Here is a 125,632-nt window from a genome sequence, read left to right on the forward strand (position 1 = left end):
CAACAAAGGGTATATAACAAAGTATTGAGATGAACTTTTGTTATTGACCAAATACTTATTTTCCACCATAATTTGCAAATAAATTCTTTAAAAATCAGACAGTGTGATTTTCTGGATTTTTTTTCTCATTCTGTCTCTTATAGTTGAGGTGTACCTATGATGAAAATTACAGGCCTCTCTCATCTTTTTTAAGTGGGAGAACTTGCACAATTGGTGACTGACTAAATACTTTTTTGCTCCACTGTATAAACCCCACTAAAAATCTTCTATAGGAATCCTATAGAACAAGTTCTAAAGAAATCCTATTGAAAACAATGGAAATCCTGTAGAACTTTACCCAAGTATAGGAAAAAAGTTCTATAGGCACATTCTATAGAAAAAAATTCCTTTCGAGCAGATCCTTTAGACAAGTTCCATATACCCAGCAATTCTTGCAGTGACTATTGCTCCAGGTTCTTTTAGCATTCCTCCATGCAAGCTGCACTGTTGATCAGTCCCTAAAATTCGTCACCTCGATATACGCATACTAGTAAATACTTGCAGTATATTTTGGAATGAAAATTATTAAATATTTTGAGATAGGTCATTGTGCATCCTGCTAATGGATTTACTGTATACTCCTCAAGATAGATGCAGTGGTTTATTTCCACTAAAATGCAATTACTGCAGGTGGTGTGAAGTTTCAACGAGTACAAAATGTATAAATTTAATAAACAACCATATTTTCCCAAGCCCTGTGATGACTTGGCGACTTGTCCAGGGTGTACCCCGCCTTTCGCCCGTAGTCAGCTGGGATAGGCTCCAGCTTGCCTGCGACCCTGTAGAACAGGATAAAGCGGCTAGAGATAATGAGATGAGATATTTTCCCAAAGAAAAATAAACCTACAACTGTAACTAATTTTTAGTTGTGTTTTTGCTTGTTTTGCTTATTTTGATTTAGTAACATTTCATGATTTGTGCATCTCTTACATGTAAGCTCCTGTTTGTTAATAAATCTATATTGTATTTAAAAATAATTCCTACTTCCTCCAGGGCAGCACGGTGGTGTAGTGGTTAGTACTGTCGCCTCACAGCAAGAAGGTCCGGGTTCGAGCCCCGTGGCCGGCGAGGGCCTTTCTGTGTGGAGTTTGCATGTTCTCCCCGTGTCCGCGTGGGTTTCCTCCGGGTGCTCCGGTTTCCCCCACAGTCCAAAGACATGCAGGTTAGGTTAACTGGTGACTCTAAATTGACCGTAGGTGTGAATGTGAGTGTGAATGGTTGTCTGTGTCTCTGTATCAGCCCTGCGATAATCTGGCGACTTGTCCAGGGTGTACCCCGCCTCTCACCCATAGTCAGCTGGGGTAGGCTCCAGCTTGCCCGCGACCCTGTAGAACAGGATAAGCGGCTACAGGTAATGGATGGATGGATCCTACTTCCTCCTCCAAATAATTCTGATGATCAGGTGAGTTAAGAAGAAGAAGAACAGCACCAACATGCTTGTGAAATTCCTCTCTGCATTTAACCCATCTGAAGCAGTGAACACACACACACACACACACACATTAGCAATGAGCACACACACATACCCAAAGTAGTGGGCAGCCATGCTAACAGCACCCGGGGAGCAGTTGGGAGTTAGGTGCTTCGCTCAAGGCCATCCCATATTAACCTAATCGCATGTCTTTGGACTGTAGGGGAAACCGGAGCACCCAGAGGAAACCCACGCAGACGCAGGGAGAACATGCAAACTCCACACAGAAAGGCCCCCATCAGCCACTGGGCTCAAACATAGAACCTTCTTGCTGTGAGGCGACCGTGCTAACCACTTACACTACCATGCCACCCAAGTTGAAACCAATTGGCTGAGGCATTGAAATTTCATTACATGGTAATGACATCTTAGCTATGCTTACAACCTAAAGTTCAAAAAAACAAATGTTATTGCATGCCAGCAAGCTGGATATGATCTGGGGTCCTCCGGGCTCTCTCCAGTTCCTTCAGTATGGTTTACCCAACAGTGGTGCCACCACCGTCATATACAGGAAATATTCTTGAGTAGACACAAAAACACCAAGGCAGTAAATAATGTTCAAATATTGATTTCCTATAGAACTTGAGTTTTAATCAAAATTTTCTGTCCTAAAGAACACACTTGGTAAGTTCTATAAAACGTTGAGAAAAGCAGATCGAAACTTTTTGTTCTATAGGACACAATTCACAGTCTCCTATAGAACCATCCATCCATCCATTATCTGTAGCCGCTTATCCTGTCCTACAGGGTCGCAGGCAAGCTGGAGCCTATCCCAGTTGACTATGGGCGAAAGGCAGGGTACACCCTGGACAAGTCGCCAGGTTATCACAGGGCTGACACATAGACACAGCCAACCATTCACACTCACATTCACACCTACAGTCAATTTGGAGCCATCATGCCTTTGGACTGTGGGGGAAACTGGAGCACCCAGAGAAAACCCACACAGACACGGGAGAACATGCAAACTCCGCACAGAGAGGCTCCTGTCGGCTGCTGGGCTCAATCCCAGGACCTTCTTGCTGTGAGGCGATAGTGTTAACCACTACACCACCGTGTCGCCGCTCCTATAAACCATTATATATATATATATATATATATATATATATATAGTGATGCTTGAAAGTTTGTGAACCCTTTAGAATTTTCTATATTTCTGCATAATTATGACCTAAAACATCATCAGATTTTCACACAAGTCCTAAAAGTAGATAAAGAGAACCCAGTTAAACAAATGAGACAAAAATATTATACTTGGTCATTTATTTATTGAGGAAAATGATCCAATATTACATATCTGTGAGTGGCAAAAGTATGTGAACCTTTGCTTTCAGTATCTGGTGTGACCCTCTTGTGCAGCAATAACTGCAACTAAACATTTCCGGTAACTGCTGATCAGTCCTGCACACCGGCTTGGAGGAATTTTAGCCCATTCCTCCGTACAGAACAGCTTCAACTCTGGGATGTTGGTGGGTTTCCTCACATGAACTACTCGCTTCAGGTCCTTCCACAACATTTCCATTGGATTAAGGTCAGGACTTTGACTTGGCCATTCCAAAACATGAACTTTATTCTTCTTTAACCATTCTTTGGTAGAATGACTTGTGTGCTTAGGGTCATTGTCTTGCTGCATGACCCACCTTCTCTTGAGATTCAGTTCATGGACAGATGTCCTGACATTTTCCTTTAGAATTCGCTGGTATAATTCAGAATTCATTGTTCCATCAATGATGGCAAGCCATCCTGGCCCAGATGCAGCAAAACAGGCCTGAACCATGATACTACCACCACCATGTTTCACAGATGAGATAAGGTTCTTATGCTGGAATGCAGTGTCTTCCTTTCTCCAAACATAACGCTTCTCATTTAAACCAAAAAGTTCTACTTTGGTCTCGTCCGCACACAAAACATTTTTCCAATAGCCTTCTGGCTTGTCCACATGATCTTTAGAAAACTGCAGATGAGCAGCAATGTTCTTTTTGGAGAGCAGTGGCTTTCTCCTTGCAACCCTGCCATGCACACCGTTGTTGTTCAGTGTTCTCCTGATGGTGGACTCATGAACATGAACATTAGCCAATGTGAGAGAGGCCTTCAGTTGCTTAGAAGTTACCCTGGGGTCCTTTGTGACCTCGCCAACTATTACACGCCTTGCTCTTGGAGCAATCTTTGTTGGTCGACCACTCCTGGGGAGGGTAACACTGGTCTTGAATTTCCTCCATTTATATACAATCTGTCTGACTGTGGATTGGTGGAGTCCAAACTCTTTAGAGATGGTTTTGTAACCTTTTCCAGCCTGATGAGCATCAACAATGCTTTTTCTGAGGTCCTCAGAAATCTCCTTTGTTCGTGCCATGATACACTTCCACAAAGATGTGTTGTAAAGATCAGACTTTGGTAGATCTCTATTCTTTAAATAAAACAGGGTGCCCACTCACACCTGATTGTCGTCCCATTGATTGAAAACACCTGACTCTAATTTCACCTTCAAATTAACTGCTAATCCTAGAGGTTCACATACTTTTGCCACTCGCAGATATGTAGTATTGGATCATTTTCCTCAATAAATAAATGACCAAGTATAATATTTTTGTCTCATTTGTTTAATTGGGTTCTCTTTATCTACTTTTAGGACTTGTGTGAAAATCTGATGATGTTTTAGGTCATATTTATGCAGAAATATAGAAAATTCTAAAGGGTTCACAAACTTTCAAGCACCACTGTATATATATATATATATATATATATATATATATATATATATATTATATACTGTAGGGGAAACCGGAGCACCCAGAGGAAACCCACACAGACGCAGGGAGAACATGCAAACTCCACACAGAAAGGCCCCCATCAGCCACTGGGCTCGAACATAGAACCTTCTTGCTGTGAGGCGATCGTGCTAACCACTTACACTACCATGCCACCCAAGTTGAAACCAATTGGCTGAGGCATTGAAATTTCATTACATGGTAATGACATCTTAGCTATGCTTACAACCTATATATATATATATATATATATATATATATATATATATATATATATATATATATCTCACACACACACAGTGGTGTTTGAAGGTTTGTGAACCCTTTAGAATTTTCTATATTTCTGCATAAATATGACCTAAAACATCATCAGATTTTGACACAAGTCCTAAAAGTAGATAAAGAGAACCCAGTTAAACAAATGAGACAAAAGTATTATACTTGGTCATTTATTTATTGAGGAAAATGATCCAATATTACATATCTGTGAGTGGCAAAAGTATGTGAACCTCTAGGATTAGCGGTTAATTTGAAGGTGAAATTAGAGTCAGGTGTTTTGAATCAATGGGATGACAATCAGGTGTGAGTGGGCACCCTGTTTTATTTAAAGAACAGGAATCTATCAAAGTCTGATCTTCACAACACATGTTTGTGGAAGTGTATCATGGCACGAACAAAGGAGATTTCTGAGGACCTCAGAAAAAGCATTGTTAAAGCGCATTAGATTGGTAAAGGTTACAAAACCATCTCTAAAGAGTTTGGACTCCACCAATCCACAGTCAGACAGATTGTGTACAAATGGAGGAAATTCAAGACTATTGTTACCCTCCCCAGGAGTGGTCGACCAACAAAGATCACTCCAAGAGCAAGGCGTGTCATAGTCGGTGAGGTCACAAAGGTCCCCAGGGTAACTTCTAAGCAACCGAAGGCCTCTCTCACATTGGCTAATGTTAATGTTCATGAGTCCACCATCAGGAGAACACTGAACAACAGTGGTGTGCATGGCAGAGTTGCAAGGAGAAAGCCACTGCTCTCCAAAAAGAACATTTGCTAAAGATGACGTGGACAAGCCAGAAGGCTATTGGAAAAAATGTTTTATGGACAGATGAGACCAAAATAGAACTTTTTGGTTTAAATGAGAAGCGTTATGTTTGGAGAAAGGAAAACACTGCATTCCAGCATAAGAACCTTATCCCATCTGTGAAACATGGTGGTGGTAGTATCACGGTTTGGGCCTGTTTTGCTGCATCTGGGCCAGGACGGCTTGCCATCATTGACGGAACAATGAATTCTGAATTATACCAGTGAATTCTAAAGGAAAATGCCAGGACATCTGTCCATGAACTGAATCTCAAGAGAAGGTGGGTCATGCAGCAAGACAACGACCCTAAGCACACAAGTCATTCTACCAAAGAATGGTTAAAGAACAATAAAGTGAATGTTTTGGAATGGCCAAGTCAAAGTCCTGACCTTAATCCAATCGAAATGTTGTGGAAGGACCTGAAGCGAGCAGTTCATGTGCTGAAACCCACCAACATCCCAGAGTTGAAGCTGTTCTGTATGGAGGAATGGGCTAAAATTCCTCCAAGCCGGTGTGCAGGACTGATCAACAGTTACCGCAAACGTTTAGTTGCAGTTATTGCTGCACAAGGGGGTCACACCAGATACTGAAAGCAAAGGTTCACATACTTTTATATAATATTGGATCATTTTCCTCAATAAATAAATGACCAAGTATAATATTTTTGTCTCATTTGTTTAACTGGGTTCTCTTTATCTACTTTTAGGACTTGTGTGAAAATCTGATGATGTTTTAGGTCATATTTATGCAGAAATATAGAAAATTCTAAAGGGTTCACAAACTTTCAAGCACCACTGAGACAGAGAGAGAGAGTTTGATGTCAAACACTGTACCAGTCTCCCTTCAACTTTTTCTCTTCTTTTCCTTTCACTAACATTCCCTCCAGGCTGCCTGTCTCTCCTCGAGGTGTTCTCTCGTTACCAAGGCTACGACTAAAACAATGCTTGATTGGTGGAATCAGAATGACGTCACTCAGACGTAGGGAATTCCGCCGGGCACGTTGTGAAACGTCCCAGTACTAAAAGAGTGACTCGGAGTGACTTTACTGCTGCTGCTGCTGGGGAGTCTGTCTGCTCTCCTTTGCGTTTTATTTTTAATTAATCAATTAACTCATTTACGTATTCAGAAGTACAGAAGGCTCACTGTCGTACCGGAAGTGTACTCTATAGGTGTGTTGTTGTTGTTGTCTATAAGAAGATTTGACATGTGGAGTGAAGGAGCTGAAATCTGCAGCACAACTTCTCACCACCATCATAATAATACTCACAATAATATTAACAATAAAGCTGAAAGAGTGAGGAGTGAGAAGAAAAGTCAGAGCTCAGGGCTGGTATCATTTTTATGATTTTTATATTTTTTTTAATTGCTTTGGAAAGTCAAGAAGGTGAAAATCTCGAGGTTGGAGCAGTCTGGGATGTAAGTTATTTCCCTTCCTACATGACCTCTTTCAGCTCTCTGTGATTTATTTGTTGTTGGTATGAATAATTAATGCACCTTTATTATTATTATTATTATTATTATTATTATTATTATTATTATTATTATTATTATATCATGGGATGTTTTATTGTATGAGAAAAACTTGATTGGTTGTCAATGAAGTTTGGGATGGGGGCTAAAACTTTCGTAGCTCAGTCAACTTTTTTGAGTTTTAAAAACTGCACGTATATCAAGAGGGTGAAAATCTCGAGGTTGGAGCAGTATGAGATGTAAATTACTTCCCTTCCATCATGACCTCTTTCAGCTCTCTTATTTATTTGTTGCTGGTATGAATTATTAATATATTATTATTATTATTATTATTATTATTACATGGGATGTTTTATTGAATGGGGAAAACATGATTGGTTCCCACTGAAATTTGGGATGGGGGTTCAAACTTTTTGTAGCTCAAGGAACTTTTTTTAATTGCTTTGGAAAGTCAAGAGGGTGAAAATCTCAAGGTTGGAGCAATCTGAGGTGTCAGTTCCTACATGACCTCTTTCAGCTCTCTGTTATTATTTTTTATTATTTGTTGCTTATATGAATGATTAATACATTATTATTATTTTATTTATTATTATAATTTGATGGGCGGCACGGTGGTGTAGTGGTTAGTGCTGTCGCCTCACAGCAAGAAGGTTCGGGTTCGAGCCCCGTGGCCGGCGAGGGCCTTTCTGTGTGGAGTTTGCATGTTCTCCCCGTGTCCGCGTGGGTTTCCTCCAGGTGCTCCGGTTTCCCCCACAGTCCAAAGACATGCAGGTTAGGTTAACTGGTGACTCTAAATTGACCGTAGGTGTGAATGTGAGTGTGAATGGTTGTCTGTGTCTATGTGTCAGCCCTGTGATGACCTGGCGACTTGTCCAGGGTGTACCCCGCCTTTCGCCCGTAGTCAGCTGGGATAGGCTCCAGCTTGCCTGCGACCCTGTAGAACAGGATAAAGCGGCTAGAGATGATGAGATGAGATGAGATGAGATTATTATTTGATCATGGGATGTTTTATTGAATGAGAAAAATATGATTGGTTTTCAATGAAATTTGGGATGGGGAGGCCAAAACTTTTTGTAGCTCAGGAAACGTCTCATCTCATCTCATTATCTTTAGCTGCTTTATCCTGTTCTACAGGGTCGCAGGCAAGCTGGAGCCTATCCCAGCTGACTACGGGCGAAAGGCGGGGTACACCCTGGGCAAGTCGCCAGGTCATCACAGGGCTGACACATAGACACAGACAACCATTCACACTCACATTCACACCTACGGTCAATTTAGAGTCACCAGTTAACCTAACCTGCATGTCTTTGGACTGTGGGGGAAACCGGAGCACCCGGAGGAAACCCACGCGGACACGGGGAGAACATGCAAACTCCACACAGAAAGGCCCTCGCTGGCCACGGGGCTCGAACCCGGACCTTCTTGCTGTGAGGCGACAGCGCTAACCACTACACCACCGTGCCGCCCTAATTTGCATATCAAGAAGGTGAAAATCTTGAGGTTGGAGCAGTATGTCAGTTATTTCCCTTCCATTATGACCTCTTTCAGCTCTCTTTTATTTATTTGTTGCTGGTATGAATTATTAATACATTATTATTATTATTATTATTATTATTATTATTATTATTATTATTATTATTTGATCATGAGATGTTTGTTTTATTGAATGAGGAAAACATGATTGGTTCCCAATGAGATTTGAGATGGGGGCTAAAACTTTTTTTTAATTGCTTTGGAAAATCAAGAGGGTGAAAATCTCAAGATTGGCACAGTCTGAGATGTCAGTTATTTCCCTTCCAACATGACCTCTTTCAGCTCTCTGTTATTTTTTATTTGTTGCTCGTACGAATGATTAATACACTAAGAATAATAATAACAATAATAATTTTTGATCATGAGATGTTTTATTGAATGAGGAAAACATGATTGGCTCTCAGTGAAATTTGGGAAACTTTTTGAGTCTTAAAAAAGGCACCTGTTATAATTAATTTGTATGGCAAGATTTGTAAATAAAACTTCCTGTAAGAATCACATCTGTGTGAATTCTAATAATTAATCTTATTCATTAATTATTAACCATAACAATTTGATAAATATCTACAGTAGCTGATATTATTCTGGGATAAACCGTCATCCCATCATTAAGAAAGAAAGAAAGAAAGACCCCTGGACTACACTATGAGAGCCATGACTCTGTTATCGAGCTGGAGCCTTGTCTTTTTTAACATTTAGGTGTAATCTGCTTTTGTTTCGTCAAAAAAAGAGAGAACTGCACTGTCCACTTTACCCAATACTTCTTATCCTGGATCTTGATCTTATTTCCAGTCCACATACACAGATAAAGAAGAGAAGGAAGGACGTGACATACAGTACAATTCGTTTGCACGAACAGGTGTGTTCACATCAGTTTCCTTCCGTATTCAGAGCTACACCATGCTCTTTCAGTTCATTTCTGACAAGCGAATGTAGGTGAACCGATTTTGTATGAAATGTTTGGACTAATGACATTTTGGTCATAGCTAATGTTTCTTACAGTCAGAGGAAATGTATCGCTTGATACAGAATATATTAAAACTGCTGAAATACAGACTATTGTTCAACACTGAAACTCGACTCAACTAAAGCCGTGTTCTGCCCGACAGGTTTAAAAACACACCTTTTTCTCTTAGTTAATGAATCGTTCACAATAGTCACTGCTTGAAAACTGAATGAGCTTCAGCCAAATAAAATTTCCACCTCCAAGCCAAAATAAGTGACTGACAGTGTGAAATATCTTTTCATTTACAATCCAATCCTTTGTCGCCTACACCTCTAAAACCTCAATCATGTATTAAAAATGACCCACTATGAGCACATTGTTATCAGGTCTGAACTCCTCCTCCGAGTCCTTGTTTTTATTTTCCACGATGATCTGTATCTGTGTACTTTCCTGGAAATCCTGAGATCGAGATCCTGACCTCTTCTGCTCCTCGGACCTTCCTGATCCATCCTGATGCCCTACGTTTGATCAGAGTCTCATCACATCGCTCCTGTGGAGGACGGCCCCGTATGGACAGTTGAAAGTCGCACTTGGAAGACGCTCTGGACTCTTACAGTAATGCTTTTATGGCTGACGACTACAGTTGACTTGCTAACTTTAGGACTGCAGTTGTCATGAACAGTTTTGCACTCAAGTTTCCATCAATGAAGAGTTATAACATCAACGAAACTGACTTCATGTTAAAACTGTTAAAATGTTATAATCATGTTGTCTGTTGTTGCCCAAATGAGGATGGGTTCCCTTTTGAGTCTGGTTCCTCTCGAGGTTTCTTCCTCATGTCGTCTGAGGGAGTTTTTCCTTGCCACCTTCGCCACAGGTTTGCTCACTGGGGATAGATTCGGGATAAAATTAGCTCATGTTTAAAGTCATTCAAATTCTGTAAAGCTGCTTTGCGACAATGTTGTTAAAAGCGCTATACAAATAAACTTGACTTGACTTGACTACTTTTAGCTGGATTGACATCATCACAGATCAGTGACAGGCTCGTGTGTTGGGCTCACTGTCCATGAGTCCTCGAGGACGACAACTGCTGTCTTTAAATAGATAGGCACTTTAAATATATACCCCCTCCATCATGCAAGGTGCTGTCAGACGTCTGTAGTTAGTAAGGACATGCAGACAAACGGTTCCTCTCTCTCTCTTTCTCTCAGCAGCATGGAGCTTTGCACTAATCCATGACACAGGTTGCAGAAGTCACATTCTAAGGGTTAAGTGTCTCTGTGTGTTTGTTAGAAAGCAGAAATGCACCCAAATACCTCGCAGGATGCTGACCGGGTCGAGCGTTTGCCCCTGAACTGCTCCAAGACCCAGCCCAACCTGGAGGAGAATAATCAGGACCACAAGACAAAAGGACATCACGGTTTGCAGTTACTGAAGCCTTTCCAGATCTCACACAAGTAAGATGACACACCGCTACAGTTATCAGTGCATGTTAAGACATATTTTGGTTTCCTGTAGCTAGAAAACTAGAAGTGGTTTATAAGTGGTTAAATGAGGCCTTGATAAGGATTTTATTCTCCATGTTTGAACACGCACACACTGATAAAAGGACCTAGGAACTTTTTCACTGCACTGCAACACTTGTGAAATTACATTACTGGCATTTAGCGGAATGATGGACAACATACCCAGAGCAGCCTGGGGAACGGTTGGGGGTTAGGTGCCTTGCTAAAGGGCACTTCAGCCATTCCTACTGGTTCAGGGACTCAAACCGGCAACTTTTTGGTCCCAAAGCTGCTTCTCTAACCATTAAACCATGGCATCCCCCATAAAGCAAGGGTGGGCGGGGTATTAAAGAAAGGGTGGGAAGAATATTAAATTACATTACATTCATGGCATTTACAGTAGCAGACGCTCTTACCCAGAGCGATGTACAACATCTCCAGAACAGCCTGGGGAATGGTTGGGGGGTTAGATGCCTTGCTCAAGGGCACTTCAGCTATTCCTACTGGTTCAGGGAATCAAACCATCAACCTTTTGGTCCAAAAGCTGCTTCTCTAACCATTAGGCCATGGCTTCCCCCATAAAGAAAGGTTGGGCAGGGTATTAAAGAAAGGATGTGAAGGATATTAAATTACATTACATTCATGGCATTTAGCAGACGGTCTTATCCAGAGCAATGTACAACATCTCCAGAGCAGCCTGGGGAATGGTTGGGGGGTTAGATGCCTTGCTCAAGGGCACTTCAGCTATTCCTACTGGTTCAGGGAATCAAACTGGCAACCTTTTGGTCCCAAAGCTGCTTCTCTAACCATTAGTCCATGGCTTCCCCATGACAAAGCTGAAAAGTGAAAAGTGCTGTTCCAACATGAACACACAAAATAGGCTCAAACACTCTTACTGACTTATTTACTTGTGCTCGCTTTTCTCAGCAGCATGTGTCTGACCGTGTGCTGTTATTGTGTCACAGGCATCAGCACCCTGTGGATAATGCAGGCCATTTCTCCTTCATGGTCCTGCACTGGCTCTCTCCGCTGGCATGGAAAGCCTACAAAGTTTCTTCCCTGACGATACAGGACGTGTGGGGTCTGTCCTGCCACGATGCCTGCGAAATCAGCTGTCACAGGTGAGCAACCGTTAGCCATCAGAGGCTATAAAAAGTGTAACATTTTCATAAGGACAATATGTCTGTGTCATAAGCACATCAGTAACATGTACTATAACAATAAGTGTTATAGTAACTGCCATGTGTCCTGTCTGTCATCTGTCTTACAGTATAGGTTAACTACAGTATACTTAGCACAAGGTTCAGAAGTCACACTTCCTATGAATCCAGTATTCACCATGCATTATAATGTGCTTTATTCTATCCACATTCACTGGATATGAGCAATCGTGCGCTCTGATTGGCTCCTCTACTACTAGGCTATCAGCTCATATACAGCAAGTAGAGAAAAAAAAATGGTGGTGCTTGTTGCTGAACCAACCGAGGATGAAATAAAAACTCTACTCGAAAACAAAACCCCAAAAAATACAAAAAAAGCAACAAAATATGGAATAAATGTATTTGATGGGGCGGCAGGGTGGTGTAGTGGTTAGCACTGTCGCCTCACGTCAAGTCAAGTTTATTTCTATAGCGCTATTAACAATAGACATTGTTGCAAAGCAGCTTTACAGAATTTGAATGACTTTAAACATAAGCTAATTTTATCCCTAATCTATCCCCAATGAGCACGCCCGTGGCGACGGTGGCAAGGAAAAACTCCCTCATAGAACATGAGGAAGAAACCTCGAGAGGAACCAGACTCAAAAGGGAACCCATCCTCATTTGGGTGATAACAGAGAATGTGATTATAACATTTTAACAGTTTTAACATGAAGTCAGTTTCGTTGATGTTATAAACTCTTCATTGATGGAAACCTGAGTGCAAAACTGTTCAGGACAACTGCAGTCCTAAAGTTAGCAAGTCAACTGTAGTCGTCAGCCATAAAAGCATTACTGTAAAGCCGCTTTTCCACTACAAACGCGGCTGAGTTGGGCTGAGCCGTGCCGTGCTGAGTCGAGCTGAGTCGAGCTGAGCGGGGCTGTTGGAGTTGCATTTCGACTACAACCGCGCTGAACCGTGCTGGCTGGAAGTGGGTGGAGTTAGCGAAAGTGGGTGGACGTCAGGTGATGTCGTTAAGCGGCGCAAACAGTGACATCAGTGAGCTTTTAAGCGGTAGTCTCACGACCCGGATAGTAAACAATAAACATGGAGGACATGGAGTCGTTAGTGATGCTGGTCTTGGTGCTGTGGCTTGTTGTCACCGACAACGCGGACAGATACTGGCAAGAGCGTATAGATGAGGCGAGTCGCATAAGGCTTCAGAAATTCTCGTAATTCGTAATTCTTCTTCTTCCGGGTTTACGGTGTTTACAGATCCCAGCGTGCTCGCGGGGCGTGTGTGGGCATGTGAGGACACTCCTCCTCACCAATCAGTGCACAGGGGAGTGTCTGCTCACGCCCCTAGCCCCACTCGGCTCGCTTTGGCTCGCTTCAGCCCCACTCCAAAACGGTACGAGTTTTAGGGGCTAAGCAGGGCTGAAGCGAGCCGAGTCGTGCTGGTTTTTGGTAGTTGAAACGCGAGCCGTGTCGGGCTGAAGTGAGCTGAAGCGAGCTGAAGTGAGCTGAAAAAGGGTAGTGGAAAAGGGCCATAAGCGTCCAGAGCGTCTTCCAAGTGTAACTTTCAACTGTCCACATGGGGCCATCCTCTACAGGAGCGATGTGATGAGACTCTGACCAGACACAGGGCATCAGGATGGATCAGGAAGGTCCGAGGAGCAGGAGCAGAAGAGGTCAGGATCTTGATTTCAGGATTGACATGTAACTCAGAGAGACAGATGGGGGGGCAGGGGGAGAGAAAGAGAGAGAAAACACAGGTTGTACGGTATGCCCAATGTCACCTGAATAAGTAGAAAGAGTATACATTTTTCACTGAGTACAAGCAGGGACTCCGGCAAAACTAACTATGACAACATAACTAAAAGGAGAGAGCCAGAAGGCAACACAGGCATGAGGGAGCCCCGGGACATAAAGCAGCAGCCACTACACCGTCAACAAACTCGAGTGAGCAAGCGAGTGAGGGATTGACAGCATCCATACATCCCAGTTTCATCTCATGGCAAGAAGGTTCTGGGTTCGAGCCCCGTGGCCGGCGAGGGCCTTTCAGTGTGGAGTTTGCATGTTCTCCCCGTGTCTGCGTGGGTTTCCTCTGGGTTCTCCGGTTTCCCCCACAGTCCAAAGACATGCAGGTTAGGTTAACTGATGACTCTAAATTGACCGTAGGTGTGAATGTGAGTGTGAATGGTTGTTTGTCTCTGTGTGTCAGCCCTGTGATGATATGGCGACTTGTCCAGGGTGTACCTCACCTCTCGCCCATAGTCAACTAGGATAGGCTCCAGCTTGCTCGCAACCCTGCACAGGATAAGCAGCTACAGATAATGGATGGATGGAAGTATTTGATGATCAGAAAGTATATTTTTTATTATTTTTCAAGAAATATTATTGCATTTTTCACAAATTGCTCCTGTCATTTCGCCGGCTTGTTCACATTCTTCATCTTTAAGCATTAAAACTTGATGAATTTTCTTTAGACTGGTTCAAAAGCTCAAAGAAGTCTGAAAATTACATAACTGAAATGTCCAAGGAAGAATTAAATAAATGTCTAAAGCTGTCCTATACCTTGGCACGACAGCAAGACGCACTTTCTACAAAAATAAACCACTAAAGTCAATTCGTGCAGCCATCAATAGGTTTATAAGAAGTCCACCGAAGTGGAAATGATTTTGTTGGACGTTTTGTGTAAAGTTTTTATGTATCGAATTTGCAAAAAACAAAAATGCTCTGTTTCTCAAAATCCAATGAATGTGGATAGAATAAAACAATTATTCCACTCAATCTCGCTGTACATGGCTTATAGACAACTCGGAGCACCGCAAGTCGTCAGCTATCAGCTCATGTACGACTCATTCTCAAATCCTATTGTTAAGATGTCGACTGATTAATTAATTAAGACACACTGAGCGTTTACTTCACAAAGACTACCGGTAGGTGCAGTGTGTGAGTGCGCTTAAATAGTGTGCCGTGGTGATTGAGTCCATGTGTGCAGTCACTAATCAGGGGACTGTGAGCGGTGAAGTGCAGGATGGGTGTTGTAGTCCATGGCAGTCATGTGGCCGCTTGAAGGCCGCTGTGAATGCTGGGAAGTGGAGTTGAGAGTGCAAGCAGGTGCAGACGTGACACAGAGAACATTGTGCTTTCAGGTTTCTTTGTAACATGACCAGGTCTATTTTTTCTGTCTTGTTAATGTGAAGACGTGTTATAACGTAAGTGATAAGAGGAACTAACTAACTTGTCTTCCAGATGTGCCACAATGTCACAAAAGGCTGCGAATGCAGCTAGAGGTTTTATGAACTTGCAGACAAATCCAAAACGTGAGGCAGAATTGTAAACAATGAACAGGCAGGGATCACACAATCAGCCAAGAACACGAACAAGACAAAACATGAAACACAAATACAAGGAAGCAAGGCAAGATTAAAAAAAAAAAAAAAACACGGAATAGCAATCAGAAAATAGAAGTTCAGATAAGAGCACACTGAGCATTACTCTGCAAAGGCTCTCTGGATAGAGTCTGCTTATATAGGGTGTGTGCATGATTGGAAACAAGTGTGTGTAATCAGTAGTCTGATGACTGAGTGAGACGGATGGGTGTTGTAGTCCACGGAAGCCATGTTTGTCGGCTGTGGTGTGGCGTTATATTACATTTAGTAGATGCTCTTATCCAGAGTGATGTACAAGACCCTGACATACCCACAGCCGGGGAGCAGTTAGGGGTTAACTGCCTTGCTCAAGGGCACTTCAGCCATTCCTGCTGGTCCAGGGAATCGAATCAGCAACCTTTTGGTCCCAAAGCTGCTTCTCCAACTATTAGGCCATGGCTTCCCTTAACTCACTCTCGCCATGAGTTCAGAGTGGATTCCAGCATTATTAAAACCTGGAAGGATCTCGGGGCGAACCATCAACTTCATGGAAAAAATGTGGTTAGAAAAAAATCCTGACTGATTGTGATCACTTAAACACTTGATCATTAAAAACTGGCTTTAGAACTCACAGCTGTGTTTAATCGTGAAGATTACGAACATTTCCACACGCACAACGTTACGCTGACTCACAGGATCGGGACTAAACAGCTGTGTGGCCACTTGTTAGTGAATGACACACAACATTAAATGCAGAGGTGGACAGTAACGAAGTACATTTACTTGAGTACTGTACTTGAGTACACTTTTCGAGTATCTGTACTTTACTTGAGCATTTTTTTTTGGAAACTTCTGACTTTAACGTCACTACATTTGAAAGACAAATATCGTACTTTTCACTCCACTACATTTCTATCAAGGTCCTCGTTACTCGTTACCACGAAGCAGCTTTCAATGTGGATGTTTTTTCTTTTCTTTTCTAAAACGTGATTGGCTGTCTCAGTGTCACCTGCGAAAAAAACAATCAGTAATCACTAGGGTCACGTCACGTCCATAGACTGTATAAAATCAAGTTCAATGATTTCTCAGCAGCGTTATTTGAACATGATCAGTTGATGGCAGAACAGAAGGAGGCGGTTCTTCTGTAGAATACACGCACTCATAACCATACCTAGAACCCATGTTTCAGTTTCCTGAAAGGATTAAAGATTCTTTTAGTTTTTTTAGATTATGGCGTGCTCTTTTTCCAATAGTTTAGAGTCTTTTTTTAGATTTGGGTGCTCTTTAATCCAAGGTATTCTAGATCCACAGCCAAAAAAGAGAAAAAAATCTCTGACTAAGGCACTCCAGATTAAAATGTCTTTAATATTTTAGACAAGTCCTACATGGACAAATTAAAAACAAAGCCCACGCGTAGCGGCATGGGTGCCTTCTTCAGGGCAATATCACAAAGGAACAAGGTAGCTTTGTTCAAGATGTAGAAAAGGACAGGTGAAGACAATTGGATAATTAGTCCTGAAACTCTACACATTGCTGAGTCCGCCCCTCACACAGCTCCCAGCACTAAAAAATTTTCCATCAAAAACTGTCAATCAATGGCTTGGGCCCGCCTCTCACACGGCTCCCAAACCAAGACAGCCATCATTCAAAATATTACAAAAATGTTTGTATTGAATGAGGCTTGAATGAGGAAATAGACTACACACCTTTTTTGTGATGGTTTTTGGCTTTGCATGGTTCTATCTGAAAGAAAAGACTTTTATATTTTTTTCTCTCTCTCTGTACCCTTTGTGCATGTATGTGGGTTGTGTATACTTGCAGTGTCTGGAATATATGTGTATTTTTGATTTTTTTTAAATATTTTGAATGATGGCTGTCTTGGTTTGGGAGCCGTGTGAGAGGCGGGCCCAAGCCATTGATTGACAGTTTTTGATGGAAAATTTTTTAGTGCTGGGAGCTGTGTGAGGGGCGGACTCAGCAATGTGTAGAGTTTCAGGACTAATTATCCAATTGTCTTCACCTGTCCTTTTCTACATCTTGAACAAAGCTACCTTGTTCCTTTGTGATATTGCCCTGAAGAAGGCACCCATGCCGCTACGCGTGGGCTTTGTTTTTAATTTGTCCATGTAGGACTTGTCTAAAATATTAAAGACATTTTAATCTGGAGTGCCTTAGTCAGAGATTTTTTTCTCTTTTTTGGCTGAGGATTAAAGATTCGTTTCGTTTTAAATGTTTGCTTTGTTTGCCTAAAATGAACCATATCACGGCCTACAAAATCTCGCCGTCCAACCTGCGGAAGCATATTGAGGGATGTAAATGTTTTATTCCAAGAGAAAGCTTGCAATGAAGTTGTCTGTGCTTTTCGAGCTAGCGATAACGTTGCAATAGCTATGCAGTCTGGTTAGTCACATGACTTTCTGTGGATTTGCTCACCAAGTCGCTATCGGCTTGTCCACGGCTAATGTTTAGACATAGCTAGTTAACTTGGACACTGTTAGTTAGCATGTACCGTAAGTTACACTAACATGAATAACGTTAACTTATCTGAAGTCCTTTCAGAAATATGTTTCAGCGTAATCTTGCCAAATAAACAGAATGTAGAAATCTGTGTTTATCTGTGTTTAAAGGTGTTTATCCTACAAGTTCTACAAGTTCGTCAGTAAATCCAGTCGGTTGCTTCAGAGGCGTTAGGTTTTGTAAGCATTGTGGCAATAATAACAATGCGTTGACAGAAAATGTACTTTTAATACTTAAGTATTTTTAAAAGCGAGTACTTCAGTACTTTAAGTAAAAATTTGACTGGAGAACTTTCACTTGTATCGGAGTAACATTTGACCAGCCGGATCTGTACTTTGACTTCAGTAATGAAGTTGGGTACTTTGTCCACCTCTGATTAAATATATTCATAAACCAATAGAAATATGATGATCATTAATAAATAAAAACTGCAATAGTTGATTGAAGTGTAATGGTATAAGAGAAATAAAACATGCTATAGTACTCTGTTGCTTTCAGTTCAAAATGAAATATCTCACTGTGTTATACACTACCTGGCCAAAAAAAGTTGCGCACACTAATATTTTATAGATTTGGACCACCTTAAGCTTTGATTCAGACACACATTCACCATGGTATTGTCTCGACAACGTTGTGCAACATCACAACATCTATTTCCATCCAGAGTTGCATTAATCTTTCACACAGATCTTCTTGTCTTGACGACAGGAGAGTCGAACCACTCTGTAAAATCTTCTCCAGCACATCCCAAAGATTCTCAGTGGGGTTAAGGTCAGGATTCTGTGGTGGCCAATTCATGTGTGAAAATGGTTCCTCATGCTTCTTGAACCACTCTTTCACAATCTGAGCCCTGATTTTATGCCCGTGCCATCAGAGAAGAACAAATCCACTGATGTGATAATCTGATTATTCAGTACATTCAGGTCATCAGCTGACTTCATTTTATTGTTTCATAACGTTGCTGAGCCTTGGCCTGCCCAACTGAAGCAACCCCAGATCATAACATTGCCTCCAGAGGCTTGTACAGTGGCCACTATACATGATACATGAAGCGATGCACCCATCAGACTCATCAGACCACATGACATTTTTCCAGAGTCCAGCATTTAATAATGAGGATGGAAAGTGTGTGCAAAATAACCAAAAAATGACAAAAAAACCCCACCCAAAAACGCAGGCTGTGAACATAATTGTACACAACAATCACAAGAGTGAGACTTACCGTAAATAAGAATGATACTTGCACATGAAAAGGATATTGTACCAAATAGTAATATTATTGCACAGCATAAGTAGATGATGGCGATTAGATGCGAATAAAGTGACAAAAAGGTGATAGTAACATTGAAAACAGTGCTATATTACACCAGGCTGTCGTTGAAGAGTCTGGGAGCAGTTGGGATGAAGGACCCTTGGTAGCGTTCCTTCTTGCACCGTGGGTGCAGCAATCTGCTGCTGAAGGAGCTGCTCAGAGCGCCAGCCGTCTCATGTAGGGGGTGAGAGGTGTTGTCCATGATTGACATTAGTTTATCTAACATCCTCCTCTCACACACACACACCTCCTCAATGGATTCCAGAGGGCAGACCAGGACAGAGCTGGCCCTTTTCACCAGCTTGTTAAGCCTTTTCCTGTCCCTCTCAGAGTTTCCACATCTCCAACAGACCATAGCGAAGAAGATAGCAGATGCTACCACAGTGTCCTAGAATGTCCTTAACAGTGTCTTGCACACTCTGAAGGACCTCAGTCTCCTCAGCAGGTGGAGACGACTTTGGCCCTTCTTGTCCAAAGCATCTGTGATAGTAGTCCAGATAATGACATCATCATGACATGTTTATGACACATCAGTGTTATGATACAGGAGTCAAGTAAAGTGATACTGCATCTATTTTTGGACGTCCACTTTGAGTTGTTCAAATAGAAAGGTTGGAGGCAAAGTGTGATTGGGAATTCCTGTCATGTTTGTCAGAGTGCAGCTTCAATGTGAACAAACATAGATGGGGGGGGGGAACGGTACCTGGATAAAAGTTGAAAGCATTGGCTTGAGTGTGTTTTGTGTGTGTGTGGTACTGGGAATGGAAGTAGGGTTGATGTGGGAATCCCTGGAGGATCATGGATATATATTGTCTCACAGCTCTGTCTCACGGTGTAGGCAGTTCTGGCGTGTGGGTGTTATTAATAGCGAGCTTTAGAGATTAGACAGAGATGGCGTGTTCTCCCCTTGACACATCCCGCTAAGCTGTTATGTCATTGCCCGTTGCTTCTTCAGTCTCAGAGCTGATTGTTGATTCAGTCAGGACACATAAACAGATTAATTTGTAGTCTGGATTGGCTGCATTATGAAATCTGTCTTCATTCTGTCCTGAGTTTATTAGTTCAGCAAGTCGGCTGGCAGCCTGCATAGAACTGCGCTAACAAGAACTGTGGTCTGTGATCAAAGGGCAGATAACCTTTTGACATCAAGGTTTGAGAAACTCTCAACCGCCACCGGGGAGGAGACAGGTGTTATTTTTCACCGTGTCATGCCTCGAAGTCTCACTCTCTAGTTACTGGCTATGCGCCAAACTTAGACAGGCTATGTTAAGAACGCTTGTGTGTGTGTGTGTGTGTGTGTGTGTGTGTGTGTGTGTGTGTGTGTGTGTGTGTGTGTGAGAGAGAGAGAGACTGTGTTTGCATGAAAGTATGGAAGAACTTGACTAGAGCCTAATATAAACAGTCTCGAATCAAAATGTCTCATCAACTGAAAAGCAATACAAGGAAATGCAAGCTTCTTTGAAATAAAAGATGGGATCAAATTGACCAGAGGAAAAATCTTTGTTTGTGTTCAGGACCATGTGGGTAGAATGTCCTTGAAAGACTGCAGCATTACCAAACTGGAACCCAAACATCAATGTCTGAATAACTGGTGGTTGATCCATTCTGCAGTATAGATAAACTGAGTGCAATAAAACATATGATCAGACCCTGCTGTTTAGTCACTATTTCCAATGCTAGTTTACCTCAAATGAAAATGGTGTGTTTTTTAACCAATTATTAGGAAAGAGGACCCATGCCTTATCGGGCAACATGCTCAAAAACTATAGGAGTCAAGATTTATGACTGATTTTTCATTCATTCAGAGGGCATTTATACAACCCCAATTCCAAAAAGGTTGGGACACTGAAAACTGTAAATGAAAACAGAATGCGATAATTTGCAGATCATGAAATCCTATAGGGCGGCACGGTGGTGTAGTGGTTAGCGCTGTCGCTTCACAGCAAGAAGGTCCGGGTTCGAGCCCCGTGGGCGGCGAGGGCCTTTCTGTGCGGAGTTTGCATGTTCTCCCCGTGTCCGCGTGGGTTTCCTCCGGGTGCTCCGGTTTCCCCCACAGTCCAAAGACATGCAGGTTAGGTTAACTGGTGACTCTAAATTGACCGTAGGTGTGAGTGTGAGTGTGAATGGTTGTCTGTGTCTATGTGTCAGCCCTGTGATGACCTGGCGACTTGTCCAGGGTGTACCCCGCCTTTCGCCCGTAGTCAGCTGGGATAGGCTCCAGCTTGCCTGCGACCCTGTAGAACAGGATAAAGCGGCTAGAGATAATGAGATGAGATGAGATGGAACCCTATATTTCACTGAAAAATAGTACAAAGACAAAATATCAAATGTTGAAACTAATACATTTTCTCTTTTTTTTAAATATATGCTCATTTTGAGTTTAATGTCAGCAATATGTTTCAGAAAAGTTGGGACAGGGACAACAAAGGACTGAAAAAGGTGTGTAATGCTAAAACAAACTAATTAGGTTAATTGGAAACAGGTCAGTAACATGATTGGGTATAAAAAGAGCATCCCAGACAGGCAGAGTCTCTCAGAAGTAAAGATGGGGCGGGGTTCACCGCTCTGTGAAAGACTGCGTGGGCAAACAGTCCAACAATTTAAGAATAACATTCGTCAATGTAAAACTGCAAAGAATTTGGGGATCACATCATGCATGGTACATAATGTAACCCCCCTTTTTAACGGGTGCTAGTCACCCAGCACAGTACAGGCTACTTAAGAGTTACACTAAATCACAATACATAACATAGTGGTGCAACAGGATCCCTAAATTCTCAGTGGTGGAATGGTGAGCTGGCTGAGATTCCTGATACCATAAATATACAAGTGAAATAGAACTTGTATAACAGTAATGCTAGATAATGCGAATAATTATGACTGATTACAAATTTAGTAGCGCGGTGCCTCCAAAATGTGAAAATACTAGTAGTCAGCTAGGATAGGCTCCAGCTTGCCTGCGACCCTGTAGAACAGGATAAAGCGGCTAGAAATAATGAGAATGAGATGAGCTGATAGCTTATCTGCAAGGTGTAAATGTCAGCACATTCCAATATATACATATATATAAAAAAACACAAATGACCAGCCAATACACCCAAGATATAATTAGATAATAATAATGATTCTATTTATTAACAAGCAATCATAATAATAATAATAATAATAATAGGAAATATTATTCGTAAGAAATGCTTCCCTAAGAAGCACAAAATACAGTTACCAATATGAAAACAGTAGACACCGAAAACAATTACATCATAGAGAGGTAAGATAGAACCATCAAACACAGTGCGTGTATATACACTAATACAAATAGCACATTTGCAAGAAAACTATCAAAGTGTCAAAAGAAGAGAAAGGAAAAAAACAAAACAAGCGCGCAGATGGGGCCCGCTGGTGCACAGGTGGCAGCTCTTTGAACTGCAGGCAGAACAGCAACCGCTGCAATGCCCTTCTACCACGACGGCTTTCCAGGCGAGACGAGAGGAACGTGTGTGTGTGTCAGTGTAAGTGTGGGTTCATGTTACTCACGATCTACCGGTCAGACCAGGCGAATCAGTTTGCAGATGACGATGCTGTCACGCAGCAGATGCTCCTGAGCAGAGGGCTAGCTACTGCTGTGGGTTAGCTGAGATTCAGCTCGCCCCAAATCCTTCGGCAGCTGGCTGGATCCCGTACACAGTGAGTCCCCGGGAATGACAATGGCGCTCCGGTGGGTCCAGCACCGGAGGACAGATGTGTCCAGTCGAGACAGCAAAGTCCTTCCTCAAAGGTGGGACTAGGCTAGTAGCGACTAGCAAGCCTGTCTAGAGAACATCCCGTGAAAACCCGCCTAGCTAACCTCGCAGCTAGATTTCTCGCCAGTGAAGAAGAAAAAAAAATGAAAGAAACAGCAAGATCACTCACTGGAGTGATGCTGGAGTCCCAGGTACACGTTAGGGCCACGAGCAGGCCGAAATAACAAATGCTCTCCGCCAAAACAAGCGAGAAAATCAAACCAACAAACAACGCGGCCTCGCTGTCCTTTGGTGCATGCTGGACTGCCACGGGCTTCGCTCCAGCGAGATGATGGAACGTTGAGAGAGCTCGTGAATTCGCGGGCATTAAATATTTACAGTTTACCATTGGTTCATATCAAAATTCAAATAAAAACATATTAAAGTAACAAATCAGATTGGTCTGAATGTACAGTATAACACAACAGTGAAAAATATTTTAAACCACAAAGCATTATGGTAAATAGAGTTATTTAAAATACACAGTACACAGTATTATTTTATAGGACCTTACAATAATATGTCAGATTCAGAGAATCTGGGGAAATCTCTGTATGCAAGAGACAAGGCTGAAAACTGACATCGGATGCCTGTGATCTTCAGGCCCTCAGGTGACACTGCATTAAAAGCAGACATGGCTCCGTAGTAAAAGAGTCTGGGTGCTAAACTGGTCTGCCTGCAGTCCAGATCTGTCTCCCATTTAAAACATTTGGCGCATTACGAAGCACAAAATACGACAAAGGAAACCCGAACTTTTTAACAACTGAAATTGTAGATCAGGCAAGAATGGGACAACATTTCTCTTTCAAAACTACAGCAATTGGTCTCCTCAGTTCTGAAACTTTTACAGAGTGTTGTTAAAAGTAGAGGTGATGCAACACAGTGGTAAATATGCCCCGTGCCAACTTTTTCTGAAATGTGTTTCTGAGGATATATTTAAAAAAAAAAACAATAAAAATGTATCAGTTTTGACATTTGATATGTTGTCTTTCTACTATTTTCAGTAAAATATACGGTTTCCATGATTTGCAAATTATCGCATTCTGTTTTTACTTCCAGTTTACACAGCGTCCCAACTTTTTTGGAATTGGAGTTGTACAGCTGCGGTCAGAAGTTTACATACACTCATCATGGACATGAATATTGGGCTTTCAATTATTTCTTTGAATTTTTTTTTCCCTGTGGCAATGATTTTTAGCATTTAAAAATAATTTGGTGCATAAGTTTTAATTTATTTTGAGTTTTCTGAAATCAACATAAAGTCAAAATTATACATGTGCCCACTCAAATTATAAATTCAGTGGGGCTGAAAGGTCTAAACTGTCTTAACATGCCAAGGCCAAAGCTTGATAACTTCCTGTTCATAATCATGATTGATGACAGCTGGTAGTTTCCCTGTGCTAAAATAAAAAGGGTTTGTTTGACAAGTAAAAGTTATTGGGAGGTTGAGCCACTTTGCCAATGTCTGGATGAAGATCCAAACTGTCACCCTCAGCTAAGAGGAAATTACAGTAGTTTGAATGGTCAGAAGTAACTCAGGAACCATCAAGGCACAGGCCTGCCATGAACTAGAAGCTGCTAGAACACTGTCAAGTTTTACACTGCCATGGACTGAGAGTCTGCCTTCCAAGAAAGAAGGCCCTTTTCCAAAATGGGCAGCTCCAAAACCAACAAGCTTGGCTAAAATTTGCAGCTAACCACATGAACAAAGAAAAAGCCTTCTGGAGGAAAGTTTTTTGGTCAGATATGCCAGTTTGTACCTTTTTTGTCTCCAATGTTTGTTGCTTGGCCTTGTTCTTATGGATTGCCATCTTTGAAATTTTGAGGATTGAAGCAATCTGACATTCACTGTATCCCTTTGTTAGTAAAGACAGAATTGAGCCCTTCTTTTTCTCACTCAAAACTTCCCTTTTTAACTCTTTTGACATGATGAATAAATATTTTTGTATTCCAGTTTAATTTAAGGTACCATTTGTACTGTTTTTGCCATCCAAAACATTTTCCGTTTCCGGTTGAGAGTACGTCATACGCATTCTGGCTGCCGCTTCTCACCGGAACTTTTTATTTTATTTTCTCTCTATTTATTTATTTATTGTGTTTGTGTAGTTTGATGTTTGTTTTCGTTTGAGTGTTTTGTCCACCAGTGGTGTAGCTCCGGACCCAGTTTTGGGCATCAGTTCCCTCCAGGCCTTGGTTTGCTGTGGGTGATGCCTGTGCTCCTCACTATGGGTTGTAGTGAGCTCGTTGCTCATTTTAACATTGTGGTTGTCCAGCGCTCTGTGCTTTAGTGTTTGGCGTGATGTTCCGAGTGATATTGCCCAGCGGCGACGCAGCGGCTGTGCTGGTGGTGTGGGACTTGTTTTCGTGCGCCTTTTGGTGGGACTGTGGCTGCTACACCATTGGAATGACATCCTGGCCTCTATTTGGTGGACTTTTTTCTGTTTTTTGTTTCCTATAATTCTAAAGCGACCTTGGGTTTTGAGAAAGGCGCTATATAAATTGAACTTATTATTATTTATTATCCAAATTGGTCCTACTGCAAGAGGATAGTGATGACCACAGCAGTGATTTTTACGGCTTTCCTTGTTAAATAAAATTTGGTTCAGGTGATCACCTAATCAGTACCTCATTAAGTAAAATGAGGTGTGTTTGTGTTGGAATTCCAGCACAGACACTGTAATGAAATAGCTGCCATATATAGAGATGCTGATTTAAGAAAAAATAAATAAAAATGGACGTGGTCTCTCAATTTATTCCAGAGCTGTGTGTGTGTGCGTGTGCCCATTCTATAATCGTGGGTACATTTCAAGTGTTGACTCTGTTAGTCATCATCAACTCCGTTATCGTTAAACTGGGCAATCCATTAACAGAACTGGTGATAACAGAGTTGACATTTTCCACCATTTTGTGCCTTAACTCCACATGCTAACCTCAGACTAACTACCACATGGCATGTATAAAAACAGAATTTTATACATTTTAATCATTATTGTTTTTAAAAAAATGAGTGAGAGATTCACTCCAATATCACAATAACAGATTTGACAAATAATTAATGTACTGTTGGTGTAAAATCCTCAACATTTTATTCAAATTAATGAGAGAAGAAACATAACATACCTCAGTGCCTTTCTGAAGTTTCCCGCCAGAGGAAGCGACATCTCTCGGCGCAGATGTCATGCGTATTATTAAAAGTCTTTGTGGACTTTATGCGGTTTTATAACAGAGTTGACAAGAACATCGGGGTGGATAAAATAAAACATGTATTGTTTTTATGACTGAAATGTCACATTATACAGAAAATCGACTTTCTATGCAAATGATTTTATAACAGTTAATAGAATAAGCCCCCGAAAACAGATTGTTAGATTGAATCACTTTGTTTATTCGAGTTGAATGTATGAATCAAGAGTCGAAGACAGAGAAAAATGTGGGGGGAGGGGTGGGAGTCATTTAGTTTATGTTTTATGGATAAAAAGGTAAAGGTATTATATGATGGCTCTCTGTTTTTTATATGTCAACCTACTGAAAAAGACAGGTTTATTGTATAACTTCTTTAGGTTTATAGATGTTTTTATATGTCGATCAATTACTATAAATGTAAAAATAGAAGAGGTTTTTTGTATGAATTGTTCAGGTTTATCTATGTTTTTAAAATGTCAACCAATTACTGTCAATGTAATGTTGACATATAAAAAACATAGAGAGCCATCATAGAATACCTTTACGATACATCCACAATTCAAACAAAAACATATATGTTTGTGTGGATTTACATATAAAAGGCATATACATTTTAAACTGTAAAATATAATTTAAAACTACAAACATTACATGAAGCATACAAAGACGGTGTAATTCATCATACACATTATCTGTAAAAACCATGCACAATGTTCACTTCATACATACTAGATTTTCATAAAAAATTTGTATGAGGAAAATGCAAAATGGGCCACTTTCAGGAGTAAATCATACATGGCATATATATTTATTTATAAATCCTTATAAGGATTTATCCTTATATTTATAAGGATTTACTACTAAGACAGTGGTAAATTCTTATAAGTTCTTTACTGTTTTTTTTGTTCCTTTTATACGCGATCATGTTGCCAATGAACCTGCTTTTATGGAATCTTCCAAAATGGCGTTACTTGTATCCATCCATCCATCCATCCATTATCTGTAGCCACTTATGCTGTCCTACAGGGTCGCAGGCAAGCTGGAGCCTATCCCAGCTGACTACGGGCAAAAGGCGGGGTACACCCTGGACAAGTCGCCAGGTCATCACAGGGCTGACACATAGACACAGACAACCATTCACACCTACGGTCAATTTAGAGTCACCAGTTAACCTAACCTGCATGTCTTTGGACTGTGGGGGAAACCGGAGCACCCGGAGGAAACCCACGCAGCCACGGGGAGAACATGCAAACTCCGCACAGAAAGGCCCTCGCCGGCCGCTGGGTTCGAACCCAAGACCTTCTTGCTGTGAGGTGACAGTGCTAACCACTACACCACCATGCCGCCTTGTTACTTGTATAGCCTATAAAATTTTCTGTCTTATTTTGCCTTTGTTCCAACTTTTTTTGAGCGTGTTGCAGGCATCAAATTCTAACTTTGTTTATTTACAAATTACAATTAAGTTGGTCAGTAAAACTATTAAAAATATTTTCTTTGTACTTTTGTCAGTTATAGAAAGGTTAATGTGAATTAACTAATGGTAGATTTTTGTTTCTATTACATTTTGGTTAATATCCCAACTTTTCTGGAAATGGTGTGTGTGTGTGTGTGTGTGTGTGTGTGTGTGTGTGTGTGTGTGTATTTGAACATGTATGTATAATTTGTCCCTGTGCTGAATTCAGAAAACCCAAAGTAAGTTAAATTCTTGTTTTTTTTTTCCTATTAAAGATGTACAGTACCTCAGAGATGGAAGTAAAAAACTACAATTGCTTCATGGATTGTTTTGATCGTTTTTCTTCACTTGCCACTCGTACCTCAGACCTAGATATGATAAACAGGCTTCCAGGAATTTAAATCTTATCAAGTATTCCAAGTTGTACACCTTTTTCTGAGAAACAGTGATAAACACCACCATTAGCTTTCACCTCGACGTAAAGGAGGAGAATAGGACGTTTCTTCCTCATGTTGTCTCAGGGCATTTCTTTCCTCTGTCGCCTCTGGTTTGTTCATTAGGGATCTTAATCTACATTCTGATTTCCGTAAAGCTGCTTTGTGATAATGTCTCTAAGTGATACACAAATAAAATTGATTTGAACTGAATCATAATTCAACACATTTACTGCTGCACTCTGCTTATATTCTTTACATGCATTGTTATATTTGATTTACACAAGTAATCAGTAGATAAAGAACTCAACAATGGCAGTGCTGATATTTGACACATTAACCTTTTGAGTACAACCCCAGAGCCTTAAATGCTCCACATATACAGCATAAAACAAATAAGTATATAAAAGCTGCAAACAGGATTAATGGAAAAGTTGTTCCTTGTGATTGTCGTGTACTTCGTCTATCACTGTGGTGTTTAATGAATGCTGATACTGATGTGTGTGTGTTGTGTGTCATGGTTCAGGCTGCAGGCCCTGTGGCACACAGAGCTGAAGAAAAAAGGCAGAGGTCGAGCGTCTCTGTGCCGGGTTTTCTGGAGATTCTGTCAGACCCGCTTGCTGATGGCTTTGCTCTTTCTCCTTGTATCTTCGGTGGCTGCTTTCATTGGACCTGTGAGTGGGAGCCATGTTTATTCTTCTCCTCTATTACACCAATGTAGAACAAGCTCAATAACTGAGGAACATGCTCATTAATACGTGGACAACCAAACTCCTTGTTAGAGTAAACAATAAAATAATTAACTACATCCTGTGTAAAACATAAATAAAAACAGAACGTGAAGATTTGAAAATCATGGAAACCCTATATTTCATTGAAAATACTACAGAGACAACATATCAAATGTTGAAACTGAGAAATTTTATTGTTTTTTGAAAAATATATGCTCATTTTGAATTTGATGTCAGCAACACGTTTTAGAAAAGTTGGGACAGGGCAACAAAAGACTGAAAAAGCTGTGTAATGCTAAAAAAATAATTTGGTTGATTAGCAACAGGTCAGTAACATGATTGCATATAAAAAGAGCATCCCAGAGAGGCGGAGTCTATCAGAAGTAAAGATGGGGAGGGGTTTGCCGTTCTGTAAAAGACTGCGTGGGCAAACAGTGCAATGATTTCAAATAACGTTCCTCAATGTAAAATTGCAAAGAATTTGGGGATCACATCATCAATGGTCCATAATATCATTAAAAGATTCAGAGAATCTGGAGAAATCTCTGTACGCAAGAGACAAGGCTGAAAACTGACTTCGGATGCCTGTGATCTTCAGTCCCTCAGGAGACACTGCATTAAAAGCAGACACGTGTCTGTAGTGGAAATCACTGTATGGGCTCAGGAACACTTCATCGTCTGTGAAAACAGTTCATTACTGCATCCACAAATACAAGTTAAAACCAGATATAAACAATCTCCAGAAAGACCGCCACCTTCTCTGGGCCAGAGCTCTTTTATGATGGACTGAGGCGAAGTGGAAAATTGTCCCAAGGTCTGACGAATCAAAAGTAGAAATTCATTTTAGAAATCATGGACACCACGTCCTCCAGGCTAAAGAGGAGAGGGACCATCCGTCTTATTATCAGTGCACAGTTCAAAAGCAGCATCTGTGATGGTATGAGGGGGCATTAGTGCACATGACATGGGGAGCTTGTACATCTGGGAAGGCATCATTAATGCTGAATGATATAAACACGTTTCAGAGCAACATGCTGCCATCCAGACAAAATCTTTTTCAGGGAAGGCCTTCCTTCTTTCAGCAAGACAATGCCAAACTGCTTTCTGCACATATTACAACTGCATGGCTCTGTAGTAGAAGAGTCGGGGTGTTAAACTGGCCTGCCTGCAGTCCTGACCTGTCTCCCATTTAAAACATTTGGCACATCAATAAGTGCAAAATATGACAAAGGAAACCCGAAATGTTGAGCAACTGAAATTGTATATCAGGCAAGAATGGGACAACATTTCTCTTTCAAAACTACAGCAATGGGTCTCCTCAGTTCCCAAACGTTTACAGAGTGTTGTTAAAAGTAGAGGTGATGCAACACAGTGGTAAACATGCCCCTGTCAAATTCAAATGAGCATCTCATCTCATTATCTCTAGCCGCTTTATCCTGTTCTACAGGGTCGCAGGCAAGCTGGAGCCTATCCCAGCTGACTACGGGCGAAAGGCGGGGTACACCCTGGACAAGTCGCCAGGTCATCACAGGGCTGACACATAGACACAGACAACCATTCACACTTGCGGTCAATTTAGAGTCACCAGTTAACCTAACCTGCATGTCTTTGGACTGTGGGGGAAACCGGAGCACCCAGAGGAAACCCACGCGGACACGGGGAGAACATGCAAACTCCGCACAGAAAGGCCCTCGCCGGCCACGGGGCTCGAACCCGGACCTTCTTGCTGTGAGGCGACAGCGCTAACCACTACACCACCGTGCCGCCCCAAATGAGCATATATTTTTCAAAAAACAATAAAATTTCTCAGTTTTAACATTTTTGGTATGTTGCCTTTCTACTATTTTCAGTATAGTACCGTATTGGGTTTCCATGATTTGCAAATCTACACATTCTGTTTTTATTTATGTTTTACACAGTGTCCCAACTTTTTTGCAATTGGGGTTGTACCAAGGACCAACCTACATTCACCGATCTCTCTCTCTCTCTCTCACACACACACACACACACACACACACACACACACACACCACGCACGCAGAGTGATTTAAGATTTAAGTGTTCTTTACTGCGGTAGAAGATTAATATCTTTCAGTAGTTCGTGGTGATTAAGAAGGAAGTCTCACAAACTTTTAGTGATTGAATGCGCTATTGTTCGGAATCTAAAAGCATTAATGTTTGCATAATGCCACATTTATTTCTCACTGCTGACTAAATTCAGTTACAAAGTTCAAGTGCTGCCTAATCTATGACATGATTGATGCAAGATAATAAAAACATAACTAGGAGTATACAAATAATCATGTTTCAGTGATGATTGCAAATTTGCTCTTTCTGGTTTCTTGGTAAAATGTCAAAGTGCTTTTTTGTCTTATTAACCTCAATAGAAAGCATTTCCAGATACTATAACGTTAGAGATAACATGAATTAACTTGTTTCAGGGATGTTCTATAATGTTACATGTAACTTTAATTAGAAAAGAAAGATGTGTCTTTCATCATTTTTTATTTGTAATTGTTGGTCAATTGTAGTGGTGTAATGATGCACTCTGGTCATGATTCAGTTTGATTCATGATACTGTCTTTACAGTTCAATTCAATTTGTTTAAAAAAAATATGTCAAACAACCTTTGAAGGAAGAAAATTTATGACTGAAAAGGCTGCTTTTTATTTCTGAATCATAATCAGTAATTATATGAAACAATGTGCATTTTTGTATGTATAAAATCACAAATTACTACAAACAAAGGTTTTATTCTCCAAAAAAATTTGTCTGAACATGTGTTGCCAGGCAAAACAAACCTCGCTCTGCAGGACTTATTTGATACCTATATGTTGATAATGCTAATATTTCTTAATCATCAGCTGTCAGGTTATAGTCCTATGAAAATCCATGACCTTGAGTTTGACATTTCAAAGTCATTCAAGGTCAAAGGTCATGGCGGCAACTGAAAGCCCATATGGCACTTCCTATAAGTTGATAATGGTAAACATCTGTCTACCATCAACCGTTTTCAAGTTACAGCCCTCTGAAAATCTGTGACCTTGAGTTTGACCTTTCAAGGTCACTCAAGGTGAACGGTCATGGCAACAACTGAAAGCCCATATGGGACTTCTTCTATATTGATAATGGTAAACATCTGGCTAAAAAGGTACCCATGGCTACCTTGAAATCCATTAATGATCCCAAAGGGGTATATTAGTGTGGGGTATATTAGTGTAGATTATATCTTGGGGGACAGAAATGGACTCCTACTGTACCCCTAGTTCTCACAGTGTCTAATGGTGCAGGCTCGCCAAGAAAGAATGTGGTCATGTGACTAGTGTGCTCTTTATATGTTATATTTTAACTCTATGGGATGCGCAGACTGGGAGCTCTGATGTTTGAACAGTGCAAAAGTAAGTAGTTTTGATTGGCTCAGTAACATTTTTGATGCAATAACATTTCCAGTTCTTTATTTTTTTGTCTGTCGATTCAGTTGTGGTTTATTAATTTGGAGTCTAATAAGGGTATGTTTATATTTAGGATTTAAGTAAGGAGCAGTTGTATTTTGAATACAAGCCTTTTACATTTGAAGGTATAGGGTAATTCTTCTTCTTCATCGTTGTTGTCCCATAGTCAGCAAGGGCCGTAGGGGCACAACTGATGACACTGACAGTCCATCACTGGTGTGTCTAGGTAGGGCATTTAAACTTGACAGAGCCAATCCCTCTCCAAGCTTGATCAATGGACAATTTAAAGTAGTCAGTTAACCTAACCTGCATGTCTATGGACTGTGGGGGAAACCGGAGCACCCGGAGGAAACCCATGCGGATACGGGGAGAACGTGCAAACTCCACAGAGAAAGGCCCCCGTTGGCCATAAGGTTCGAACGTAGAACCTTCTTGCTGTGAGGCAACAGTGTTAACCACTACACCACCATGCCCCCCTGTATAGGGCAATATACAGTCTGAAAGAAAAGTCTGTATTCTTTTTTTATATTAAATGTTTAAAATAAAATAATGGCAGCACGGCGGTGTAGTGGTTAGCATTGTCACCTCAGAGCAAGAAGGTCCTGGGTTCGAGCCCAGTGGCTGACGGAGGCCTTTCTGTGTAGAGTTTTTTATGTTCTCCCCGTGTCTGTGTGGGTTTCCTCCAGGTACTCTGGTTTCCCCCACAGTCCAAGACATGCAGGGTAGGTTAACTGGTGGCTCTAAATTGATTGTAGGTGTGAATGTGAGTGTGAATAGTTGTTTGTCCAGGGTGTACCCTGCCTCTCGCCCATAATCAGCTGGGATAGGCTCCAGCTTGCCCGCAACCCTGTAGAACAGGATAAGCAGTTACAGATAACGGATGGGTGCGGCACGGTGGTGTAGTGGTTAGCGCTGTCGCCTCACAGCAAGAAGGTCTGGGTTTGAGCCCCATGGCCTGCAAGGGCCTTTCTGTGTGGAGTTTGCATGTTCTCCCCGTGTCCGCGTGGGTTTCCTCCGGGTGCTCCGGTTTCCCCCACAGTCCAAAGACATGCAGGTTAGGTTAACTGGTGACTCTAAATTGACCGTAGGTGTGAATGTGAGTGTGAATGGTTGTCTGTGTCTATGTGTCAGCCCTGTGATGACCTGGCGACTTGTCCAGGGTGTACCCCGCCTTTCGCCCGTAGTCAGCTGGGATAGGCTCCAGCTTGCCTGCGACCCTGTAGAACAGGATAAAACGACTAGAGATAATGAGATAATGAGATGTATAGAGAGAAGTGCACTGTGGATGGGTGTTTCTTTATTCACTGACTGACTCAGATGTTCTCACATTTTGCACAAAGAAAGTTGAGCTGTACAGCATATTTATTCATATCTGACCTTGACATTATCAGCAGATGTTTACAGAGTGGAACAGCTAAGAAGCTCTGCAGCAATAAAGCTCCGTTTATAGTGCTAACTACATAAGCAGTGAAAGTGGGTAAAACTTTAAGGTAATGCTAAATAATCAAGTGATACTTCATTAAGAAAGAAAGAAAGAAAGAAAGAAAGAAAGAAAGAAAGAAAGAAAGAAAGAAAGAACAACTTTATTCATCACACACTTGTGAAATACCTTTCTGCATTTAACCCATCTGAAGCAGTGAACACACACACATGCACACGCACGTGAGCAATGAGCATACACACATACCCAGAGCAGTGAGCAGCCATGCTACGGTAACAGCGCCCGGGGAGCGGTTGGGAGTTAGGTGCCTCACTCAAGGGCACCTCAGCCCAAGGCCGTCCCATATTAACCTAACCACATGTCTTTGGACTGTGGCGGAAACCAGAGCACCTGGAGGAAACCCACACAGACATGGGGAGAACATGCAAACTCCACACAGAAAGGCCCCCGTCGGCCACGGGGCTCGAACCCAGAACCTTCTTGCTGTGAGGCGACTGTGCTTACCACCGTGCCGCCCAACCTTAGCTAAAGGTTGTTTCTGTTAATATACTAGAAGAAAGTAGTACAGAGTAATAATGCACTCATTAAAAGTGCAAAAGTCTTTTTTATTTCCTACTTGGAAGATAAACCTGATAAAAGAGAATATATATATATATATATATATATATATATATATATATATATATATATATATACAGTTAGGTCCATAAATATTTGGACAGAGACAACATTTTTCTAATTTTGGTTCTGTGCATTACCACAATGAATTTTGAACAAAACAATTCAGATGCAGTTGAAGTTCAGACTTTCAGCTTTAATTCAGTGGGTTGAACAAAATGATTGCATAAAAATGTGAGGAACTAAAGCATTTTTTAAACACAATCCCTTCATTTCAGGGGCTCAAAAGTAATTGGACAAATTAAATAATTGTAAATAAAATGTTCATTTCTAATACTTGGTTGAAAACCCTTTGTTGGCAATGACTGCCTGAAGTCTTGAACTCATGGACATCACCAGACGCTGTGTTTCCTCCTTTTTAATGCTCTGCCAGGCCTTTACTGCAGTGGTTTTCAGTTGCTGTTTGTTTGTGGGCCTTTCTGTCTGAAGTTTAGTCTTTAACAAGTGAAATGCAAGCTCAATTGGGTTGAGATCAGGTGACTGACTTGGCCATTCAAGAATATTCCACTTCTTTGCTTTAATAAACTCCTGGGTTGCTTTGGCTTTATGTTTTGGGTCATTGTCCATCTGTATTATGAAACGCCGACCAATCAGTTTGGCTGCATTTGAGCACACAGTATGTCTCTGAATACCTCAGAATTCATCCGGCTGCTTCTGTCCTGTGTCACATCATCAATAAACACTAGTGACCCAGTGCCACTGGCAGCCATGCATGCCCAAGCCATCACACTGTGTCCGCCGTGTTTTACAGATGATGTGGTATGCTTTGGATCATGAGCTGTACCATGCCTTCGCCATACTTTTTTCTTGCCATCATTCTGGTAGAGGTTGATCTTGGTTTCATCTGTCCAAAGAATGTTCTTCCAGAACTGTGCTGGCTTTTTTAGATGCTTTCATAACAAAGTCCAATCTAGCCTTTTTATTCTTGAGGCTTATGAGTGGCTTGCACCGTGCTCTGTATTTACTTTCATGCAGTCTTCTCTTTATGGTAGATTTGGATATTGATACGCCTACTTCCTGGAGAGTGTTGTTCACTTGGTTGGCTGTTGTGAAGGGGTTTCTCTTCACCATGGAAATTATTCTGCGATCATCTACCACTGTTGTCGTCTGTGGGCGTCCAGGTCTTTTTGCATTGATGAGTTCACCAGTGCTTTCTTTCTTTCTCAGGATGTACCAAACTGTAGATTTTGCCACTCCTAATATTGTAGCAATTTCTCAGATGGGTTTTTTCTGTTTTCGCAGCTTAAGGATGGCTTGTTTCACCTGCATGGAGAGCTCCTTTGACCGCATGTTTTCTTCACAGCAAAATATTCCAAATGCAAGCACCACACCTCAGATCAACTCCAGGCCTTTTATCTGCTTAATGGAGAATGACATAACAAAGGAATTGCCCACAGCTGCCCATGAAATAGCCTTTGAGTCAATTGTCCAATTACTTTTGGTCCCTTTAAATACAGGGTGGTACATGTTAAGGAGCTGAAACTCCTAAACCCTTCATCCAATTTTAATGTGGATACCCTCAAATGAAAGCTGAAAGTCTGGACTTTATGTACATTATATAACTATAACTTGAATATGTTTCAGTAAACAGGTAAAAAAAAACAAAATTTGTGTCAGTGCCCAAATATATATGGACCTATATATATATATATATATATATATATATATATATATATATATATATATATATATATATATATATATTAGGAAAATAGCCAGATTGGTTCAAGCTGCCAGGAAGGATGTAGCAACTCTTTACAACCGTGGTGAGCAGAAAAGCATCTCAGCATGCAACAGCAGAAAACCACACTGGGTTCCACTCTGGAATGGAATGACTATCCACACAAACTCACCAGCAACATTAATAGGAACTTGTTCTTAATTCTAAGATTCCTGTTCTTGGCTGGCAGGAGTGGAACGCAATGTGGTCTTCTGCTGTTGCATGCTGAGATGCTTTTCTGCTCACCACGATTGTAAAGAGTTGCTATGAGTTGCTATATCATTCCTGGCAGCTTGAACCAATCTGGCTATTTTCCTCTGACCTCTCTTATCAACAAGGCATTTCCACCCACAGAACAGTCGCTCACTCAATGTTTTTTTTTTTTTGCAAAACTGCTTTTTTTTGTCTCATTGAGTTCAAGAGAAAGAGAAAAATGAGAAGCTGGTGAGGCAACAGCTGAACAACTTAAAGAAGTGTATCCTAAAACGTGGTGAACACTACCCAGAATGCAGTGCCCGATGACGGAATTGCCCGTTCTCTATAAGATGTATGTTGTACTATCATTCTGCCACAGAAAAAGAACAGTTCAAAGAAACCACTGAACGATCAGTGTTACCATGATATTCATGTCCATGTAAATAAACTTCTGGATGCAATGGTAAAATTGTAAATAGATTTCCAACTTTGGATATAAATAAACTCTCAACTGTAAATAGATTTCCAGCTTTTGTGCCATAAATTAAAGTTGTACCCAATGGAAAATAATTTGTAATAGCAGTAGAGGTGAGTGAACATGATCAGACTTGTGCTGTAATATTGAGAATGTTTGTAATATAATCCTGTCGTGACATTTTTTCCCAGCATTACCACACATCCTGTCACCTTAACCTCAGATTTATGACATTTCGTCTGTTCTCTGATCCATGCTTTCCTGTTCCCACTGTGCCGTGCCTGTGCAGGCTCTGCTGATCCGAGCGTTGTTGGAGTATGCTCAGAGTTCTGAGGTGTGGCTTCCATATGGCCTGGCTTTGGTTGGCGGTATATTCCTCATGGAGTTGATTCGCTCTTGGACTATGGCTCTCGTGTGGGCTGTTAATTACCGTACGGCCGCACGCCTGCGGGGGGCAGCACTCACATTTGCCTTTGAGAAAATCCTACGTCTGCGCAGTACTAAAGAAATCAGCACGGGCGAGGTGAGAAAACGTCTATGCCTCCCATCCTATGCTGCACACTGCATGTGTATGAGACATTTTACATGTGTGGTGCATGCTGCATTGTCTGTGTATGTGTCTGCATACTGCATTGTTGTTGTTTTTTTAAATAATTTTTTTTTAATTAGTCTTAAAGGAGCAGTTTGTAATGTTCAGAGATGTCTTTTGCCTGCAAGGTGAATTGCAATTGAAATGGAAATCATCCCCACCACATCTATTAGAAATCCATACAACACAAAAGTGGCAGCCCTGTTTCAGCTGGGGGTGGAGCTAATTTCAGGGCCAGAAAATTTAAACAGAAGCCTAAAATAAAGAAACTAGCTAAATCCATTCCATGACAACACTGAGATTTACAGTTTTGTGACACAGTAAGTTATTCTAAAAGGAGTAAAGCAGTGTTTGCAGACAGGCTATTCTGTGATTCAGTGTCACTCAAATGGCCTTTTCCTGTTAAAATAGACATTTCTTGATCAGATTCACTGCATATTTTTCTAAAATATCTCAAAAAATATTATATATGATTACTGCAGGTCTAGAAATACTTTTAAACATTACATACTCCACCTTTAATACGAGTCAGATAGCATTAAAATCTGTCTAGAACTAGGTCTTAATAAGTGATAGCCATGTTTTGTAGTGCAGTGCAGCTATTTAATGTCCTGCATTGTATTTATTGTATTGTCCTATTGTTTGTACATTGTGTGTAAAATATAAATAAAAACAGAATGAAGATTTGAAAATTATGGAAACCCTATATTTCATTGAAAATAGTACAAAGACAACATATCAAATGTTCAGACTGAGAAATTTTATTGTCTTTTGAAAAATATATGCTCATTTTGAATTTGATGTCAGCAAGACATTTCGGAAAAGTTCGGACAGGGACAACAAAAGACTGAAAAAGTTGTGTACTGCTAAAAATAAACCTAATTAGATTAATTGGCAACAGGTCAGTAACATGACTGCATATATAAAGAGCATCCCAGAGAGGCGGAGTCTCTCAGAAGTAAAGATGGGGAGGGGTAAACCACTCTGTGAAAGACTGCGTGGGCAAACAGTGCAACAATTTCAGAATAATGTTCCTCAATGTAAAATTGCAAAGAATTTGGGGATCACATCATCGATGGTACATAATATCATTAAAAGATTCAGAGAATCTGGAGAAATCTCTGTATGCAAGAGACAAGGCTGAAAACTGACTTCGGATGCCTGCGATCTTCAGGCCCTCAGGAGACACCGCATTAAAAGCAGACATGTGTCTGTAGTGGAAATCACTGTATGGGCTCAGGAACACTTCATCGTCTGTGAAAACAGTTCATTACTGCATCCACAAATACGAGTTAAAACCAGATATAAACAATATCTAGAAACACTGCCACCTTCTCTGGGCCAGAGCTCTTTAATGATGGACTGAGGCGAAGTGGAAAATTGTCCCGAGGTCTGATGAATCAAAAGTAGAAATTCTTTTGAGAAAAGGTGCATTAGCGCACATGACATGGGTAACTGGTACATCTGTGAAGACATTATTAATGCTGAATGATGTATACACGTTTCAGAGCAATATGCTGCCATCCAGACAAAATCTTTTTCAGGAAAGGCCTTCTACTGCATGGTTCTGTAGTAAAAGAGTCCGGGTGCTAAACTGGCCTGCCTGCAGTCCAGACCTGTCTCCCATTTACAACATTTGGCACATTATGAAGCACAAAATACGACAAAGGAGACGTGAACTGTTGAGCAACTAAAATTGTATATCAGGCAAGAATGGGACAACATTTCTCTTTCAAAAGTATAGCAGTTAGTCTCTTCAGTTCCCAAACGTTTACAGAGTGTTGTTAAAAGTAGAGGTGATGCAACATAGTGGTAAACATGCCCCTGTCCCAACTTTTCTGAAACGTGTTGCCGACATCAAATTCAAAATGAGCATATATTTTTAAAAAACAATAACATTTTTCAGTTTCAACATTTGATATGGGCGGCACGGTGGTGTAGTGGTTAGTGCTGTCGCTTCACAGCAAGAAGGTCCGGGTTCGAGCCCTGTGGCCGGCGAGGGCCTTTCTGTGTGGAGTTTGCATGTTATCCCCATGTCCGCGTGGGTTTCCTCCGGGTGCTCCGGTTTCCCCCACAGTCCAAAGACATGCAGGTTAGGTTAACTGGTGACTCTAAATTGAGCGTAGGTGTGAATGTGAGTGTGAATGGTTGTCTGTGTCTATGTGTCAGCCCTGTGATGACCTGGCGACTTGTCCAGGGTGTACCCCGCCTTTCGCCCGTAGTCAGCTGGAATAGGCTCCAGCTTGCCTGCGACCCTGTAGAACAGGATAAAGCGGCTAGAGATAATGAGATGAGATGAGAACATTTGATATGTTGTCTTTGTACTATTTTCAATGAAATATAGGGTTTCCATGATTTGCAAATCATCACATTCTCTTTTTATTGACAGTGGACACAGTGTCCCAACTTTTTTGGAATTAGGGTTGTATTATTCTGTCCACTTTATTGAATTAATTCTATCATCTATGGTTCACTGCCACTTTATCTCCCTCAAGTTTTGCTTTCAGTTGGTATCAGTTGTGTACACTGGTGTCCGTGACCTCTGTAATGTCGCATCTCAGCCTTGGAGAACACTATTTCATTCGACTGTATACTTGTATATGGCTCGAATGAGAATTAAAAACTCTTTAACACTCTCTCTAAACCTTAAGAGCACTTTAAAGCATTTTTTGCTTATCAAATGTTAATTGCATGAACGCTAAGGTTTTGTTATCAGGTCCAGACTCTTTCCTCAGTCTTGTAATTACACCCCTTTCCTTTTGCTGATTTTGTAGTTCATAATTAATTTATAGTACCTACTGGATAACATGCATTTTTGTAAATATAGCTAAATAATAAGCTGAGACTTTCAGGGTTGAACCTAATAAATGTGCATTATGCCTGCATTTAAGATACTCATACTATCTGTGCTTGCTCCTTTCTGAGCATTGTTTAAATCAGGCCTGGTTTTTGTCAGGTCTGACCTAATTACAGTGAACTCAGAGTGTGTTGGGAAGCAGTGAGTTGAGCCAACATCCAGACTTCTGTTTTGTTTTGCTTTTTTCAGCTGGTAAACATTTGCTCCAGCGATGGCCAGCGGCTGTATGATGCCGTATCATTGGGCTGCCTGCTGTTTGCAGGACCTCTGGTGGGACTTCTCGCCCTGTCCTACAACATCTACTTCCTGGGACCAACTGCAGTTGTTGGCTCTACCATTTTTATCATCTTCTATCCTTTAATGGTGAGTAATGATGCAATGCACATAATGTTTTATGTGCTAGACTGCTATGGCAGTGAAAGGTTCAGTAATGTATATCCTATCGAGGACTTTCACTGATGTCACAGATTTTTGTTTATCACGCAGCGTCCGCCATATTGCCAGGCAAACAAACAGCCACAACAGTTAATAATGAAAATCAAGATGACTGCAGTCAGTACAATCTCTCTGAAATGGTTAAAAATTTATTTTATACCAGCAGATTGTGTTACATCCAAAAGCTGAAACATGCAGGCATCACAGATCCATATAATTTACCCACAAACGTATTTATTATTTATTCTGCACACTGCACACTGCTCTCTCTCTCTCTCTCTCTCTCTCTCTCTGTGCATGCGCGTGCATTCACTGCTTCAGATGGGTTACTATATATATCGCAGACCACCTAACCCCCTAAATATCCCGAACAAAAAACAATGAGCCGACTTCAACAGTATATTACAAATTACACACTAATGAAATGACAGTTTTACAAATAGCACAGCCAACTCACTCATTGTTGTCCTTCTCTTAATGGGAAGAATGGTGCTGCTTATTCTGATACATCAGTGAAGCAATGTCTGGCTCCAAACTAGACAGATTTAATCTCATATTGGGGGCCACATTGATCCGGTTGTGCTGCTTTGTTTTCTCAAACAAAGAATCATCATGTCTTTGCACTCTATCCTTGCTTGTGTCAGATGTTTCTTGCGCTTTTCTTTTGACTGACCCAGTCTTCACCCACCGATCCATTATCTTTTTGACAGTTTGATGCCAAGTCTAATTTGGTTACTTGTAGCTTCTCCGCATTCCACATTCCCTCCACATTCAGAGGTGACACTGATATGAAAGTGAAACCTAAACTGACGTAGCTATAGAGATCTTGCATGTGACGTCACAGCCGATCCAGATTGTGGCAGACGCCATCGTGTCGGTCAAACGCAATATTCCGCCTTCTACTTCTACTTCTGGTTCTACTTCTGCTTTTACTTCTACCTTTTCTTCTGGAAAACCCTACTATATACAATTCTACTACAACGGCTGTGGCTACAAGCTCTCCCTACCTGTGCACGGTTTTTATGTTTTTTGTGTGTATTTTTGCGTGTTGTTCTTCTGTACCGGACTTCAATATCCACTACAACCGTATGGACTTACTGGACATTGGTTTCCAGCAGAAAATGATGGTTTGTAGCGATTTCCATCGCATGCACAACATTCCGGACGAGAAAAAAAAAAAACATTCCGGACGAGACCAGATTGCGAGACCAGCGGGGTCTCCGTGGATTGTTATCGGAAGCAAAGCGAAGGAGGCAGCGCCGGGAGCCGAAGCAAAAGCGAGGCTACAGGCAGAGCCGACCTGTTGACTAAGCTCAGAAAACAGCCACTCAAATCTCCACTGCCAAGCCTCTACCTCTCCAACGCCAGATCCATGTAAACAACACGGACGATTTGGAATTACCTTATTCTATTCTATAATCGGCTGGTCAGTGCTATACTCAATACTTAAGTGACTTACCCATCCAGTGAGGATCATTTTCTTGTTTACAAGATGCCACATCTGAGTCGCTGACAAATCCTGAATTTCTGTAAAGATAACTGTCCAGAGATTTATAAGCACGCAGTGCTTCACCACTGAACAGCGAGGGAAAGTTGATGAGGTAATCATACACGTCCGGGTATTCCGCTGGCAGTTCAAAATCCGGTCGTGAAAACTCCGTCCGGAAAGCCATAAGGGTCACAAATCTGTAGATCGTTTATTTTAGACATATATCTAGTTATCTGTTCATTAGAAAAATGAGCCGTGTAGTCCGTCGGTTGAAATTGATCCATTCTGTACACGAGTGCAGCAGTATTCAGCGGTGTTTTTGACCGACACGATGGCGGTTGTGTACTTTCCGGTCACGTGACTGCAAGATCTCTATAGGCAGTGTTGCAAAACTGTTGGCTGGCTTAATGTCAGACAAATTCAAATAATAGCCTACTGTTTGAATTTAAACAGGACTTTATTCAATATAAAAAACAACTCATCTGTGCGACTCATAACTTTGCTTTTGGAGTCACATCGGTGATTTGAGAAACACTGATAAAACGTGATATTTTACAACATCAACTCGCGGACCACCAGGGGTCGCTGGACCACACTTTGAGAAACAGTGATTATGTATTTATATACATATATAGTAGTCGATGGTGTCTGATAATGACTAGGAGGTGTTTAGCATTTGTTTGCTCACTTATGAGCTGCTTTCCCTGCATTCAAAATAAAATTATGACTGCACATAATTTTACACATAATGTTCGACACCAACCGCCCGTGACATGATTTGTGCTGTCTCCAATATTCCTCCTCCCTTTTCTCCTCAACATTATTTTAACTGATTCTTTCACAGTCTTTCTCCACTTGTATCTGTCTCTGGCTTTCTCTTCCCAGTTGTTCACTTCACAGTTTATTCTTTTAAGGTGTCTTTTAATTACATCTTTGTATCACAGTTTTGACCCCCTCCATTCTTTTTACCTTTGCAGAGTTCTCCATATAAAAGCTTTTTTGGTAGCCTGCTTTCCTCCATTCTTGCCACATGTCCTACCCATCGTAGTTGTGATGAGATAACCATGGCTTCCACACTTGGTATCTCAGTTCTTCTTAGCACTTCAGTGTTTGGGACTTTATCAGACCAGTGGATGTTTCATAACTGACTTAGATGCCTTATTCGAAAGTTCGTAAGTTTTCTTTTGTGCCTTCGATGCAGGGTCGCTGTCTTGATGGAATACAGTACAGCTGTTAATACCACTGCTCTGAAGACTTTTAACTTGGCTTTCAGTGTTATTTCATGGCTATTCCAAAGTTTCCTTTTCAGGTTTCCATAGGATGCTGAGGCAGCCTGGATTCTGTGAGATATTTCCTGATCAACTTTGTCGTCATCAGTTATGTAGGAGCCAAGATATTGAAATTTGTATACAGTTTTCTAACTGACTTCATCTGGCTCACTACCAATGGCATGATGTAGGCTAAAATTGGACTTCCTTCTCAGGCAGGAGTGTAATGGCATGCATAGACAGTGACTATCTTGGCTATACAGGGTGACCCACAGTTGACACCACGTTTTAGAGTATTCTCTTACTTCCTTTAATGACCAGTTATGTTATAGAGGACTTTCATGTGACATCATCACTACTGTGGATTTATGTGGCCATGTTGCCTGGCAAGCTTTGTATTTACCAGTGACCAGTGCAAGTGTATGCGAGTGATTGTAAGCCTAATTCAGTAAACATCTACAGATAAACTTGTAGAAGTTACATCTAAAAGAAAAATGCCAGAGACCTGGAGTGCTTTTTTTTTATTTAGGATATCATAACAGATGTGGAGATAAGCCTGGTTTAACTTTTCACCACTTCCTGGTAAACCCAGAAAGATGAGAAAAATGGAGAGCTGAGGTTAAAGCATATACACAGAGCCATGGCCTCACTTTCGTTTATAAATGCCTTGAGATCTCAAGAATGGTACAGGAATAGTTTTAAGCGCGAACAATAAATCTAATATACAACCCTGATTCCAAAAAAGTTGGGACAAAGTACAAATTGTAAATAAAAATGGAATGCAATAATTAGAAATCTCAAAAACTGATATTGTATTCACAATAGAACATAGACAACATATCAAATGTCGAAAGTGAGACAATTTGAAATTTCATGCCAAATATTGGCTCATTTGAAATTTCATGACAGCAACACATCTCAAAAAAGTTGGGACAGGGGCAATAAGAGGCTGGAAAAGTTAAAGGTACAAAAAAAAGAACAGCTGGAGGACCAAATTGCAACTCATTAGGTCAATTGGCAATAGGTCATTAACATGACTGGGTATAAAAAGAGCATCTTGGAGTGGCAGCGGCTCTCAGAAGTAAAGATGGGAAGAGGATCACCAATCCCCCTAATTCTGCGCCGACAAATAGTGGAGCAATATCAGAAAGGAGTTCGACAGTGTAAAATTGCAAAGAGTTTGAACATATCATCATCTACAGTGCATAATATCATCAAAAGATTCAGAGAATCTGGAAGAATCTCTGTGCGTAAGGGTCAAGGCCGGAAAACCATACTGGGTGCCCGTGATCTTCGGGCCCTTAGACGGCACTGCATCACATACAGGCATGCTTTTGTATTGGAAATCACAAAATGAGCTCAGGAATATTTCCAGAGAACATTATCTGTGAACACAATTCACCGTGCCATCCGCCATTGCCAGCTAAAACTCTATAGTTCAAAGAAGAAGCCGTATCTAAACATGATCCAGAAGCGCAGACGTCTTCTCTGGGCCAAGGCTCGTTTAAAATGGACTGTGGCAAAGTGGAAAACTGTTCTGTGGTCAGACGAATCAAAATTTGAAGTTCTTTATGGAAATCAGGGACGCCGTGTCATTCGGACTAAAGAGGAGAAGGACAACCCAAGTTGTTATCAGTGCTCAGTTCAGAAGCCTGCATCTCTGATGGTATGGGGTTGCATTAGTGCGTGTGGCATGGGCAGCTTACACATCTGGAAAGACACCATCAATGCTGAAAGGTATATCCAGGTTCTAGAGCAACATATGCTCCCATCCAGATGACGTCTCTTTCAGGGAAGACCTTGCATTTTCCATCATGACAATGCCAAACCACATACTGCATCAATTACAGCATCATGGCTGCATAGAAGAAGGGTCCGGGTACTGAACTGGCCAGCCTGCAGTCCAGATCTTTCACCCATAGAAAACATTTGGCGCATCATAAAACGGAAGATACGACAAAAAAGACCTAAGACAGTTGAGCAACTAGAATCCTACATTAGACAAGAATGGGTTAACATTCCTATCCCTAAACTTGAGCAACTTGTCTCCTCAGTCCCCAGACGTTTACAGACTGTTGTAAAGAGAAAAGGGGATGTCTCACAGTGGTAAACATGGCCTTGTCCCAACTTTTTGGAGATGTGTTGTTGTCATGAAATTTAAAATCACCTAATTTTTCTCTTTAAATGATACATTTTCTCAGTTTAAACATTTGATATGTCATCTATGTTCTATTCTGAATAAAATATGGAATTTTGAAACTTCCACATCATTGCATTCCGTTTTTATTTACAATTTGTACTTTGTCCCAACTTTTTTGGAATCGTGGTTGTGGCAAAGTTTGTTTGTTTGTCTTGAGCTAACGTTGCCATTTCTCCACGGATTTTCACCAAATTTGGTAAGTAGGTTGGGGGATGACCCAGAATTTTGCAGATATAAGCAAAATTCATGTAAGGGCCACAGGGAGGTCCCTGGGGAGCACAGCATCCACCCACCCCCTCCCTCAATGCCTTTCACATTACATTTATTAACACAAACTCTAGCCACATCTTCACTAAACTTGGCATGTAGGTACAGGAGATAGCCACAATTTGGCAGAACTCAGAAATTCCATATTTGGGCCCGAAGGGGTCCCCAGTGGGCCCCTGGGTGGTGGTTGTTTGGATTTTTGTTTGTCTTGGGTTAACACCATTTCTCGACGGATCTTCACCAAATTTGACATGGAAGTCTGGAGGGAAACCAGAATTTTGCAAAACCCGAGCAACACCCGGGTAACCTGCTAGTGGCTGCCTAGTGAAATAGAAGGGCTTGGACTGCATGTGAGTCATTTTAATTTTCTGAATGAGTCAGTGAGAAATTTAAGTTAAGCACCTGCATAGTACAACTACCCAAGATGGAATATGAATATGGAGAACTTCCCTCACATAAATATTTCCACAACTACCAAACTGAAGTAGCCGTCTCTGAATATGACACAAACAGTCTGAGAGTTGGCTATATCTGTCCTGTTCAACCAAATATTCACTTAGCATAATCATATACAGGTTAATTTCTAAATATTCTGGACCTTCCTCACACTCCATTGTATCCCCTTTCCACTTTACACAGATGCTGGCCTCCCGATTGACAGCCCACTTCCGCAAGAAAGGTGTGGCCGTCACGGACCAGCGTGTCAAACTGATGAATGAGATCCTCAGCTGCATCAAGTTCATTAAGATGTACTGCTGGGAATCAGCCTTCGCCAGCAGTGTCCACAGTAAGCTATAATTCCTCTCTGCTCTGCAGCCGAGTTGCCATGTTCTCACCTTCCCAGAAAGGCAGCTGTTCTTTCTCTCCTCCCATTGGCTTCTTAAAGTACTTTTGAGATACCTACTTGGTGAGGCTTTTCTGCATTGAATATTCCATCAGTCAGGACTTTCTAAAGTCCCTGAGCTACAAAGCTAATTTAAAAAGCATTTAACACTCTTTGGTACTTAATGTCTGAAGAGAGATTTCACTTAGCTGGCAGCTTAGAGGAGAAGGTGCTTGTAATATATGAGTGATAGGCAGGGCTTTTCAGTAATCACGGGGAAAGTTCAAAGCTGCAGCTTCAACTAACAGGCAGACTCAGAACGTCAAATCCACACTTATACACCAGGTAAAAGAGGCCAGGGACAGGGCCTGAATCTGCAGGAACAAGCTGAAGGACACAAGCGGAACTCAGGAAAGCAGAGGGAAAGAAACATATTTCACAAATGAGCTCATACAAAGAGATAAAACAAAGAGAACAGGTGAAATTAACCAAACAAAAATACTGACAGTTAACAAAAAGCAGAAAACAATCATCCAGTATGACAGTTGGAAATTAAACAGATGGGGTCCAGAGAATGGAAAGCCATAGGGCTCAGAGTCACAAAGGTGGTACATTATGGTGTGCCGACATTGTTTTGCTATTAAATCTAAAGCTCCATTTAACATATGCAGCCTTTGCAGGTAATTTAATGGACACTAAATGGAAAGTTCAGAGCCAGAGTCCCATTAAACTAGCACAGTTCATATTGAAAGGGCTCAGGTGTAAAGAGAAGTCATGTATGACTTGGGGAAAATGGTGACTGTTTAATCGCTATTTATCCTACAAGAAGAAAAATAGCCTCAATGTGGCTGTAGCTCATACCGGTCACTGTTGTTGTGTGTGAGTTTGAAATCCGATCAATCCTGTAGGAGGAGTAGAGATTTTCGTGAAATTGTGCATGACCCCTGTGTAGCTCCATGGCAGGTGGCGCCACTTGGTGAACAATTCTTGTTGGAATATATCTTTAGAGTCTTCTAGAGAGTTTCAGTGAAAACATCCGAGCAGTTTACGAAGAGTAGTGTTTGGTGTGACGAGTCACCCAAAATTTTCAAACACCCATAAAATGTTAATGTGGCAGTGGGGGCGCGGTCACTGGGAAGACACACACAAACACAGGTTAATTGACGTCAGGTGTAGTGATTCTGCCACTTACCTCCCCTGACTCCGCCCTCTTGTCACAGACCAGCGCTTGACCTCGCCCCCGCTGCCACAGTTAAATATGACAGGTGGTACCACCGTCTTGACAACTTTTATTCATACCAACCTGGGGAACATTCCATATGAGTATTATTAATATATGATCAATCCTGTAGGAGGAGGGGGCGTCGTGGCTCAGGTGGATAAGGCGCCATACCATAAATCCGGGGACCCGGGTTCGACTCCGACCCGAGATCATTTCCCAATCCCCATGTCTCTCTCCCACTCATTTCCTGTCTCTACACTGTTCTATCCAATAAAGGTGAAAAAAGCCCAAAAAATATCTTTAAAAAAACATCCTGTAGGAGGAGTAGCGAGTTTTATAAATTGTGGACAAATGACAACGACGACGACGGATGAACGATGGACAACGCGTGATCACATAAGCTCATCCGGCCTGGCCTATGGCCGGATGAGCTAAAAATCTAATGTCCATGAGGAAGCAGAAGAGGGCATGCTTCGCCCATATGGATAAAAATTAACCTCAGAATGTCTCTTTGTCATTATTTTTTGAGTAAAGAGCATAAAGCTCTACAATCGATCTAATCGGAACTTCTACTGAGCATGGATCTACTGATATAAATGCTATCCATTAGCTTATTAAAAAAGGGGGGGGGGGGTGTAAGGGGGGTAAGGTGCACAGTCCTGAGGTGTATGTGTTGTGTTACACATTATGGAGTGAGGTATTGCTCATTGCACATTATAAAGTATTATAATGGCGCTAAAACAGCCACCGTCAAATGGTGCAGTTGGAGTCTTGTTCTCGGACTCAACTCGGATCAATAGTGGACTCGACTCAAATTTTTTTAATGACTTGGACTAGACTTGGACTTGAACACTGGGGACTCGAGACTGGACTCGGACTTGAGGTTTAGTGACTCGACTACAACACTGACAGTAGGCAAATAAACAATCCAAAAGAGAGTTGATTTTCAATATTTATGAGGCTCTATATTGCCACAAATCAGTATGTTCGGTAGGCATTTTAAGTGAAGTACTTACTATTGCAGCTAATCCAGATCCCAAATTAATAAAGGTAAGCATCCCTACTTTAGTGTTTGAGGCACAGAAATTAAAAAGGTAGCTTTCCGATTCACTCAGTGCTCTGAATGTCAAGTCTGTGTGTTAATACTTCCAGTGGCTTTAGAAGCTCTGTATATATAGTAATTCCGTGCCGTTTGCGGTGATTGTTTTTACTGTTGAAGAAATTGATCTATCAATATTGAGACAGAAAATCAACCTTTCACAGGCTTATGGGAACAATCATGATTAGATTTCTGAATAACAAATTATACCAAATATTTGAACATTACACTAGCAAAGCACATTTGCTGTACACTCCATCTGTGACGAAAGTGAAATGGACCACACTTCAACAAAGAAGGAAACACCATAAAGCTACCTCGATGTACAAGTGCTTAAACAATGAACTTGAAGGAATCGACACAAACTATATGCGACATTCTGATTTCCATGCTTACAACACAAGACAAAAAGACAACTTTGTTCCCCCAATGCAAGAACAAAGTATTTAAAGCGCATGTTTAAATGCATTTAGAACTGTGGAACTCTATGCCCTGAGACATACAGAACTCAGACTCAATTAATGCATTCAAGAGACGTCGAAATGATATAAATTTCTAAATTAATACGTTCCTTTTACCTACTAGTACATATATTTTACTATACCTATACTTACTAGTGCATATATTTTAATAGTCACTATTGTATATTATAATCATTTGATATTGTCTCCATCCGGGTGGCACGGTGGTGTGGTGGTTAGTGCTGTCGCCTCACAGCAAGAAGGTCCGGGTTCAAGCCCCGTGGCCGACGAGGGCCTTTCTGTGCGGAGTTTGCATGTTCCCCCCGTGTCCGCGTGGGTTTCCTCCGGGTGCTCCGGTTTCCCCCACAGTCCAAAGACATGCAGGTTAGGTTAACTGGTGACTCTAAATTGACCGTAGGTGTGAATGTGAGTGTGAATGGTTGGCTGTGTCTATGTGTCAGCCCTGTGATGACCTGGCGACTTGTCCAGGGTGTACCCCGCCTTTCGCCCGTAGTTAGCTGGGATAGGCTCCAGCTTGCCTGCGACTCTGTAGAACAGGATAAAGCGGCTAGAGATAATGAGATGAGATGAGATTGTCTCCATCCATTATCTGTAACTGCTTATCTTGTGCAGGGTCGCAAGCAAGCTGGAGCCTATCCCAGCTGACTACGGGCGAAAGGCGGGGTACACCCTGGACAAGTCGCCAGGTCATCACAGGGCTGACACATAGAGACAACAACCATTCACACTCACATTCACACCTACGGTCAATTTAGAGTCACCAATTAGCCTAACCTGCATGTGTTTGGACTGTGGGGGAAACCGGAGCACCCGGAGGAAACCCACGCGGACACAGAGAGAACATGCAAACTCCACACAGAAAGGCCCTCGTAAGCCGCTGGGCTCGAACCCAGAACCTTCTTGCTGTGAGGCGACAGTGCTAACCACTACACCACTGTGCCACCTGATATTGTATCTCAGATTGTAAATAATTGCAATTATCCTATTAATTATAATTTTGTTTTTTATTTTGTATCGGGGCACCTGGGAGAACAGCTATGCTGAAGTGTGTCCCTGTATAAATAAAGATTATTATTAGTTCATCCGGCCGACAGGCGATGAGTTTATGCCATCAAGTGTTGTCCGGCGTCCGGCTGGCGTCATCCACATTTCACGAAAATCTCTTCTTCTCTCTCAGTTCTTCACCGATTTTTATTCTTTTTGGCAGGAAGGTAGGTCTGCCTGGGGTACATATAACTTCTACCCAGATTTGCATAATTACAATTAATAATGAAGATATGGCATAATTAAGCCCTAACGAGCAGTTTCCACACAAATCACTTCTTCTCCCTCCATTCTTCACCAATTTTGATTCTTTCTGGCATGAAGGTAGGGATACCTAGGGTTCATATAACTTCTACCCAGATTTGCTTCATTACAATTATTAATGAAGTCATGGATTAATTAAGCCTTAATGAGCAGTTCAACAAAAATCACCAGAGTGAGCTACGCCATCATTGACTGGCTCATTATTATTATTATTATTATTATTATTATTATTATTGTTTCTTTAAAGATGCACCAAAATATGCCTAGCGATGCCCATGTCGAGAATGTTACCACAAAATGTATTTCTATAATATCTCATGTTTTGAATGTGAAGACTTTGGTTCCAGTTATGATGACTCATTTTCCCGATTGATGACCCACTTGATTAGCTAATTACCAACTCAGGAATTTGACTTACAAATTGTTCATTGGAGTGGGTTTAGGGTTGAGAACCGCTGATCCTCAACAGTCAAGGTGGGATGGGTTGAGCTTAGTGATTTACCTGCTCTACCACACCTACAAAACCTGCTTATTAACTGTTGTCTTGAATAAGGTAAATCACTGAACTGTGCTTGACGCCAGCCCTCCAGGACTTGATTTGGACACCTTTGATTTAGGATGTAATTAGCCTCTTTAATATTTAAGTGTAATTTCAGTGATCAATAAGGCAGGGTCATGAGCAATGCTCAATTATAATCTTCAATTACCTTTCTCACACTATATGGAAGAGACTATCATTCTAAGCACATATTTACTTCAATGCCTTGTATTTGAGTTACAGGAACACATCAGTGATGCACTGGTGTTTTGTAGAGGTTATGGCCATGGCTCTGGGTGGTTTTTTGGATGGCAGCTGGAGGAATTGGCTGTCATCCAGCCAAATGGCTTGTTCATAGCTATTTAGAAGACAAACACTACAATGGTGCTGGAAGGCTGCTGCAGGGCGCTTCATTCCAAACTAGCAGCACATAACAGTCACCAGGCACTTCATTCTAGTTTAGGGCTTTGAGGCATGAAGATCAGTCTTCCTTCTCTGGGTTTCTTTCTGTGTTATGTTCAGGAGGAGCAATGTCTGACCATTATAAATGAACATCTCTGAGCACTCTGGGCACTAGAAATGAAAATGGGTTTGTCTCTATTCTGACTTATCTTGATTCTTGGCTTGTGTTTTTAGAGGTTCGGTCAGAGGAGAGGAAAATACTGGAAAAAGCCGGTTTAGTTCAAAGTCTCACCGTTGGTGTAGCTCCCATCATTGTTCTGATTGCTAGTGTGTGTACGTTCACTCTACACATGGCCCTGGGCAACGATCTCACTGCAGCACAGGTATGCTCACGTTCCAGAGTATATACTCCATATATAGTACATGTAAACAATAACCAACTATGCATCTTCTCCTTCTCTTTTGGAAAATGGTTCTCTCTGTGCATCTCTTTATCTCTATAGGCCTTCACCGTAGTGGCTGTCTTCAACTCGATGACTTTTGCCCTAAAGATTACACCCTTGGCAGTGCGTGGGTTATCAGAAGGCACTGTCGCTGTTAACCGATTTCAGGTGAATATCAAGCACTTCAGTTGCGCAATCACGGCTTTAAATCAGCTTTTTTTCTTTTTTTTTGGTAGCTGTCAGCATTTCAGGCAAAGCAACTGTTCACCAAATTTCACTGAAGCATTTTTTTCTGGTCAACATGTTTGTTTTCTAACATGTTTTAATGAGCATGACTGTAATATTACTTGACTGGTAATTTACTTTATCCACCAGCGCTATGTGTTACCTACATTTAGCAGATAGGTATTGGGTGTTAGGTGTTAATTTTAACTTCTGCCACCAAAACTTCTGCACACACATTCAAGCTGTTTTTTTTACAGCTATGTCAAGGGTAAAGGTTTGCATTTCCTCTGATTTTTGAACAAAAGAAAGAAAACTATACAGCAATGTTATAATTTATCAACAAACAATAGATTTCCAATGTGTTAAAAAATCTGAAAGAAGACAAAATGTCCGGCAAAATCAACAACAAAGATTTGACGAAGACATCTGTGTATGACATTCAGGAGAGTAAGAAGAGATATCATATTTATACAGACTTTTATTTGTACTACACCGATAACTCTAAATTGTATGTAAGTATATAGCAAATTAAAAAATTTTTGATTTTGTCCGAAATTAGTACTAAATTTTTTTTATTCGATTAGATCAGATTCAACTTGACAGTCATTGTGCAAAGCACAGGTACAAAGCCAATGATATGCAGTTAGTATCTAACCAGAAGTACAAAATACAGTATTATTTACAGATAGGTGCCAGAACTTTTGCACTATTTATAATTTATCTACAAACAATACATTTCCAATATATTTTTTTTAAAACTGAAAGAAAATAAAATGGTAAAAAATTAAGTTATAAAAAGTGAAAAATGAAAAAGTGCTAAAGTTTTGGCACTTATCTGTAAATAATACTATACTTTGCACGTCTGTTTAGATGCCAACTGCAGTTCATTGGCTTTGTACTTGTACTTTGCACAGTGACAAAGTTTTTAACTTTTGCACATATCTATATATTTCCTGCTACTGTTTCCTCATTTTCTTACAGAGACTCTTCATGCTGGAGGACCAGGAGGTCATATTAGGCAAAATGGAGGATCCTGAGAATGCTGTAGAGTTCAGAGACGCCACACTGGCATGGAATAAAGCTCAACCCCCACCGGCCAAAAGGTCAAAGCCACAGCCGAGCCAGAAAAACGGAGGCATGCATCGAGTGTTCCGGAGGGAGAAGCTGAGTCTATACATTAACATAGATGACGAGAAAGCAAACGGCCATGATCCAAATCCTGAGCACCTCCTCACACACATAGAACAGGAGAGCCCACAGAGCACCATCTTCTCCACACAGAGCATTCGTCCACCGCTGCACAAAACCCTGCATCACATTCAGCTTACAGTCTGCAAGGTACCACCTATATCTCACACCTATATCTCTTTCACTTTTCAGCTTTTATCCACTGATGTGCTGTCCTGGATATAAAGTATAACTATGAGGAGATTCAGGTTTATTGTGTATCTGCACAGACAGCTTAATAGAAGTTAGTTTCATAAATGAAAAATATTAGTTCAGGAAAATTGCAATTCAGAAAATGACATCATACATTATTTATAATGAATTAATATGCATATTTATAATGATTTATATATTTGAATATAGACCAAAGACTGAAAAAAAGGTTTGCAAAACACCATAGTGCAATATGATTTAATTATTATACATCCAGGACACTTTTTCGATGGAATAAAAACACGTGTTCTGTTCCCTTCTAGCAGGTTTCATTCATTTGGTTTGATAGCATGCAATATTGTTAGCATATCGCATATCCTATGTGTATTACGTCACTCTACCCAATGGAGAATGAGCCTGCAATATTGTTACAGTATTGCACGTTGTCAAGACAACATGACATCACACATCGGAGACGTAAAACTTACGTGCTAGTGAGCGACAGTGACAATTTGTAAACAAACATGGCCACCAGGTTTGCTTTGTTAAATACGGAAGATTTTGAGAGAATTTTGGCTGCCAGGTCGCGCCGTTGTTTGTAGCTGTTCATGTTGATTTAAAAAGTAACTAAGCAAATTACACAGGGAAAATAATAATAATAATAATATGCGGCTTGAGTGCGCTAGCGTTGGCCTTCACTAACACTACACCGGCTAGAATGTAACTTGACTGCCACGCTAACAGCACCGAGTCACGGGTAAGCTAGCGTTGGCCTTCACGAACACTACACCGGCTAGAATATAACTGGACTGCCGTGCTAACAGCACCGAGTCACGGGTAAGCTAGCGTTGGCCTTCACTAACACTACACCGGCTAGAATGTAACTGGACTACCGCACTAACAGCACCAAGTCACAGGTAAGCTAGTGTTGGCATTCGCTAACACTAAGGATGAATGCTACACCAACTGGAAGGTAACTGGACTGCCACGCTAAGAGCAGTGAGTTGTGAGGTTAATTAGCATTGGCGTTTGAGAATGCTGATATGAAGAGTGTGTACGTATATATATATATTATATACGTATATAATTATTATTATTATATTGGCTGGCTTTTTTTCGTGGTCTATCAAATATATTCCCTTCAGTTAGCATGATATTGAACTCGTCCTCAATTCGTTAAATATCATGCTAGCTGAATGGAATATATCTGATATACCACGGAAAAAATCCAGCCAATATTATTGAAATATTATATAAGATTTTGTCTAGTAGTTTTTGACAAAGCGCTTGAACTTGTGCTAGTCTTGAGAATGTGTTGGCTCTAACCTGAAGTGTTTTATCAGTCCTCGGTTGAGTGGCACTGAAAGATCTGTGTGTCCACAGGGTGCATTGGTAGGAGTGTGTGGCGCTGTGGGCAGCGGGAAGAGCTCATTGCTGTCTGCTCTCCTGGGACAGGTGAGAGATCACGCTGCACATCAGAGACATTTCTCTCTGTGGTCTCTTGTGTGAAATGCCCCTTTAACTCTGTGACCTTTGTGGAAGGCTGAGCTGTGTGCTCAAGACAAGTGATCAAGAGAAAAAGTACTGTGCACTGACTTGCAGAACATGGCCCTTGAGATCAGAATGGGTCAAGCTGTCTGAGACACAAAGCTCATCTTCAGCACAACCTGCTTCTCTTTTCTCTTCAGATGACCTTACTGAGAGGATCAGTGGCGGCGAACGGGGGCTTTGCCTACGCTGCTCAGCAGGCTTGGATCCTCAACAGTTCCCTGAGGGAGAACATTTTGTTTGGGAAAGATTACGTGGAGGAAAGGTAAGACCTGCTCTGTGGAATCGGCTAGGAAGAGACATGGTTTGTGTGCGCAAATTGAGACGTGTTTTAAGTCAGGCTATGAATCTAAATTGGCTCTGGCTTTCGTAATCTCCCTTCAGGTATAATGCTGTTCTGGCAGCCTGTTGTTTAATTCCTGATATCAGTGAGCTACCTTACGGCGACATGACTGAGGTAATGAGGCTCGGTGCACTGTTACCGAGCTTGTCATAATGACTTTCAAATGAAATTTATTGCCATTTTATTGCTATTTGCAGCTGTTCCCTTATAAACCATGGTAAATAAAAAAAGATCTGCTGTAAGTGAAACCTCCACTAATACACTGTGTATTTAGATTGGGGAAAGAGGAGCCAATCTGAGTGGGGGTCAAAGGCAGAGAGTGAGTCTTGCCCGGGCGCTTTACAGTGACAGACCCATCCTGCTGCTCGATGATCCCCTCAGTGCCCTGGACACTCCTGTGGCTTCCCATCTCTTCTACAACGCCATTCACAGTGCGGCCAGGGAAAGGACTGTCATATTTGTTACACACCAACTGCAGGTACGTTCATTTACAGAGAGTAAGTGTACCAGTGTGCACAAGTAAACAGAAACCCTCACATGGGGATATTATCTGGAATGATTGCTGTCCTGCACAGTTTCCTAAAGACAATGAGCAGTTATGTTCGCTTGTGTTCATGCCAGCTGTTTGTTCTTGCATCATTAGTTCATGTAAAAAAGCTTTTGTCGTCGAAGAATCAAACAAGTATCAAATCCAGTAACGGAGATCACAATGAGGCTGAAAAAAGGAGAATAAATTAATCAATCAGAGACATGGCCATGACATTAACTAAGTCAAAATCAACAAGCATGAATGGCAGACGAAGCTTAACCAGATACTTTCAATCATGAACAAGAAGTTCATTAACACAAATCGCACAACAAATACATATACAGTACCAGTCAAAAGTTTGGACACACCTTCTAATTCAAAGTTTTTTTCTTTATTTTTATGAATTAAAAGTCACGTCATGTCTTAAAGTAATGATGGATGTCGTTTCTCTTTACTTAGTTGAGCAGTTCTTGACATAATATGGATTGCTAGAGTTGTGGAATAGGGCTATTTACTGTATATTTATTATTTACTATTTAATCTCAAACCCATCAAGAAGGCAAGAAATTGCACGAATTAACTTTTGACGAGGCATCTGTTAATTGAAGAGCATTCCAGGTGACTACCTCATGAAGCTGGTTAAGATAATGCCAGTAGTGTGCAAAGCGTCATCAAGGGATACTGTGGATACTTTGAAGAATCTAAAATATCAAACATATTTAGTTTTTTAACACTTTTTTTCTTTACCAAATAATTCCCTACATGTTCCATATGTTATTTCATAGTTTTGATGTCTTCAGTATTGTTCCACAATGTAGAAAATAGTCAAAATACAGCAAAACCAATATATGAGTAGGGGTGTACAAACTTTTGACTGGTACTGTAAATACCATTCAGTCTATCTACTCTTACATATGTGTTAGAAAAGACTATATTTTTGTTTTTCTCTAACAATTAACATAGCACAATTTCAACATTTTAAAAAATGTCTATTAAAAATCTATTGCATAATTCATAGACCTAATACAGGGAGTGTGTGTGTATTTTATATATATATATATATATATATATATCATCTCATCTCATTATCTCTAGCCGCTTTATCCTTCTACAGGGTCGCAGGCAAGCTGGAGCCTATCCCAGCTGACTACGGGCGAAAGGCGGGGTACACCCTGGACAAGTCGCCAGGTCATCACAGGGCTGACACATAGACACAGACAACCATTCACACTCTCATTCACACCTACGGTCAATTTAGAGTCACCAGTTAACCTAACCTGCATGTCTTTGGACTGTGGGGGAAACCGGAGCACCCGGAGGAAACCCACGCGGACACGGGGAGAACATGCAAACTCCGCACAGAAAGGCCCTCGCCGGCCCCGGGGCTCGAACCCAGGACCTTCTTGCTGTGAGGCGACAGTGCTAACCACTACACCACCGTGCCGCCATATATATATATATATATATATATATATATATATATATGTGTGTGTGCATGTGTGTTGAATCTGCTGCCGGTGTTAAATTATTTTTCTTGTACATTGCAAGTACGCTGAGTTAATTATTAAATAAATAGACACAAAACATTATGAACATATTTCAATATGTTATGGAATTGCGTATGGATATCGTAATGTCACACTGATATCATATTTTAATTAAATTTAACTCCATTCGTTGGCAAATGACTATCTAATTTATTGTCATAAATGTGACAAATTTCTGCACCTGTAACATTGTGTGTGTGTGTGTGTGTGTAAACATTTTATTTGATATATTTCATAGTTACATAAAATCATAAGATCATAGTTATATTTATAAATATTTACTGTACGGTATAATGTTTATGAACGATGCAATAGATTTTTAATAGATACATTTTTCTGATGGTGGCACGGTGGTGTAGTGGTTAGCACTGTCGCCTCACAGCAAGAAGGTTCTGGGTTCGAGCCCAGCGGCCAGCAAGGGCCTTTCTGTGTGGAGTTTGCATGTTCTCCCCGTGTCTCCGTGGGTTTCCTCCAGGTGCTCCAGTTTCCCCCACAGTCCAAACACATGCAGGTTAGGCTAATTGGTGACTCTAAATTGACCGTAGGTGTGAATGTGAGTGTGAATGGTTGTCTGTGTCTATGTGTCAGCCCTGTGATGACCTGGCGACTTGTCCAGGGTGTACCCCGCCTTTCGCCCGTAGTCAGCTGGGATAGGCTCCAGCTTGCCCGCGACCCTGCACAGGATAAGCGGTGACTGATAATGGATGGATGGATTTTTTTCTGATGTTGAAATTGTGCTATGTTAGAAATTGTGCTATGTTATGTAAGACTCAACAAAAATGTGTTTAAAAACAAAAACAAAATATGTTTCATATTTTAGATTCTCCAGCGTTCACCTTGATGATGCTTTGTATACTATTGTCATTATCTTAACCAGCTTCATGAGGTAGTCACCTGGAATGCTTTTCAATTCACAGCTGTGCCTCGTCAGAAATTAATTAGTGCAATTTCTTGCCTTCTTAATGCGTTTGAGATCATCAAACATGCAGGGTCTTTTAATTAATGAGACTAAAGTAAAACCATTGAAGTAGAAGGTATGTCCTAACGTTTGACTGGTACTGTATATTATAGAAAAGATGCACTTTTCTGCAATACCTAAACCTGTCTAATGATTTAAAGTGCACCGGGAAAATGTAATGTATGTTGGCAAATACGTTATGTGATATTGTTCAGTATATCTCAGTGTTTTTCTGTTATGGTCACAGAGGAAAAAAAAAGAACAGGTTACATTGTGCTGTATAGTTCAAAAGAGAGAATAAATCTTCGAGACAGGGCAAAGGTAAGATTAACCTGTAGCAGAGAAATGGGAAGAGAAAGTGTGAAGAGAAAAGAGGAACTGCTCGTAATCCAAAGTATTATTACTTCATCTGTAAAACATGATGGAGGGATTTTCATGGCTTGGGCGAGTACAGTGGCCACTGGAACTGCATCACTTGTCTTTACTGGTGATGTGACTGCTGACTTTCAGGGTCAGAAATACCAGAACCAAAGATGAAAAAGCAGTATGAAGATTCTGTTGATTTGATTCAGGCTCTCAATAATGTGTTCATCACAGTATATTTGTCATTTGAATGAGGTAATATCATAGTTGCCTGAATAATATTCTATAATATTCTATAATTTAAAAATATACAAGCAAGAAATGGGTATAAGGAAACAGAATTTATCTGTGACTTGATTTGAATGGAAAAAAATCTAATCTCATCTCATTATCTCTAGCCGCTTTATCCTTCTACAGGGTCGCAGGCAAGCTGGAGCCTATCCCAGCTGACTACGGGCGAAAGGCGGGGTACACCCTGGACAAGTCGCCAGGTCATCACAGGGCTGACACATAGACACAGACAACCATTCACACTCACATTCACACCTACGGTCAATTTAGAGTCACCACTTAACCTAACCTGCATGTCTTTGGACTGTGGGGGAAACCGGAGCACCCGGAGGAAACCCACGCGGACACGGGGAGAACATGCAAACTCCACACAGGAAGGCCCTCGCCGGCCCCGGGGCTCGAACCCAGGACCTTCTTGCTGTGAGGCGACAGCACTAACCACTACACTACCGTGCCGCCCCCTGGAAAAAAATCAAACAGGAAAAGGCCGATCTGGCTCACTCCAATTAGACGTTTGTAGCACACAAGAGATTTGTGCGACAGCTGATACGAACACTATCTTATATCAGCTGTTCAACAAATCTTGCCTAAAAGTAATGTACAGTCTTGCAGTAAATGTTTGACCAAACAAATGCACTTACTTTAATGAAGCACTTGTTTAGATTTAGGGATTTGATGGAATAATTTAAATACGTTTAATTTTTTTCTCATTCAATTGGGTTTTGTGTAAAATGAAAAATTTAAAATGTGTGTATGTCCAAAAACATTTAATGTGCAATGTATATCAAGTCAAGTCAAGTTTATTTGTATAGCGCTTTTAACAATAAACATTGTCGCGAAGCAGCTTTACAGAATTTGAACGACTTAAAATATGAGCTAATTTTATCCCTAATCTATCCCCAATGAGCAAGCCTGTGGCGACGGTGGCAAGGAAAAACTCCCTCAGACGACATGAGGAAGAAACCTCGAGAGGAACCAGACTCAAAAGGGAACCCATCCTCATTTGGGCAACAGCAGACAACATGACTATAACATTAACAGTCCTAACATAAAATCAGCTTCGTTGATGCTATAAACCCCCCACCAACGGAAACCCGAGTGCAAAACCGTTCACAACAACCGCAGTCCCAAAGTCAGCAAGTCAACTGCAGTCCTCAAGTCAGCATGATAAACTCCAGTTGCTCCAGCTATTCAGTGCAGTTTAATTCAATTTAATTTCACTTTTTTTTTAAATTTCAAACGTTGTATCATGGACTACATTGTTGGTCCGTTAGTCCCTACTTCTAAGATAAATTGTTAAAGACTACCAAAACCTAGCCAAATACTCTCCTTCTCTCTCCATGTCAATCACAGCACTAGTTAATCGTGGGCATCTGTGAACTTATGTATGTGGAAGAGGGTAGATAGCACTTTCTTCTGTGTGTGTTACACGGCCCTGGGTAGCATGGGGATTAGATTAGATTAGATTAAACTTTATTGATCCCTTTGGGAGGGTTCCCTCAGAGAAATTAAGATTCCAGCAGCATCATTACAGATAAACAGAGAAAAGAAATAGAGGAAAACTTCTAGATAAATTAAAATAAATTAAGTATTTACATATACAAATATAAAAAGAATAAGATATGGGGAAGAGAGGAGGAGGGAAGAGGGAGGAGGAGGAAAAATTAAAAAAAGGGAGGGGGAAGGAGAGATATTGCACTTTATATTGCACATTGTCCGGTATTGCTTATTGTTAGGCTAGGCTACTGCTCCTTCCCGTCCTCTGTCCTCCTGTTACCCCCCCCCCCCCCCCCCCCCCCCCCCCAGAGAGGAGTTGTACAGTCTGACGGCGTGAGGGACAAAGGAGTTTTTGAGTCTGTTCATCCTGCACTTGGGAAGGAGCATTCTGTCACTGAACAGATTCCTCTGGTTGCTGATGACGGTGTGCAGAGGGTGACTGGCATCGTCTATGATGTTCAATAGTTTGTCCATAGACCTCTTCTCTGCCACCATCACCAGAGAGTCCAGCTTCATGCCGACCACAGAGCCGGCCCGCCTGATCAGTTTGTCCAGCCTGGATGTGTCCTTCTTGGATGTGCTGCCCCCCCAGCACACCACAGTGTAAAACAGGACACTGGCGACCACGGACTGATAGAACATCCACAGGAGTTTCCTCCAGATGTTAAAGGACCGCAGCCTCCTCAGGAAGTACAGCCTGCTCTGTCCCTTCCTGTATAAGTGATTGGTGTTGTAAGTCCAGTCCAGCTTGCTGTCCAGCCACAGCCCGAGGTACTTGTAGGAATCCACAGCCTCCACCTCGACTCCCTCGATCAGAACTGGTCGTGACCTTGGTCTGGACCTCCCAAAGTCAATGACCAGCTCCTTGGTCTTCGAGGTGTTGAGCTGCAGATGGTTCCTGTTGCACCACACAGCAAAGTTTGAAAAGATGTAGAGGTTAGCTTCACGTATCTCAGAGAAAACATGTTTGCACCTCCCCTGGGTGGAAGTTGTCATGTGATGGGGAGAGTTAATTACACTGCAACATCGCTATAACGAACTCCTTAAGGGGCATCCAAATAGTTCGTTATACTGAAAGTTCATAAGACTGAAATGGGCCCATTTGTCACACCAAACACTCATGGTATATGTGAAATTTTAGGTACATTATCCTCATCACGAATTTCTCCTTCTGAGTCACGATCGCAGTTCATTGACTGAGTTAAAGGATCACGAACGGAGGTGATGATTTCTTAGTCTGTTATAGAAATGACGGAGGTTACCAGTGTATCGTTGTCAATGCCCACCCACTGATTTGCTATGTTTTCTACATCTTCACCGTTCAGTTAATTCATGTGTTGCAAATCACTGGTGATGTCATTTGTGTTATGCTGTGGGGCTGGGCTGGGGGTTATAAAAACACCACTGGTGGGGGCGTCGTGGCTCAGGTGGTTAAGGCGCCATACCATGAATGCGGGCGACCCGGGTTCGATTCCGGCCCGAGGTCATTTCCCGATCCCTTCCCGTCTCTCTCTCTCCCGCTCATTTCCTGTCCCTACACTGTCCTATCCAATAAAGGTGCAAAAAGCCCAAAAAAATATCTTTAAAAAAAAAAACACCACTGGTACGTTTTAACTAGGTGTTAAGTTTAGCAGTATCAGCAGTCATTTCATCCTTTTTATTGATCCTTTGATCACCATTCTCGATAATTGTTCATGATCAACACCTAAGCAAGGCTCGTTAAGCCTTTGTTTTATGGCATTAGCACGTATTGTTAACTTGACTGTGGACTTGATCATTTATTGTTTGTCTCTGGTGGGAAGAGGCGCGCATGGCTCAGCGTGTCATTTAAGCAGGCAAGTGACGTCTGTAATTGCAGGAAAAGTGTTTATTTACAAACAGGCAGGCAAACAGTTCAAAAACATAAGACAAAGGCAGAGTCATGAAATGGGCAATGGTCAAATGAGGCGCAAACAGAACTGTGGAGGTGAAGAAGAAAGACAGAGTCCAAAATACACAAAACAAAGTCAAAACCAGAAAAGCAATACACAGATACAAGGCTTGGTAATGTGAGACACTAGGTACAGCTAGGACACTATACTTTGCCAAGTCAGGTGTTTAGAGAGTGCTTACAAGTGTGCGCTGTGATTGTGCTATAATCTAGAACAGGTGCATAGCAATTAGTCCTCATGGCACCGTGCACTCTGAGGGCCAATGTGCATGGACGTGACACAGTGATGTTTTTTTGAAGACTCTGACTCATTGTCATTAAAGGCAGGGGACACAAACTTAGTTTGTTATCTGTGAAAGTTCGTAGTAAAAGAGTTCATTATAGTGGGGTTGCAGTGTACTCCTATAGTTGGGAATTGGCGAGACCAATTTTGGGGGAGGGGGAGTTGGGGGGAATGACTGTTACAAAGCACTCACACCAGAGATTTCTTAAATTATATGGTGCTTTACCTTTCTTACCTCTGAAAAAAAGTCTCTTCATCTCCAAGAAAAGTATTTGTGCAGATTCAGAGCTTAATTCACGAATCTTCTTCTATCCTGTGTCTCCATTGGAGAAAAGGGCCATTAGTCTTTTGATGTTTTCCATCCACCCATCCCTGTCATGTGCTTGTCTGGCTATTTTGTTCCATGAATTCCAACCAGGGTGTTTTCTTTCCTTCTCAATGGGACATCTCCATGTCTCTTTTGGTCTTACTCGTTTACCGTCTGGTATCCATCTAAGCACAATAGGGCAGCACGGTGGTGTGTAGCGGTTAGCACTGTCGCCTCACAGCAAGAAGGTTCTGAGTTCGAGCCCAGCAGCCGACGAGGGCCTTTCTGTGCGGAGTTTGCATGTTCTCCCCGTGTCTGCATGGGTTTCCTCCGGGTGCTCCGGTTTCCCCCACAGTTCAAAGACATGCACTTAGGTTAACATGGAGTGGCCTTGGGCCGAAGTGCCCTTGAGCAAGGTACCTAATCCCTAACTGCTCCCCGAGTGCTGTAATATGGCTGCCCACTGCTCTGGGTGTGCGCGCGCGTGTGTTCACTGCTTCAGATGGGTTAAATGCAGAGGATGAACCTCACTGTGCTTGAGTGTGCATGTGACAAATAAAGGTTTTCTTCAAAACTGAAGGGTTCTTGTTGTTTCTGTTGTTATCACTTAGTATGTAGCCGATCCATTTCCACCTTCTTTGTCCTATGATCTGGCTTATATTCACTGTGTTAGTTCTTTGTCTAAGCTCATTTTTGGTTCTAACTGTTGGCCAAATACAAACACCCTGATGAAATTTATGAAAACATCCTATAAAAGTATGTTTCATTAACATTCTTCTCTCTGGTAGTTGCACATACACTACAGATGCAATAGATAGATATCTGTTTGAAAAGTATTCCTTTCAACCTTTAAGTGATTGTTCTATTATACACTTACTTTAATGCCTTTCTGTGTTCCTCTGGTACTGATTTCCCTGGAGGGGCAATATAGCATGTTATGAATCTTTATCCGTGCAAGCATGTTCATATCTGCCTAGTCTTCCCTTGATTTATCAATCGGTTCACAATGTTTGCATTAAATCTGTTCTCTGGCAGTACCTGGTGGAGTGTGACGAAGTGGTGTTGATGAAGGACGGGCAGATTGCGGAGCACGGCACACATGCCCAGCTGATGGCCCAAGGTCGTGACTATGCTACACTTTTCAGCAGTGTACAGCAGGAGGTAGGCTACAGTTCACCACCACCACGCTTGGGGAAAACACCAGGGTCACTCGCTCATGGAGTGCTTCACGTTGCCTTTTGCACAATTCATGAAGTGTGGCCTGCAAGGCTGCTGTTTAACAAATGTTAATTCATTCCTGACGTCTATATTTTATGAGTGCGTTGCTCTATGAATGTAGTCCCTACTGTACAAGACCTTGTCACTATTATATTTAATGACCTAACATTCATCGTTCTAGCTGTCATCATTTGTAGCTCATACCTTGATGCTCTTTCTCAGAACCTGGTGAGGAACAACTTGAAAAACCAGCAGGGGGGCAAGGAGAAGGTCTCTGCGCTGTGCACGTCTGTCATTAGTATGGCAGAAAAGCAGTCCACTGAGAGTACAAGAGGAGGTGAGAGCTGTGGAATCTAACAATAACGTGGTGTGCTTAGCTGACTTTTCAAGGAAGAAATGTGTCACAGATCTCTTCTCCATACTCTTTGATACGCTATTCCACAGACCAGCTCATGCAGGCTGAGGAGAAGGGCCGTGGGGCCATCACCTGGGCCGTCTACGCCACTTACATCAAGGCTGCCGGAGGACCCTTGGCATTTATTATCAGTGTCCTGCTCTTCCTCCTTACCACAGGCAGCATAGCTTTCAGTAACTGGTGGCTGAGCCATTGGATCAAGCAGGGCAGTGGGGTGAGTGAGACTCAGCTGGAAAGCTAATGCTCATAATAGAAAGATTGTAGAAGCCATTATAAAGCCATAACTGCTTCCATCACCCACAGCTAGCAGTGCTCACATTTCAGGGCGAAACATTCCTTTAGTACCTCTTTATAACCCTAAACAAATCTGTGTTTCGCTGCTTGGCAAAAGCAAACATCAGTCCCAGTGCTAATTAGAAATGCCACAATGAACATAATTCTCTCTGAGGAAGAATCAGAGCCCAGATGCTGGTGGCTGCATCTATTTTTGATGCTGCTTTCTGTAAACATGACTGAGTTTGGTGTGTGTGTGTGTGTGTGTGTGTGTGTGTGTGTGTGTGTGTGTGTGTGTGTGTGTGTGTGTTTAGAATGTAACAGTATTACAGGGGAACAAGAGTGTGGTGAGCAGCGGTATGCAACTAAACCCCTACCGTCATTACTACGCCAACATCTACGCCCTGTCCATGGGGGTGACGCTCTTCCTCAAGAGTGTGCGGGGCGTTGTGTTTGTCAAGGTAACACCTCATCTCTGAGTTTACCATCTGGATTTTGTCTCATACCTCACCCTAGTGACAATAGAACAATTCACGCAAACTACAATTTAATGCATTTTGAAAATGTATGTGTATTTGATTTAAGCCTGGGTTTTTTCAACACCATTCAAAAGTATATGAGTAGAAATCAGATGCACCTGATGTGTATCCTGTAAAATAAGCTGACATTACCCAGCTAGCAAGCATTAACAGTAAAGATTATGATGGTTGGGAAATTTGACTAAAACACCCTGCTAGAAAGTCTGCTCATTTTAGCTAACTGACTCGCTTTATTTGTGAAGTCAATGAACATGTATGAACTTGAATTCAAAGTTTTATCAGAAATCCTGTCAGGTTAGCTCGTGCTTGCTAACTGGCTATGTCAGAGAACATTTACAAATTTGACTTCAAAATCCAATCAGAAATCCTGTCAGGTTAGCTCGTGCTTGCTAACTGGCTATGTCAATGAACATTTACAAATTTGACTTCAAAATCCAATCAGAAATCCTGTCAGGTTAGCTTGTGCTTGCTAACTGGCTATGTCAATTTAGCAGTTCCAAATTTTACTTCAAAATCCAATCAGAAATCCTGTCAGGTTAGCTCATGCTTGCTAACTGGCTATGTTAATGAACATTTATGAATTTGACTTCAAAATCTGATCAGAAATCCTGTCAGGTTAGCTCATGCTTGCTAACTGGCTAAAAGGTTAGCTCATGCTTGCTGGTCAATGAAAATTAATAAATTGGACTTCAAAATCTGATCAGAATTCCTGTCAAGTTAGCTCATGATTGCTAACTGGCTAGGTCAATGAACATTTACAAATTTGACTTCAAAATCCGATCAGAAATCCTGTCAGGTTAGCTCATGCTTGCTAACTGGCTATGTTAATGAACATTTATGAATTTGACTTCAAAATCTGATCAGAAATCCTGTCAGGTTAGCTCATGCTTGCTAACTGGCTATGTTAATGAACATTTATGAATTTGACTTCAAAATCTGATCAGAAATCCTGTTAAGTTAGCTCATGATTGCTAACTGGCTAGGTCAATGAACATTTACAAATTTGACTTCAAAATCCAATCAGAAATCCTGTCAGGTTAGCTTGTGCTTGCTAACTGGCTATGTTAATGAACATTTATGAATTTGACTTCAAAATCTGATCAGAAATCCTGTCAGGTTAGCTCATGCTTGCTACCTGGTTATGTCAATGAAAATTAATAAATTGGACTTCAAAATCTGATCAGAATTCCTGTCAAGTTAGCTCATGATTGCTAACTGACTATGTTAATGAACATTTACAAATTTGACTTCAAAATCCAATCAGAAATCCTGTCAGGTTAGCTTGATCATGTTTTCTGAGTGTGTAATGTTAGTAATGATTAATGAACCTTTATGAATTGGACTTTTTGAAGTCCAAAATCAAAAACCCCATCCGGTTAGATCATGAATTGACAAGCATTATTTGTGACTACGAAAAAAATGACAGTCAGGTTACCTTTTGTTTGCTACTTGGCTTACAAAATCTGTAGAAACACTGTACATACAGGATGTGTATATGAATACTAATGTGTACAAATTCTTCCATGCATGGACTCAGACACAACTTTTGTGGTCTACAGTCTACAGATAGAAATGTTGGAATAAATAAATGTTCATAAACGCCACCGCAACCTTCTTGTACCTTCATGTTGTGGACACCGATATGCCAGGATGTCTTAAAGAATGACCAAAAAAAAAAATAGTCCTAGATGTTTTTATTTGTATGAATACACTGAAGTCAGATTTGATGACTCATCCTGTACTCTGATCATAGCTACATACTGCTGGGTATTGCTAGGTTTTTCATTTCAGATCAGATTAGATTAGATTAGATTAGATTAGATTAGATTAGATTAGATTAGATTAGATTAGATTAGATTAAACTTTATTGATCCCTTTGGGAGGGTTCCCTCAGGGAAATTAAGATTCCAGCAGCATCATTACAGGATAATTAAAGAATAGAAAATAGAGAAAAAAACTTCTAGATAAATTAAGTATTTACAAATACAGATATAATTAAAGCCGCTAGCAGCCTTGACGGGCCCTCGCACATGTGGTTCCGCAACCCAGGACATTCCGCCACCCAACAAAACAGTCACATGTCATATATTCATCAAATGTTCAAAGGTGATGTGCATGTTGCAAATGCCATGACTGCTTGACGGATGAGAGATAGACAGACAAAGACTGTGTGTGTGTGTGTGAAAATGTACATTTATATTTATATATGTACAAAACTATACGTGTGTCTCCTCCTTATGTCTATCTCACGCTGTAATCTTAAGTCATCTTAGCTTTCCTGTGTCTGCAGTGTGTGTGTGTGTGTGTGTGTGTGTGTGTGTGTACATGCAGAGTTTTCATATGTCTGCAACAAAATGCACAATGATGGCAGGTCACTAATATATAGATTTAGGCACTGCCTAAAAGCGGAGCTCCCATCTGTTTCTGGGTTGTAGAATTTTCTTATATCCTAGCCAGTCTCTTTTGTTTTATTTCTTTACTGGCTAGCACTGGCCACTAGGCGGCGTGTATGACTGGTAATTACTAACACTGACCACTAGGCGGTGTGTATGACTGGTAATTACTAACACTGGCCACTAGGCGGTGTGTATGACTGGTAATTACTAACACTGGCCACTAGGCGGTGTGTATGACTGGTAATTACTAACACTGACCACTAGGCGGTGTGTATGACTGGTAATTACTAACACTGACCACTAGGCGGTGTGTATGACTGGTAATTACTAACACTGGCCACTAGGCGGTGTGTATGACTGGTAATTACTAACACTGGCCACTAGGCGGTGTGTATGACTGGTAATTACTAACACTGACCACTAGGCGGTGTGTATGACTGGTAATTACTAACACTGACCACTAGGCGGTGTGTATGACTGGTAATTACTAACACTGACCACTAGGCGGTGTGTATGACTGGTAATTACTAACACTGACCACTAGGCGGTGTGTATGACTGGTAATTACTAACACTGACCACTAGGCGGTGTGTATGACTGGTAATTACTAACACTGACCACTAGGCGGTGTGTATGACTGGTAATTACTAACACTGACCACTAGGCGGTGTGTATGACTGGTAATTACTAACACTGGCCACTAGGCGGTGTGTATGACTGGTAATTACTAACACTGACCACTAGGCGGTGTGTATGACTGGTGGTACACGGACAAACCACAAAAAATTGACTTGATGGGTTTACAATTTTTTCTTAGGTATGGTGCTCCGCTATTATTGTGTGTGTGTGTGTCTAGTTTGTCTGTTTGTCTAGTCTGTTTGCCTAGTCACACCTCTGGAAAAAAATTTCAGAGCAATCCGTTCATTACTTTTTCCGTAATGTTGCTAACAGACAAACCAACAAACAAACAAACCAACGCTACCGAAAACCATACCTTGGCGGAGGTAACAAACCTGCTACAAGCTCGTCAAAAACCTGTTTGACAAGCTACGTCAGCTCAGAATTTTCCAAAAATAAAACTCGCTTTCGCTGTGAACACTGTCGTTATCGCTATCCATACTGTAACATTAATGCTATTACACTGAGAAATGCAAAAATAAATGTTGACAAAAAATTGCTACTATGTTGGTGGTTGTTGTGAACAAGTGAGTCGCCAAAGGTCTGTAACCGGGGTCCGGATCATAGGATTCCAGACCGCTCACAAGCCAATCAGAGTGCAAGATTTGATGGAAACCAGACCGCAAAAAAAAAAAAAAAAAGGAATTATGTGGTCAACCAAAAAGTGTTTTAGGTTCTTCAGACTTTAGATCCTTCAAAGTAGCCACCATTTACCTTGATGACGCTGTGCACACTATTGGCATTATATTAACTAGCTTCATGAGGTAGTCACTGGGAATTCTTTTCAATTAACAGGTGTGCCTCATCAAAAGTTAATTAGTGGACTCGTTTCTTGCTTTCTTAATGCATTTGAGATCAAACAGCCCTATTCCACAACTGTAGTCATCCATATTATGTCAAGAACCACTCAACTAACTAAAGAGAAACAACATCGATCATTACTTTAAGACATGAAGTGCCTTTTAGTTAATAAAAATAAAGAAAAACTATTGAATTAGAAGGTGTGTCCAAACTTTTGACTGGTACTGTCCCTGCCTGCTGGGGAACTGCGTTTTGGTCTTGACCAAACCAGACTGTGTACTGTCTAGCCTGGGGTTAGCCGTTGGAGTTTTCCATCCATCCATTATCTATAGCCACTTATCCTGTACAGGGTCTCAGGCAAGCTGGAGCCTATCCCAACTGACTATGGGCAAGAGGCGGGGTACACCCTGGACAAGTCACCACAGGGCTGACACAGAAACAAACCACCATTCACACCTACGGTCAATTTAGAGCCACCAATTAGCCTAACTGCATGTCTTTGGACTGTGGGGGAAACCCACGCAGATATGGGGAGAACATACAAACTCCATACAGAAAGGCTCTCACCGGCCGCTGGGCTCGAACCCAGGAGCTTCTTGCTGTGAGGTTACAGTGCTAACCACTATACCACCATGCCGCCCCCATTGGAGTTTTATTTTTCTCTATTTGATTGTACTTTGTCAGTTCATTTGTACGGTTGGTTTGTTTCCTTGGCTGTTTGATGAGTATTTGTACCTCTAAAGTCAGGTATAAGAAGCTCAGCACTTCTTATACCTGACTTTTGCACTTGTTTTGTATATATATATATATATATATATATATATATATATATATATATATAATTTTTCTCAGTCGATATAGGGTCAGTTGGGTTAAACAGGAAGAGGAAGAATCCATCCATCCATTTTGGCTCATCACGACAGTGGTGTGGCTGCTCTGACAGCTTCAGCCATCAAAGTTTCTAGGGAACATTACAGTAGTGGTTTCCTATTGCCTTCTACTGGAGGCTTTCTCCTCTCAACCATTCACACACACTCACACCTACAGACAATTTAGAGCCACCAATTAGCCAAATCTGCATGTCTTTGGACTGTGGGGGAAACCGGAGCATCCAGACGAAACCCACGCGGACACGGGGAGAACATGCAAACTCCACACAGAAAGGCCTCTGTAAACCGCTGGGCTCGAACCCAGAACCTTCTTGCTGTGAGGTGACAGTGCTAACCACTACACCACCCAGGAAGAATAAAGTGACGAAATTATTCATAACTAATTCTAAGTGCAGTTTGCGCCTTAATTAACATTGTGATGCAAACTGAGAACATCATATGTTCACAGAACATTCAATAATTAATCAAATACATCAGTCACGGAAACTTGCAGTAATTTTTTAAATCTTACATTCTATGACAATTTGACAGATGTTTTTAGGATAAATATGCAGGTGATTATAGAAAATCGTACGCTCGGATTGGTTAAGAAATTCAGACTATTTCTCGATAATCAGCTTGAACAACTCGGCAAAATGGTGCCCAATCATTTCGTCACTGTAAGTGAGGAAGAATTACAAATTGTGAAAGAAAATGCTGTTCCTAAAAGCACTAAAGATGCTTTGAAGTTTGGTCTAAAACTATTCAAAGGTAAGGTGGAATTGTGATTTACTTTATCTGTTTCAAAACAAAGTATTTTATGTGAGTCGGCATAAATAAGTGACAAGTCCGCGCCGCACCTTTATTACATTTGTATGCTGCTTTTGAGGTTCGAAATAAATGATTGGGGGTTTTTTTTATATATATTTTTTATTTTTTAATATAAATCACCTGTGTATTTATACTAAAACAATTATCCACCTCAGGCTCAGTGAATATTGGTGAATAATAACCGAGACTAAGTGGACTCGCTTCACCTTGAGGAAATAATTGTTAAATATCACAGTCTCCCAAAGCCCTGGTTATGAAGCTTCAATCTATAGCACAGGTTGATCTGTTCTTCTTAAATGTTCAGAGGTGGGTCATGTTGTGTGGTACACCGATACCACAATGACTCTTAGGTTGTGTCACTGCGGGATCAATAAACCTTTAAACACAAATTTATATTCCCCAGTTTAAAGAAAATCATTACCAGGGGTCTTGTGTCCTGTTTTCCTTCTGCGGTTTAATAAGGGTTCATTGCTCCACTGACATGGCCTTTGCTAATTGGCCTGCTTTCTCATTTTATCTGCTGTGTGTCTTCTAGGGTCCCCCCGCCCCCCCGCTCTGTAATTGAAATTGTCTGCAGGCTAAATCCATTTATCTGTCCACTACAGTGGCTCTCAATAGGAAAGGGACTGTGTGTGCGTGCGTGCGTGTGTTACATCGCTCTGGGTGCCTTGCACTAGGGAGCTTATGGACAGCTGATGTTCTTTTGAATCCATGTGCCACTAATGTTCATTAATTGCTGAGTTATGGGAATGAAAATATTTAGGGTGGGGATTTTTTATAACGGTGAAAAAAATCTCTAAATTGTCGAAAGGTCTTTGCTGATTTTTTTTAATGGATCCATGTTATATAAGAACTTATATATATAAAGAGAACCCAGTTAAACAAATGAGACAAAAATATTATACTTGGTCATTTATTTATTGAGAAAAATGATCCAATATTACATATCTGTGCGTGCCAAAAGTATGTGAACCTCTAGGATTAGCAGTTAATTTGAAGGTGAAATTAGAGTCAGGTGTTTTCAATCAATGGGATGACAATCAGGTGTGAGTGGGCACCCTGTTTTATTTAAAGAACAGGGATCTATCAAAGTCTGATCTTCACAACACACGTTTGTGGAAGTGTATCATGGCACGAACAAAGAAGATTTCTGAGGACCTCAGAAAAAGTGTTGTTGATGCTCATCAGGCTGGAAAAGGTTACAAAACCATCTCTAAGGAGTTTGGACTCCACCAATCCACAGTCAGACAGATTGTGTACAAATGGAGGAAATTCAAGACCATTGTTACCCTCCCCAGGAGTAGTTGATCAACAAAGATCACTCCAAGAGCAAGGCGTGTAATAGTCGGCGAGGTCACAAAGGACCCCAGGGTAACTTCTAAGCAACTGAAGGCCTCTCTCACATTGGCTAATGTTAATGTTCATGAGTCCACCATCAGGAGAACACTGAACAACAATGGTGTGCATGGCAGAGTTGCAAGGAGAAAGCCACTGCTCCAAAAAGAATATTGCTGCTCATCTGAAGTTTGCTAAAGATGATGTGTACAAGCCAGAAGGCTATTGGAAAAATGTTTTGTGGATGGATGAGACCAAAATAGAACTTTTTGGTTTAAATGAGAAGCATTACGTTTGGAGAAAGGAAAACACTGCATTCCAGCATAAGAATCTTATCCCATCTGTGAAACATAGTGGTGGTAGTATCATGGTTTGGGCCTGTTTTTCCTGCATGTGGGCCAAGACGGCTTGCCATCATTGATGGAACATTGAATTCTGAATTATACCAGCGAATTCTAAAGGAAAATGTCAGGACATCTGTCCATGAACTGAATCTCAAGAGAAGGTGGGTCATGCAGCAAGACAACGGCCCTAAGCACACAAGTCGTTCTACCAAAGAATGGTTAAAGAAGAATAAAGTGAATGTTTTGGAATGGCCAAATCAAAGTCCTGACCTTAATCCAATGGAAATGTTGTGGAAGGACCTGAAGCGAGCAGTTCATGTGAGGAAACCCACCAACATCCCAGAGTTGAAGCTGTTCTGTACGGAGGAACGGGCTAAAATTCCTCCAAGCCGGTGTGCAGGACTGATCAACAGTTACCGCAAACGTTTAGTTGCAGTTATTGCTGCACAAGGGGGTCACACCAGATACTGAAAGCAAAGGTTCACATACTTTTGCCACTCACAGATATGTAATATTGGATCATTTTCCTCAATAAATAAATGACCAAGTATGATATTTTTGTCTCATTTGTTTAACTGGGTTCTCTTTATCTACTTTTAGGACTTGTGTGAAAATCTGATGATGTTTTAGGTCATATTTATGCAGAAATATAGAAAATTCTTAAGGTTTCACAAACTTTCGGCTTACTCTGATTTGCTTGACACTTCCAAAATAATATTTCATCCCTCCATACACTGGAAAAAACAACAAATGGCTTCTTTCAAGTAAGTTCAGCATGGCATGTATTAGATTGTGTACATCGCTGTACAAATCACGAGAATTCTGGGATTTTGCTGAGCCCCTGCTGAGCTTCTATTTCTTTGTGCCCTGGTGCTTTTCACAAGTCTTTTCTCCCTTTCCTGCATGTTTTTCATCCTCTTGCTTGCACTGTGGATTTGTTAACATTTGCACGATGAAAGGTTGCATTTTAATAATTAATACGTCTTTGTGTGCTGCAGTGTACCTTGCGGGCAGCCTCAGCTCTACACGATAAGCTGTTTAAGACTCTCCTCCTCAGCCCAATGCGTTTCTTTGATACGACTCCCCTAGGACGCATCCTGACTCGTTTCTCCAAAGACGTGGATGAAGGTTAGTGTGAGAATTCCCCGCCCAGCCGTTTTCTCCTGTCAGCTCGATAAAGATGTTTTATGGTGATTTTCTCACTCTCGTTGCAGTGGATGTGCGCCTGCCAATTCAGCTGGAGTTGCTGCTGCAGAACATGACATTGGTGCTCTTCTGTCTAGGAGTAGTGAGCGCTGTTTTCCCATGGTTCCTGTTCTCCATCATCCCACTTGCAGCCTTTTTCTACATCATCAATCGTATCTCCAGGTTAGATCTCCATGGTTTATACATACTGTATGTAATTTAAGCTTGGACCTTGAACTTTCTTCGTTCCGTTGTTAAAGACGATTTTGAGTTCAGACCTCGACTGAGTGCTCAGGAAAGTGATTATGGAACTGTAGTAGACCAAACCACCATGACAGCACGAGCACCCTGAGAAATGTGTGGGTTGTATCCCAATACTCTTCATGCATTCTTGATTCCTTGATCCTACGTCGCTCAAGACATGACCCTGAGGCCTGCTATGTTTAAGAAGATATCAATTCTTTAAATGCGTACAGAGGTATCAAGGCTTCTCGATCAAGGATACACAGGAGCTTCCTGCATAGACGTTTTATTTTATCGCATCTTGTGCAATATGCACACTGAACAAATCCTCCACCTTCTGGAAAATAATATGATAAACAGAAGAAGCACAAACACAGAATTAGTGTGTGTAATAAAGTTTTCAGTGATGTTTAGTCACTGAGTAATCATACCACCTTGTGTATCAGTAAGTGAAGTTACATTATATCAGGACTAATGCCTCAGGAAGCAAGGATGTTTTAATTCACAAACATGATTACATATGATTTTTCATGTGCTTTTTCCCCTTTGCGTTCTGTCCTCACATTTTCAGAGTGAGGAATTGAAATGAGACCATCAATGATGGCGTCGCTCACTCTGGCCCAAATTTGGGTAGAGGCTGTATGGACCATTGGTACCCCTACCTTCGTGCCAGAAAGAATCAAAATCGGTGAAGAATTGAGGGAAAAGTAGCGATTTGTGTGGAAACTACTCGTTAGGGCTTAATTACTCCGTATCTTCAGTATTAATTGCAATTATGCAAATTTGGATAGACGCTGGGAGGCACGGTGGTGTAATGGTTAGCGCTGTCGCCTCACAGCAAGAGGGTCCGGGTTCGAGCCCCGTGGCCGGCGAGGGCCTTTCTGTGCGGAGTTTGCATGTTCTCCCCGTGTCCGCGTGGGTTTCCTCCGGGTGCTCCGGTTTCCCCCACAGTCCAAAGACATGCAGGTTAGGTTAACTGGTGACTCTAAATTGACCGTAGGTGTGAATGTGAGTGTGAATGGTTGTCTGTGTCTATGTGTCAGCCCTGCGATGACCTGGCGACTTGTCCAGGGTGTACCCCGCCTTTCGCCCGTAGTCAGCTGGGATAGGCTCCAGCTTGCCTGCGACCCTGTAGAAGGATAAAGCGGCTAGAGTGAGATGAGATGAGATGAGATGGATAGACGCTATATGCACCCCAGGCAGACCTACCTTCCTGCCAGAAAGAATAAAAATCGGTGAAGAATTGAGAGAGAAACGATTTTCGTGAAATGTGGACGACATCCGATAGATGACGGATGATGGACAACACGTGCTGGTATAAGCTCATTGTCTGTTGGCCGGATGAGCTAACAATGAAGTGCAATTGAAGAAATTAAGCTCCAAGGGAATGTATAGGAAATTAACTTGGGCTTTTCAGTTCAGCAAGTCCATTTCTTCACCCACAACTGGTTGAAAAGTCACCTTGAACTTGTCATGTATGAAAGTAAAAGGGTTATTGCATCATAAAATGTGAGAAACAATCAGATTCCAGTATGCAAATTATTCATGTGTAGTGTCTGAGGTGTTTCTAATTTGCATAAGCACAAGCAAATGATACCAAAATGTTTGTCAAGCAAATGAAACCATAATTCTATGGAAAAGAAAAGAAATCTCTTGCACATCAGTTATTATAAAGGAATTATTTTTCCCCCTCCTTTGGATTTTGTTGATTTATTACTGTTATTAGTTATTTTGGTGCTGAGGATAATATAGGTGACGAATGGAAAATGATTGGAAAAATTGTCAGCAGTAAGCCCAGCTGAACTTTAATTCTCCAAACTATTTTCTCCCTGATAATGGATTTTCTAATGAACCACCAAACATGCAGCTCTCTTGTTAACTGAAAGCACATCATTTGTAAACAGCCACTGTTTCTCGAAGCAGGGTTTTTTTTTTTATTCTTTTTATGTTTTGTCCATTTTCTCCCTCATTCTCAGTTCTCATCCCAATCTCTATAATGAGAAATGGGTGATTCATAGCAGTCCTTTTATTTGCAGCCTTTGCCCATTTCATTTTGTGTCTAAAAGTAGAAATCAGCCTACCTTTCACCAATAAAGGCCCATCTCTCTCATCGCTGCCGGCTGGGGCTGTGCTGTCCTGCTGGTTTTAGCATTGAAGTGGCAGGGGTTATAAAAGGCCCTATAAATTAGGACCGAGACTTCAGCAATGACAGCCTCTTCCTAGAAGCCTTCAGCAGCACACTTATTGTCCCCTGTGGGTATCCATCTTATAAGTTACTCACCTGTCACATGGCAGGTGTGATCAGCTGGACAGCTATGATCGATCACACTTCAGTCCTGCGTCACTGAGGATATAGTGGGACTTAAGAGACACCAGGGTGTGGTGTGCGATTTTTCCAAAGGTTTTTTTTTTTTTGTCCTGTCTTCAAAGAGTGCTGATTCGTGAACTGAAAAGGCTGGACAACATCAGCCAATCGCCTTTCAACTCTCACCTCACCAGCAGCCTGCAGGGTCTGTCCACTATCCACGCCTACAGCAGGGGGCCGGACTTCCTTCAGAGGTGAGTCTGCCATTCCTTGGACATCTGTGGTGAAGCTCTGTTTAGACATCCTTTTTATTAAAACTGGACATTTTCCACATTTTAACCTTGGTTAACATTAAAGGTATAATATATTTAAGAGTTATTACGCCATTTTGATGGCACGCATCTAGTCAGCAGGAAAACACTGGGAGTGACATCATTGGAGTGAAATATTGGGATTATTATACATACAGGACACTTTTTCGATGGAATAAAAACATTTGTTCTGTTCCCTTCTAGCGAGTTTCATTCATTTGGTTTGATAGCATGCAATATTGTTAGCATATCGCTTATCCTACGTGGATTACACCGCTCTACCCAATGAGAATGAGCGTTGAATATGGTTTACGATATTGCACGGTTGTCAAGACAACATGAGGTCACACGCCGGAGATGTAAAACTTCTGCGCTAGCGAGCGACTGTGACAATTTCTAAACAAACATGGCCGCCAGGTTTGCTTCGTTAAAAATGAAAGATTTTGAGAGAATTTTGAAAGAGAAAGATGTGTTGGACACCCAAAAGGAACGTGTATGTATGTATGTATAATAATAATAATATTGGCTGGCTTTTTTTGTGGCTACTGCCTCATAGAAGCGAAGTGAGGCAGTAGCCACTATGTCATCATGTTGCAAGAATGAGTGTAACAATAGCGAAACTTCATAACCAATCAGCACTTATCCTGATCAAGTTTGATTACCCGTTCTACTTCTTGATAAACTTCGGAACCAATCAGAACCAGAAACGAAATAAGAGAAACCTCGTTATAACTTCGTAGTATTGGAAAATGATCAGCAGATAAAAAGATAAACGAAATTCACCTCGTGGTTCGCCAAGGCTACTGATTCGATATCAAGTAAGTGGTGTTTATTTTAAGAAAATTTACCTTTTGATTATCACAGCTTTTGTTTGGTCCTTCTGAAAGGTCAAATGAAAGGTTTTGTAAGGTTTTTTTTTTTTAGCTTTTTGGCAGATATTTTGAGAAGCCGATATCAAACTTCTGCTATTCGCTTTAATTTCTTAATTTTATTTTAGTCTTTTACGCTACACTTCATTCATCTCATTATCTCATCTCATCATCTGTAGCCGCTTTATCCTGTTCTACAGGGTCGCAGGCAAGCTGGAGCCTATCCCAGCTGACTACGGGCGAAAGGCGGGGTACACCCTGGACAAGTCTCCAGGTCATCACAGGGCTGACACATAGACACAGACAACCATTCACACTCACATTCACACCTACGCTCAATTTAGAGTCACCAGTTAACCTAACCTGCATGTCTTTGGACTGTGGGGGAAACCGGAGCACCCGGAGGAAACCCACGCGAACACGGGGAGAACATGCAAACTCCGCACAGAAAGGCCCTCGCCGGCCACGGGGCTCGAACCCGGACCTTCTTGCTGTGAGGCGACAGCGCTAACCACTACACCACCGCGCCGCCCTACGCTACACTTGTGAAACAAAATGTGCTCATTAGTACTAAATAATGCTTCAAAGACAATTCATGAACAAGTGTTTTCTTACCATTTTGAAAATAGATCTAGTTCACAGTACTGCATTTTGAACAAAACACAGTAAACAAAATACCCCAAGCCCTGATGCTGCTCACGGCTTGGTGATGCTTGCAAGAGATGAGGCGAGTATAATTGATAACATGTATATATGCTATATTTACTGTATGGGTATGGGATCAGAAAACACTTTTATTTATAAGCAGTAGCCACACGTACCCATAGGATCCCTATTTTTTGTGGTATATCAGATATATTCCATTCAGCTACTCATCTTCGATTCATTCGATTGTTTTTTGTGTTTGTTTTTCTTCTCTTCTGTTTTGTACTACTTTGATATGCTTGAAATAAAGCCTTCATTCAATATCATGCTAGCTGAATGGAATATATCTGATATACCACTCAACACCAGCCAGTATTATTTAAATACGTCACTCAGATCAGTGATGTATTTCATACGAAAAATGCAAGTTTTTCAACACGAGAAGATAAACTTCATATCTTCACGTCAGTGTGTGATTTTCTTTTTATTATATAGACACACTCAGAAACAGAAAGTACCCAAATTAATCAAAACAATTCGTCAATTTCCCCATGAGTATCATATAGAGATTTTTTTAACTTAGTTTTTATTTCAGTTTCATTCAAAATCATATATACAGAATCATATTCATCATAACTGCTGTTTTTCAAGTTTTTCAATACACATGGTAACAACTATAATACAACAAGGGAGACGGAGACTATAATCTCATTTCATCTCATGTCATTATCTCTAGCCGCTTTATCCTGTCCTACAGGGTCGCAGGCAAGCTGGAGCCTATCCCAGCTGACTACGGGCGAAAGGTGGGGTACACCCTGGACAAGTCGCCAGGTCATCACAGGGCTGACACATAGACACAGACAACCATTCACACTCACATTCACACCTACGGTCAATTTAGAGTCACCAGTTAACCTAACCTGCATGTCTTTGGACTCCAGAGGAAACCCACACGGACAACATACAAACTCTGCACAGAAAGGCCCTCATCGGCCACGGGGCTCGAACCCGGATCTTCTTGCTGTGAGGCGACAGCGCTAACCACTACACCACCGTGCCGCCCACGGAGACTATAATGACAAAGAAAAATATAAAACAAAATCGAATAAAACAAAATAAGATAAAAGAAATAGAATTTTTTTAAAAATCAGATTAATAATACAGATCGGATTCATATTGTATGGGATCCACACTATAACAGTATACCCATGGCAGGGCTCCACCTTCTAGCGAATATATCTTTTTGAAGTCTCAGGGAATGTTATTTGTTCCATTTGATATATTGAAGATCCGGGTTCGAGCCCCGTGGCCGACGAGGGCCTTTCTATGCAGAGTTTGCATGTTCTCCCCATGTCCGCGTGGGTTTCCATCGACATATTGTATGTTGGAGGGTCAGGCTTCAACCATCTTACTGTAATGCGTTTAATTGCTGTTGCTAGCAGTATCTGTAAAAGATATTTTTTGGCTCTTCCTTCGATGCCTCTTGCTAATAGACCTCGTAGAGCCACCATTGTAATATTTCCACCAAATACTTTATAAAGTGTTTCAAACACTTCCTCCCAGAACGTTTCCAGTTTCGGGCATAACCAAAGTATGTGGATCTGATTGCCAATGTGTGGGCCACAGTTTCTCCAGCATTTATTTGAGCGTGTAGTGCTAAATTTAGCCATAATTTCAGGTGTCCGAAAGAACCTCATGATGACCTTCCATTTAAATTCCCTCCATACATTCAAATTAGCTCGTATGAAAAATATGAGTGGTGTATTTCCCAGTAAAACACTCATGTCTATGTAATATATTATATTCTTTGGATAATATTGAAATAGTTGTAAATCAGTATGTTCAATTAGTATGTTTTTTGCTTTTAATGTTAAAGTTTCAAATGAGGGAACTGTAGATATGAAGAGAAGAAACAAATGTTATGAAGCACTTTGGCACTCTGTGTATTCGTCCAGATATCGAGACCTGTTGGACACTAACCAGGCTGCCTACTATCTGTTCAACTGTGCCCTGCGCTGGTTTGCGGTACGTTTAGACCTCATCAGCATTATACTCACCACCGTCGTGGCTCTGTTGATCGTTATCATGCACGGACGCATCTCTCCAGCGTACGCCGGTCTGGCCATCTCCTATGCCGTACAGGTGCTCAGCCCTCAAAGCTCACACACACATACACGTTTAAGTTCATGAAGGGTCATCACTATAACATTATTGTTTACTTTGTATTTAGAGCAGCCGTATATGTTAATTATTTAAGTCCTGTAATTAAAATCTTAATGTGGACACATTACTTGGTTTGCATTCTGAACATCGTATTGTTTTTTTGCCTTGTTTACCCAAAAGGCTAATGCTGTTTATATGTTTAGCATTGACATGTTTCTGACCCACTGTGACCTGTCTCTATTCCAGCTGACAGGTATGTTTCAGTTCACGGTGAGACTCATGTCTGAACTGGAGGCTCGATTTACATCAGTGGAGAGGATGGATCATTACATCAAGGTGAATGTGCAAACAGACAGGACCAGAATGTTTTATATTGGAATAGCGTTCAATATTGGAACAGCACAGCAATCAGACGCCATCGGGTCATTACACCCCAAGGACACACTGTGGGGAAACGTCCCTGCTGGCTTTAGGTGGACATCGACTTTCCACATTCTCACATAAGCAGAAGAATAATACATCTTATTAAATGCTATCTCTCATATTCTAGGTGTATTCAACTAAAATTTGATCCAGTGGCATCAAAGACCTCGCTTACAGATGTCTAGAAAAGCAACTAACGCAACAGCTGCTTTTTAATGATTAAGCAATAAGGCTGTAATCAAGACAATTCAAAGTGATTGTTTTGTTTTATGAACACTTTTGACGAGCGTCATTGGCACTGAACAGATAAGATACAGCCATTTTGAGTTTTTGACACAGGGAGAATAACAACCACATACCTTTCTGTCTATTCATTTTTTTAAATCGACTTTTTTTTTTTACACAACCCATGTCTAAAAATTCTGTCTGTCCATTTAAAAAGAATACCTGACCCCTTTTTCTGCTAATCTTGCTAACACACTGGCATTCTCATAGTCAAAACAGACTTTTTGTAGGTTTGAAGGCTACATGAGGGGTTTTTGAAATTCAAACACGAAATAATAATGGGTAAACCAAATACTGTTAGTCAGGGGCGCCGCTAGAAATCTTGGGCCCTATGAAAGATTACAATTTAGGGCCCCCCGGTAAAATTTTCAAGCTCAAGCAACTGAATTTGAAGTCTGTTTTTGGCTGGCACTTTTACTTTACTACGCGTGTGATCAGCTACCTAGCAAGTTTAGGTGATACAATTATTTGGTATATGAACATTTTAAATGCAGAACTGTCAGAATTAGACTGAATAGACTGTTGGCTTAAAATGAACATTCCATGATGTATATGGAAGATATATATATATATATATATATATATATATATATATATATATATATATATATATATATATATGGGCGGCACGGCGCTGTCGCCTCACAGCAAGAAGGTCCTGGGTTCGAGCCCCATGGCCGGCGAGGGCCTTTCTGTGCGGAGTTTGCATGTTCTCCCCGTGTCCGCGTGGGTTTCCTCCGGGTGCTCCGGTTTCCCCCACAGTCCAAAGACATGCAGGTTAGGTTAACTGGTGGCTCTAAATTGACGGTAGGTGTGAATGTGAATGGTTGTCTGTGTCTATGTGTCAGCCCTGTGATGACCTGGCGACTTGTCCAGGGTGTACCCCGCCTTTCGCCCGTAGTCAGCTGGGATAGGCTCCAGCTTGCCTGCGACCCTGTAGAACAGGATAAAGCGGCTAGAGATAATGAGATGAGATATATATATATATATATATATTTTTTTTTTTTCTTTTCTTTTATGAGCAACTATTATTAGGCCACTCAGTAGCCTATGGAGTTCATTCAATCCAAATGTTTGTGTTGAGAGAAATTGCATGCATCACTGTATCAGTATGGATTTATAACATTCTGTATGCACATTATGGATACTCCAGAGCCCTCCAGCAAACATCATCAATAATCAGGATTACAAAATGTATTCCTTTGTTTCCTCCATTTATTGACTTATTGTATGTGATCAAATGTATGCCTTGATGAATAACTACACTAGTTTTTTGATACAATCACATAGTGCACTGCAAGAAATCCACTAAGTGTTTTTGGTTTCTTTTAGGCATCACACATTTATTAGAAAACACAGCAAATGTTCAAGTTAAATACCTAGCAACAGTATCAATAAATCCACACATGAACAATAGCAATGATATCTATGACCACAGCTAATGTGCAAAATATTAAAGTTAAATACTTAACAATATCAACAAATCCACACATGAACAATGGCAAAACATCTAGACTTAATTATACAATAAAGACACCTATGAAAAAAGGTGATTTTTTTTTCACACACAGTGTGATATCTGCACTTCATAATTTATCACACCTGCTCCTGCTTAGCAACTTCTAGAATGCACACCTCTGTTGCGCCCAGAGAGAAACTGACAGCTGCTCTAAACTGCGCTAATCCCACGCCCAGAATCACACTGTACCATTAGTAAAAAGGGTGGAGGGGTGAAATGACAATATCATAAATAATTCAAGAAAAATGTTATAGCAAGTCATAACCATGTATAATTTGCATATTTTAACAGATGAAATGAAATATTTTATTTCAAAAACTTACACAAGGCAATAATATTAATATCCCTCACAGGGCCCCCCCGTCAGTGCCAGGCCCTTAGAATCGTCCTAACTTTCCCCTCCCTAGCGGCGCCCCTGCTGTTAGTACACAAATACTGTAAAGAATAGTATATAAGTACAACCCAATTCCAAAGAGTTGGGACACTGTGTAAAACATAAATAAAAACGCAATGCGATAATTTGCAAATCATGGAAGCCCTGTATATTTCATTGAAAATAGGGCAAAGACAACATATCAAATGTTGAAACTGAGAAATGTTATTGTTTTGTGAAAAATATACGGTCATAATAAATTTGATATCAGCACGCTTCAGAAAAGTTGGGACAGGGGCAACAAAAGGCGGAAAAAGTTGTGTAATGCTTTAAAAAAAAAACCTAATTTGGTTAATTGACATCAGGTCAGTAACATGATTGGGTATAAAAAGAGCATCCCACAGAGGCGGAGTCTCTCAGAAGTAAAGATGGGGAGGGGTTTACCGCTCTGTGAAAGACTGTGTGGGCAAACAGTGCAACAATTTAAGAATAACGTGCACATGACATGGGTAGCTTGTACATCTGGGAAGGCATCATTAATGCTGAACATGTTTCAGAGCAATATGCTGCCATCCAAACAAAATCTTTTTCAGGGAAGGCCTTCCTTCTTTCAGCAAGACAATGCCAAACCACTTTCTGCACACAGTGCATGGCTCCGTAGTAAAAGAGTGCAGGTGCGAAACTGGCCTGCCTGAAGTCCAAACCTGTCTCCCATTTAAAACATTTGGCGCATTATGAAGCGCAAAATACAACAAAGGAGACCTGAACTGTTGGGCAACTGAAATTGTATATCAGGCAAGAATGGGACAAGATTTCTCTTTCAAAACTACAGCAATTGGTCTCCTCAGTTCCCAAACGTTTACAGTGTGTTGTTAAAAGTAGAGGTGATGCAACACAGTGGTAAACATGCCCCTGACCCAACTTTTTTGAAACGTGTTGCTGGAATCAAATTCAAAATGAGCATATACTTTTCAAAAAACAATAAAATCTCAGTTTTGCCATTTCATATGTTGTCTTTGTACTATCGTCAATGAAATATAGAGTTTCCATGATTTGCAAATTATCGTATTGTTTTTACTTACAGTTTACCCAGCATCCCAACTTTTTTGGAATTGGGGTTGTATATGATTTGAAACACAATGCTAGTTAATTTAGTCAGTTGCAGACAAAGTATGGATACTGTATACCCCCACTATTTATGTTGCTATTGCACCATGCAGATGCGTAGCGTTCCTTTCTGAGGACGTGCACAAGCGATGCCCCAAACGACTGTAGGACACACATGGCAGCCATCTTTAGTATGCATAGCTAAAATCAAGTATAATCCAACCTTTAAATCAAATTTGTGGTCTTTGATTGTTTAGAACCTGGAGACGGAGGAACCTCAGCAGATCAGAGACGTCTCTGCCCCTGCATCCAGTTGGCCACAGAAGGGGAGCATCAGTTTCCAGGATGTGGAGCTGCGCTATCGGCCTGAGTTACCCCTAGTGCTGAAGAGTATCACTTTCAACGTTCTCCCAGAGGAGAAAGTGGGCATCGTCGGCCGGACTGGCTCAGGTGTGTATGCCTGAGGTTTGCGCATTGTATGCGGATTTGAGCTTATAGCCAATTCAGTGCTACACACCTCATCCGTTATCAGCTCATGTACAACTAAATTTCGTGGAATAATTGTTTATGTTCCTCATCAAAAAATTCCTGTCCACGGATTGGCCAAGAATGGGTCATGTGACCATAAAATAGTTCCACCACTGATTAAACAATGCATCTCATGATATCAAAAATAGAAAAAATAGATATGGTGGGAGTCTGTCATGGTATATCCTGGATATACCATGAACTGACGTCACGGTTTCAAGCTATACAGCCGACTCGAGTCACAGCTGTGAGTTAGACCTCTTTTTTTTCCAAATTTATTTCTAATTCTGGGGCGGCATGGTGGTGTAGTGGTTAGCGCTGTCGCCTCACAGCAAGAAGGTCCTGGGTTCGAGCCCCAGGGCCGGCGAGGGCCTTTCTGTGCGGAGTTTGCATGTTCTCCCCATGTCCGCGTGGGTTTCCTCCGGGTGCTCCGGTTTCCCCCACAGTCCAAAGACATGCAGGTTAGGTTAACTGGTGACTCTAAATTGACCGTAGGTGTGAGTGTGAATGGTTGTCTGTGTCTATGTGTCAGCCCTGTGATGACCTGGCGACTTGTCCAGGGTGTACCCTGCCTTTCGCCCGTAGTCAGCTGGGATAGGCTCCAGCTTGCCTGCGACCCTGTAGAAGGATAAAGCGGCTAGAGATAATGAGATGAGATGAGATTTCTAATTCTTTGTAGTTAACACTTTTAGTTTGGAATTTTTTGATGAGGGATATAAGTCAAATATACCATGTACTGAGAGGCTCCGGTAATTATGGATTCTCTTCAGTGACTGGTATAGTACTATTTTCTTATGGCTGTGCTTCTCAGTCACCTGAGAGAATCCATAATTTCAACCAGAGCCTCTTAGTGAGTGGCATATTTGATTACTGATCTCGGTACTGCATCAGATCTTAGTACTGTATGTTTTGATTAGCACTGATCAAGTAAAGTAAAGACTTTGCCCTCTGGTATCCTTATCTTCAGGTAAATCTTCACTTGGTGGAGCACTCTTCAGACTGGTGGAGCTCAGCGGGGGATCCATCATCATCGATGGTGTCAACATCGCTCACATAGGCCTGGACGTCTTGAGAAGCAAGCTGTCAGTCATCCCCCAAGAGCCTGTTCTCTTCCTTGGTACTGTCAGGTACTGTTTACATCACAGCCACAGCTCAGACAGACACGTGCCCAGGCCTGCGATCACAGACTGGTACAACATGTCCCTGGGTTTTTTTTTCTGTGCTCAGGTCAAACTTGGACCCGTGGGGCCAGTACACAGACGCGCAGGTCTGGGAAGCACTGGAGAAAACACACATCAAAGACATGGTGAGTCAGGAGAGCTCAGGTGCAGAGTTCAACACATTACATTCAGGTTTGTTTCCCAACGATGCTATAGCCATCTAAGGAACTGAGAGCAAACCTCCTAAAATAAAGACATCAGAGGAGGAAAACTTTAAAAGAGTTTAATCATTGGGTTGGAAGTGTTTCTCGACTTGGAATAATCATAAAATAATTTCAAATATTGCAAAGTCGTGATATGGCTGGTTTCTGTATTTCATATTCATATTTGTTTACAATTTCTGGCCCTGAAAATGAGCTCCGCTGCCAACCAGAACAGAGCCGCTCAAAAAAAAGCATAACTCAAGAAGTGCCTCTCAGTGTATGGTATATTTGATTTGCATAATTTCAACAAAGTGGGTGGAGTCAACTGAAAGGTGTATCAGTGTATTCACTGTTCTCTCTATTCCCCTCTCAGGCAACTGAGGGCTTTAAAAAATTATAAACAGCTCCTTTAATTGTAAGACATTTTGTGCAGTCCAGCAGCCAGATCTGATTGCTATTCTCAATGCACTTTGCTTTGAGCATTCTAACGATGCTGAAGAGTTACTGAATCCATACTTACTCTCCGAACTCTAATGAACGCAGGCGTTCAGAGCTTAAAGGAACGTAATTGGCCTTGCACTCGTTGGGTAAATTTGGTTGCTGGGGTTGAAAATCGGAAATCTCGACCACCATAAGAATCAATCCAAAACAGATGGGGAATTATTTGTCATTTTTGTTTATTGCAAGTTTACGAATTGAGTCTCGATAAATCCATACTTACTCCGGCGTATCGGGCCAATACACAATGTTTCCTTACTGCTACGCCCACAATATTGCCGACACGCCTGTAGAAGTTGCTGATATGCTAATAAAAAGACTTGTCAATTTTGAAAATGTGGTCTTTTGTTTAATTTTCTCTCGTTACCCGCACGCAGCAGTGACGGCACGCTGCCATACGAATGTTCTACATTCAGACATATTCCACTCCCCATCCACGTAAGCACCCAGTGCAGAGCTGCCTGAGTAGTTCCGTGTAGAGATTGTCACTGATCATACTAGTCTGGTTTACCTCCTTCCTTATGCTGTGTTTGTGACGCATTGAAACCATTGGCGTAACAGTCAGTAGGGGACGGTATGATGTGAGTTAGATCTGGATAGTCATGTATTGTAATTGAATAGCTGAAAATAATGCTGACTCTTGGTGAACAATCAACTGGTTGTTTTATTCTTATTCCATAAATATATCACTAATATAGTTTAATATTAATTATAATAAGTCTTCAATCAGGGCGGCACGGTGGTGTAGTGGTTAGCGCTGTCGCCTCACAGCAAGAAGGTCCTGGGTTCGAGCCCCGTGGCCGGCGAGGGCCTTTCTGTGCGGAGTTTGCATGTTCTCCCCGTGTCCGCGTGGGTTTCCTCCGGGTGCTCCGGTTTCCCCCACAGTCCAAAGACATGCAGGTTAGGTTAACTGGTGACTCTAAATTGACCGTAGGTGTGAATGTGAGTGTGAATGGTTGTCTGTGTCTATGTGTCAGCCCTGTGATGACCTGGCGACTTGTCCAGGGTGTACCCCGCCTTTCGCCCGTAGTCAGCTGGGATAGGCTCCAGCTTGCCTGCGACCCTGTAGAACAGGATAAAGCGGCTAGAGATAATGAGATGAGAAGTCTTCAATCACAGCAACTTTCGGCAAAAAAAAAAAAAAAAAAATCATTAATATTATCAAAAAAGAGTGACTTTCAGGGAGGCCTGCAAGTACCAGGAAATGCACTATGCATCTCCAAGCATGTAGAACCCATGAGCTTTCGGAGGCATAACTTTCCCGGCTGTTATGACTGGTGCCACTACACTGATATTTTGGGCTCATTAGAACCCTGTTATTCTTACATGATGCATAAAAGAGTCTACAAAAGAATAATTGGGCATGCGCTTTTTGGGTGGTTCAGTTCCTCTGTCCATTCTTCTACCTGGTGTCAATCAGGTCACATCAGCAAAATGATGAAGTTGGAAATCGTTGATATTACCAAATAAATAAGTATGAACAGGAAGTCTTTTGAAAGATCGCACCAATGCATTTTGAATACTTTGATTAAATGCAATGATTTCTGTAGTTTCTGGCCCACACTGATTAAATCTCCTGAAGGTTTAACAGATTGCTAATGTTGGGTCATCTTTGCTTTTGGCATCCTAATGAACCCAGTCATACTCAATCTATACTCACTCTCAGATGACTAATGAACGTGGGAGTTCAGAGCTCCCAAGACCAAAACTGATCACACCATTAGTCATGTGCGAGAACGTTTTCGTTCCTTCTTTCCCTGCTGATGTCGGTGGCGAGGTTTTGTTAGGTCACATAAGCAAAAAGTGTGCAGTCAGTGCGTGAGAATTTGCACTCAGTGCTGTTGAGAATAAACAATCAGCACGGGAGGAAAACATTTTTTTAAAGATCATTTAAATGAATAATATCTGGAAAATGCAAAGCTGGCTAATTAAATCTCCCAAATCTATATTGCTGATGTCCTTAAATCTGCACTTATTCTCAAATTGCTGATGATTTGGAAAGTTCAGGACTAACAAGGACATAATTTGCCATGCTCTGAGAACATTGTGATGATTCAGTTACTCTCTCCCTGTTAATTCATGTGTGTGTTAACAAAGGAGGGATATATCCGCTATTACTAACATTAATAATCCTAAAAATAGCATTAGTGCAAATTGCGACGCTTCTGCTTTAATTAAAAACACTGAGGAAATTAAAACGTTAGCAGAACTTCAATCATCTTTGCTTTTCGTCTCTAAATTAACCAGCAGCTTCTCTCAGATCACTGATGAACGTGGGAGTTTTGTACAAGGTTAGATTGCATAAACAAATTTCAGCTGTTTAGTGGAAATCGAGTTATTAATATCAGACGAAAATCATTCACAGAAAATTGTGTGACTGCATAAGTTGAATCTGCTGGTAAAGTAAGGAGTAAAATACTTCAGGACGTGCTGTTACAGCAAAGTAATGAACGTCATGTGGATTACTACTCTGAAGTTGATTATTTTGCAGTGACAGCATGTCCCCAAGTGTTTTATTTCTCTTATACCACAACAATTTATTGATGATACAAATTTTTAGTTTATTAAAAGAACAGCATTTCAAAATTTCTACCTGTTTATAGTTACTTTTAAGGTTGTGGAAGGTTTAGGAGACAAGTTAGTTCCTGTTGTCACTTACATTATAGCAGCTATCAACAGTCGTTCCCTCACCAGCCTCTCTCTCTCAGTTAATAAGACAAAAAAAGAGCTTGTTCTTATCTTCTATTGTTATCTTTTGTTAATTAGTATCTTAAATCATGTTAACCGGCGGCACGGTGGTGTAGTGGTTAGCGCTATCGCCTCACAGCAAGAAGGTTCTGGGTTCGAGCCCAGTGGCTGATGGGGGCCTTTCTATGCGGAGTTTGCATGTTCTCCCCGTGTCCGCGTGGGTTTCCTCCGGGTGCTCCGGTTTCCCCCACAGTCCAAAGACATGCAGGTTAGGCTAATTGGTGACTCTAAATTGACCGTAGGTGTGAATGTGAGTGTGAATGGTTGTCTGTCTATGTGTCAGCCCTGTGATGACCTGGCGACTTGTCCAGGGTGTATGGGCGAGAGGCCCATAGTCAGCTGGGATAGGCTCCAGCTTACCCACGACCCTGCACAGGATAAGCAGTTAAAGATAATGGATGGATGGATGTTAACCAGTGAGTGAGTAAAGGCCTCTGCATGCTCGTGCGACAAGGCTTTCGCAGATAGCTTTTCGCAGACAGTTGTAATTTATTGTTGAGCGGGGAGTATAGGCGTGCGTGATGTTATTCACCGCCACAATGCAAGGGGGCGCGAAGTCGCTAGGAGTAGTTGGTGGGTGTGGTTAGTGGAGTGTTTATCCTCCAGTTACTTATAATGACTAGAACTTTTTTTTTTTATAATGACTAGAACTGGAGTTGTATAGATGTACGTACTTCCTCAATCAACCGCTCTTCATGCTGCTCCATCTTCGCTCGTGTTTTTAAAAATGCCGGTCGTGAAAACAAACCAAACCGGGAAAGTAGGGAAGCGGAAGTGCGTGTCGAGTGGACCAATCAGAGCCCTCTTGTCTGCGACGCTGTCTGCGAGGCTTCTGCGGTGGTCACAATTTTTGGGAGGTGCACGCAGAGCGTCTGCGAAGGTGGGGGGGCTACGCAGACACTGTCTGCGACGCTATCTGCGAGGACTGGGTTGTCAGCATAAATTGGCCTTAACTAAACCAAGTAACCTAATTGATGCTGGTCCAAAGTTTGGATGGCAATTTTGGGCTGATGTTAGGTCAGTATTTTCAAAAATAACAACCAAGAAGCACAGTTCATAACAGCCCTGCCAGCGTTGACCCAACTTTGACCCAAATGAATGTCTGACATTAGGTCAATGTTGCCAAAGTGGCTGAAGGTCTGCCATCAAAGAGCAACGTTCAGACACAGGGAGAACATGCAAACTCCACACAGAAAGGCTCCCGTCGGCTGTGAGGTTCGAACCCAGAACCTTCTTGCTGTGAGGCAACAGGGATAACCACTGCACCACCATGCCAGTTATGAGAGCTGATTGTATATCTGGATCCATTGATGGGTTCTGGAAGTTTAAAGCTTTTAAGGGGTTAATGATTAGAAACAATAAGTGCTTTTGGACCGGAGGAACCTTTTCATAGTTCTTAGAACTGTTAGAGGAAGTTCCCCCTTTTTTGTGTGTCTGCAATGCAGGAACTGAGAACAATCAGTTTTTTAGAATGCTCTTTTGAGGGACTTTTTTAGCTCCTACTTAAGGGTAGAAACTCTCCCAGCATTGAGAAGAACCATGACTGACGTAAGTGTACAGTGATTGGTCCAGACGCAAGTGTATGACGATTGATCCAGACGCAAGTGTACACTTATTGGTCCAGACATACAGTAAGCGTATTGCGATTGGTCCACACGTAAGCGTACGGCGATTGGTCGAACACGAGCCAATGCAGCACGGATAACCACCATTTCTATAAATCCATGTAAAACATTAGCTGTGTAAACAGCTCTTAATATTAGTATAAAAAATTGGAAAAAAAAAAAAAACATGGACAAATGGACCAACAGTGAAGTTTAGGCTATATTGAACATGTATGCGATGGAGGAAATACAATGCGATTTTGACTTGTCTAAGCAAAATATAAAAATCTTTGCTAGCATTTCTTGCAAACGTCATGCTAGCAAGCAGGCTGACCTCACTTTAGTGTTCCTGCTAGTGTGTGAATGCAAACAGATAAAAGCCCTTGAAGGTATATAGTTCACTGGGAAATACCCAGTGGGTAGTTCCTCTCAATAATTCCCTGGAACTGTTTGGTCTGAAAGTGCCTATAAAAGTCCAAAAGACTTGACATTCAATGCAAACAGTGTGGCAGTCGTTAACAGGACTACACAATTTCAGTTCAAGTGCCAGGCAAGTGACAGTTCTTTCACTGGAAACTATTGGAAATGGCTCATCGAGTTGCCACTTTACCTTGTACCTCAAGCTATAGAGCTATCCAGCATGTCATGTTACCAAGAAACCAGAAACTGCAAACTCCTCTGTCCTGAAGACTTTCCCATGGTGGAAAATGTACAGACTGTTACAAAGCACCAGCACTGGAACCTCCTTCTTTCTATAAAGATTAAATGAACATATCCTTCAAGAAAACTCGACCAATTACTCATCTTTGTGAAATATCACTTCCCCCCCCACCGGCTCTGATTGTACAGAATGTCCTCCATACAAGTCCTTGTGTTGCTATAGAAACGATAGCATGTAGGAACAAGCTCATTAATATAGATCTGTGATTTGTGTGATCGATGCACGACTATCAGAGCTGCTGTTCTAGAAAATGAATCATCAGAAAATGAATCAACCACACAGATTTGAGAATTCGACAACAATGTGGGAAATTAAACGTAATGAATTTCATAGATTTTAGGCAATACGGATTAAATATCCTGAAGTGAGAGCCCTGAAAATTGGAGCATTTTTGCATTCTAACAAACCCAAATGACTGATGAATAATGAAAGATTAGGAAGATTCAAATGAACCCAGGTGACGAGAGGAAAATTGGTCGCGTACTCATCAAGCGAGGATGGTTTGACTGCTCTTTCACTGTTGCTGCAGGTGTCCTTCAGGATACTGCATATTACTATTCACAAATACATGGAGGAAAAAAAAAACTGTGACACTGTCAAATCTGTGGTTTAATTAAATGTGCTTAATTTAGGAAATGTTCGGGCTACATTAATTAAATCTTAGTCTGTTGGACAAGGATTGGATCGTCCTTGGGTTGTTTTTTTTTTTGATATTCTAATGTGTGGGGCGGCACGGTGGTGTAGTGGTTAGCGCTGTCGCCTCACAGCAAGAAGGTCCTGGGTTTGAGCCCCGGGGCCGGCGAGGGCCTTTCTGTGCGGAGTTTGCATGTTCTCCCCGTGTCCGCGTGGGTTTCCTCCGGGTGCTCCGGTTTCCCCCACAGTCCAAAGACATGCAGGTTAGGTTAACTGGTGACTCTAAATTGACCGTAGGTGTGAATGTGAGTGTGAATGGTTGTCTGTGTCTATGTGTCAGCCCTGTGATGACCTGGCGACTTGTCCAGGGTGTACCCCACCTTTCGCCCGTAGTCAGCTGGGATAGGCTCCAGCTTGCCTGCGACCCTGTAGAAGGATAAAGCGGCTAGAGATAATGAGATGAGATGAGATTCTAATGTGTTCAGGTTTGAATCTTGTAGTCCTGACTCTCAGACCACTGATGAATATGAGTCGTTGGTTTTTGTTTTCTGCTTTTTCACGCCATGTTCGGATTGCTTGCAGGTAAGCCGGTTACCTCACGGTTTTGACTCCGAGGTGACCGAGAACGGAGAGAACTTCTCAGTGGGGGAGCGGCAACTCCTGTGTGTCGCAAGAGCACTGCTCAGACACAGCAAGGTACCAAAACACACCTGCACACAACTGTTTATGCGAGCTCAGGCTCACTCTGACGGTCCCACGAGTGCATTTATGCAGGAAACGTAACCAACTATAGCTCCCTAAACACCTCCATCCACCCACGTGAACCACCGAGTCATTCCTAATAGAATATTTGCGATTCAAAACACATGCACTCGGCTGCTAGACAACAGGAAGTTAGATTGACAGGATATTATTACATTATGACTGTATACTGACTTAGACGGAATTGCACAGAGGGTTTTGGATGTGTGGGTTTTTTTTTTCTTTCCCCCAAGATTGGCCATCTGAAATTGTTACAGCGTGCTGTTTTGTGGCATTACCTATAGATTTATTTTCTGTCATCATGTACTGATGAGAGTTATAGGTTGTTTATGACTTGAACACACACACGCACACTGAGATTTAACACAAAACTCAACATACAAAATAGTGAAACATTGCCACCACATGGCTGAAAGTCAAGCAATACTGGGAATTCAGTTGTTCGAGACCGCTTGAAGAATGAGGGGAGAAAAGAGATGTGAAGGTCATAAACAACACAAATATGTCCTTTTTGACCTGGTGTAAATTGAGTTAAAGGGTCGAGTTAGCGTGTTACTATGAGGTGCAGTTTGTACTATTACTAGGCTAATAATAATCATAATAATACCGGGCAAAGGCATTACATGGAAAATTCTTTATAGCAGTGGATGAGGGCAGGGGTAAGAAAACTTGCGAATGGCTTAGTAAGAGTGGCATGAAGAAAGCTACAGAAGGCATATTGATTGCAGCGCAAGTGCAAGCAGTTAGAACGAGACCTGTAAGAAAAAGTCATTGACAAGGAACCTATTGATGGAGCATGCAGAATGTGTGTGGGAAAAGAAGAGACAGCGGTCCATATATTAGCAGAATGCAAAGTGATGGCACAAACCAAGTACAAGAAATGGAGACACGATAAGGTAGCGCACGTGTTACGTTGGGAATTATGTAAGAAATATGGTCTCCCATTCAATGAAAAGTGGTGTGAACATTAAAGGAGATACGCAGAACCTTTATTTTTAAATAAATTTCTGAGTGGATAGTACTGTATGTCCATCCTTGACTCTTGTATGCAGGGCTTTGAACCAGAATTTTTTTCCTATTGGTTCGTTCCGAACAGAAACGGAATTTTAACGTTTCCAGTTTTGGGTTCCACCATTAAATAGACGTTCCCGAACCGGTTAGAACAAAAAAATTTCGTTCCCGGAACGGTTAATTACGTTCCCTGTCAGCTGTTTAATAAATGGCTATAAAATTATGTCTCTGTCTCATCCAGCTTAAGCCAAATGTAGGCTAATTCTATTACAACCTTCATTAAATAAGACAAGAAATAATTCAAAACAATTATTTCAAATGTTGGCGATTTGGATTCTCAGTATGTCTTCCCATCTACACAAACAGAAAAAGTGCCAAAAATGAAAGATAATTCGATAATGAAAGATAAATGAAAGTGTGTTACCAAAGGCTAGTCAGGCCCTATGCATTGATAGGCTAACAGAGGTTAACGTCATTTAATGTTCGCGAGCCTCTCATTAACGTGGACAAATATATTGATATCGTGTTTGAAATTGACGTTTTTGAATAACGATAGACTGCAATATTTACCTCTTATTTAAAATGTGGAGATGTGATAGTAGTCCACCCTCCCGCTCTCCCCATTCAGTCAGCGAACGTCACACAGGAAGTGAACCCCAGCGGGTCATAGAAACTTGCGCAGGAGAAGAATGACTTATTTGTAGGCTACGGAAACTTTGAGGAACGAAATAAAAACCAGTATTAACCGGTTACCATTATTTTTAATAAGCGTTTCTGTTCCGGAACATAAAAAATAATAAAGTTTCTGGTTTCGTTTCTGTTCCATGTGAAATAGAAAAAGTTCCCGGTTTTCGTTTTCGTTCCTTGAACCGGTTCAAAGCCCTGCTTGTATGATGCTTAGATTGGAATTTTTTAAAAAATATTTTTGAGAGTTAAAATCGACCGCAAAGTTGGCATTCGAGCTGCCCCGCTGAGCCAGCCAGCCCTGAGTGCGTGACGTCACCGCGGTAACCGGTTTTAAGGCCGAGGCCTTTTACAGCTTTAGACCAAAGTCATATAAATAAAAGTTTATGGTGAAAAGTAAAAAATACCATTACCGACTTGCTCAACTAAGACTGATTTGACTTGGTTGATTGTGGGTTGACTCTCATTAAAACAGGATAGGTGTTATAACTTATGCAACATACATATACTGTACATGCATGCATTTTCACTGATACAATGTAAAAGGCTAATAAATAATCAGATGAACTGAGAATCACATTCTGAAGCAAATTAAATAATCTTATACCGGTAACTTACACACAATACAAGTGGTGTTTGTGTTGTTTTGTATCCAAATGAGAGTCGGAGCTTACCCGTCTGTGTTCTCGCTTCTTGAAGGCTGACCTCGTGGCCGATTGTTTTGAAACAGTCTGACTTTCAGTTGTTCGTTCAGTTCTCCGTTCATTCAATTCTTCCACGTAAGGGCAAGATATTGCTGCTGAGGCAAGCATATCCAGCAGAGAAATCAGACGGCTGCTCCACTCATTCTCCATACTGAGTAATCCACCATTACTGCTCGGCTCAGGCAATTACTAAAACCTGGGACAGGACGTCACCGGTTTTAGTAACAACCGCGGGGAGGTCACTGCCCGAGCGATAATATGTCACGTCCCGTTCCATCCCGTCCCGGGTTTTAGCAACAACCCTTGCCTCACACTCTGGGAGAACTGGTGCAACTGAACTTGCTTTCCTTTTCTTGTAGTTTTCTTTTCGTTTAATTGTTGATACTGCACCCTCTTTCAATATAGGCTTATAGCCAACGCTCCTCAACAGATCAGAGGTCTCATTCAAGTCTTCAGTAAAATGTGCAGAGCAGAGGAGAGACCACTTCGTAGGCACCCAATGTGCCCGTGAACTTCTCGCAAAACGCGTCCAAATCTTTGCAGTTTGAACATTCTTGGGCCATGAATGCAACGTAAATCCACCTTCTGTCGTGTTGCTGCACCAGCCAACAACATCTACGTGGCATAGCGATAAATTAGCTCAAAATGGAAGCTCAAAGTTGCAGTCAGCTCTGTGTTTTAGTGTAGCGGAAATGGCGATGAGACCAATAACCTTCCTGCGGTGGAAAAAGTAGTGGAAAAAGAAAATCGAAGTTGCAGTGAGCTCTATGTTTTAGTATAGCAGAAATGGCGATGAGCCCGATAGCCAGTGGCGGCTGGCTCATAGGGGGCGCTCGGGCGCCGCCCTCCCAGATGTGGAGGGGGAAAAAAATATATATATCAATATATATTTTTACAAATTTTATTATCAATGTCAGTTTTACTTAATAGTGTGTGCCTACATGCGATCTGAATTATTTCAACAACATTTCCACCAACTGACTCTCATTCAATGGTGAATTTCCACCGACAGACGCGTATCATTTCTCTTCTTGGGCGCTCGGCAAAGCGCCCCAGAAGTGCAGCGGAATAGCCAATCGTGTATGGTTGCTCGGGAAAAATCATAAATATTTGGCCAATCAGCATCGCCAAATTTAATGGTTTTGGGGCGCTGGAAATTTCACCCCTGCTACAGAAAATGCATCTCTCTCTCTCTCTCTCTCTCTCTCTCACACACAGTTGATTTGTATAGATTCAGCTGAAATCATACCCTTGCTGTAAACTTCTCTCAAGAACTTGAGTATTGTATTTGAAACCGTTCCTTTCCAAAGCATAAATGGAGCCTAATATAGCTGTAAATTGTTAATTTACTTTATCTGTGAAACTGCTGATTTTGAGAAGGAAATTAAATTATTATTGTGGAATTGTCATTTTCTGACTGTTCATTTGAATGCTTATACTGGACTAGGCAGGGAACTCTACTGGCACACACCAGCCCCACCAAGATTTTTTTTCACCAGCCGCCACTGCCGATAGCCTTCCTGCTGTGACGTCACAGAAGTCAAGGTTATTCACTCAGACCACTACCTATAGGAATCATTTTAATTGCAAAAATTATGATATTAGATTTCTTGTTAATGCTTAAAACTATTCCTGTGCCATTCTTGAGGTCTCAAGGCATTTCTAAACAAACAGTGAGGCCATGGTTCTGCGTATCTCCTTGAAGCTGAAGGAGTCTCGGAAAATGAAAAAGTGAGGTTAATTTGGGACACCAGAATTGTCAGAAATGGCGAGCTGAGGTGAAGTGAGGACCCAAGAGGAGACTCAAGACAGGCAGTGTACAGAGAAAAGCTTCTTTAATGAAGTAGAGGGCAGAGGTACAGTAGGGCTCAGGCAAAAATCCGTGGTCAAAAAACAGGCCAGGAGGTCAAAAACACAGGAGCAGGTAGGCATGGTCAGGGACAAAAACAGGACAGAAAAATCTTAACAAAAATCGAAGAACACAGGGACAAGGGAAATCCAGGCAGAGGAAGCAAAAACACAATCCAAAGGAACAGGCAGGTAAAACAGGGGCAAAAAACTGGACAGAAGACTAGACGAAAAACAAGGAACAATTCCGGCAGGGAGAATCAAGAAGACACAATACCAAAGGGTTGTAGCAAGGCAAGGAAAGTCTACGAGAGACAGTCTGGCAACTGGAATAGCTCCAAACAGTTCTTAAGAAGGCCCTGGCTGATGGGAGAAGAGGGGTAGCAGGTGTGGGAGTGCCGCTTCAGGGAAGATGGCCTTCAGCAGGGCAGGACTGAATTCCTGTCCCAGATCCGGCCTGGAGCCGGCCTGGAAGTCCCACAAACTCAGGCATGGATGGACTGGACCGGACTGTGACAAGAATTCAGACAGACAAGGTTTTAGAACACTCTAGACCAGGTATTGTAGTGGTCTGCAAAGTAAGTGTGTAGAAAACACACTTACTTTGCAAAGTATTGAGTTGCATTGCTGACACCTTACCGAGCCTTATTTCCTTTTTTGGTTTCCTGGTTTCCTGTTTCTTGTCTTTGATTCTGCCGAGTCTACGATAGTCTGTTTGTGCCTCGCTCGACCTATTGCCTGTCTGTTTTACGATTTTACCTGCCGTTCTGGATTGTTTACCGTCTTCACTTGTATTAATAAAACACACCTTCTGGACTTCCATCCGTCTCCCAACCATCTCCGACAGAATACTTCACGCTCCCTGACAAAGAGAAGCACATTCACCTGTTCATACGTCATGTTCAGGAACAAACTAATGTTAATGGCGCTAAAACAGCCACCGTCACATGGTGCAGTTGGAGTCTTGTTCTCGGACTCGACTCAGATCAATAGTGGACTCAATTCGAATTTTTTTAATGACTTGGACTTGAACACTGGGGACTCAAGACTGGACTCGGACTCGAGGTTTAGTGACTCGACTACAACACTGGGCCGAATAATAATCATAATAATAATGGACATCGTGGATATGGGGCAGCACGGTGGTGTAGTGGTTAGCGCTGTCGCCTCACAGCAAGAAGGTCCGGGTTCGAGCCCCGGGGCCGGCGAGGGCCTTTCTGTGTGGAGTTTGCATGTTCTCCCCGTGTCCGCGTGGGTTTCCTCCGGGTGCTCCGGTTTCCCCCACAGTCCAAAGACATGCAGGTTAGGTTAACTGGTGACTCTAAATTGACCGTAGGTGTGAATGTGAGTGTGAATGGTTGTCTGTGTCTATGTGTCAGCCCTGTGATGACCTGGCGACTTGTCCAGGGTGTACCCCGCCTTTCGCCCGTAGTCAGCTGGGATAGGCTCCAGCTTGCCTGCGACCCTGTAGAACAGGATAAAGCGGCTACAGATAATGAGATGAGATCGTGGATATGGTGTGTCCAAACGAATCCAACAAGAATGAAATGAAACGATAGGAAAATACCAACAGCTGTGTTTCGAATTACGAGAAAGACAAGAACAATTTCAAGTTAAAGTAATCCCTGTGATAATTGGGTGTTTAGGAAGAGGAAAAAACAACAGAAAGATGATGTTAAAGAACTGTTTGATGATGAAAACGTAATAGAAAAACTCTGCAACGAAATGCAAAAGACAGTAATATAGGAAAATGAAATGATAATTAGAAAAATGATATCCGGCCTGATTGAGTGAAAATATTTGAGTTTCGCACATGGTTACCAAATCTTGTTATCCATCGGCCTTTCCCTAAATTTCCAGGTTATCCCTCACCCCCTTTTTTTTAGGGAAAGCATTGCCTAAATGGACAATAGCTTTGTATACCGTAGATTGTATTTTTATCTTTGTATTACTTACTATTTTGGGGAAGCCGTGGCCTAATAGTTAGAGAAGCAGCTTTGGGACGAAAAGGTTGCTGGTTCGATTCCCTGGACCAGCAGGAATGGCTGAAGTGCCCTTGAGCAAGGCACCTAACCCCCACTTGCTCCCTGGGGGCTGTAGTATAGCTGCTCCCTGCTCTGGGTGTGTGCATGTATTCACTGCTTCAGATGGGTTAAATACAGAGGAGGAATGTTGCTGTGCTTGAGTGTACATGTGACCAAAATAAAGGCTTCTTGTACATTTGGTTAATTCAAATAATAATAATAATAATAATAAACAAGATATCTTAGAAAATTTCTTTCATGCAGTGGGTGTGTCTCATACCTTCGTTTCAGACTTCTATTTACATTTTTCTGGCCTGGAAATTAGCCCCACCTCCATTTGGAACAAAGCTACTCTGCTTTATTTTTTTAAAAGGCAACTCAGCAGCAGGGGGCGGCACGGTGGTGTAGTGGTTAGTGCTGTCGCCTCACAGCAAGAAGGTCCGGGTTTGAGCCCCGTGGCCGGCGAGGGCCTTTCTGTGTGGAGTTTGCATGTTCTCCCCGTGTCCGCGTGGGTTTCCTCCAGGTGCTCCGGTTTCCCCCACAGTCCAAAGACATGCAGGTTAGGCTAACTGGTGACTCTAAATTGACCGTAGGTGTGAATGTGAGTGTGAATGGTTGTCTGTGTCTATGTGTCAGCCCTGTGATGACCTGGCGATGTATCCAGGGTGTACCCCGCCTTTCGCCCGTAGTCAGCTGGGATAGGCTCCAGCTTGCTTGCGACCCTGTAGAACAGGATAAAGCGGCTAGAGATAATGAGATGAGATGAACTCAGCAGCAGGGGCCGACTCATTGTTCGAGATCCTGGAGATTTGTTAATGGCTGGATCCAAATACTCAGCATGTACTCGCATTGGTTTAGTTCCTGCTAACTGACCGTTACTGTAGTACGTTCTACAACTATGCGAGTGAGTAGTAAGGACGCAATTCGACGTAAGGTCATAGTACGACGTAAGGTCATACTCCACCGCAGTCTCCACTGTCCACATTCACATATGACATATACCCATATATATGCTGTGAAATTAAAAAAAATTATAATTTCTGCAGTGGCAGAAATCTGTACACTGCTGCAACAACCGCCTTACTTCGGACCACTATCTTCTTTCTATTTCTCCCAAGGGGATTTCTCCTTCTTTGGTTACTCAAAGGTTCCAGCTGAATTATTTGATCATGGAGTGTAGCGTGTTGTGATCTGGGTACCGTTTGACGACTGTTCAATGCTTACTGAGTATTGACACCCTACATACTGCTTATGGAACTATGCGTATTCGAATGCAGCCAATGTTTTATTGCAGTTCCCCTCCCAAACAGCAGAGGGCTCTAAACAGTACAAACAGCTCCTTTAATGTTTGTCATATGAAAATATGTTTTTGTAATTAGAACCTGTCTCTGTTAGGTTTTGGTTTTAGATGAAGCCACAGCAGCTATTGATACAGAGACAGATCGGCTTATTCAGGAGACCATCAACACTGCTTTCAGAGGCTGTACCACTCTGGTCATCACTCACCGCATCAATACTGTCTTCAGCTGTGACAGGGTTCTGGTACTGGACCAGGGTCAGGTTGGTGTGCTTATCCAGTTACTGTTTTCTCAACTATTTTTTGTGAATTGGTTTAGAATCTTTAAAGGCAGAAAAGGTTTGGTTAGTGGTCGTAGGTTCAACCTGGGAACTTTTCTATTGTCGGGTTTGACATAGAACCTTTAAAGTTTCTTGATAAACCAGTGAACCCTTAAGGGTGCTAGATCCTCCTCCTATCCACATTATACATATATACATTACTGTGCAAAAGTCTCAGGCACCCTGTTGTTTTTTTCATACAAACTTTGTTATAGATTTCTATTTTATGACTTCTACATTATCGAGTCAGTACAAAAACATTTTAGAGTCCAAATGTTAATTTTCCGGCACAAAATTAAATGTGTCGCCTCACAGCAAGAAGGTCCGGGTTCGAGCCCCGTGGCCGGCGAGGGCCTTTCTGTGTGGAGTTTGCATGTTCTCCTCGTGTCCGCATGGGTTTCCTCCGGGTGCTCCGGTTTCCCCCACAGTCCAAAGACATGCAGGTTAGGTTAACTGGCGACTCTAAGGTGGTGTTTACATTAGACCGTATCCGTACCGTTTTCGTTGCGGATGCACTGTCCGTGCACATTAAAACGCCGGGAAACGACTCCACAGGCGGAACAATTTGAATCCGCCAGGGCCCACGTATTCAACCCAGTACGTATCTGATCCGGTGCTGTGTAAACATTGAGGAACGAGGATACGCAGTGCTGAGCTCTAGCTGACGTCGTCATTGGACAACGTCACTGTGACATCCACCTTCCTGATTCGCTGGCGTTGGTCATGCCACGTTGGTCATGTGACACGACTGCTGAAAAACGGCGCGGACTTCACTTCCTGCTATTTGTGTGTGTACGCGAATCGTTTTAAAAACGTTAATCTGATGATCCGCTGATTCGAAATAATGTAAACAGGGCCTAAATTGACCGTAGGTGTGAATGTGAGTGTGAATGGTTGTCTGTGTCTATGTGTCAGCCCTGTGATGACCTGGCGACTTGTCCAGGGTGTACCCCGCCTTTCGCCCGTAGTCAGCTGGGATAGGCTCCAGCTTGCCTGCGACCCTGTAGAACAGGATAAAGCGGCTAGAGATAATGAAAATTAAATGCTACAGAAAAAAAATGTTAGTATCTGAGCAGCATATTACATAAGAGAGCACTTTTCAGATTAAAAAAGGAAACATAATGAAGGCTGCTGGGTTTTGGTGCAAAATGAAGACGCGAGTATGACAGTCAAAGTGTCCAGAAGAACTGCGGCTGGTTCTGGAAGATGCTCAGTAAAACCTACAGCTCATTTCCTTATACCTACCTGAGACTACTTTTTTTTTTTTAAAGCAAAGGGTCGTCTCACACCAAATATTGACTTTGTTTCATTTATTATGGCTTACTGCTGTTTATAGTTTTTTTTTATGTTGAAACATTTCATTTCATTATTTTGAAAACCATTTATGGTCTACAGCATTTCTTTACATGTGCCTAATACTTTTGCACAGGACTATAAATTACAAATAAAAGAGGAAAAACACCTACAAAAAAAAAAGATTTTAATTTCCAAGTTAGTCCTAAAGTGCCAACAATACCCATGATAGTCTGAAAAGTGTATTGCAGCAATTTAGAATAATATCATTGTCCTATAATTAAGTCAACCTTTTGCTAATAGACTCTGTACATGCACAGGTTCATTATGAAAATTCACCATAGTTTACTATAGTATCTATAATTATATTTTAATACTTCTCATCTCATGTCATTATCTGCAGCCGCTTTATCCTGTTCTATAGGGTCGCAGGCAAGCTGGAGCCTATCCCAGCTGACTACAGGCGAAAGGCGGGGTACACCCTGGACAAGTCGCCAGGTCATCGCAGGGCTGACATATTTTAATATTTATTGTTGTCAAACTCTGCCTGCTTTATGGTAAATATAGTAATTGTATCGAGTATAAGGAAAGGCTGTTTAATTAGCGCATGAGCTTAACATTCAATACACAATGTGTACAGACAGTGTAGTGTACAATCAGAGCAAATAATAATAATTTTGCCTGTGCTTCTTATCTTCGATTGTTATATTTTGTTTACTAGCATCTTAAAGAAGAGCTGAAGTCATTTTAAACTTGCTTTATTTCTTAATTAACGTCTTATTCAATTACGTTTTCGGTTTTAGTAACCTTATATCATGACTCATACTGGCAACTAATTGCAATTAAATATTATGCTTATCGGCCTATTCGGTTTTCAGCCATGTTGAATTTAGTTCGTTTGGTCCACGGCAGGCGTCGCTTATCCCCGCGATCTTGACGAGACTTGTGCGAGACTTCGAAACGTGAAGTGTCAGCCAGGTGTCAAGTCAAGTTTAGCGCTTTTAACAATAGACATTGTCGCAAAGCAGCTTTACAGAATTTAAATTACTTTAAACATGAGATAATTTTATCCCTAATCTATCCCTCAGACAAACTCCCTCAGACGACATGAAGAAGAAACGTTGAGAGGAACCAGACTCAATAGGGAACCCATCCTCATTTGGGTGATAACAGACAATGTGATTATAACATTATATCATTATATAACAGGTGTCAGTGCTGCCATTTTGAAATCGGGAAAGTGTGCACTGGGCTTTATCCGCGTGATCTTCACGAGACTTGTGCGAGACTTCGAAACATGAAGTGTCAGCCAGGTGTCAGTGCCCCCATTTTGAAAACTGTTTTCCCAAACGAAGTATTGCACAAAAACGAGTTTAAATGACGATTCCTGCCTACTTTTTTCAAACTTTCCCGATTACTATCAAAACAAACAAAACTTCCGGCTTGATTACGTCAGCATTCGAAAGAGGCCGCGCCCGTCTTTTGACAACGTTGGCAGATGTCGGTCACTTTGATTTCCGCTGTACGTTTTACTTCCGTCCTACGATGTCTCGCACAGGTCTCAACGAATCTCGTTTACGGCCATTGCTTTGACATATGGACTGATATAGTATTATTTCAAACACTCATAACTTGCTATATCAGTGACAAAATAGAGATCAAAAATGCATTCCGATATTTAATAAAATGAGATAAATAGAATTTTGATCATACAAAATTTGCCTTCAGTCCTCCTTTAACTCATGTTAACCAGTGAGCTCGTACAGTAACTAACCCAGGTAATCCAATTGATGTTGGCCCAAAGTTTGAATAATGATTTTGGGCTGATGTTGGGAAAGTGTTTCCAAATTAGCACTTTTAATAACAATCCTGCCACCATTGACCCAGCTTCGGCACCCGTCCTTGACCCAAATGAATGTCTGACATTAGGTCAGTGTTGCCAAGGTTGATTTAAACGTGGATGAAAGTCTGTCTGCTCAACATTGGCCTCAATTTGGCATCAGAACCACACGATTTCAGTTAAAGTGCCATGCAAGTGATAGTTGTGTCACTGAAACCTATTGTAGAGTAGTTTCTTTGCGTTGCCACTTCAGTTTGGAACTTTACTTCGGCCATTTTCTCACTACCATGTCAGTGTCACTGCTGTGTTAAGAATGTGCAGTCACTCAAAAAGCATTTCAGTGCTGGTCCTACGGTAGTCTATTTCCAATAACAGACTGGTTAAATGGGGCTGTGTATCTCAAACTTACAGAACACAACATCTAACTAACCTCTGTATGCTTTTCCTTTGTGTGAGACAGATCCTGGAGTTTGACAGCCCATCAAATCTACTGGCGAACAAGAGCTCGTGTTTCCGTGCCATAGTGGAGGCAACAAGCAGGACTGGTGGCCTTTCAGAGAGAGCCTGAACAGCTGGTGGGCACAAGACTGAGCTCTCTGCCAAATCTCGCCTTACTGCTGGACAAGATGTTTGTTCAGTGGCCATGTTATTGTTCAGTGTTGCCCTGCACTGACTAGTTCAGTATATTTTCAACTCACAAGTAGCCTGGGAAAAATTAGGGCCCGAGCACCGGGTGTACATGGCCTTCAGTGTCCACCAGAGGGCAAGGGCCTATTGTTTTCCGAAGGATTCTTCTTTTTGTTATAATTCTTCCGCTTATTATTATTTTTTTTTCTTCAAGACTAGGCCATTTTTGAGGTGGTTCCCATGGGTGAAAACTCATGAAATTTGGTACACACATCAGTCCTGGCCACCACTACTCAGTGATAGAGGCTTGGCCTCGGGTGTATCTGCAGGACTCCATAGCGCCCCCACATGTCATTGAGACTTTTGCCTGGTATATAGTTTCGCCTATCCGTGTCAAATTTGGTAGGTGTGTAGGGTGCCTCAAGACGAACAAAATTGTAACGTAGGTTATATTAGCCATAGCCATACTCAACAGGAAATGACTTATTTTTGGTTTTGTGCATTTTGACACGTCTTACATTTTGACGTTCTCCTCCTAAGCAGTTTGTTGGATTCATGGCAGATTTGGTGTACCACAGGTGCTCGGGCCCTTCATCGCTGTTTGTGGCTATATTTTATTATTATTATGGCGTGCTATAAATGAAAAAACATGTTTTGTGAAGCATGTCTGAAAAATACCAGCCCAGTCTTAATGAATATAAAGTAATAACGGTTTTAGACGGTCACGTTGTCATATATCAGTCAGAGTTCCAATAATATAACGTTAAAGTTGTATTAAGTTTCAATTTTTTTTTGGGCGGGGGTGAAGTAATATTGTTGAAATGTTTGAGAAATGAGGAAAATTTAAATTCTGAAATAATGATGTGCTGTGTACGAAATGGCAAATGTTTTCAAATCAGGTTCTTATAATGCAGAAGGAAGGAAGTTTTGCACAAGAACAAAAGGGTTTTTTTTTGTATTAATGAGCAATGGTGGCGGCACGGTGGCATAGTGGTTAGCGCTGTTGCCTCACAGCAAGAAGGTCCAGGTTCGAGCCCCGTGGCCGGCGAGGGCCTTTCTGTGCGGAGTTTGCATGTTCTCCCCGTGTCCGCGTGGGTTTCCTCCGGGTGCTCCGGTTTCCCCCACAGTCCAAAGACATGCAGGTTAGGTTAACTGGTGACTCTAAATTGACCGTAGATGTGAATGGTTGTCTGTGTCTATGTGTCAGCCCTGTGATGACCTGGCGACTTGTCCAGGGTGTACCCCGCCTTTCGCCCGTAGTCAGCTGGGATAGGCTCCAGCTTGCCTGCGACCCTGTAGAACAGGATAAAGCAGCTAGAGATGATGAGATGAGATGAGCAATGGCATTTGAAGTACTTGGGAGATTTGCAATGAAGATTCAGTGCTTCACAAAACGCTGCACAAATGCACAATATGATGCGCAGTCTGTGAAGCAACCAAAGGAGAAAAAAAAAGACACGGGTCAGTCATTCCATTGAAGTCAACACTCCAAAGCAGAAGATGTCTCTGATGGGTTATTTCTGCTCAAAAGCTTCATGTTATGCCTAATGCATTGTGCAATCAGTGTCTGTGTTTCAGAGATGGAAAGCTGCAGCTGGTATTTTAGCTCCAGCTTTCTCGAGTGTTCTGAGATTCTTAGTGCTGTCCTCTTTTTCAGCTCTGTTCTGCCACTGTTCTCACATGTGGTTGCTAAATCGAGATGTTTAAATGAGTCAGTCCTTTCAGGATGAGCAGAGTCTGCAGAGGCTTTCACAGGAAGCTCTAATGAAAAAAAAACCCCAACAACGACAACTTACAAATCCACCTGACATCTGCTACATGCGCAAAAACATAATTAGAAAACTTGTTTTGTGTTTCAATGTGTTTCATTCTGTCAAATCTCAGTAGCCCCATTAGAGTCCTTTCTTAAAATGCAGTTTATAAGGCGAAACAATTGCACGTGTAGGCAGCTAAAAGCACACAACAATGAATAGAGCATTTGTCGGAGGCCATTTTTCTCTTTGCCATGCTCCGATATTCAGGTATTCCTCTGGGAGAGGCCTTGATCAAGCTGAATGTTTAATTACCAAGAGCACAAAAGCTATTTGCTGGATGAGTGACTGTTGTTTATGTCTAAATGAGACACATGAAGTTGCTTTCTGTTGAACTGAAATTGTATTGAAATGTTCTTATTGTATCAAAGTGTTTTTTTACACGTCACAAAAACAATGCTTCTTTGATTAAAGGTATTTTTCTACATGAAATCATCCCATTTTTATTTCACACATTTACTCCACTCACCATCTATTTTAATCGGAACACCAGGACAGCTGCACATTCATGTAGTTATCTAATCAGCGAATCGTGTGACAGCAGCAGATACAAATCAAGAGCTTCATTTAATGTCCATATCAAACATCGGAATGAGGAGAAATGTGTGATTCTCATGAAGACCTTCACGTTAACATAAAGTTTTTCACCTCATTTCAGTATTTTTTCAAGTTGAGAGCCTAAAATAGAGTGTGAACTTTACTATGTTGATCTTTTTTTAATGGAAAAATATTTTAATAGAATTTTATTCTTATTTGAGGCTTACATGATCCAGAATAATTCTCATCACCGTTACAGTAAATGATGAAGCTAGATCATGAGTTAAAAACATTTTTTTGACAATTTATTTCATATTTCCACAAAATATCCCATTAAATGAACAGCACAGTCCATGACAATTACTTTATATTTTTTTTTTACATTTATTTATTGCCCTCACAGTGCATGGTAATGAGAATATTGAGTAACGGTAATGAGATAATCTTGGCTAATTTCACAAATAACCTGAAATGCTAGCAACCTATAACTTTGCCACATATTAAAGCCTTATATTGTGATAATAATCATAAAATAATATATATTTTTTTTATTTTTAAAAGTAATGAGTATTAAACCATAACGGTAATGATAATAGATAGTGTAACTGAGGACAGATTTAGCAACATTAACATAAATATCACAAAGTAAGAGAAGAGTGAGCAACTGACCTTGTCTCCATTTTGAATCTTGTATCTGAAGTGATGCATCATGGGATAGCTGATCAATTTAAAGGCACGGTGTACTTTTTATAGGGGGGTGAAATCATGAAACGGTAATGAGAAACATTTGGTGCAGACACAGTTATTTTGTTTAAAATCAAGTATCTTTTTTTGTTCAATACAAAAATATTAATATTATGCATAAATATAGATGTTTTAAAATAACTTTACACTGTATTATTTTTTTATATAATTAGGAATTTTTCATCTCATCTCATTATCTCTAGCCGCTTTATCCTTCTACAGGGTCGCAGGCAAGCTGGAGCCTATCCCAGCTGACTACGGGCGAAAGGCGGGGTACACCCTGGACAAGTCGCCAGGTCATCACAGGGCTGACACATAGACACAGACAACCATTCACACTCACATTCACACCTACGGTCAATTTAGAGTCACCAGTTAACCTAACCTGCATGTCTTTGGACTGTGGGGGAAACCGGAGCACCCGGAGGAAACCCACACGGACACGGGGAGAACATGCAAACTCCACACAGAAAGGCCCTCGCCGGCCCCGGGGCTCGAACCCAGGACCTTCTTGCTGTGAGGCGACAGCGCTAACCACTACACCACCGTGCCACCCAGTTAGGAATTTTTATATGATTTAAAGTAAACATTAAAAAAAGGGATGCGGACACATAACGGTAATGAGAATTTCCATAGATTTTTTGTTTAATTGATATAAAAATTAGTTTATAGGATGATGAAAACCATTTGTCCATACAGTGCTCCCTATTTTCTTTACACAAAATATCAGAGTTTATGTGAATTAAGTATTGATTTTGGAAAATGCGTCCTGGACATGTTCACTGCAGCTTCATGAGAATCACCCAAATGTGATATCTGTGACTTTGAACATGGCATAGTTTTTAGCAGAGGTGGACAAAGTACCCAACTTCATTACTGAAGTCAAAGTACAGATCCCACTGGTTAAATGTTACTCCGATACAAGGAAAAGTTGTCCAGTCAAATTTTTCTTCAGCTAAAGTACTTAAGTACTTGCTTTTAAGTATTAAAAGTACATTTTCTGCCAACGCATTGTTGTATTATTGGCACAACGCTTACAAAACCTAACGCCTCTGAAGCAACAGACTGGATTTACAAAATAAACGCATGCTGTGCCATCATGGTGGTTTAACGTTAAGCTAGCTAGTCAGTGACGCTCCACCTGACATGCTAGCAAACTCTTTTCAAACTCATATTGGGTAGCTAACGCTACTAGAAAAGAAAGATTTCTACATTCTGTTTATTTGGCAAGATTATGCTCAAACATATTTCTGAAAAGACTTCAGATAAGTTAACGTTATTCATGTTAGCATAATTCTGTTTTTACATGCTAACTAACAGTGTCCAAGTTAAGTAGCTGTGTGTTAACGTTAGCCGTGGACAAGGCGATGGTAACTTGGTGGGCAAATCCATAGAAAGTCATGTGACTAACCAGACTGCATAGCTACGTTTGCAACGTTATCGCTAGCTCTAAAAGCACAGACAACTTCGTTGCAAGCTTTCTCTTGGAATAAAACGTTTACATTCCTCAATATGCTTCTCCTTAGGTTGGACGGTGAGTTTTTGTAGGCCGTGATGTGGTTTGTTTTGGGCAAACAAAACAAACATTTAAAACGAAATGAATCTTTAATCCTTTCAGAAAACTGAAACATGGGTTCTAGGTATGGCCACGGGTGCATGCGTTCCCCAGAAGAACCACCTCCTTCCATTCTGCCATCAACTGATCGAGTTCAAATAACGCTGCTAAGAAATCACTGAACTTGAGTTTATCCAGTCTATGGACATGACGTGACCCGAGTGATTACTGATCGGCTGTCTCGGTGTCACCTGATGAAAAAAAACATCACGTTTTAGAAAAGAAAAAAACATCCACTTTCAAAGCTGCTTCATAGTAACGAGGACCTTGACAGAAATGTAGTGGAGTAAAAAGTACGATATTTGTCTTTCAAATGTAGTGAAGTGAAAGTCAGAAGTTTCCAAAAAAATTTATCCTCAAGTAAAGTACAGATACTCAAAAAGTGTACTTAAGTACAGTACTCAAGTAAATGTACTTTGTTACTATCCACCTCTGATTTTTGGTGCCAGATGAGCTGGGTTGAGTCTTGAGTACAGTATGTTGTAGCCCATACACCTCAATGTTCGATGTTTTGTGCATGCTGAGATGCTTTTCTGCTCACCACGGGTGTAAAGAGTGATTCTATGAGTTACTAGAGCGGCGGCTACAATTATCGACAGTCCATAAATGTTGACACCTTTTCAGATTTACCAATAAAAAACAACTTTACAAAGGTGAGTTTCAGTTACAAGAGTTATTATTGGTTAATTAATCAACCGGAAGACCCACCTCGCCCTTTGATCTTGTCGTCTGATGACAGCTCGTTACCTGAGATGGAATTTTTTCAGCACGATCAGCAAGTTGAGGAAAACCCGGACGTTATCATCGCAGGTGGAAAGATCATGGAAATGTTTTTACTGATCAAATTCACTGATATTTCATGATCAAAGTAATCAGGAATCAACTAATTTTTTTCCCAGTGCAAGTCTGAGTAATCATTCATGCACAATTTACGTATTGAAAGTCTTTTCTACTTTTTCAATGGCCAAAAGATCCTTAAGGTGTCGATAATTGTAGCCACCGCTCTATATCCTTCCTGGCAGCTTGAATGAATCTTGCCATTTTCTTCTGATTACCTGATTCAATTTTGGGGGTAATCGGGTCAAGGTCAAGGTCACCGGAAAGGTCAACCTTTCGGTCAAAATAACACATTTTCCATTATAACTCAAAAACAGTTGCCGATAGACAGATGTTTACTATTATGAGCATATAGGAACTCCCATATGGCCTTTCATTTGGCACCATGATCTTTGACCTTGAGTGACCCTGTAAGGTCAAACTCAAGGTCATGGATTTTCAGAAGGCTGTAACTTGAAAATGGTTGATGGTAGACAGATATTTACCATTATCGACTTATAGGAAGTGCCATATGGGCTTTCATTTGGCACCATGACATTTGACCTTGAATGACTTTGAAATGTCAAACTCAAGGTCATGGATTTTCATAGGACTATAACCTGACAGCTGATGATTGAGAAATATTACCATTATCAACATATAGGTATCAAATAAGTCCTGCCGGGCAAGGTTTGTTTTATCTGGCAACACTTGTTAAGTATGAAAAAAGATATGCAAAAAAAAGTGAATTAGGTCAATAGGAAAAGGTAGACAGACAAGGAAATAGTAGGTACAGTGGTGCTTGAAAGTTTGTGAACCCTTTAGAATTTTCAATATTTCTGCATAAATATGACCTAAAACATCATCAGATTTTCACACAAGTCCTAAAAGTAGATAAAGAGAACCCAGTTAAACAAATGAGACAAAAATATTATACTTGGTCATTTATTTATTGGGGAAAATGATCCAATATTACATATCTGTGAGTGGCAAAAGTATGCGAACCTCTAGGATTAGCAGTTAATTTGAAGGTGAAATTAGAGTCCGGTGTTTTCAATCAATGGGATGACAATCAGGTGTGAGTGGGCGCCCTGTTTTATTTAAAGAACAGGGATCTATCAAAGTCTGATCTTCACAACACATGTTTGTGGAAGTGTATCATGGCATGAACAAAGGAGATTTCTAAGGACCTCAGAAAAAGTGTTGTTGATGCTCATCAGGCTGGAAAAGGTTACAAAACCATCTCTAAAGAGTTTGGACTCCACCAATCCACAGTCAGACAGACTGTGTACAAATGGAAGAAATTCAAGACCATTGTTACCCTCCCCAGGAGTGGTCGACCAACAAAGATCACTCCAAGAGCAAGGCATGTAATAGTCGGTGAGGTCACAAAGGACCCCAGGGTAACTTCTAAGCAACTGAAGGCCTCTCTCAGATTGGCTACTGTTAATGTTCATGAGTCCACCATCAGGAGAACACTGAGCAACAATGGTGTGCATGGCAGGGTTGCAAGGAAAAAGCCACTGCTCTCCAAAAAGAACATTGCTGCTCGTCTGCAGTTTGCTAAAGATCACATGAACAAGCCAGAAGGCTATTGGAAAAATGTTTTGTGGACGGATGAGACCAAAATAGAATTTTTTGGTTTAAATGAGAAGCGTTATGTTTGGAGAAAGGAAAACACTGTATTCCAGCATAAGAACCTTATCCCACCTGTGAAACATGGTGGTGGTAGTATCATGGTTTGGGCCTGTTTGGCTGCATCTGGGCCAGGACGGCTTGCCATCATTGATGGAACAATGAATTCTGAATTATACCAGCGCATTCTAAAGGAAAATGTCAGGACATCTGTCCATGAACTGAATCTCAAGAGACATTGGGTCATGCAGCAAGACGACGACCCTAAGCACACAAGTCGTTCTACCAAAGAATGGTTAAAGAAGAATAAAGTTAATGTTTTGGAATGGCCAAGTCAAAGTCCTGACCTTAATCCAATGGAAATGTTGTGGAAGGACCTGAAGCGAGCAGTTCATGTGAAGAAACCCACCAACATCCCAGAGTTGAAGCTGTTCTGTACGGAGGAATGGGCTAAAATTCCTCCAAGCCGGTGTGCAGGACTGATCAACAGTTACCGGAAACGTTTAGTTGCAGTTATTGCTGTACAAGGGGGTCACACAAGATACTGAAAGCAAAGGTTCACATACTTTTGCCACTCACAGATATGTAATATTGGATCATTTTCCTCAATAAATAAATGACCAAGTAGAATATTTTTGTCTCATTTGTTTAACTGGGTTCTCTTTATCTACTTTTAGGACTTGTGTGAAAATCTGATGATGTTTTAGGTCATATTTATGCAGAAATATAGAAAATTCTAAAGGGTTCACAAACTTTCAAGCACCACTGTAGGTGTAGACAGAAAGGAAGTGGAAGGAGGAAAGAAAGAAAAGAAGTGATGAAAAATCCCTTTTAAGCATTTTAGATAATCAAAAATTTTACCTCCGTTGGAAATTATGAACTAGGTTAAAAAAATTTAACTCTGGTCAAAAAAAAATCACCTAGGTTGAAATTTTTTGACCTGTATCATCAACAAGGCGTTTGTTTCCATCCACAAAACTGTCGCTCACCCAATGTTTTTTGTTTTTCGCACCATTCTGTGTAAACCCCAGGAGATCAGCAGTTTCTGAAATACTCAAACCAGTCCATCTGGCTCAAACCAGCACCCATGCCACAGTGAAAGAGTCGCACTTTGAGATCACAATTTTTCCCATTCTGATGTTTGAAGTGAATATTAACCGAAGCTCTTGATTTGTATCTGCATGATTTTATGCATCATGCTGCTGCCACGTGATCTCATCTCATCTCGTCTCATTATCTGTAGCCGCTTTATCCTGTTCTACAGGGTCGCAGGCAAGCTGGAGCCTATCCCAGCTGACTACGGGCGAAAGGCGGGGTACACCCTGGACAAGTCGCCAGGTCATCACAGGGCTGACACATAGACACAGACAACCATTCACACTCACATTCACACCTACGCTCAATTTAGAGTCACCAGTTAACCTAACCTGCATGTCTTTGGACTGTGGGGGAAACCGGAGCACCCGGAGGAAACCCACGCGGACACGGGGAGAACATGCAAACTCCACACAGAAAGGCCCTCGCCGGCCACGGGGCTCGAACCCAGGACCTTCTTGCTGTGAGGCGACAGCGCTAACCACTACACCACCATGCCACCCCGCTGCCACGTGATTGGCTGATTAAATAACTGCACAAATGTGCAGGTGTTCCTAATAAAGTGGACAGTGAGTGTATACTCACCTGCTGTACAAATAACTCTTCAGGAGATGTGTGTGTTCCTTTATGTTTTATGTGGCATCATCCAAAAAATGAATTCCTGCATTGAAATACAAGTTGAAATTGTAACAGAAATCAGTAAATATTAGACTCTCGCTATTCAGAACAGTTCAAAATACATACGGAATGAAACATGACAGGGCATGCTGTTAAAGGAAAGTAATTAATGATGTGTGATGTGATGTGATATGGCCCGATGTGAAGTTATTTCCAATAACAGCATGCCCTGAAGTGTTTTATTCTTCTCATACCACAGCAGTTTGTCAACACTGGCAGTTCTTTATTTATTAAAGAACAACCTGTTGTATCTTTATCCATTTATAGTTACATTTTGTGTTGTGGAGTGTCCGCAAAAAAAATCCCAAAGACTTTCCCCATGTCAGAAAGCTTAAAGGTGCAGCTATACCTCTAACTGTTTTACAGTCAAACCAGAAAGTCTGCACACTCCTTTCGTCTTCTCCACGTTTTATTACGTTACACACTTATTCTACAATAGATTGGGTTGATTTTTCGTCATAAAATTCAACACAAAATAACCCATAATGACAAAGTGAAAGCAGGTTTTTAGACATTTGTGCGAATGTATTAAAAATCAAAATGTAAAATATCATACATACACAAGTGTGCACACCCTTTACAGGTCCCAAAGAGCACAGTGGCCACCATCATTCATAAATGGAAGAAGTTTGGAACCACCAAGAACAGGGTGACCAGATTTCCCTAGTCTGAAACCGGGACACTTTTGCGTGCGACCATGCTCGTGCTCGCACACCTTTTTTTTATGTAAACGTGACAGAGAGGTGCTCTTATCATTTTGTTGAAGCTCACATTTATCAACATCTCACATGAAATAAAACAAACAGGCATTTTGTTATCTAGTAGCATAGTGGTATACAGATCAGCTAAATTATGGTCAGACAACAGATTTTGTCATGGCTGAGAATAGGCCAGGCTATGTCCATAGGCCAAATTTAAACTGATCTATTTCACCTGTTTGTGAGAACACCAAGAAGAATGCATATGCAGGCTCATCTCATCTCATTATCTCTAGCCGCTTTATCCTTCTACAGGGTCACAGGCAAGCTGGAGCCTATCCCAGCTGACTACGGGCGAAAGGCGGGGTACACCCTGGACAAGTCGCCAGGTCATCACAGGGCTGACACATAGACACAGACAACCATTCACACTCACATTCACACCTACGCTCAATTTAGAGTCACCAGTTAACCTAACCTGCATGTCTTTGGACTGTGGGGGAAACCGGAGCACCCGGAGGAAACCCACGCGGACACGGGGAGAACATGCAAACTCCACACAGAAAGGCCCTCGCCGGCCCCGGGGCTCGAACCCAGGACCTTCTTGCTGTGAGGCGACAGCACTAACCACTACACCACCGTGCACATGTAGGCTATATCTCTAAAATTGTATGCACTATAGCATGAACTTAAAAAGTAGATATGTGACCTCAACATAGCCTAGGTCAGAATCAACTTTACTAACCATTCCCCACAACTGAATGAATAAAGCAAGAAGATGTGTACAAAAGTGAACACTTTAATGGAAGGTGCAACAAGCTGTTCAACACAGCAATACGGCCAAACTGTCAGAATGGTATGTTAAACAGAAACAAAAAAGAGAAGTGATTTGAGAATATATACTACGGAAGCCGAGAGAGGCCCTTCATATAATCCTTTTTTTTTTTATTCACCTTGTTATCCCGAGATAACGACATAATTAACTCAGGATCTCGAGAAAACACCACAACTAATTCGAGATCTCGAGAAAACAAAACCGTTATTCCGTGATCTCAAGAAAACAAAATTATTTCATGATCTGAGAGAACAGCTAAGAAATGGTTCATTCAGGTACACCAAGAGACTTGTGATACGCTGACTTTGTTAGGGCTTTGCTGGGATTCGAACCCAGGTCACTGGTGTGATAATCCAGCAAACCCCCACTAGGCCACCAAGGGGATGACTCAAGTGCAGAGGCGTGAGGCGTAGGTAGAGTATCAAAAAACAGTTTATTTACAATATATACAATCCGATGGAAAAAACAAAAAGAAAATCCAAAAGCTCAGAAGATGACCAAAAATAAAAATATCCAAAGGTTCAAAGTCCCAAAAAACAAAAGGAAAGGCAAAAATGCAGAACGCTCAGAAGATCAAAAATACAAAGTCCAAAGAAAGCAAAAACATCAAAAACACAAGGACACAGGCAAGATACGTGGGACAGCAAAAACTAGCACTAGACAACATAGCATAAAGACTCCATGACAAGGGAACAAACAGAGGGGTATTTATACACAAACTAATTAAGGAACAGGGCGGGGCAGGAAACAGGCAATCAAGACAAACACAAAACACAGTGGCGGCCTCTAGAGGCCAAAACAAACATGACAAGATAAACATAACAGCGGCCTCTAGAGGCCAAAACAGTCCCAGTCCTAACAGACTTTGGGGCTATTTCTCATTCTGTACAGACGCAGCTTTGGTCATTAGAATGTCTGGAATAATTGATCACCTAATAAGGCAATATTTTGATCAGGGGTTGACACAGGGAGAGATTGCATTAAGTCTTTTAATAAGGGATAATTTCAAAATTAGTCCGCGGCACCTCCGCAGAAGACTGGCCCGGCTTCGTTTCTACCGACGGAGATACAGTGATTCAGCTGAGATCTCGGAATAACGGTTTTGTTTTCTCGAGATCTCGAATTAGTTGTGTTGTTTTCTCGAGATCCTGAATTAATTATGTCGTTATCTCGGGATAACAAGGTGAATAAAAAAAGATTATATGAAGGGCCTCTCGCGGCTTCCGTAAATATACACTCAAACAAAACAGCAATAAAGGAGGAGAGGGGCGACAGCCTGAGGAAAGCCCCCACAGGAGCGCACATCATTTGCAACATAGGCTACCCAACTCAGTACAAGAACAAAGCACTTACAGTGTGTGCAGTAGGCTTCGCACGCATTGTTCTGCACCTCTCTGAGGAAGGGGTAGGTGCCCTGTAAATCTTTGAAAAAGGTACATTTTCTTTTCGGCATAATTGCTGCGGCATTACTGCTCCTAGCTGCTAGACAAAGAACATTCGCGCCAGTTAATGTTTATTTTATTGTTGCATGGCAACACGTTCTGTTGTCTGGAATAATGTGGCTAAATAAACACCCATGCCACAGGGCCAGGGGGCAGTAACCAGGAAAGTTTGCGATTCCTGTCAATTCATCAAAATAGTAAATGCAGACATTTCTCCGCTAATGATTCCCACGCTGCTCAGTCGCGAGTGGCGAAAACTGGGACATATCCATGTCCCGACAGACTTTTGTTGGGACTCGGGACACACAACCCCAAATCGGGACTGTCTCGGTAAAACCGGGACGTCTGGTCACCCTAACCAAGAATCTTCCTAGACCTGGCCGCCCAGCCAAACTGGGAGATCGGGGAAGATGGGCCTTGGCCAGGGAGGTGAGCAGGAACCCGAGGGTCACTCTGACAGAGCTCCAGCGTATCCTTGTGGAGATGGGAGAACCTTTCAGAAGATCAACCGTCCAGGCAGCACTCCACAAATCAGGGCTTTATGGTAGAGTGGCCAGACAGAAGCCACTCCTTAGTAAAAGGCACATAACAGCCTGCTTGGAGTTTGCCAAAAGGCACCTAGAGGACTCTCAGACCAAACTTGAACTTTTTGGCCTGAATACCAAATGTCATGTCTGGAGGAAACCAGGCACCGCTCATCACCTGGCTAATGCCATCTCCACAGTGAAGCATGGCGGTGGCAGCATCATGATGTGGGGATGTTTTTCAGCAGCGGGGACAGGGCGACTAGTCCTGATAGAAGGAAAGATGAATGCAGCTAAGTACACCAAGATCCTTGAAGAAAACCTGCTCCAGAGCACTCTGGACCTCAGATTGGGCTGAAGGTTTACCTTCCAACATGACAACAACCCGAAGCACACAGCCAAGAGAATAAAGGAGTGGCTTCGGAGAAAGTCTGTGAATGTCTTTGAGTGGCCCAGCCAAAGCCCAGACCTGAATCCAATTGAATATCTGTGGAAGGAGCTGAAAATGGCCGTGTATCGATGCTCCCCATCCAACTTGACGGAGCTCGCAAGGATATGCCAAGAGGAATGGGCAAAAATGTCCATAAACAAGTGTCCCAACCTCGTAGCTTCTTTCCCAAGATGCCTTGAAGCTGTAATTGCTGCCAAAGGTGCATCAACCAAGTATTAGGCTAAGGGTGTGTACAGATATGTAACCCCTAAATAACCTATTTTTGTCAGTAAAATAAAATTGCATATTTTCTAAAAACCTGCTTTCACTTTGCCATTATAGGATATTTTGTGCAGAATTTTGTGACAAAAAATGAACTCAATCTATTGTAGAATAAGTCTGTAATGTAATAAAACATGGTGAAAGGGGCGTGCAGACTTTCTGGCTTGACTGTATGTCACTGAGCAGAGTACAAGGACAAAGCCAGTGAAATGTAGTTACAACTAACACTGGAGACTCCTTCCAAATATGGGGGATGGGGAGGGACTTTATTATCTTTAGCTGCTTATCCTGTTCTACAGGGTCGCGGGCAAGCTGGAGCCTATCCCAGCTGACTATGGGCAAGAGGTGGGGTACACCCTGGACAAGTCGCCAGGTCATCGCAGGGCTGACACATAGAGACAAACAACCATTCACACTCACATCTACGGTCAATTTAGAGTCACCAATTAGCCTAACCTGCATGTCTTTGGACTGTGGGGGAAACCGGAGCACCCGGAGGAAACCCATGCAGACACAGGGAGAACATGCAACCTCCACACAGAAAGGCCCTCGTCGGCTGCTGGGCTTGAACCCAGGACCTTCTTGCTGTGAGGCAACAGTGCTAACCACTACACCACCGGGACTTGACAGCTCTAAAAAAAAAACAAAAGAATATCTATGATGACACGCAGTATGTTGGTGAAACAGTCTCCTTGGAAGGCTCTTGCTATTCTAGAAATGATCAAATATTAGATGCATAAACCTTCAGGTTGGCACATGGTGGTGTAGTGGTTAGCACTGTCGCCTCACAGCAAAAAGGTTCTGGGTTCGAGCCCAGTGGCCGACGGGGACCTTTCTGTGTGGAGTTTGCATGTTCTCCCCATGTCTGTGTGGGTTTCCTCTAGGTGCTCCAGTTTACCGCACAGTTCAAAGACATGTGGTTAGGTTAACTAGCTACTCTAAATTGTCCATGACCAAAAGCAGTGCAACAGAGGAGTGGCTAGCCGGCTGTACTTACTTAGCCAAGAAAGAAACCCAACCCAGGAAAGAAACCCAACCCAAAGCACACTGGATGGGCGAAGAAGAAGATAAACCTTGTAACTGGAACAACTATCAGAGCTGCTGTTGCAGAAAATTAATCAACATCTTCTGACAAACACTGTAGTATAAAGCTGTACAATACCCTCTATGATTTAAATATACAGACAATTGTCACTGAGTTGGTCCCCACTAATGTACATCTTTTGTTGGAAAGTTTTAGTTAGAATAGCAGAATTGTACAGAAACATCATTAAGGTACATAACTGCACCATGAGGATCTATTAGGGTGCACTTACATTATGTTCCACTGGGATAAAAATGCACCTGAACAGCACCTTTGATATAAATTATTATTATACCGTATATACAGGACATTTTTTTCGATGGAATAAAAATGTGTTCTATTCCCTTCTAGCGGGTTTCATTCATTTGGTTTGATAGCATGCAATATTGTTAGCATATCGCTTATCCTACGTGGATTACGTCACTCTACCCAATGGAGAACGAGGGTCGAATATGGTTTACGATATTGCACGGTTGTCAAGACAACATGACGTCACACATCGGAGATGTAAAACTTCCATGCTAGTGAGCGACTGTGACAATTTGTAAACAAACATGGCCACCAGGTTTGCATCATTAAATACGGAAGATTTTGAGAGACTTTTGAAAGAGAAAGACGCGTTGAACACCCAAAAGGAATGTGTATGTATAATAATAATAATAATAATAATAATAATATTGGCTGGCTTTTTTTCGTGGTATATCAGATCTATTCCATTCAGCTAGCATGATACTGAACGAGTTGAAGACGAGTTCAATATCATGCTAGCTGAACGGAATATATCTGATATACCATGAAAAAAAGCCAACCGTTATTATTTAAATATTAACTAGTAACAACAATTATGTTTCCTGAGTTTTCTGAAATCCTGAGTTTTGGATGAGAATGTTTCTTCTATATTTGATGTCACTACTGAATAAAAAAAATATCTGCTATTGCATTTTCAGCCATTTTGGAAAGCCCAGGATTCTATGTCATGAAATCAGGAGTCACTTATTTATCAGCCGATTTATTTCAGTGAATTGGTGAGGTCAAAATCATATGTTATTCATTATTATTGAAACAATTGTTACTTACTTGGTCAACGCTTTATAATAGTCAGGACAGAGGAGTTTGTGCTTTGAGTTTTATTATTATTCGAGAGAGAATAAAGAGAGATCGATGAGTGAGCAACTGTTTACACTGTAAAAAAAGAATAGTTGAGAATATTTGAAATTTCAAGGCAACCGTCTGCATTAAGAATTTTATGTTTTGCCAATGATGTGCCCATGATAATCCAAACTATGATAAAACTATTATATTTATTAAGAATTCTTAATTAAGTCAATTTTCAATTCCTCATTCTGCCAACATAGATTTCTCTTTTTGCTGAACAGTGGCATTCACAGTAGTACAAAAAGGCAATTGAGGTTATCAGACTTTTTTGGGGGGCTTTTTTCACCTTTATTTGGATAGGACAGTGTAGAGACAGAAAATGAGTGGGAGAGAGGGACGGGGAGGGATATGACCTCGGGTCGGAATCGAACCCGGGTCCCTGGATTTATGGTATGGCGCCTTAGCCACCTGAGCCACGACACCATACCCGCGATGTGGGTTTTAAAAACTTTATTTCAATATTGAAGTTTTGTAATTGTGTAGAACAATGAAAAAAGGCATGTATAGTTTAATGATAAATTGTGATAACCTTGGGAGCATCGTGGCTCAGGTGGATAAGGCGCCGTACCATAAATCCAGGGACCCGGGTTCGGTTCTGACCCGAGGTCATTTCTTGATCTCTCTCCTGCTCATTTCCTGTCTCTATGCTGTCCTATCCAAATAGAGGTGAAAAAAGCCCCAAAAAAATCTAAAAAAAAAAATTGTGATAACCTCAATTGTCTTTTTGTACTACTGTGAATGCCACTGTTCAGCAAAAAGAGAAATCTATGTTGGCAGAATGAGGAATTGAAAATTGACTTAATTAAGAATTCTTAATAAAGATAACAGTTTTATCATAGTTTGGATTATCATGGGCACATCGTTGGCAAAACATAAAATTCTTAATGCAGACGGTTGCCTTGAAATTTCAAGTATTCTCAACTATTGTTTTTTACAGTGTATAGCTGCTATAACATAAGTGATAACAGGAACCAAATTCTCTTGTAACTGTAAACATGTAAAATTCTGATGTGTTGTTCATTAATCAATTAAAAATGTGGTATAAGCAGAATAAAATACTTGGGGATGTTGGGGACTATTGTGGAAAATAACCAAACTTCAGATTTTTAATGACATCACCCACCCCGTCGCTGATTATTTTTCTACAATAGAATGCCCCATCATGTACTGACTTACTTGGGCCCTTTGCCCTGGTCGGAGCATAGGCCACCGATAATGTTCCTCCATTGAACTCGTCTCTGGGCCTTCTTCTTTAGGTCGTGCCAGCTGTTGCCTATTCTCCTCATCTCCTCCTCTGTGTCCCTTCTCCAGCTGTTTTTTGGCCTTCCTCTCTTTCTTTTGCCCTGTGGATTCCAGGTTAGGGCCTGGTGTGTAATGCTGGATGGTGGCTTCCTGAGTGTGTGCCCTATCCAGGACCATTTCCTCTTGAGGATCTGGCTTCCAACTGGGTTTTGTCCTGCTCTATCCCACAGCTCCAGGTTGCTGATCTTGTCTGACCACTTGATTTTAAAGATTTTTCTCAGACAGGTGTTTATGAAGGTTTGTATCCTGTGCTGTGTTGCTTTTGTTGTTCTCCATGTCTCAGATCCATAGAGCAGTACTGACTTGACATTAGAGTTGAAGATCCGGAGTTTGGTGGCTGCTCATATCATTCTAGCGGCCCAGACATTCTTCAGCATGATGAAGGCTGCTCTTGCTTTCCCTATCCTGGTCGTTACATCTCTATCAATGCCCCCCTGACAGTCTACTATGCTTACCAAGTACACAAAGGACTCAGCCTCCTTCACTCCTTCCCCTCCGATTGTGACTGGTGTGCTGTTTGTCGTGTTAATGTTCATGCCATGTACCTATCTTTATAGTTGTCTTGGGCGTCAGAAGGGGAGTCGGCCTTGCAATTCCCTTCCGGCTTTCCCTGCCCTGCGTCATACGCCTGCTGTGTGGAGTCCCTTCCTTTCCCATGACGGGTTTTTCTCGGATTCTTATCATCGGTGCTTCTGTAACTCATCTTTTTTCTAGGTAGAGTAGTTGGCCCTACGCTAACCCTTTTTTACCTCAGGGATGAGGTGGTCCACATTTCGTCTGGCCTCTACCCCTTGACCTGTCCAGCATGGGTGACCCTGCCAGGAGTACTATGCAGTCCCGCTGGCATAGCTCTCGGGGTCACTGAGGCACTCAAGCCCTCACACCACTACAAGGCGTGGACATTATGAGGGGCCCCCTTCATGTATCGTTCTTTTATTATTACGGTGATGGGTCTAACTGACGAATTTGAATTCTAATTTGGGTTTACAGTTTTGTCTCATGTGTTTCCAAAAGGATGTTGTTTATATCCTAATCCTGAAACCCTGAAATTTATTGACAAATCTAAATCACGTTAAACTGAATTTAGAATTTCAGGAATAAAATTTGCCTTTACTGAGATTGTAGTGTTTTTACCCTGAAAGTAGTTTGTGAACCTTCTCGAGGACCGTGGTTCTCAAAACCAGGTCCAGGGACTCTCAAGGGTTCTCCTGAAGCAGCCGTACCTTCACAGGAGACAGTGGGGGAAGCTGTGCTGGGCTCTGGTCAGGTGAGGAGCCCCAGGAGGGTTTAGTGGTTCACTGACCATCTGAAATGACCACATGAAACTGTGTTGTACACACTTTATGTCTATGTGTCATTTACAACTCAGCCAATAAGTTAACATTTCCCTTATTTGTTAAATGATTTGTCTATAAGTCATGATGTGTCGATACAAAATGTAGACATCTATATTTATAACAGACTATGTCAAGTTCAAGTTTTATGTCATGTACACAATGTCATGACAATGGCAGTGAAATATTTCCCCACTGTGCTCCCCTCCCCATTGTGTAAGAATATACATATATAGTGCAAAAATGTTTAAAAAAAAAGTGTACCAGAGGTCAAAAGCCCTTCCCATGCCACAAGGCGCATTGGGCAGCGCTGATCTCCGTTTCTATAGCCCTCGGCCTCTTGCGTATTACAGACCTAGGGTTAGAGTCGGGGGCTGGTCCTCTGGTAACCGCAAGAGTTTGACTCCCTACTCACATCTGTATTGTGGCATCTCACCAGATGGCAGTAGGTACCATTTTTATGACGGTCCTTGGTATGATCCAACCACAAGTAGAACTCACGATCTCCTGGTCGAGAGGTGGACACACTAACCACTAGGCCAACTCACGGTAAGACAGAGGTAGACACAATATAATATGAATGTACATGCTTATGATGATGCCATTTGTGACCGTTGAAATGTGTAACTAATATTCAATATTAGCATGCGTATAGGTTACAGCTTGTGTGTGTGTGTGTGTGTTTCAGTGTGCATGTTTTTATATACCATTGAGGACCAAATGTCCCCACAAGGATAGTAAAATCTGACCATTTTGATTTTGTGGGGACATTTGGATGGTCCCCACAAGGAAAGTGTTTGTTGTTGTTGTTGTTGTTGTTGTTGTTTTAATAGAAATAAAAGATTCACGCTGAAACTGTCAACAAGGTAACAATTTTAAAATCCTTGTCTAAGAAACTAACTTAAAAATACATACAAAAATAATACTGTAAATAAAAGAGCCATAAAGTTATCTTTTCATTAATGAGATTAGGGTTAAGGTCAGGTTTAGGTAATGGCACAGCATTAATCAACTACATTAATAATTGTGTCAGTGGAAGGTCCTCAGAAGGATAGTAAGACAGTGTGTGTGTGTGTGTTTCAGTGTGCACATTTTTATATACTACTGAGGATCAAATGTCCCCGCAAGGATAGTAAAATCTGACCATTTTGATCTTGTGGGGACCTTTGGATGGTCCCCACAAGGAAAGTGTTGTTGTTGTTCTTGTTTTGTTGTTTTAATCCAAAATATAAATAAATAAAGGAGCTACAAAGCTGTATTTTTATAAATGAAGTTAGGGTCAGGTGCAGGCACAACATTAATTAACTACATTAATAATTGTCAGTGGAAGGTCCTCATTAGGATAGTAAGACTGTGTGTGTGTGTGTGTTTATATACTGCTGTATACCAAATGTCCCCACAAGGATAGTAAAATCTGCCCATTTTGACCTTATGCGGACCTTTGGGTGGTCCTTATAAGGAAAGTGTTGTTGTTGATTTTAATTTATTTAAATGAATGAATAAATGAATGAGCTATAAAGTTGTATTTTCATAAATGAGGTTAGGGTTAGGTGCAGGCACAACATTAATTAACAACATTAATAATTGTCAGTGGAAGGTCCTCATAAGGATAGTAAGAGTGGGTGTGTGTGCGCGCGCGCGCGAGTGTTTCAGTGTGGGTGTTTTTATATATTACTGATGACCAATGTCCCCACAAGGATAGTAAAATCTGACCATTTTAATCTTGTGGGGACATTTGGATGGTCCCCACAAGGAAAGTGTTTTTGTTGTTGTTGTTTAAATACAAAATATAAATTAATAAAGGAGCTATAAAGTTTTATTTTCATAAATGAGGTTAGGGTCAGGTGCAGGCACAACATTAATTAACTACATTAATAATTGTCAGCGGTCCTCATAAGGATAATCAGACTGTGTGTATGTGTGTGTGTGTGTCTGTGTGTTTATATACTGCTGTAGACCAAATGTACCCACAAGGATAGTAAAATCTGACCATTTTGACCTTGTGGGGACCTTTGGATGGTCCCCATAAGGAAAGTGTTGTTGTTGTTGTTGTTTTAATACAAAATATAAGGAAATAAAGGTGCTATAAAGTTGTATTTTCATAAATGAGGTTAGGGTTAGGTGCAGGCACAACATTAATGAACTACATTAATAATTGTCAGCGTAAGGTCCTCATAAGGATAGTCAGACTGTGTGTGTGTGTGTGTGTGTGTGTGTATTTATACACTGCTGTAGACCAAATGTCCCCACAAGGATAGTAAAATCTGACCATTTTGACCTTGTGGGGATCTTTGGGTGGTCCCCATAAGGAAAGTGTTGTTGTTGTTGTTTATTTATTTAAATGAATGAATGACTGAATGAGCTAGAAAGGTATATTTTCATAAACGAGGTTAGGGTTCGGTGCAGGCACAACATTGATTAACTATATTAATAATTGTGTCAGTGGAAGGTCTTCAGAAGGATAGTCAGACTGTGTGTGTGTGTTTTTTTTCAGTGTGCACATTTTTATATACTACTGAGGACCAAATGTTCCCACAAGAATAATAAAATCTGACCATTTTGATCTTGTGGGGACCTTTGGATGGTCCCCACAAGCAAAGTGTTGTTGTTTTAATACAAAATATAAATAAATAAAGGCTCTATTAAGTTGTATTTTCATA

The 125,632-nt window shown here is 41.4% G+C and overlaps 1 protein-coding gene across 1 annotated transcript; it reads left to right on the plus strand.

Annotated features, from left to right (window-relative positions):
- The first annotated feature begins 6,425 nt into the window (after window positions 1-6,425).
- wu:fb13g09 (ATP-binding cassette sub-family C member 5) lies at window positions 6,426-107,097 on the plus strand. Its single transcript, XM_060915212.1, has 29 exons — window positions 6,426-6,775; window positions 10,602-10,765; window positions 11,779-11,934; window positions 28,535-28,682; window positions 36,990-37,223; window positions 40,336-40,509; window positions 46,445-46,592; window positions 51,914-52,062; window positions 52,183-52,290; window positions 53,329-53,685; window positions 55,111-55,182; window positions 55,416-55,540; window positions 55,660-55,732; window positions 55,893-56,096; window positions 64,359-64,484; window positions 64,764-64,878; window positions 64,986-65,170; window positions 65,544-65,690; window positions 74,021-74,150; window positions 74,237-74,390; window positions 76,881-77,009; window positions 80,536-80,722; window positions 80,990-81,079; window positions 84,708-84,900; window positions 85,946-86,105; window positions 86,206-86,284; window positions 93,128-93,241; window positions 100,974-101,138; window positions 104,789-107,097. The coding sequence occupies exons 1-29, from the start codon at window positions 6,701-6,703 to the stop codon at window positions 104,894-104,896; spliced, it is 4,269 nt and encodes a 1,422-aa protein (XP_060771195.1). The 5' UTR covers window positions 6,426-6,700; the 3' UTR covers window positions 104,897-107,097.
- The last annotated feature ends 18,535 nt before the right edge of the window (window positions 107,098-125,632 follow it).

This window comes from Neoarius graeffei, chromosome 2, assembly GCF_027579695.1.
Source record: "Neoarius graeffei isolate fNeoGra1 chromosome 2, fNeoGra1.pri, whole genome shotgun sequence".
Lineage (NCBI taxonomy): Eukaryota > Metazoa > Chordata > Actinopteri > Siluriformes > Ariidae > Neoarius > Neoarius graeffei.

Bases quoted from the DNA above. Each gene is read 5' to 3' on its own strand.
- wu:fb13g09 (XM_060915212.1), top strand. From the start codon at position 6,701: ATGATTTTTATATTTTTTTTAATTGCTTTGGAAAGTCAAGAAGGTGAA. The intron at 11,935-28,534 runs GTGAGCAACCGT...GTCATGGTTCAG, and splicing joins TGCGAAATCAGCTGTCACAG to GCTGCAGGCCCTGTGGCACA. The intron at 55,541-55,659 runs GTAAGACCTGCT...ATCTCCCTTCAG, and splicing joins AAAGATTACGTGGAGGAAAG to GTATAATGCTGTTCTGGCAG.